The sequence below is a fragment of the Chelonia mydas genome, chromosome 1 (assembly GCF_015237465.2).
Source record: "Chelonia mydas isolate rCheMyd1 chromosome 1, rCheMyd1.pri.v2, whole genome shotgun sequence".
In the NCBI taxonomy this organism is placed as follows: domain Eukaryota; kingdom Metazoa; phylum Chordata; order Testudines; family Cheloniidae; genus Chelonia; species Chelonia mydas.
Window position 1 is genome coordinate 3,627,950 of NC_057849.1, and position 140,930 is coordinate 3,768,879.

At 50.4% G+C, this 140,930-nt stretch overlaps 12 protein-coding genes and 1 pseudogene across 14 annotated transcripts; 4 read left to right on the plus strand and 9 right to left on the minus strand.

Moving 5' to 3' along the window:
- The first annotated feature begins 10,513 nt into the window (after nt 1-10,513).
- LOC122462400 (olfactory receptor 52D1-like) lies at nt 10,514-11,459 on the plus strand. Its single transcript, XM_043525479.1, has 2 exons — nt 10,514-10,878; nt 11,009-11,459. The coding sequence occupies exons 1-2, from the start codon at nt 10,514-10,516 to the stop codon at nt 11,457-11,459; spliced, it is 816 nt and encodes a 271-aa protein (XP_043381414.1).
- On the plus strand, nt 10,743-27,634 carry LOC102941144 (olfactory receptor 51I1). 3 transcript variants are annotated; one of them, XM_037908243.2, is made up of 4 exons: nt 10,743-10,878; nt 20,099-20,180; nt 20,289-21,255; nt 27,530-27,634. In XM_037908243.2, exons 3-4 carry the CDS (start codon nt 20,324-20,326, stop codon nt 27,579-27,581), a joined length of 984 nt encoding a protein of 327 aa, XP_037764171.2. In that variant the 5' UTR covers nt 10,743-10,878; nt 20,099-20,180; nt 20,289-20,323; the 3' UTR covers nt 27,582-27,634. The 3 variants fall into 3 exon arrangements, with proteins under 3 accessions (XP_037764171.2, XP_037764106.2, XP_043382383.1); XM_037908178.2 differs by lacking the exon at nt 20,099-20,180 and having other exon boundaries at nt 10,747-10,878; XM_043526448.1 differs by lacking the exon at nt 20,099-20,180 and having other exon boundaries at nt 10,754-10,934.
- LOC102940923 (olfactory receptor 51I1) lies at nt 27,565-30,233 on the plus strand. Its single transcript, XM_037908087.2, has one exon. The coding sequence runs from the start codon at nt 27,565-27,567 to the stop codon at nt 28,507-28,509; it is 945 nt and encodes a 314-aa protein (XP_037764015.1). The 3' UTR covers nt 28,510-30,233.
- A 427-nt stretch (nt 30,234-30,660) lies between these two features.
- On the plus strand, nt 30,661-36,905 carry LOC102940707 (ubiquilin-1). The gene is made up of 2 exons (XM_027833593.2): nt 30,661-30,734; nt 33,707-36,905. The coding sequence occupies exon 2, from the start codon at nt 34,985-34,987 to the stop codon at nt 36,641-36,643; it is 1,659 nt and encodes a 552-aa protein (XP_027689394.2). The 5' UTR covers nt 30,661-30,734; nt 33,707-34,984; the 3' UTR covers nt 36,644-36,905.
- A 6,813-nt stretch (nt 36,906-43,718) lies between these two features.
- LOC102940485 (ubiquilin-1) lies at nt 43,719-45,581 on the minus strand. Its single transcript, XM_043523287.1, has one exon. It carries the CDS (start codon nt 45,519-45,521, stop codon nt 43,719-43,721), a length of 1,803 nt encoding a protein of 600 aa, XP_043379222.1. The 5' UTR covers nt 45,522-45,581.
- A 5,375-nt stretch (nt 45,582-50,956) lies between these two features.
- Nucleotides 50,957-60,722, minus strand: LOC102940268 (ubiquilin-1-like). Its single transcript, XM_037889598.1, has 2 exons — nt 60,716-60,722; nt 50,957-52,437 (listed from the first exon to the last, which is right to left on the minus strand). The coding sequence occupies exons 1-2, from the start codon at nt 60,720-60,722 to the stop codon at nt 50,957-50,959; spliced, it is 1,488 nt and encodes a 495-aa protein (XP_037745526.1).
- Nucleotides 58,589-59,503, minus strand: LOC102940046 (olfactory receptor 52B2-like). Its single transcript, XM_037889527.1, has one exon. The coding sequence runs from the start codon at nt 59,501-59,503 to the stop codon at nt 58,589-58,591; it is 915 nt and encodes a 304-aa protein (XP_037745455.1).
- Nucleotides 60,723-72,359: 11,637 nt separating the features above from the next.
- LOC102939824 (olfactory receptor 52B2) lies at nt 72,360-73,322 on the minus strand. The gene has a single exon (XM_007071420.3). The coding sequence runs from the start codon at nt 73,320-73,322 to the stop codon at nt 72,360-72,362; it is 963 nt and encodes a 320-aa protein (XP_007071482.3).
- Nucleotides 73,323-88,269: 14,947 nt separating this feature from the next.
- Nucleotides 88,270-89,323, minus strand: LOC102939616 (olfactory receptor 52B2-like). Its single transcript, XM_037889700.2, has one exon. The coding sequence runs from the start codon at nt 89,321-89,323 to the stop codon at nt 88,358-88,360; it is 966 nt and encodes a 321-aa protein (XP_037745628.1). The 3' UTR covers nt 88,270-88,357.
- A 9,248-nt stretch (nt 89,324-98,571) lies between these two features.
- On the minus strand, nt 98,572-99,600 carry LOC119565217 (annotated as a pseudogene).
- A 9,507-nt stretch (nt 99,601-109,107) lies between these two features.
- Nucleotides 109,108-110,136, minus strand: LOC119565220 (olfactory receptor 52B2-like). Its single transcript, XM_037889701.1, has one exon. The coding sequence runs from the start codon at nt 110,134-110,136 to the stop codon at nt 109,108-109,110; it is 1,029 nt and encodes a 342-aa protein (XP_037745629.1).
- An 11,473-nt stretch (nt 110,137-121,609) lies between these two features.
- Nucleotides 121,610-123,497, minus strand: LOC119565224 (olfactory receptor 52B2-like). The gene has a single exon (XM_037889704.2). The coding sequence runs from the start codon at nt 122,573-122,575 to the stop codon at nt 121,610-121,612; it is 966 nt and encodes a 321-aa protein (XP_037745632.1). The 5' UTR covers nt 122,576-123,497.
- An 11,813-nt stretch (nt 123,498-135,310) lies between these two features.
- Nucleotides 135,311-136,267, minus strand: LOC102943084 (olfactory receptor 52B2). The gene has a single exon (XM_007070671.3). The coding sequence runs from the start codon at nt 136,265-136,267 to the stop codon at nt 135,311-135,313; it is 957 nt and encodes a 318-aa protein (XP_007070733.3).
- Between the last annotated feature and the right edge of the window lie 4,663 nt (nt 136,268-140,930).

Consider the following 140,930-nt stretch of genomic DNA (forward strand, 5'->3'; position numbering starts at 1 on the left):
GGAGCACTATCTGCACCCTGAAAAATACCTTCTGGGTGTCGAGGCAATTTCTCACGACCCCTCTCTGGAGCCTCAGCAAAGGGAGGTTTAGCTTCAGTCTCCAACCTGTCTTCAACTAGTCAGGATGGTCTCAGCTTTTCCGTGTTTGCTCTCTGTCCTGCCCATTGAATATCCCTCCCTCTTGATCTGGCATCTGTTAGGTTCTGCTGTAAACTCTCTTGATGGAAGGTTGCAACATAAGGCTACTTTATTTCTTGGAATTCCAAACAATAACACACAAGGACCTAAAACAGAGAGAGACAAAGAAGGCTGCTCACCAAGGCACAACAACACTGCCCTTGCTTTAAACTCTCTCTTTCCAGACTGATTCCAGTTGGAAGCAGGACCAGGACCAGGACCTGCTCTAAAAGTGATCACTTGAAATTCCAATACAATCCTCCAGATACCACACCCTCCAGCTCCAATACACGTGCAACAAGTCAGAGCAACCTTTCTTGCAGGCTTTCCTTCCCAAAGTGAACTTCAGAACAGATAGTCTCCACGTGATGGTGCATGGAACCTGCTTGCAGGAGCTGCTGAGAAGGGAAGATGCTATGCAGGTGTCTGGTCTGCTTCCACAGCACCTGATTGGAACATTCCTACTTGAGGGGTGTCGTATTCCCTATATTGTAAAAAACTGACTGCTATGTTCATGGCACAGACACAGAGAGTTAGAAATCAAACATAAACACCCTTCCTGAAAGATTGCAACTTTACATTGCTTCATTCTTGGCATCCAGAAATCTAGCACACAACAACCAAATACAGAGAGAGATGAAACAGGCTGCTCCCTAAGGCAGACAGGCACAACTAACCCTGTCTTTGTCCCAGATTGGCTCATTCACAGACTGATTTCTGAGCATCCAGATGATCACATGCTTCTCTCAGAGCCCCCTGGCCTGCAAGCAGGACCAGGAAATCCCTTACAACTTAAAGTGATAGTTTGTAATTTTCGATACCCCACACTGACCTCATTTGATGGAATTGGATAAAGTTCCAAACTACACATAGTTTTGGGAATTCTCTTCCTCTCATTTTCCCTACATAGTGTTTTATGGGAGCTCATTTTTAAAGTTTCTTTATTAGCTCTTTTGAGTCACCCTGGGCGTAGGGTGCTGCAGGGACAATCGGCTTAGCCCCTGGTGGTCCATCGGGTTAGCATGCTCTTCCTACCATGCCCTACCGTCCTCTCTGGCTGACAAAAGGAGAGGCATTGACGGGCATTGGAAGGGTCACTCTAAGCACTGCTTGTCACCCCCACTCACTTCCCTGTCCATGCATCAGGGACATGCATTAAAGCAGGAAATCCCCTCCCCAACTCTCCCATACGGAGTGACTGACAGCCAGTATATCCATATGGCTATAGACAGGATCAACAGACATCAAATTCAAGGGAACCCTCAGCTCCCCAGCAAGGCTTCTAGCAGGGTATGAAACACTCAGCCCTGGCCAAGCCAAGCAGCAGCAGGGAGCTTTCTGAAACAGCTGTTTGTCATGACATTCTGAGTTCCAAACACTGGGAAAGACCGTGGGGCCAGCCCCCACACTGGCCCCGGCTTCATGCTGATTATTCCAGCACAGGACACCTGAGCCGTCCTCTGCTAAAAGCTACTTAGAGCAAAGGTTTCAAAAGTGTCCACGCATTTTGGGTGCCTCCGTTTGTGGATGCCCAAGGTGCAAGGTGTGGAGCCTCGTGCAAATATATTCTAATCAGTTCTCTGCAGGTTCCCACCCTCATCACCATAGTAACTGAGCACATCCCAAGTGCACATTAACCCACACAACCAATGTCTGGCATATGCAGTTTGTCCTTTTTCTCGTTTTCTCCCGCGGGGGAGAACGGTTTGGTTTTGGTTTTCAAATGCCCACGCTGCTCTGTGTTTCTGTTACAGAAGGACAGTCAGAGAAGTGCACGTCCAGCTTGGAGAGAAAGTTGGGGAGGTTTGGGATGGTCCTTAGTTCCTCGGGGAAATTGTTCCACGGCCTGACACTGTCCCCTGAGAAAGCTCGATCTCCTGCATGGATGAGTTGTACGCTTGTGGCAGAAAGGGTCATTGTGTCAGAGGAGTGGAACTGTTGGAACAATTTTCACTCTGGAGCTTTAGCTGGTCTTTTACGTATGCTGGGCCAAAGCCAGGATAAGGGCCAAGTCCTGAGTTTGACTCAATATTCTCTGGGGAGCCAGTGCAGAGAGCAGGTCCGATGCGAGCACGGTATCCCGTGCTGCAGGGTTCTGTACAGGCTGGAGTTTCCTGAGTGCTTATGGCTTCATGTCCAGGTATATCGCATGGCTGTAAAACAGACGAGAAGGGACAAGGTGAGCACATCTGAGGCCACGTCCTTGTCTGCTAGGTCGGGATGGAGTGCAGTAGACAGCTGCAGATGGGAGAAAGTACTACTTGCAGATGTTGTTACATGAGAGCGTGCTGTAAGCAAAGACCCCCGTAGCACTCCAGAGCTGCAGACTGAACTGCCCCGTTGTGGGTGTGTGCTTTCAACCAAAGCACACTGCCCCGTGGCTGCAAACTCTTCACAATTCTCTGCCCGCCAGCGCCACCTCTGTCTTGCTCAGCTTCAGCCAGCTGTTCTTCATCCAGGAGCGGCTCTCGTCCAACCACTGGGCCACCTGAGTGGTAGCAGTGTGGTCATATGCAGGACAGGTAGAGCTGGGTGTCACCTGAGCATGGCAGGCGCTTGAGTCCATGTTCCCTGACCAGTTCACTCAGTGGAGACATGAAGATGTTGACTAGGACCAAAGTGGGAACTGATCCTTGTGGGACTCCACAAGTGAGGGTCTAGTGGTGGAGGTGCAGTTTCCCATCACTGCTCTTTGGATCCATCCCTCCGGGAAAGACTCAAGCCATTTTAGTGCATTCCTCTGGCCGCCTGCCACCTCTCTGAGGTGTGTCAGCCGTGTCCCAGGGACAGGCCCAGGATGGTGAGAATGGCTGTCTGCCCTCTATCCTCTGGCGGGAAGAGATCATCCTTCTGTGTCCTGGCCTGAATCCAGGTTGAACCAGGTCTAGGACATTAGCTTCAGTCAGATGAGACTGGAGGTGTCGGCCTTTAGCTAGCTTCTCTGTGGCCTTGCTCTGGAAAGGGAGGTTTGAGACAGGGTGGGAGGTGGCTAGAACCGATGTCTGCAGGGTGGGTCTCGTCAGCGTTGACTGAGCGATGGTGTGTTTGAACGAGGAAGGGAAGGTTCTCCTCTGAATGAGGCATTGGCTGTCTCAGTCAGAAGAGGTGCCATCTGCCAGGAGTGGCGATGGCCAAATTTTCAGGAGTTGGGCTGGTACCCCGTTAGGGTGTCCAGAAGTTTGTGGGGAGAAAACGTGCTGAATTCTGGCAGGGCAGGTGGGCTGTTTAGTGGCCTGTGGACGGAGAATAGCTCCATGCCATGTGAGACGCTTTCCTCACTGGCGATGAGAAGTAGAATGAAAGCTCTGTATGTGCTATAATGATGTACACACACCCTAGCAGCTTCCTGACTCACAGCTGATTAGACCTTTGTCCACTGCAGAACTCTTTTAAATGTTCTCAAGCATGCACAGTCTCAGAAGAAGACACTGGGAAGTGCGAGTCTGAGGGACACTTCATATGCAAGCTCCTTCACTGGAGGTTTTCTAAAGGAGGCTGGAGCCATCTGTCTGGGATGGTTTAGACCCAAACAATCTTGCATCTTGGCAAGGGGTTAGACTAGATGACCCTGGTGGTCCCGTCTAACTCTGTGGTTCTGTGATTCTATGAAACTTAGATACACCTCTTTTCTATATAAAACAAGCCCTTTAAGTTTGGGATTCTAGATTGTAAGGCCAGAAGGTACCACTGTTACTTATCTACCTCTCGCTTTCTGCATAACACAGGCCAGCAAACACCCCCTGTCAGGGTTCCTTCCCCACTCTGAACTCTAGGGTACAGATGTGGGGACCCGCATGAAAGACCCCCTAAGCTTATTCTTACCAGCTTACGTTAAAAACTTCCCCAAGATACAAACTTTGCCTTGTCCTTGAACAGTATGCTGCCACCACCAAGCATTTAAACAAAGAACAGGAAAAGAGACCACTTGGAGACGTCTTCCCCCAAAATATCTCCCCAAGCCCTACACCCCCTTTCCTTGTCCATCTAACCCAGTATCCTGTCTTCCTACAGTGGCCAATGCCAGGTGCCCCAGAGGGAATGAACAGAGCAGGGAATCATGCAGTGATCCATCCCCTATCGCCCATTCCCAGCTTCTGTCAAACAGAGAGTAGGGACACCATCCCTGCCCATCCTGGCTAATAGCCGTTGTTGGACCATTCCTCCCTGAATTTATCTAGTTCTTTTTTGATCCCTGTTATGGTCTTGGCCTTCACAACATCCTCTGGCAAAGAGTGCCACAGGTTGACTGTGCGTTGTGTGAAGAGATACTTCCTTTTGTGTGTTTTAAACCTGCTGCCTATTAATTTCATTGGGTGACCCCTAGTTCCAGTGTTACGGGAAGGAGTAAATAACACTTCCTTATTCACTTTCTCCACACCAGTCATGATTTTATAGACCTCTGTCATATCCCCCCTTAGTCGTCTCTTTTCCAAGCTGAAAAGTCCCAGTCCTATTAATCTCTCCTCATACGGAAGCTGTTCCATACCCCGAATCATTTGTGTTGCCCTTTTTCTGAACCTTTTCCAATTCCAATATATTGTATGATCTATCTTAAGACAGACAGACACACAGATAGATAGATAGATAGACAGACACACAGATAGATAGATAGATAGATAGATAGACGCGGTGGATGGAGATAGATAGATAGATAGATAGATAGATAGACGCGGTGGATGGAGATAGATAGATAGATAGATAGATAGATAGATAGATAGATAGATAGAGTGGGGGTGTATGGGGACAGATAGATAGATAGATAGATAGATAGATAGATAGATAGATAGATAGATAGATAGATAGATAGATAGATAGATCTAAGAGACCTTCCCCTGTACGGTAGCAAGTATACATCCTTATAAATCCCCTTGATTTTTATGCTTCATGTGACTGATTAAAAACCAGAGCTGTGGCTTAAAATAATAAGCGCTATTTCCCTCAGCTCCTGACTTCAGTTTCCAGGCACTCGTAGGATTATGCGGAGTAGGGCAAGGCGCTATTGTCCTGCTACTCCACCCCAGCCCGCAGTTTCAGAGCAGGCGTAGCAATCGCTGCATCCACATACTCGCCTCTTCCTTTGGGCAGGCATAATGCCCCCCGGAGCCCCTGTCTCTTCCTACCCACCCCCTCCCAGCTCCACGTGGCTCACAGAGCAATAGCAGAGCCCAGAAACCCGGTGTGGGCTGGAGAGATTGCCAGGGCTGTCGCTCCCAGGAGGGGGCGGAGGAGGGAAAGGCAAGGCAAGCCAACCGCCCTGCACATTTGAAACTCCCAGCTCGTCTGTGGGTCTCACCCTGACCATAAATGTGATTCCTAGCCCATGGCATCCTGGCACAACTTACTGGGTCTTTTTTAATTATCAAACATTTTTTGGATTTTTTTAAACGAGTTCGTGAAATGTCTCTTTGCAGACAATCAACTCCATAGGCTTTATAAATGAACGGGCCTGATTCTCCTCTCTCTTACCCCAGTTTTATGCCAGTATCCATGGGGTCACGTGAGCCTCGCACTGGGGAGACCCAGGACCGACGTATCTCAGCTGGAATGCATGTCAGTGCGTGCGCTGCGGCAGAGTCAGATCCTGCCAGCCCCCGCCCCCGGAAGTGGGAGACCACAGGACAAGAGTCACTTCCCATCAGCGAGAGCATCACAGGGACACCCCACATGTTGGCTCTGGCTTCCAGAAAGAAAAGTCCGTTTTATCTGCCCACCCCTCAGCTGGCAGAGGACATGCACCAAAACAAAAACACCCTTAAGTCACCGGTCAGGCTCCCCAGCTGGGTTTATGCAGCCTGCCACCTCCACGGCGTTAGCCCCAGCAAATGTAGCTTAACTGCCCCAGCATTTGGGATCAGGCAGCCAGCACCTGCCAGCCTTTTAACTCCCCCTCCCTACCCCCAAACCGGGAGGGCTCTTTTTATCTACTTCCCCTCTGGTCCCATCAGGCCCGACTCTGCTTTCTTCAGAAGCCAGGTGGGGCATGTTGAGGGTTAACCCAGGGCAGTTACCCCCTGCGTTTTCTGGCCAGCTAGTGGTTAAGGCAACCCCAGTGATTCCCAGGCGTCAGGAATGGCTGATGCTCCTTTGAGTCCCAAACGAGAGTGAGGAAGGAATTGAAACAAACAAATGCTGCAGCACACACAGACAAAGCAAAAGAAAGAAAGAAAGAAAGAAAGAAAGAAAGAAAGAAAGAAAGAAAGAAAGAAAGAAAGAAAGAAAGAAAGAAAGAAAGACCAAACAAACCGAAGACAAGACGATCCTTCTTACTCTGTTCACACCACATGCGCGCTGAGAGCCATACCACATACAAGACAATGAGGTATGGGCCAGATCCACACAGGTAGTCCCACACCTAAATCCCAGATTTAGGCACCTTAGTCCCAGTTTTAGGCCCCACTGGGATCCACAAACACCTGCTCAGCTGTCACTGAACTCTATAGGCTCCTAAACTCCCTTCGTGCCGACATTTATGCTGTGAACTTTCCCTAGGAGCCTCTGTTTCTGTCTCTGGACACAGGGATTGCTGCCCGCCTCTAGGCAGCTGGACAGCTACCTCTCCCGCCTACACCCCAGTGCACCATGAACCAGGGGAAGATAGGTGCTCCCCTGCCTTGCTCACCCGCAGGGCCCAATCCAGTACGTTTGCTCAGAGGCCACCTAACGGGCTGGGTCCCATTCAAAATCTAGACAGAGATGCTGCCAGTGCCCAGCTTATAACTTTTAGCTGAGTGGTTGGGGCACCCACATGAGATGCAGGAGACGCAGGTTCAGTTTCCCCTTCTGGCTGAGAGGGAGCGAGGATTTGCATTGGGGTCTCCCACCTCTCAGGAGGTGCACCCCAACCACTGGGCTCTGGGATAGGCTGCTATGGACTCGCTCAGTCTCTCTCCCAGTGAAGTTGTTCCACGGTGTATAAATAATTAGTCATTAGAGCTGGGGGACCAGATCCTGGGTCTCCCACAGCCCCTGTGGATGTTGTTATAATAATTGGGCCTACAACCTTACCCGAAATGTGAGCTCAGCTGTAAACCATACGTGGCAGTTCACAGGGTGCATCAGTGACCCGTAATAACAAACGTTGATGGGAAAAGGTATGACAGGGAGACAGAAAGATTGAATTAGTACAAACAAAAAGGTCTCCTTATGTAACTCAAGGACGGGGTAAAGATTGTGCCTGGTAAACAAGAACAATGGGGGACTGGAAATTAATGACCCAAAATTGTGTCCGAAATTAGGCCTAATTGGTGGGCAGAACAATGAGGGGAGGGGCTGTCCTGCCCATCACTGCCTCTGTAGGTCCTTAAGGAAAGAGATTGGGGGACGGGAAATTGGCCACAGGAGCAAGTTTCACCATCATGTCTGCCACCCCCACCATCTCTTGGGACCCCACCATCCATCTCTTGGGACCCCACCATCCATCTCTTGGGACCCCCACCACCTCTTGGGACCCCACCATCCATCTCTTGGGACCCCACCATCCATCTCTTGGGACCCCTACCATCCATCTCTTAGGACCCCCACCATCTCTTGGGACTCCACCATCCATCTCTTGGGACCCCCACCATCTCTTGGGACCCCACCATCCATCTCTTAGGACCCCCACCATCCATCTCTTGGGACTGGGGTCCTGGTTCCATGGGAGTCAGTGGCAGAATGCCCACTCACTCCGCGGGGACCCAGCTCTCAGCCAGCAGCTGGGCAGGTCCAGTGGCTCAGGGTTAAGGTGTTCAGCTCTGATCTGAAGTGTGGGTTTGAGACTCCCTTAAATTTACACTAAAAGGCCCCCTTTGGTTCCCTCAGCACAATGGGGGCCCACTCCGAAGGCAGCTGGCTGCGATGCTGGCCCATCACTCCCTTGGCTACTGATGTGTCTTAACCCAGAAGCCTGAGGAGCCGGTGGCAGGGGTCCCTTTGGCTCCAGACTGCCAGCGTGAGACCTGTGCGGATAACTGGGAACTTGGCTATCCTGTACCGGGGTCCCATCTGTGTGGAGACGCTGGCCCTGCGATGGTCCGCGCTCCCTGCTTCTCAATCTGTTGTCAGATCATCTAGTCTGACCTCCTGCACTTCACAGGCCACAGAGCCTTGCCCACCTGCTCCTGTAGGAGACCCCTGACCCTTCTGGCTCCAAAACCAATGAGTGTATGAGACTGGCTAGCCACCCAGCCATGCCCCAGGGCTAGGGAGACCAGATGTCCTGATTTTATAGTGACAGTCCCGATTTTTGGGTCTTTTTTCTTATATAGACTCCTATTACCCCCCACCCCCTGTCCTGCTTTTTCACACTTGCTTCACCCTGGGTCACCCTACCCAGGGCCCTCTGCCACTGGGTCCTCAGGCTGCTTGGAGTGGTGTTATGGGTAGCTGGATTCGGGGGGGGGGGGGGGGGGGGGGGGGTGGCCAGACCCTCAGGTACCCACAGCCACCAGGATGCTCGATGGGCTGGGCAAGGCAGATTCCGGTTCCTCCTGCTGCTGAGGTACCACGCAGGGCTGGCGGGTTATCGCCCTTCGCAGGGTAGATGCTCAGGGGCCAGCGCTGTCCTGTGCGGAGCTGCTCTCTAAGCTGTTCCAAAGTCCAGCTCAGCCTCTGACAGACCATGGTCTGGGGAGGAATAAACAGCTCCAAGCCGGAGGGTTGAAGTTAAAAGACCTGTGCCCAGGGAGCCATCAGGGCTCCTGGTAAAGTCACGGGTTGGCATGACAACGAGCTGAAAGAGTCTCGAATGGGGAGGAGATGTTCGGGGCTGAAATCAGTGATTGGGGACTGTCAGTGGCGGGAGGGGGCTGCCCCTTCTTGGGCATTGTTTACCAAGGGTCAGCGAGTGGGAGTAAGGGGGATGGATGAACTGGAAGGAACAAACTTTCCCATCATGGCTGCTGCCATCACCCCGGTCTCCTGGGACCCTGGCAGGATCATGCTGATCCTGAGAGACGTCCTTTCAGAGACTGGGCCAGAGAGAGAGACCCCCGTGACATTACCAGGGCTGGCTGGAAAACAACGATTCCAATGGCAAAATAGGTCAGGGGGTTGAAATCTGGTTTCACTCTGGTGCGGAACAAAAGTGAGCCCTTTAGAAAGTGTTCATGCTCCCTCCACCCCCAAAAAACACCAGGCAAAGAGCACAAGCAAGAGAGAATCCGATAGCCCAGCGGTCAGGGCTCTCACCTGGCGTACGGGAGACCCAGCTTCAAATCCCTGTCCTGGATCAGGGACTGTAAAGGGGACAAGGGCTATTGCTACACGCAGATTTTTTTCTTAATACTTCATATTTCAAGTGTGTTAACTGATTTCCTTGGTGTCTGTCCTTAACAGACGGCTTCGAAGATTTGTAATGGTGGTTGTTACAGTAGGAATAAGCCAGTGATTACTTGACTCAAAACCTCAGACGTGCTGAACTATTTAATGAAGTAATAGTAAAAAAGGGCTTTGTTAACATTTTATCCCTTGGGGGGCCCAGACCCGCCCCTTCTCAGTCCAGCAGGGCTGCCCTGAAACCAACATCGGAATAGGCCCCCTGGTATTTGCATGCCTAGGTAGATACCACACCTGAGAACAGGACAATCAAAGGGATGTCAGGTGTGCAGGTACTCCAGAGCCAAGGGGAGTATAAGGGGAGAGGGAGCTAGGAGTGAGAAGGTTAATTTGCTTTGTTGTTGCTCTTAGGGCCAGACTCAGGGGACCAATCTCAAGCCCAATGGATTTGAAGGACAATGTATAAATCCTCCCTGATCTCCAACAGCTACAGACCCTGAGTGGTGCCGGGGCTCCGTCTGCATTTTGCTGTACTTGTCAGGGGAAAATACAGCAGCCCCTGACCTGCCGGTGAGCGCTTACCCCAACCACGCACAGGTATTTATTATTACTCGGCTCATAACCAGAGATACTCAGACTGGCTGTACACCAGAGGCTTAACTAGACAATTGTTTACTGTTTGTGGGAGGGGAATGTTATGTTTTTAATCTTCCTTTACAAATTAAGGCCCTGCCTCTGAAATCACATGTCTAAGTAACTATGCCCACTTCCCATTGAACTCAGTGGTAATGCACTCATGTACAAAGTCGCTGATATCTGTGAGTTTAGTCGGGGTGTTAATCCCTATGTGACTCATGAAATGAGGATGGTAATACTGGCCGGCCTCCCAGGGGCGTGGGGAAGATAAAGCCATACGCAAACAGGAGGAGCGCAGATAGCAGGAGCCCAGAGAGGTACCTTGGCAGAAGCGTTTCAGCAATAAGATTATCTTCAACTACCAGCTAAATGCAAAATTTCTCCTCCTCTTGATCTTGCAGGGAGCAAAATTTTTGGAAGTGGCCTAGGACACAGGACGCCTGCCATGACAGCTATCAACAGTACTGACGTTGGCTCACACCTCTTCATCCTGCTGGGCATCCCAGGGCTGGAAACGGCCCACATCTGGATCTCTGTCCCCTTGTGCTGCATGTACATCGTTTCTCTGCTCGGGAACACCGGGGTGCTCGTAGTCATACTGGTGGAGCAAAGCCTGCAGCAGCCCGTGTACCTTTTCCTCTCCATGTTGGCTACCTCGGATCTCATTCTCAGTTCCACCACGGTGCCAGAAATGTTGCTCATGCTCTGGGTCAAGGCTGGGGAAATTGCTGCCTGTCTCACCCAGATGTTCTTTGTCCATGCGGTTTTTGCTCTGGAGTCAGCCATCCTGCTGGCCATGGCATTTGATCGGTACGTTGCCACCTGTGACCCCCCTGAGATACAGAGCTGTAGTAACAAAGCCCCTGGTAAGGAGAATAGGGGTAGCAAGCATTCTCAGGAGCGTGTGTGTGGTCCTCCCATTTGTCTTGTTCCTTAAAAGGTTACCATGCTGTGGCCACCACATCGTCCATCACACCTACTGTGAGCACATGGGCATAGCCCGGCTGGCCTGTGCCGACATCACAGTCATTATTGTGTACGGTTTGATTGTCCCTTTCTTAGCCATAGGGTTAGATATTATCTTTATCGCTGTGTCCTACACTCTGATCCTCAGGGCCGTCTTCCGGCTTCCCTCCAAGGACGCCTGGCGCAAAGCTCTTCGCACCTGCGACTCCCACTTCTGCATCATATTAATATTTTACATACCGGCCTTCTTCTCGTTCTTAAGCCATTGCTTTGGGCGCAGTGTCCCCTGCCACATCCACATTCTTCTCGCCAACCTCTACATGCTGGTTCCACCCACATTGAACCCCATCATTTATGGGGTGAAAACCCAGTTGATCTGGGCCAGGGTGCTGAAAACATTCGATCCTCAAAGGTGTAGCCCCTGAAAACTCTCCTGGAATTTTCAGCTGTCTGCTCAGAGCTGCTAATTCCTAAACTGACCTCCTGGCTATCACAGGCCCTTACATTTCACCCGCTTACCCCTGTGTTAAGCCCAATTACTTGAGTTTCATTAATCGTTTTGAGAAAGGATCCAGACCTGATTTGTAGACTGAAAGAGTAGAGTGCACCGCTTTCCTTGGCAGTTTGTTTCAATGGTGAACCGCGCTCCCTGTTACAAATGTGTCTTCTGGTTCATATTCTGAAGATCCCACTGTTTTACTGGCAGCGTTAGTAACCTCTTTGTGCTAGAAGAGGTTAGAAAACAAAGGCCAAAGAAAACCCCTTTTCCCAGTGACCGGGGACACCACAGTGTGTATAGGGCTGCAGAGCTGATGTCCGTGACATCTAGAGCACCTGCATTACCTGCGTGAAATGGATTCAGGATTACATTGCTGTCAATTAGAGCAGGGTTTGGCCCAGTGTGGTGATATGTGGGTGACAATCACATATGTCGGGTCCCTGCACAGGTGGAGGGGGAGGGGGAGGGGGAGGGTTCACCCGTAGAGCTTGATTGTAGCTGGAGTGGATGGGAACTGGGTAATATCTCTTTCAATAGTTTGCGTGTCCTCTAGTGTCTTCCCTGTCAAAAGCCAGCAGAACCCTGCTGGGGCAGCAGGGCCCAGAGACAGCTGGTCTGGTGTCTTCGCACATAGTCAATAAACGTGGGGATCTGGAAGCCAGCTGTCCATGTGGTTTCCCCGCACTCTTCGTGCTGCGTAGTGAGCCAGGGCTGGTGTGTGGGGCATTGCAGTTCAGCCTGGCCTCGGGCCAGGGGGGGAGCAGCCACCTCTCTGCAGCAGATGGGGTAGCATCCACTCCCCCCATTTCGGGGTGGAGTCCACACACTCAGAGTCGCACAGGCGCTGTGGCTGTGTCCATCAGGGCAGAAAAACTGCTTGGTGCCAATGAAGGGTTTCAGGGGGAGGGAAATAGAGGCAAGATGCTGGGATAACGCAGCTGCATTAACACAGGTACTTTTGTGATCAGCATTTACCCCCACACGCATGCCAGGGGTTCTGGCAACCACCTCAGAGCTCCTTTGGTTCTACCATGCTTGGCTTCTCCTGTTTTTACCCTGCGCGTCTTTGGCAGGACACAACTGAGAGTATCAGTTCACTCCCCCCATTAGGGTTAGACTGCTGAATTGCAATTAGTTTGCAAACTGGATACAATTAACTTAGTCTCGAAGAGAAACTGGGAGTGGATGGGTCATTACAGAAAGTAAAACTATTTCCCCATGTTTATTCCCCCCCCACCCCCCGCTGTTCCTCAGATGTTCTTGTCATCTGCTGGAAATGGCCCACCTTGATTATCACTACAAAAGGCTTCCCCCCCCGCTCTCAGGCTGGTAATAGCTCACCTTAAGTGATCACTCTGGTTACAGTGTGTATGGTAACACCCATTGTTTCATGTTCTCTGTCTATATAAATCTCCCCACTGTATTTTCCACTGAATGCATCCGATGAAGTGAGCTGTAGCTCATGAAAGCTTATGCTCGAATAAATGTGTTAGTCTCTAAGGTGGCACAAGTCCTCCTTTTCTTTTTGCGGATACAGACTAACACGGCTGCTCCTCTGAAACCGAGTTTACGTAGGAGCTGTTACCCCATGTTTGCTTCCTTTACTTGTTACTTGTGCTTTTTCCTATGGTTCATCAATTGCCAGCTCATCTAGCCGGCCCCCCTGAGTAGCACAAGACTTAGACTCTCTCCTCCCAGTTCCTATGCCAAGCGCCTCAGTTCTCTGGCAACTGCAGCCCACGCGTAGGAAGAATCCCCGGCGGAATACAAAGATTCCCAGAGCTGGAGAATTCTCAATAAACTGCTCCAGTGGCTGGGACCTTATTTTGTGTCTGAATTTGTCTAGCTTCAGTTCCAACCACTGGCTGGATCTTGTTCTGCTTTGTCTGCGAGACTACAGAGCCGCTTACTCCCAGCAGCGTCTCCCCCATTCAGTGCTCGGGTTCATCTTATTAAGTCTCTCACTGTCGGGCAGGTTTTCCATGTATAGAAGCAAAATCTCTGTCCTTTGACCCAGGGCTGTCAGGGCCTGATTCAAAGCCCCGTGAAGTCAAAGTACAGACTCCCGCTGACTCCACAGAGGTTTGGATCGAGCCTTTACATCCTTTACAAAGAATGCAGATGCCGAGCTGCTGCATCCGTCATTCAGTTCTTAGCCAGCAGATTAGGGCATTTGACATTCAGAAGAGACCAGAGCCCCTTTGACGGCTAGTGCTTTTCCTTCAGTTCTCCAGTCTGCATCCAGAATGAAATCTCTGTCACCTGTTTATATGGTTCTGAAAATGTACTAGATTATCCATGGTTGTTTCCGATCCTTAAAAGCAGAGCCCCTTTCACTCTGGACATTCTAGTCTTATACATCCCTTTTTCCGAAAGCTTCCCTGTGCCGATAATGGAGCTGGAGGTTACACTAAAATACACAGTTCGGTTTCCCCCCAACTTTTCATACATGTAATATTTATTCAGTGACCAAACAATCCTTTTGAAGGTTTGCCCTGCACACTTTCCAAATACCAGGAGATGATGTTGCACTTTGGAAGAAAAGGAATGGGGTTTATGGGGTAGAGACTATAATTCATTTCTATAGTAAAGTGCATCATATGTATGTCTGGTGGCATGTTCCCAGCATGCCTGTGCTGTGACTCGAGGCAGAACAGGGAATCCTCTGGTATATCTTCCATCTCTAACCCTCCTGTAAATCTGCATTCAGCTAGCTTAGGTTTGGGCTTTACATACATTTGTTTTGTTGCTCAGTTGTACATTTCCTTTTCACCACTTATTGTTCGCTTGTTCATTTTAATACAGATTATCCCCCGTACACCACGTCATCTTTCAACAGCACCAGCGCGGCTCCTTCCACATACATCCTGATGGGCATCCGGCAGCTGGAAGCTGCTCGCCTCTGGCTTTCCCTCCCTTTCTCTTCTATTTACATCGAATCACTTGTAGGAAACTGCATGTTTCTGTTTGTCATAAAACACAGCTCCAAGCCTGCATGAGCCCATGTGGGCTATTTCCTTTCTATGCTGGCTGTCAGCGACCTGGGTTTGTCTCTGTCCATGATGACAGTGGTGCTGCGTATATTCTGGTTTAATTCCGGAGCAATTCAATTTGATGCCTGTTTTGCTCAATTTTATTTTGCTCTTTCATTTTCCTTCCTGGAATCCTCAGTGTTTCTGGCCATGGCCTTGGATAGATATGTCACCATCTGACCCCCTCTGAGATACGCCTCCATCCTCACCAGCCCAAGAATAGCCAAGATCAGACTAGCTAGTCTATGCAGATGCATCTTAGCAGCACTCCCCTCACTCTTTCTGCTGCGGGGGTCACCGTTCTGTAGGCCCCATGAGCCCTCTCATTTGTATTGTCTGCATCAAGATATGATCAAGCTGGTGTGTGCCGATATCCCATTCAATAGTACGTAGGGCTCGGCTTTAGCCATTCTCATAGAGGTGCTAGACTTGTTGCTCATTGTCTTGGGACGGTTAAGGCGGTCTTGAGCATTGCATCCCAAGAACATCTCGCGGCTTTAAACAATTGTTTGTTCAATATCTTCTCTGTCTTCCTACTATACATCCCCAGTGGTTGGCTTGCCTACAGTTCACAGTTTCTGCAGACATGGGAAGGTTCCATGTGCTATAACAATTATGATCTATAGGCCAATGCAGAAGATTGAATATGCACTTGAATTCCCTTATATTGTGCCTCTTCTGTGTGGGTGCAGATATTATTGGTCACCATTCATATTTAATCATTATTAATGTCAAGTTAGATAATTTGGGCCAGGTCAATTTATGCCACCTGAGGATTTGGACTTATAGATCATAAAGCTTTTTCTGTTCAGTCAGGAGGAAGGAATTTCAACTACACAACGAATGAACTAAGTATACCCAGAAGAAACATAAACGTAAACAGATCAGTTTTATTTGTTACAAATCTCCCAGACTATAAAGTGAGTTGAGGTGGTGAACACAGCTGATTAATCAATTTGTTATGACAAGGGCTCATCAAGAATCTAAGCCCCAACCTCGCAATGCACTAAAACGTTTGCAGATGAGACAAAAATTGGGGGAGTGGTAAATAATGAAAAGGACAGGTCACTGCTACAGACGGTTCTGGGTCACTTGAAAAACTGGGCAAAGCAAGAAATATGTATGCTTATATGGCTAGATGTAAATGTATACATCTGGGAACAAAGAACTTAAGCCAGTGGGCTCCTCTGCCAGCTCTTTTAAAACTATTGGGTGCAAGTTATCCAGGCCTGCTGATTTTAAAATATCCAATTTTAGTAGCTGCTTCCAGCATCCTCTTGAGATATTAGTGGAATGGAAAGAGTGTTATCATCACTATATGATATGACAGGTTTCAGAGTAGCAGCTGTGTTAGTCTGTATTTGCAAAAAGAAAAGGAGTACTTGTGGCACCTTAGAGACTAACCAATTTATCTGAGCATAAGCTTTCTTGAGCTGCAGTTCACTTCATCAGATTTCCACTGAATGCATCTGATGAAGTAAGCTGTAGCTCACGAAAGCTTATGATCAAATAAATTTGTTAGTCTCTAAGGTGCCACAAGTCCTCCTTTTCTTTATATGATATGACTACATCATATGTTTTTTTCCTAAATACTGAACAAAAATATTTATTGAACCCTTTCTCCTTGTGTCCTTTGGCTTCCTTTATCAATTTTCTAAAATTCCTATCTTCTGCGTTATATTCATTGCTATCAATTTCCTCTTTCTGCCATTTGTTATGGATAGATAGATAGATGGATATTTACTGCTGCCTTCATTTCCCCTCTAAACCTGGTCATCTTTTTTTTACGTATATGGCCTTCTTCTTCAGTTGTGCGATTGTGGCTATTTGGTGTTTTTAGGTGATTCCCAATGATCATTCACATTTTTTTGATTCAATTCTTCCTTCCAGCTGACTTGGCTGATAATTATTTTCACCTTTTTGAAACTGGCCCTTTTAAAGAACCAAGTATATATATGTTACTGGTCTGGGCTTTATTCTGTTTGCATATTATAAATGTGATCAAGTCATGAGCATATGTATCTAAGCGACCATTACTTTTCAGTTCTGTGATCAGTTCCTCTTTATCGGCTAGGACATGGGCTAATGTAGGAGTCCCCCATGTTGGATGCAACACGTTTTGAGTTAGGAACGTCTCATCTGTAATATTTAGGCATTCCAAGCATGATTTAGCACTGCCAGAATGAGACATCCAGGATATGTCACCCAGATTAAAGTCCCCAGTGATCAAGTACCTTTTTTTCCTAAAAATTGTAGATAGGTGCATAAAGAGATGGTCATCCTGTACCTCGTGGGATTGGGGCGGGGGGCGGCGGGGCTAGCAGACACCAGCTAATAGTGCGTCTTGTGCTGTATCCGTTAGGACCTGGATCCAGAAGCATTCAAGAACATTTTAATCTAGGTTTCTCCTTTTGTGCCACCATTTCATTGATTCGGAGGCCAAAGAGCGCGGTGTGATCAGCCAGTTTGACCTCCTGCATAGCACACGCTACGGGACTGAATCTTGTGATTCCTGCACTAGTGGATGTTGTTCTTCTCTGCTATGGATGTGACACTATCACTCCCAGTAACTAGAACTGCAGCAGATCTTATTTCCACCTTGAATTTGGCTAGCTTCAATTTCCAGCCATTGGACAATGTTCTGCCTTTGGGTATGTCTATATTGCAATCACAGGGTAAGATGAAAGCTCAGGCTAGCTTTAATCTAGCTATTTTGTGATGGTAGGGGCAGGGCTCAGCAACCCTGGGGCTCACTTCCAGTTTATGTTCCTAAAGCTCATGCTTCAGGGCTCCAGCCAGCCCCCTGCAGGGGTCAGGAAGGGATTCTCCCTCCCCCAATGCATTCTGGGTGTTTTTAATCTCCTTCCCCTGAAGCACCCGAGATGGTCACAGCTGGAGAGGGGGCACTGGAGGGGGAAAGCTGGGAGTCTGAGGTGGAACTGATTGCTCTCTCTCGGAGAGACCAGCTTGCATGGCTGGTTCTTGCCCACTTGCTCTGGGTCCGACTGTCATATGTAGGGTTGGGAAGGACATCAGATTAGCAGGGACCTTGGGGCTTTTTCGCCTTCCTCTGCAGCGTGGGGGGGGGGGTCACTCGCCAGGATTATCTGGGTATCTCTCACTTGATCAGTTCCCTGCCATTGTGGGGGCCTCGTGCCCCTCGGTCTCTCCTGTGCGCCGCTTGGGGCCCAGTCTCCCGAGGGCTGGAATACTTTGGTCTCACTTCAGTGGCTGAGTTCAGCATGAGGTGCTGGGTGGGGTTCGTGGCCTGTGAGAGACAGGAGGTCAGACTCGCCTGAGGCTCTCTGACTCGAGGAAACGAAGCTGCAGGCCTGGCACACTGGGTAGACACGCCCAGGGCCCGCCAGCGCAGACATGCACATTACCGTAGCGTCACTGCTCCCGGACCCAGCGCTAGCCAGGTTGAAGCTAGTTGGGGTATGTCCAGGGAGCCGCAGCCATGCCCCGTGATGACAGCGCGGCCCTCCTGGCTGGCAGAGGAAAGAGGACCCCGTAACATGATGTTCAAACTCAAGGGGGTTTTAACTGAATCTTCATTCATGCAGCTGATACATTCATGGCCAGGTTCCCAGCTCTCCCCGGAAGCAAGAATGCCGGTGAGAGCCAGGGGCTTGCGCGAACATCCGCACCCCTGGCGTGAGCCCGAACCCAGCAGCTCTGCCGTCTACCTGTGTGTCATGCTGGGTAAGGCTGGTCCCAGAGTAAGTTCCATATGCTCCTGAGTTAATCGTTAACTCCCCCCTCGCTTTATTCCCTTCTTTAAATACTTGTAGACATTCCCCACTAATGGAACGGTCCCCAAATGACTTTCATTAGTGGTACATTAAAATTACCCTTGTGCTGCGAGCCTAGCGGGCGCACGCTTCGACCAGTGAAGCCTTATGCCTGGTAAAGAGCAGGTCTGCCTGCTCCCGCGGCCCTGCGTGTTGCTGGTGAGTAGGCTGAAGGGGTACTAGGCGAAGGGCGAGGGGGTGGCTGATTGTGCTCAGCAAAAATGTCATTGCCGGCAAGTCTGTCGGGCAGGTGCTCTTTTAAAAAACTTTCCACTGCCAAGATGCACCCGACGTTGCCGCAGCTTCAGACATTCCTCCAAGCCTGTTAGTTCCTTGAGAGATCAGAGGGGCCTCTGTGGCGCAGGGCGTCGGAGCAGGAGCGTTCCCAGCATTTACCACACTGGGATCGTCTTATGGTTTATTGTCCCAAACGGCAACGACACCAGGACAGAGGGTCTTAAAATGAGTCCTTGTCCTCCTGGCCCTTGTGCAACCTGCTGGCACCCGGGAGACCGAGCACTGAGTGAACCTGGCCCCCTGCATATGGAATCTTATTTCAGGCACGGCCGCAATCTAGCAAGAGATTTCAGCCTGGAAAGCTGCCCGTATCCATGTGCACAGCAGGAAATTGGAGACATGCTGCAAGGCACGCCTGGGAAAGGATGTACCATATGTGTGGGATGCATGTGCCCTAGTGCACACATGTGATATGTACTATAATAGGCCCTGATCTTGCAATCACGATGCAATCGCTTCCAATCAATCAGATCCTACTGACTGGACCCCCGTTGCCTGTGTGCAGCCCATTCCAGGGGGCTCGGCAGGAGCCTGTCTGCGAGGGTCTGATTGTAGGACGGGCGCCCAGAGACCCTTCACTTGAGAGCTGCCCTGCATTTGCCTCATGTGATCTCCCAGTGTGCTTGTTTCACATGCTGTCGGTGCGATAGGTGTGGGTGAGAATGGACCCGCACAGGGCAGGTACCTGCTTCTTTACCTGGCTGCCTGCTTAGATTTAGGGCACATTTTTCATCTCAAATAGTTGCTTGAAAAATCTTGGGTGGGGCAGAGTTTGGGGGTGGGAATTGCCCTGCAGGGATTCCCTTGGCTCAGCCAGGGCTCCATCCTGCAGGGTGCTGAGCCTGCAGGCCCCGAGCCCTCAGAGCAATGAAGCACAGGAGTAGACCGAGTGGAGGGGAGCGCTTTGCTGGACTGAGCGCCCAGTGACTCTGCCCTCCCTTGCGCCTAGCAAGGCCTGGCCCTGGACTTGTCGCCCTCATCACGAAGGGGGGTTCCTGAAGGCCAGCGGCGGAGCTGGCGTGGCGAGGGGGCCAGCAGGGATGAAGTCAGGCCTCAGATGCTGTATAAGGAACATCAGACAGACAAGATGGGGGAAGGAATATCTTTGACTGGACCAACTTCGGTTGGTGAGAGAGACGAGCTTTCGAGCTCACACAGAGCTCGTCTGCAGGCCTGAAGGCTTGTCCCAGCCTTGCAGAAGAGCTCGGTGGGAGCTCAAAGGCTTGTCACTGTCTCTCACCAACCGAAGTTGGTCTGATCGAAGATATTCCCTCCCCCACCTTGTCTCCCTCCTGTCCCAGGACCACCCCGGCTACAGCACCGTGTCAGGTGTGCCGTGGGTGCGTCGGGGATAGCAGCCATGGGAACGTATGGGGCCAGGTACAATACTTCCGAATGAACCACACTTGACACAGAGCTGAGAACTGCAGCCTGTCTTTTAGGTGAAGCTGGTCCCTGGAAGTAACGATTACCAGCCCGGCATATTATTTGTATCATGGTGGCTCCTGAGACAACTGAGAACAGGTAAGAGCTGTCAGTGTGACTAAGGATTTGTGGTACAGGGGCCCTGCACTGACCTTTCCTCTTCTCTAATCACAGGGCAACTCACGGGTTCATTTTGCATTTACACAGGGGTTCAGAGCTGACCGGGACAGCGACTGCTCATCATGACGGATTTCAATAGCACCAACTTCCAGCCTGCAACGTTCCAACTGTCCTGGTTCCCGGGCCTGGGAGCTGCTAATCACTGGATCTCGATCCCTTTCTGTGTGTTCTACGTCACCGCCATGGTAGGGAATTGCACTGTTCTCTGCATTATCTGGAAAGACCGGCGTCTCCATCAGCCCATGTATTTGTTCCTTTGCATGTTGTCGATCAACGACCTTGGTGTCTCGCTGTCGACCCTGCCCACGGTGCTCAGCACCTTCTGCTTCGATGTCACAGATGTCGCATTCGACGCCTGCCTAGCTCAGATGTTTTTCATTCACTCCTTTTCCAACATGGGCTCAGGGATTTTACTGGCCATGTCGTTCGATCGCTTTGTCGCCATCTGTGACCCGCTGCGCTATGCGGCCATCTTGACCAACCCCAGGATCGTGAGAATCGGGCTGGCCATTGTGATCAGAAGCTTTGGTGTGGTTTTACCATTACCCATTCTTATTAAACGCTTACCTTTCTGCCACGCCAAAGCCCTCTCCCACGCCTACTGTCTGCATTCAGATGTGATGAGGCTGGCATGTGCGGATATCACCGTCAATAACATCTATGGCTTATGTGCTGTTCTCATTGTCTTCGGAATAGATTTGTTGCTTATTGTCATCTCCTACATTCTGATTATGATGACCATCTTCAGTCTCGCCTCTGGGGGGCGGCGTCTCAAGGCCCTGAACACCTGCGTCTCCCACGTCTGTGCTGTCTTAATATTCTACATTCCGATGATCACAGTCTCTATCATACACAGGTATGGCGAGAACTCCCCGCCGCTGGTCCACGTTCTGCTGTCCAGTGTTTACCTCTTTGTGCCCCCTGTGATAAACCCCATCGTTTACAGTATAAAAACCAAGGAGATTCGAAAGAGCATCCTCAAAATGTTCTCTAGGTAACTATCCCAACCTGGGTGTGAGATGGTTTCTGGTGTTTATCTCTTTGGTTTGTAAGAGGATGGATGGATGGGTGTCTTAAAGTTTCAGAAGTGGCTAGTGATTTGGGGGTCTTCAGTTCTGGGGTACCCAATTGGAGGCAAAGGGCCTAATTTTCAAAAAGGGTTGGGCACTTGTTCTCTGAAAATCAACACTTTGAAGACATCTCCGATTGGGCACCTAAAAACGGAAGCAACCAAAATCTCATATCTCATTTGAAACTTTAGGCCATGATTTCTCTATCATGTGGTTGGCTGAGCATGAAAAAAGGAAGGCCACAAAGTCTGAGATTAGGTGGGTGAATTGTGACCTTTCGGGGGATGTTTGTTCTCTATTTTATTCATTGATTATGCACAATTCTTTGTACGACGCAGGTGGTGTTAAACTTGAATTGACATTGTATGACTGTTCTAGACTCGTTCATATTTGGAGCTGGGGGATACTGCAAATGTCTTATAAATAAGAGCAATGCAAATACAATAATAATACAACAAGACCACACTAGCCGTTCCAGCAGCAGATTCTTATCTGGTCTTTTTCCCGGCAGTACCAGAGTCAGTGCACAGTTGCTTCTCCATGACTTTCAATCTAACATGGGCCGGGCTGTTAACATTTAAGAAATCAGCCCTGTGTATTACACAAATAAATTAACATCCAACGTGTGGCACTCTCCCCAACGGCACGGTCTGTTCTCTTTTAGTCCCCACAGGTATTTAAGTTGAAGGATGCTGCCCCTTGGCATCAACGTCGATCTCATCTCCCTGCCTGGTGTTAATTACAACACATTCAGGGCCAGACTGTGGCTGCCCGCTCCGTGGGCTTGATGGTTTTCAACCTAGGGCTCCCTCGCCAGAGGCAGTGATAACATGCTGGAGTGCTGATAAGTCAGTGCAGGGGGCTGAGAGCCCCTCCGGACACTGCTCTGCTGCAGATCCAAGGAAGGGCTGGAATAACTACCCAGCCTGGCTCAGTGACGGTGACAGCCTCAGTCCTGCGCGGGGTTGCATTGCCCGTGCCCCTCTATGCCAGTCCCGTGCTACCATGTCATTGGACGGAGATAGAAAAGTTTAAACAATGAGCTAGTGGTGCCGGTGGAGATCTGGGGAAAGTGATGGTTTGGGGAGTCTGTTTTGCAGCAGACACAGGGCACTGGACTGGGAGCCCGGAGATCTGGGCTCTAAAGCTCAGCTCTGCCAGTGACTGGCTTTGTGACCTTGGGTGCGTCTCTTCCCTTCTCTGTCTCACTTTCACCTCCCCCCCATTTGTGTGTGTTAGGGCAAGGTCTGTCTGTTACTTTGTGTTTGTGTCTCTCACTGCCCAGGACCTCAGGGGGTGGGAACCAGGCACTATAAATAAACAACAAGACTTTAAACCCCCATCTTAAAATGGGGCTTGGGAGCTCTGCACACAAAGGGCTGCAGAGCCGGGCTGAGTCTATTACCGTGCACCAGGCATCGGGCGTTAGGGGTGAGGGACCCAGTCTCACATGCAGTGCATCCAGACAGCCACATTCTCACACCCGCTCTCAAAGGTGGGCTTTGGAAAGGGCTATAGAGGGGCCACCCCCACCCTGGAGTACCCAGGATCCAGGTACTCCGCAAAGCTGCTCACACACACACACACACAGGGTGCCTAAGATGCCCCATGGGTGCCACTCGGATTCACTTCTACCGCACATCCACAGGGCACTCCAGGCCAATCCCCTTTACACCTGCTTTGTGTCCCTTGTGTGTGTGTGTGTGGGGGGGGTCTGTTCCTATTCATGGCTTCTTGCCATCCAGAGAGACAGACTTGTACTTCCCACTCTGTGACCCATGGTCCACAAGGTGTCGTGCTCCTCCATATCTGCCTCGTCTCTAGGACACCATGTGGGCTCCCCTCCCCTTTATTCTCACTGAGTATCCAATAGTCCGTGTGGGTCCCAGCCATGTTGTACTGGGCGTGATCCAGGGTAAGTGTTTCTCTCTAAAGAGTAGATCTGGGGTCACGGGTCACATGGGTATGTAACCTACCATTTAAATCAGCTTCTGTACCAAATGACTGGAGGATAGCTAATGCAACGCCAGTGTTTAAAAAAAGGCTCCAGAAGCAATCCTGGCAATTTCAGGCTGCTAAGGCTAACTTCAGCACTGGGCAAATTGGCTGAAACCATAGTAGAGAACAGAATTCTCAGACCCATAGATGAACACGATTTGTTGGGGAAGTGTCAACATGCCTTTTGTAAAGGGAAATCACGCCTCACCAATCTACTAGAATTCTTTGAGGGTGCCAGCACACATGTGGGCAAGGGTGATCCAGTAGATATAATGGACTTGGCCTTTCAAAAAGCCTTTGACAAGGTCCCTCATCAAAGGCTCATAAGCAAAGTAAGCTGTCATAGGATAAGAAGCAACAAGAAGGAAAGTCCTCTCATGGATCAGTAACGGGTTAAAGACAGAAAACAAAGGGTAGGAATAAATAGTCGATTTTCAGAAGGGAGAGAGGTAAATAGTGGGGTCCCTCAGGGGTATGTACTGGGATCACTACTGTTCAACAGATTCATAAGTGATCTGGAAAAAAGGGGGAAACAGTGATATGACAAAGTTTGCAGATGATACAAAATTACTCAAGATAGTTAAGCCCAAAGCTGACTGTGAAGAGTTACAAAAGGATCTCTCAAAACTGGGTGACTGGGCAACACAATGGCAGATGAAATTCAATGTTGATAAATGCAAAGAAATGCACATTGGAAAACATAATCCCAACTATACATGTAAAATGAGGGGGTCTAAATTAGCTGTTACCACTCAAGAAAGAGATCTGGAGTCATTGTGGATAGTTCTCTGAAAACATCCCCTCAATGTGCAGTGGCAGCCAAAAAAGTGAACAGAATATTGGGAACCATTAGGAAAGGGATAAATAATCAGACATAAAATATCATATTGCCTCTATATAAATCATGGCATACGCACACCTTGAATCCTGAGTGCAGTTCTGGTCACCTCATCTTAAAAAAGATATATTAGAATTGGAAAAGGTACAGAAAAGGGCAACAAAAATGATGAGGGGGATGGAACAGCTTCCATCTGAGGAGAGATTAATAAGACTCGGACTTTTCAGCCTGGAAAAGAGACGAGTAAGGGGAGGGGGATATGACAGAGGTCTTTTCAATCATGACTGGCGTGGAGAAAGTGAATATGGAAGTGTCATTTACTCCTTCCCATAACACATAATTTAATTGGGTCACCCAATTAAATTAATAGGCAGAAGGTTTAAAAAAAAGCATAACGCAGGACTTCTTCACTACAACCTGTGGGACTCATAGCCAGGGGACGTTGTGAAGGCCAAGACTATAACAGGATTCAAAAAAGCACGAGATTTTTTGGAGGTCAGGTCCATCAATGGCTATTAGCCAAGATGGGCAGCGATGCAAAACCGTGCTCTGAGTTTCTCTAGCCCCTGCTTGCCAGAAGCTGGGAGTGGACGACAGGAGATGGATCAATTGATAATTGCCCTGTTCTGTTCATTCCCTGTGAAGCACTGGGGCCCTGGTCACTGTCACAGGGCAGGATACTGGGCTCGATGGAACTGGTCTGACTCAGTGTGTCCGTTCTTATTTTCTATCGGGGGGTGGCCATGTTAGTCTGTATCCACAAAAACAACCAGGAGTCCGGTGGCACCTTACAGACTAACCGATTTGAATCTGTTAAATCTGTTCATCTTTAAGGTGCCAGGGGACTCCTCGTTATTCTTATTTTCTTATGTTCTCATGTAGGATAATGGATACAAGCAGCAAAAGCCACAGGGCTCTTGCTACTGTATGTGACCTCTTTGCCTGATTAGCCTGTGTTCAAACTCAGCCTCCGGTTGAGTTCCCAGTGGACTTTGTGACCTCCAAGGAGCTGCTGCAAGGATACAGTGTAAATATTCTCCCGTGCCTGGCAGTCTGTGGCGTATGCTCCAGGCAGGCTAGGTCTGGAGGCTTTTTTCCTCAATGGTGAAGATTTTCGTCACGTCCACCCTGGTGAGTCAGCTGCAGTTGAGAGAAGAGGGCTGATTACCTGACACCCTCTATTTTGAGTTTTACGGGGAGATATGCGTCCAATAAAGCTTTAAAGAAGTTTATAATCAGGACACTTTTAAAATTGATTTCACCGTTTAGCAGGAGATAACCTAGGTGCCTAACTCTCATCTCCACTTTTGAAATTCTGCCCCTTACTTGTTAGTTGGCTCCCCACGATTTTCCTCCTGGACAGATCGGATGAAAAGCAGCACGGTCAGCGAAGCCCCTTGTCGCTCTGAGACAGAAAAGCAGGCAGCTGGGGAAGGGGCAGGGTGGATTTTTTTAGATGAGTTTAAAGCCTGAGATCTCCTCAGCTCTGCATGAGAGTTCATTGTCCCGGGGCTTTATCATAAGAGGAAGGATTTGCCCCGTTGCCTCTGGCCAGTGTTCCTCTTTCTCCTGTGGGACCTGCATGAGCTGGGTGGCTCTGTGGTGCACCAAGATGCCGCAGGAATGTCAAATCTCATCAAGCTTTTCTCACTATTCCCTTGCTAAACCCCAGCCCGACACCTCTGCCTTCTGGCCTGACCTGGGCTCTTCAAACCTTAAGGAGAACATTTCTGCATATTTCACTCTCTCTCTCACACATCCACACACACACACAGAAAGACACATACACAGAGAGACACTCACTGGACACACACACTCACACACAGAGACAGACACACACATACACCCAGACACATTCACATGGACACACACACAGACACACACACACAGAGACAGACAGACACTCACACACACACAGACACAGACACTGAGACAGACACACACACACACTCATACAGACACACTACATGGGCACGCATACACACAATCTCACACACAGACACACACACTCATACAGACACACTCTCACACACAGAGACAGACAGACAGACACACACAGACACACAGACACACAGACGCTGAGACAGACACACTCACACACACACACTCACATGGATGGACACACAGAGAGACAGACACACACACAGACACACTCACAGATGCACACAGACACTCACATGGACAACACACACAGAGACAGACACACTCACAGACACGCACACACACGGCTGCAGGTCGGTTAGTCCTCAGCACAGCTCAGCCCTGCCTCTGCCACCACGCCCCACGCTCCATCCGGATGGAAGCTAGCACCAGCGGGTGTCCGTGAGCAGGGGAATCACCCCCCTTGGCTTGCCGTGCAGACTTAGCCTTTGGGACAAATCCTGTCCAGCCCTACCGAACTCCACAACATTGCACAGCCGGTGTGTAGGTGAGGACAGGGGCCAGCCTGCAACCTGTGAGTTCTCATGGCTAGGGCCTGTCCCTTTAATTGTTTGTAAAGTGTTGATGTGCAACTGGGGAATCCTATTAACACTCATTCGCAATAATAAATCTGTCCTTTCCCCACCTTCGAAGAGTCTAAGAGGGCTGGTGATCGTATGGCCAGTTAAACGCAGGTCCCGATTCTGAGTTTAGCTGCATCCCTGTCCAACGTGGCATTACCCACCGCCCAGCTGGGAGGCAGGGCTCAGACGCATGGAGGGGTCATGGGGCTTGCCAGCCTTCGCACTGTGCCAGAATCGGAGCCGGCATGCAGGTTCCAGCCTTCCCATGGCTGTATGGGGGAGGAGGGCGGCATGAGGGTGACGGGTGGTGGAGAGGAGCTACGTGCATCATTCGCAGGCTGGCAGAGATGCATAGATTTAACGCCAGAAGGGGCCACTATGATCAACTGCATTGCACAGGCCAGGGACCTGCCCTGAATTAATTCCTGTTAGAAATAGAGCAGTCTCGGTTGCCAGTGACGGGGAATTCACAGCTGCCCTTGCTAAGTCATTCCAAGGGTTAATTTCCCTTGCGGTTCACAATGTGCACCTTACTTCTACTCTGAATGTGACTAGTGGGGGGCCAATTTACCAGCCTCCTTCCTGATGAACTTTCTTGAACTGTGGATGGCAGAACTGTGGGAGCAGAATCTCTTGGTTCCCTTTAAAAGAGCTAGGGCTGGAAATGAATTCTTGGAACCTGGCTCCTCAGGCTTGATTCAGAACAACTCCTCATTGATTTCACTGGGGAGAGCAGCCCCAGGCTTGCCAGAGAGGGCCCTTGTACATTTGGATTCTGCAAGTCAATGCTGAACTGCAGGTCCCTTCCCTGTCACCTGGTCTCAAGGTAACTGTCAGGTTCATTTTTCATTTACACAGGGGATTGGAGCTGACTGGCACAGTGACTGCTCATCATGATGGATTTCAATAGCACCAGCTTCCATCCTGCCACATTCCAACTGACCGGGTTCCCAGGCCAGGAAGCTGCTTACCACTGGATCTCGATCCCTTTCTGTGTGTTGTACGTCACCGCCATGGTAGGGAATTGCACTGTTCTCTGCATTATCTGTGCAGACCGGCATCTCCACCGGCCCATGTATTTGTTCCTTTGCATGCTGTCGGTCAATGACCTTGGTATGTCTCTGTCGACCCTGCCCACGGTGCTCAGCATCTTCTTCTTCAATGCTGCAGACGTCCCGTTTGACGCCTGCCTGGCCCAGATGTTTTCCATTCACTCCTTTTCCTTCATGGAGTCGGGGATTTTACTGGCCATGTCGTTGGATCGCTTCGTCGCCATCTGTGACCCGCTGCATTACGTGGCCATCTTGACCAACCCCAGGATAGTGAGAATCGGGCTGGCCATAGTCATTAAAAGTACCAGCATGCTCTTCCCTTTCCCCTTTCTGATTAAACGGCTGCCAATCTGCAAAGGCAATGTCCTCTCCCACGCCTACTGCTTGCACCCAGACATGATGAGACTGGCATGTGCGGACACAACCGTCAATAACATCTACGGATTATGTGCCATCCTCGTCACGTACGGCTTAGACTCAGTGTTCATCATCCTATCGTACGTTAAGATTCTAAGGACTGTTTTTAATACTTCATCCCACGAACAGCGCCTCACAGCCCTGAACACCTGCGTCTCGCACATCTGCGCTGTCTTACTCTTTTACGTCCCGATAATTGCTGTCTCTGTTATGCACAGGTTCGGGAAAAATGCCCCTCGTCTTGTGCATATTCTTCTGTCCTATGCCTACCTCTTTGTCCCCCCTGTGTTAAACCCAATTGTTTACGGTGTGAAGACGAGGGAGATCCGCAAGAGGATCTCCCGAATATTCTCCAGAGGCTTAATGTGACGTGGGAGTTGTGTCGGATATGGTTTTGTTGGATGGGCTTTGAATGGCTTGTTGGCTGAACGTCGTATCTTTTCAGAGGACATTCAGACCTCTCCAACGATAAAATACTAGAACAATTCAAGCTGTGTATAGGGTCACTGGGCTATTACTGGGGGGTCGCGAGCTGTCAGCCTCCACCCCAAACCCTGATTTGCCTCCAGCTTTTATAATGGTGTTGAATACATAAAAACTTGTTTTTAATTTATAAGGGGGGGGTCGCACTCAGAGGCTTGCTGTGTGAAAGGTGTCACCAGTACAAACGTTTGAGAACCCCTGCCTTATGTCTTTAAATTACAGTCTCAGATGTTAAAGGAAATCAAAGTCAGTCAGTCTTTTGAGGCAGGGACTGTGGCTTCCAGTGGGCGTGAGCAGTGCCCGGCACTTTGTGGGCATGACCTGAATACAAAATGTGAATCGGTAGAAGGAAACCCACCTCTCAAATCTACAACGTTCTGGGCTAAATCTAGCCAAATTCTGCAGCAGGGACCATCTGTCTGTCCTGTTTGTGATGGGGGGCCAGCGCTGTCTCGAAAGCAGCAGATTAACAAAAGTTGTAACTAGGGAGAGGCCACACACTTTTCTGCAGCTGCAAATTGAGCAACTTGCACACACCAGGGGCTCCAGGGGTCCTTCTGTTCAACCCCACAAGCCACCCCCTATTTAAGGGGATTCATGCAAATCCCTCACTGCATTTTCCCCATCCCCCCGCATTCTCAGTTCTCTTCTCTCTGTCTGTCAGTCTTCCAAAGGGGCGACATTTTAAACTGCTTTGGATGGCCAGAGCTGAGACGGGGGGCAGCTGTTATGCTCCCATCAGCCACTGCTTTAATCTAGATCCAATTCCTGTGGTGGCTGAAGCTGCTGGTTCTGCTAGCCAGATGCCAAGGACTCCTCCTTGTGTTCCCCTTTTCTCCTTTTCTGATTTGCTGATTGCCACCAAAATCCACAGGGTTGTACCCACTGATGGCTAGAACATTCCCTGAAATTTTGTAATTGATCGGCTGCATTCAAACGTCATCACGTTACAGACAGACAAATAAACAGAGATATGCCATTGGGTTGCATGGGCGACCACACTTTGCTTGGCTATATATATTCAAGAACAGAAAACAGCTTTGAGGAATAAGAAGATGGACAGAAATACTTGGCAATACAATGGGCCCATGACATAAATTGTATTTGTTGTCTTTAGCCTAATGGTGTCCCTAGCCTGTGTTTGCAGAAGCTGGGAATGGGTGACAGGGAATGGATCAATTGATTCCCTGTTCTGTTCACTCCCTCTGGGGCACCTGGTACTGGCCACTGTCGGGAGACAGGATACTGGGCTGGATGGAATTGGCCTGACTCAGTTTGGCCAGCCACATGTTCGTAGGTAGGCACTGTTAAAGTTGCCATTGCTGGGACTGAAGAACTGGCAAGAGCAGTGGGAAGGTGAGGACAGTGCTGCAGGGTGGTGTTGCAGTTTGCATCGGAAAGGCTATTCACTAGAGCGCGTGGGACATTTCTCACGGAACGCTTTCCTGTCTGAAAATGCCATTTCCAGAACCAAAATGGGCCACAGGAAAGTGTCAATTTTCATAGAATATCAGGGTTGGAAGGGACCTCAGGAGGTCATCTAGTCCAACCCCCTGCTCAAAGCAGGACCAATCCCCAATTAAATCATCCCAGCCAGGGCTTTGTCAAGCCTGACCTTAAAAACTTCTAAGGAAGGAGATTCTACCACCTCCCTAGGTAACGCATTCCAGTGTTTCACCACCCTCCTTGTGAAAAAGTTTTCCCTAATATCCAACCTAAACCTCCCCCACTGCAACTTGAGACATTTGCTCCTTGTTCTGCTTTGATGACATTCCCAACGGAGACGCGTCAAAATGAATCATTTTGACTTGCTTGTTTCATTTAATGTCAATCTTTTTTGTTTAAATAAGGTAAAAGCATTCCAGGTTGACTTTATTTTTATTTTTTGCATTTCATTTGGACTGTTCTATGACATGAATATATCATATGATTTAGTCATTTTAATACTTTACATTATAGGAATGAAACAATCAGATATTTCTGAATCACAGGTTTACAGCATGTCCATTCTGTAAAAATGCCTGTACCCCTCTTACAGAAGCAGCGCTCAGCAGTGACTTGCTATGGCTGGCGGCCAGCGATGGAGATTTTACGCTTCCTAAACATACCCGGTGCGGCTCATTCTCTTTATCATGTGCTTAGAGTTCAGTTGTTGCTCCCGTAAATTCTCGTAAGGGGTTTTTTTGTACATCCCCTGTCAATAATTTAAGGAGGGAAGGAAGCTAATTATGTCCCCTAGAAACATCCAGCTGTGACATCACAGAGGGACCAGGCATGGCCCATGAGGTTTTTGGGAAGCCACGAGATGCCAAAGACCTTCCTGGATGAAGCAGCAGCAGGGTGTTGGAGGCAGCCAAACCTCAGGCCATCAGTAGAGGCTGCAGACCATATACCCCTGCCCATGGGCAGAGCCCTGACTCCACCTCTCCCAGCCACAGGGAGATGATGCCAGGGCAACCCTGTGACGGGCTGTGGGCAGAGTCTCCCACTGGGCTGAACAGCATGGAAAAATTCATCCCCAAAGTGACAGACAGCTGGGACTGGAGTGGCCAGAGAAACTCCCCACCGCCTGCGGATGCGGGGTGGGAGTAGAATGAAAGGACCATAGCGGGTGGAGGGAGCATCGTGATTGTGTGAATCAGGACACTACCCCAGAGACTGCAGTGTGGGCTAGGGGACAGCGCACTGGACTGGGCTTCAGGAGACCTGGATACTAGTCCCAACTCTGCCACAGGCTTTATGTGTCACCTTGGATGAGTCACTTCACCCTCCTGTGCCTCGGTTTCCCCATCTATAAAAATGGGGATATGAGTCTGACCTCCTTAGTAGCACACTTTGAGCTCTGTTGACGAAAAGTGGTATACAGAGCTAGGGATTGTCACTATTCAGGGCCAGCAGCCGTTGTCATACAGAAATTCAGCTTATTATCTGGTTATGAAATAAATCAACCCCAAAGTTAGGCAAGGATGGCCTGAGGACAGAGACTGAAATCTGGCCTCTGCAGCTGCCCTCTCTTAGGGAGGCCTCTGCGTCTCTCACACGCCCCACCCTGGGTCAGACTGAGAAGGGGGAGCTGGGTTTCTCCTCTCCCCGTCCAGCCACCAACCCCACCTGCTTCCCCAGCCCTCTGAGGAACATCACTGCATCCAACTCTTCACCCCTCTCAACCTCCCTGTCACCATCCTCTGCCATCTGCCCAGCTCTTCCCCATCGGCCTCCTTCCAGCTCCAGCTCCCGGCTCGCTCCCTCCCTCTCCTCGCAATGCCCTGCACTTATCCTCGGTCACGTCAGCGTCCGTGTGGATGAGACATCCCACCTCTGAGCTGCCCAATTCCACCCCCTCCTCCTCCATTCGACTGGCTCAATGCTCCCATTTGTCACAAGGGCCACTCGCCCTGCCCCGCTCTGTCTGATCTGGAGGGCGGAGGGGAATGGGTGTGAGGTCAGGAAAGGGGGCCCCAGAGGCGTGGGAGGTGGTGGCAGGGATGCATGTGGGAGGTGGAGAGGCAGGGGATGGAGGGAGGCCAGGCCTAATTCCAACACTCCCCTGTGAGCCGTGTGCTATCCGTGCAATCCCTGGCATGGCTAAATCCAGCGGGGTCCCCCTGACTCCCGGCTCCGCATCTAACAAGCCCCGAAGGGAACGGGAGAGTTAATCCCTGCTGAATCCTCAGTGCTAGCAGCAGGGCTGGGGGCTCTGCCTCCCCGTGCGCTGGCAGGCTGCAAATGGTAAAGGAAGAAATGGATTGTGACCCGCTGTGGGCGTGAGGATAATGAGAGATAAATATCCCCCCGCCCGGGTTTTTAATGCAAAGGGGACGTTTCACCTGCTCAGGGCAAGGGACTCCTCCCCTTCTGATGGCGCACAAATTGGGCGAGGTACATGCTTCATCAGAGACTCCTCCTTCTAGCGGCCTGGCCGGTGGGTCTGGCTCACGTGCTCAGGGTCCAAAAGGTCACCAGATTTGGGATAGGGAAGGGATTTTCCCCTGGTCAGATGGGCACGGACCTTGGCGGTTTTCTGCCTTCTTCTGCAGCCTGAGATGTGGATCACCTGCTGGGATCACCTGGGCAGGCCTCACCTGATCAATCCCCTGCCACTGCAGGGGCCTCAGGCATTGGGGGCCCCTCGGTCCCTCCGGTTCTCAGCCTGCTGGCTAAAATGCTTTGGTCTAACTAAAGTTTTGGGGCTCAGTAGCGAGGCACCTGGGCGAGGTTCTCTGGCCTGTGCCATGCAGGAGGTCAGGTCTGCACTCCATGAAACATGCTCAGGAACTTACGTTTATTTACTCGACTTAATATACGCCATCTCAGGGTTAGGAAAACCCAGCCCACCACCCAAGACCATCCCCCCTTCGGATTCACATTGACCTGCTGTCAGTAGAAGCTTTCCCTGGGCAAGAACGGCAGAATCAGACCAAAGCGAATAGCTGATAAGCTCAGAACATTCTTGCAACGGCGTTTTGCCGTTTGCAGCAGAGAGAGAACTCATGGGTCACTGGAGCCAGCTCGCTGAGATTGACTGCCCAGCCCAGGCTCTTGTCTGAAAAGTTATTAGCATTTTAAATAGCAACGTCAGCATGGGTCATTGGGAGCTGCCTGGCTAATTTCAGCTCACCAACTGCTCCCGGGGCAGTACAGGGAAACAGGAGGATCCGGCCTGCAGGGAGACGTGTCGCGGTGGATGAGAGGCCCCATGGAAATGCTGATATATTTGATCAATTAGCCAGAGAGTTGCCTTCAGCTGCGGGTCAGTGGGTGCAACTGAGAGCCGCAGTCGGTCCACAGCCCAGAGAAAGGCTGCCAGGTCTGACCGTGAGCAGGAGCGAATGACACAGCTGCTGTTCATGGACGGTAAAGGCCTGCAAGTGGGCGAATCCTCAGGCTCTGCCATTGGACAGCCAGGCGCACGGCTCACTTTTCCCACACGCGGTACCGGGCAGGATTGGGTGCTTTAGGTTGGATTGACTCTTCCCTCTGGCTCTTTGGCTTTGGCCCAATAACAGGGATTTACGGATTCCAGCAGCAGCCGCGCGGGGCGGGGAGGGGAACACGTTGGTCAGCTTCATTTTTTTTTTCACAGGCTCCTCGGTGACTGAAATGCAGCAAGAGGGACGTTATAACCCGGCAGTGCTGCATTGCCTCCAGGGCGTGTCCCATAAGGGGCACCAAACTCCTCAGCCTTCCAGAGGGGCTTTGCCCTGAAGACAGGCCCCCCTGGGAGGTAGAGGGAAGGGTAAATGGCTGTAGCTCTCACCATCAACTCCTTTGATGGTTACAAACCTTCCTCTAATTTCAAGCCTAAACTTGTTGATGGCCAGTTTCTACCCATTTGTTCTTGTGTCCACATTGGCACTTACCTTAAATAACTCCTCTCCCTCCCTGGTATTTGTCCCTCTGATGTATTTATAGACAGCGATCACACAACCTTTTGAATTTTGCATGCCAGCAATCTGGTTCCATTTTGGTTTAAGTGGAACTCATCCCTCCTGTATAGACCACTCTCCCTCCAAAAGGTTCCCCAGTTCCTAATAACCCTAAATCCCTCCTCCCTGCACCACCATCTCATCCACACATGGAGACCTGCAGCTCTGCCTGTCTGACTGGCCCTGCACGTGGAACTGGGAGCATTTCCGAGAATGCTGCCATGGCGGTCCAGGGCTTCAGTCTCTTACCTAGCAGCCTACATTTGGCCTCCAGGACCTCTCTCCTACCTATCCCTATGTCGTTGTACCTACATATACCATGACCACCGGCTCGTCCTCAGTAAGGTTATCTAGATGTCTCATGAGATCCACTACCTTTGCACCCAGCGGGCAATTCACCGTGTGGTTCTCCCAGCCATCGCAAACCCAACTATCTATATTTCTAATAATGAAATCCCCCATTGCTATTGCCTGTTTCTTCCTAATAATTGGGGTCGCTGCCCTGGAGGGGTGTTGTCAGTCTGAGAGGAGACCATGACATTATCAGGAAGGTGGATCCCCTTTGCTGCAGCTTGATGCTTCCTGCCCCAAGATTTACCTTCTCCTTAACAGCACCAGGGGCATTTGCTTCCCAGCTCACATTACCTGTTCATGGTAGCGACATTGGTGTTGGCCCTTGCACCCCACCTGCGGACTACTTACTGCATGGGGAATAAGGCAGGTGTCCATGTGGTTTCTTGCTTACAGTGACATCAGCAGGGATGTCACAATCCACCCGGGCAGAGCCAGGAGGTTAGGAAGCTGTGAGCAGAGGGGCAGCATGGGGCGGTGCACCAGCTGGCATGAGTGCTCTGGATCTGGTCTCTAGACATTCCCAGCCCCTCTGAGTCTCTGGTCTCTCTGATCTCCCGGAAGGGACCAGCATCGGGTTAACCATGGCTGGAAAGGGACAGGGCCCTGGCGGCAACCCTGCAGCGTTCCAGATCATCAAAGTGACCGTGAAGACCTTCAAGGAAAGGGAGGAGTTTGCAGTGTGGGAGAACAGCACCATCGCCGACTTTCGGGGCGAAATCGCCAAGCGCTTCCATGCTCCCACCAACCTGCTCTTCTTGATCTTTGCTGGGAAAATTGTGAATGACCAAGATACTCTCAGCCAGGCTGGGATCCATGATGGATTCACCATCCACCTCGTCATCAGGCCGCAAACGAGAGCAGACGACCAGCCAGCCACCCTTCCAGCACCAGCCAACAGCGCGTCCCTGGGCAGAGGCCCCCCTGGCTCAGCTGGTCTGGCAGATCGGAGCATGCTCGGTGGGAATGCACCCAGCCTTTTAGGTTTCCTAAATGAGCTCCAGCAGCTTCTGGTGGTCAACCCCGAAATGATCCTACAGATTCTGGAAAATCCCTTGGTCCAGAGGGTGCTGTCAAACACCGACCTGATAACACAGTTCTTAAGGGAACACCCCCTGTTCCATCAGTTTGTGCAGCAAAATCCAGGGGTCAGCCACATCTGGACCAACCCAGCCCTCATGCGAGAAACGATCGAGTTCGTTAGGAACGCAGCGATGATGCGGGAAATATTGAGAAACAGGAGCCAGACTCTGCTGCTGGGTGGAGACAAAGTCTCATGGCAAATGCTTGCTGATACTCCAAAACCAACGCTGAATGGACCACAGGCGCAGTGTGCAAATAACCCGTCCCAGAAAAAGCCATCCCCAGCGGGGGTCAGCCAACCATCCCACACAGAAAACAGAGACCCTTTGCCGAATCCGTGGGCCTCTCAGTTTGGTCCCCAGAGTTCCACCCCTCATCGCAACAGTGGCACTGAGGTTGGGAGTATTCATGTCAGCAACAGCCCAAACTGCAGCATGGGGCAGAGCCCCTGGGTGCCGCCTGGAGGACCTGGAGTCGCAGCTGGGATGTGTAACCCGCCGGAAGTGCAGAACGCCTTGCAAGCGATAACCAGGAATGCCCTGCCTTTCCAGAGCATGCTATCTGTCCCCTACATGAGGAATATAATGCAGACCTTGAGCCAGAACCCCAGTCTCATTGTGCACTTCATGCTGAGTAACCCCCGGTTCGCTGGAATCATGCATCCCCAACAAGAAGTAGCGCGGCAGCTCCAAGCTCTCCTCCAGCTGCTGCACAGCCCAGACATGCTGTTAGTGATGGCAAACCCGAGAGCTACCAAGGCTCTGTCCCAGATTCAGCAGGGTTTCCATACCCTGGGGATGGAAGTGCTAAGGTTTGCCCAAGGCAGAGCTCCTGGCTCAGGGGCAGCGGGAAGCCCTGCCGATGGTGGAGAAGTAACTGGAACTGGTTCTGAGCCATGTGAGAATGCAAGCCCAGCACCAGGATCAGCCGAGTCGGGGTGCCAGCTCTGTAACATTGAGCAAATCACGCAGGGTCTTGGTCAAGCAAGTCCCCCACTTCCCCAAACTCCAGAAACCCAGTTCCAGCAGCAGCTGGAGCAGCTCTACGTAATGGGTTTCCTAAACCACGAAGCCAACGTACAAGCTCTGAGAGCAGCTGGAGGAGACGTCAACACTGCGATTGACAAACTACTGGGCTCCCAGCCATCCTGGCCATGTTAGCCATTCTGGTTTTGCTGATGGCTCTGAAGACTAAGCTGCTTGGGGATCTATCCTTTGGACTCTTGTTACCCTCTCTTGCTATAAACTAAAGCTGATCACCATGCGTCTTGAGCTGTAGTTTTCTTCAAGCAGTGGGGAATCAATGCCTCTGAGTTCAAAGCAAGCTTAGGGTGCACTGTGACTATCAGCGATCATTAATCCATGAGCATTGGTCTGTCTGGCCTATAGCTCTCAAAAATTAATTTCCTATTAAAATATTAGCCTCCAGCAGTAAGAGATGTGCTGTCATTTGTTTACTGATGGCCTAAGCTCCAGCCACACAAGGGGAGGGAACGTGGTGGGCAGAGGAACACATGGAGGAGCTGGTCTCTCCCTCCACTGGTTGTCTTCATGGTTGATTATCAGAGGGTCTTTTTAGGTCCCTAACTACTGGATCTCCTGGGAAGGGTCATGGCCCAAAACCACCTGTTCTCTTCAGCTGGGCACGAGCTCCCAAGCCTTCCGCGCGATTAACCCAGTGTTGGTAGTGTCTTGCAATAGGATCTGGGCAGTGCCATGCCCCCCCCCCCACCCTCCGCTTTGATTCTGGGTGCTGCCCCTGACACAAGGGGGGACTCCCCCCTCAACATCCACAAACCCACTTCCTGGCCCTCCTTCAAATCCCACCTCAAAGCTCCCCTTTGCTGTGAGACCTACGAAAAACTGGCCAGTGCTTAGACTGGTGCTGTGCTGAGACCCCTGCCTTCGTGCCTCACCATCGTGTTTCCTCATCGGGCTGTAGCCATCTCTTATCCTGGGGGCAGGGACTGTGGTTCTGGTCTGTGTTTGTACAACGCCCAGCAAAATGGGCTCTTAGGCGTTACGATAATACAAATAATGAATCATCATCATCATTTAAGGTGTTGATAGTCACCGAAGGAGGCTGTGCAGTCCAGACGATGGGGCACTAGACTGGAGTTAGGAGGCCCGGTCTCCTTTCCCAGTTTGGCTGGTGACTGTCTCTTGGGTGAGTCATACATTCTCCATACTCCTTTCCTCTCGGCATCCTGGGGATGGTAAGTTTGGATTGGCTCTTGCAGGATGGTTTCAGCTCTCTCGATCACTGTTTCTCAACATTTTTGATATCAGGACGGATATGCTCCTGTTATCCATCCTACCTACCTGTCTGTCCTAACTTCCGATCCTAGCTAACTAGCCTCTCCCCTTAGTTCCCCATTACTGTGGTATCTGAAGGCCAGATTTTTAAAGGTATTTGGTGCCTAAAGATGCAGGTAGGTACCCAAATACCTGGATGCCTCCTACGTGTCTGTGACTATGTCCCCATACCCCCCACCTTGTGAGGCAGGGAAGGTTAGCGTCTCCATGTAACAGACGGAGATCTGAGGGACAGAGAAATTAAAGCCCCTCTGTCCAAAAGTGTCCTACAGGAGGGACCTTAAGGTGTCTCAGTCCGGGCACCCAAAATTAGTGTCCAAGGTAGAAAATTTCTGCTTCAGTGACTTGCCCAAGGCCCCAGAGTAAACCTGTGGCAGAGCGAGGAAGCGAGCGCAGGCTTTCTGGGGCCTCACTCTGTTCCCTCTCCACAAAGCCCCGCTCCTGGGCACAGCAGCTAATGCTCAGGACTTGTCTACATGGCTCTGGGCATGTGCGTGTGTGCGTGTCCACACGTGCCTGTGTTTTGCACAGAGATTCTTTGGCATGAAAATTACTTCTTCCAACACGTTGCAATTCTTCTTTCAAATGAACTGGCTCCTCTTTTGAGGCCTGTGACGGGGGTGTCGTTCGTGCAGAGAAAGGTTCGCGCTGATTCAGAGGCAAGTAGGTTGAGCCGGCCGTGTGGACCCAGTCTTTTCAGATGAGTGGTTCCACAAAAGGTTATGTGCAAAACTATATCCCACAAAAAAACAACCCTGTGCAGACAAGCCCCAAGTGCTGGGCCCTTGGCTCTGTTCTGCCGTCTCTGCAGGTGAGCCACTACCCACCGGCACTGGACGCCCAGAGAGCTAAAGACCCAGGCTCTCAGGCTGGGTCTGTAGCAGACTCCTGTCCTTTGTGGAGTGGGCACAGACTGGGACTCCTAACCCCCCCTCCCTGGTGGGTCACCCCCCGTGTTTAGAGGCCCTTATGGCTCCAGGGTAAGACAGCTGGTTAATCAGAGTTATTCTTGGGCCAGTAGCTGGCAGGGGACGTACTGGATGAGTGGGTGGGTGAAATGTGCCGTTCAGAGCACGGCACAAATGATGAAATAAAAGTCTAGACCATAATGAATGGCTTGGAGACAGGAGGGTGGGAGCGTCTCTGGTCCCTGTCTCCTAACACAAGAACAACGTGCCACTGAGTGAAATTGAAAAGGGTCCGGAGGGATCATAGCTTGCCACGGAGTCAACGGGCCAATGCGCTGGAACTGCTCCAAATGAAGCCAGTCGGGACTCTGGGGTAGCCTGCCCGCTGTTGCCAGGGCAAGAAGCCTGCGTGGCTTCGGCCTTCCTCGGTCTGATCTCAGAGCAGTCGGCAACCCCCGTTTACCAGGTGCTTCCTGCAGCGAGTCTGCCTGGGCCCTGCACCCCCACTCTGCTGTCAGCCGTGACTCTCAGCCAGCCTTGTAAAACGGATGGTTTATTAGTCGACAGGTACACAGCACAGAACAGAGCTTATCAGCACAGAAATCAGTGACTTTCAGCCAACCCCATCTTGGGGGAATCCCGGGCCCGACGCCCTGGTCTCCCCCGTCTCCAAGTCCCCCACAGCAGACTGCCTGGCCCCCACTGCCTGGCCTCCAACAGGGCTGTGGCTCCTCCCCTGGGCTTGTCCTGCTTCCTGGGCAAAGCGTCACCTGGTTGCATCCCCCTCTTGGGTCTCAGATTATGAAGGGCACCGGCCATCACTTACTTACGTGCACGCAGCTGGGCAGCCTCACCTGCTCCTGAGAGCCTCAGCAAAAGTCACACACCCAATTCCCACCACCTAGGCATCGGTGCAGTCCACAGGGAAACTGAGGCACACCCAGTATTAGTACAGGACAGTCAGACTCACATGCAACATAACAAAGGCCAAAACCCCACTTCGTCACATAGCTAATGACAACTCAAAAGTTGGCAGGGAAATTCAACCTTGTGCTTCAGAATTTAAGTCGACTGGAGACCCGGATTATATCTCCGTGAAGGGCAGGTTGGCCCATTCCTCCAGTGCTCTTATCCCTCCCTCCTCCGCAGCATCTGGAGCCAGCGTTTTTTGTTTGGTTGGGGGGGGGGGGCTGTTGGTTTGGCGGTTATTTGGCTCGCAAAATGCTGTGGTCTGTAATTGCCTTTGCTGCAGGCCCTTTGGCTTATCCCGCTGAGATTCTGATAGACCTGGTGGGTTTTTTGTGTTTGTTTTCAATTTGCACAAGCCCCAGAGCAGGGGACAGCCAATGCCTTTGGATCAAAATGTAATCTGGATTGGCCTGATTCATGGGACAGAAAACGGGGAGCATGGGTCACAGCTGCTCAGCGTGGCACAGCCCTTCCACTGCTGTAGCTCCCGGTAGCGCCTCTGACTTCGCCCTCTCCTCCCCGTCCAGAAGCTTTCCCAGCACTGCAGCCTGCAGTGCCCTGGGTGCCTGGATCGCTCATCCGAGGGTTAAATATTAACCGGAGCAGGAGTTCACCTGACTTGTGCATGTGTCTGGAATCGCTGCACGCCGCAGCACAAGGCTGCTTGGCACAAGGCCAAGATCGTCAAACGTAAAGTCCAGCTCCGGCCGAGCCCCCAGCTGTTCTCACTCAGACCCCTGGGGACTGCTGGGGGACTCCGCGGTTTTGAGAAGCAGGCTTCTTAGGTAGGGTCCTGACTTTAGGCACCTATTGTTGCAACTCTTGGCCATGCTCTGCTGCATTCTGCCCCACGCCCCCTCTGTGCAATAACCACTACACCGGTCAGGATGAAGGCACCGGTCTGAAGTGGGTGTTATAAAGAGATAACAGTATGTGCTGGGGAAGTCCCCGCCCCACCCTAGACGTGTGCAAAGAGAGAACAGTTCAACGCCGGGAACGCAATGCAAAGGTGAAAGGGCTTGCTCTGAAAATCATAAAGGAAGGTTAGCCAAATGCAAGGAATGTTCAGATCGGTAGGGCAGGACGTAGACCCAAACTCCGTTCCTTTTCATGGGGTGGATAAGAACCATGTGAGCTCTTTCTTCTGCAGATCTCCCCGGGGAAGAAGAGCTTTTGTAAACTATGTAGCACCATATACATAAGAAGCTTGGAGTGGTACTTCAGAATTGTCCAGGAAGGGAGGGTGTTATCACGGGGCCCATTGTACAGACGGGGAAGGTGTAGCTCAGTGACTGTTCCAGGAGGCCTGTGGCAGACTTTGATTCCAAGCCCACTGAAATTGACTTCAGCTGACTTTGGATCAGAGGCAAGTGGCCATCCTTCTTCCCAGAATCCCTCCCAGTCTGTTCCCTGTTTCTTCCCCTCACGTCTGGCGATTCGGTTTAAACATGTGCAGATGAGCAAGTCTCCATTACATGTCAAATCTGCCCCCCCAAGGCGCCGCTGGAGTCCAATGAACATTTCATCCAGAGTTTTCGATGAGCACTGAGGGGCTGAAAATCGGCCCACCCAGGGCTAAGGGGTAGATGAACCCCTTGCTCCATGTTGCAGCATTAAACAGTTCAATGTGGCCCAGGATTTTGTTCCAGATTATCACTGGTGGCTCCCAGGGTAACAACCACCATTACGAATCTAGAAAAGGAGGACTTGTGGCACCTGAGAGACTAACCAATTTATCTGAGCATAAGCTGTAGCTCACGAAAGCTTATGCTCAAATAAATTTGTTAGTCTCTAAGGTGCCACAAGTCCTCCTTTTCTTTTTGCGAATACAGACTAACACAGCTGCTACTCTGACACCTGTCATTACGAATCTGTCTACTTTTATCAGAGACCAAAAAAGAGGGGGAAAGCATGAAAGCCTTTGCAATGTAAAGTATTAAGTGAGGCTTTCGTTTTAACGCTACCCCTTATTCCCTTTCCCCGTGGAGAGGTTTGAGAAGGAGACAAGCCCCGGTTTGACAGTCTCTTCAGGGGTTCTCATGACACAAAGAGTTGGTGGCCTCAGAGTGCGGCCACCAACTCTTGCTGGTGGCCGCTCTCACACTTTTCCCTAAAATCCTTGATGAGCTTGAGGACAAATAAACAAATAAATATGCACAGAGACAGGGCCAAATCATCGTCATTTATTTATGGCTTGCTAGCAAGTCTGTTGTGAAAAGTGATATTAACAAGCATGGGAGTATCGCTTTTCACAGCAGACTTACTCAGCCCTGCCAAGCTTGGGGGCAAATTAAGCCCCGGATGGGGGGTCAGGGAAGGCAGCGGAGGGCCAGGGGCAATGGGGATGGGTGGGGGAGGCACTGGGTGGGGGGGCTGGAGCCCGAAGCCCTGTGGCCAGGGCCTGCCGCCCTTCTGCCCTGCCACCCCAAAGCTGAAGCCCAAAGCCTGACCCCCACTGGCCCTGGGAAGGTGGGGAACTCACCGGCTGCCTGTCCCCCCAGCATTGTGCCCCGGGTGTCTCCACAGGGGGAGCAGGGCCCAAGGACTGCTGATGGCCCCAGCAACCAAGGCAGTGCATCCAGGAGCAACAGGGAGGGGCTGCTACTTCCCCCCCGCCCCGCCTAATAACAGCCCAGGGGACTGTGGCCACCAGGAAAGGCCCTGGTGGCAGCTTTTGAGAACCCCTGTTCTTTGGGGGCCGGGTCAGAAAAAAAGTGAGTTCACAGGGGCTGGAGCTGTCCTGGCTGCTGCTGTTAACCTCTGATCCCGTTTCCAAGACCAACACGGACAAGAGGGGAGAGGAAAGACCAGCAAAGAGAGAAAATGCAGCTTCTGTCTCTGATGCTGACTCTACTGCTGGAGAAACACAGACCCAGCCCGCGGTCTGACCGCCCGCCCCGAGACCTGGCAACCTGGGGCCAGCGCAGGGTGGTTTGGGGCGCTGCTTTCAGCTGCCTCTCTGGCCACAGGCTCTCAGCCATGTTGCAACCCTTGCAGGAGGGGCTGGCTAAGCCAGACACTGGCTCTATTTCTGATTCAACCCACACCGGTACTTCATTAACGGCATCTCCATGGGTCCGGATGGAGGCAGCTGGGCTCGGTAACTGAGCCAAAGAGGAGCAGGACAGAGAGGGAGGAAGCTGGGGGTGGCCATGTAGCGTGCGGCAGACCCTGGACCGGGGCGGGGGGTGCGGGGGGGGAAGGTTTGGGCCTGGTAGCCAGACCCAGAGAGCTGAAGGAGGTTGTGGGAGGGCCAGGAGAGACTCAGAGACAGCTGCAGAGAGCATCTAGGCAAGTGCAGAGACCCTGCGAAGCTCTGGGAGCTGCAGTGGGGGGTTGCAGCCAGAGCACTAGACAAGGGAGGCGGAGACCCGTGGAAAGGCTGCAGCTAGGAAGGGCTGGGTGTGGCTGATTTGGGGCCTTCACTTTGAGGATTGTTTTAAACTGTCTCCTTAATGAACCCAGGCCCAAAGACTGCTACTGGGCCAGACAGCCTTTGGGGATTACCTCCAGGAGCCTGAGAAGGGGAAACTGAGGCAGGGCACTGCAGAACCAGCCCTGTTCCAAGAAGGCAAGGAGAGAGAGAGAGAGAGAGAGAGGAGAGAGAAGAACTAAGGTGGTGAATTAAAAGGAGACAGGAGGGGAGGGGTGACAGCAGGAACCCAACTCTCACCCTGTGGGGGCCAGGCAGGTTTTCGCTGGCTCAGGCTTGGACTGCAGGGCTACAAACTGCTGTGTAGACATTGAGGCTTGGGCTGGGACCCGTGCTCTGGGACCCCCCACCCTCAGTTTACCTCTGTAACATGGAAATAAAAACATTTCCTTTCCCCCACCCTGTGCCTGTCCTCTCTCTAGCGTAAGCTCTTTGGGGCAGGGACGGACTCTTATTATGTGTGACGTGCGCACCGAGCACAAAAGGCAGGTCCGGCATGAAACACGGGCAGGGAGCACTTGGGAAGCAAGCCACTGCACACAACCTTCATATGCACCAAGCTGTTTTTAGTATGTAACAAGACAGGATTACAACAGGCAAAATGAACACGTTACAATATCTTGCTTGATGGCTGGGACTTTGTTAGCATCTCAATGGCTGCATTGATTTCCCCTTCTGTGTCGATCAGAGCCTGTAAATTCGCTTCCCGGTCCTGGAAGCCCATTGTTCCGAGCTGCTCCATTTGTCGCTCAAATCTGACATCTGGCGTCTGCTGATCCACGCACTCTTCGCTTTCAGGGTCATCCTTTTCTGACGCTAGACTGACGTCCTCCTCGGACTCGCTGCTGGGCACGGACCCTTCCATGCTTTCCAGCTCCAGTTCCACGTCCCGGTCCCCCAGCCCTAGGATAAAATCTGGGACCTCAGCTGAGAGCGTCTGCAAGCCCAGTTGGATCTGTAACAAAGCCTGCATGGCTCTAGGGCTGGTCAGTAAGGGGGCGATTTCAGCGCTCTCCAGCTCCAGGGGGACCTGGTGTGTCCTTTCGCCTTGAGGCTGAGAACGCCCATCACTGGAGAGGTGGGTATTATTCAGCAGCATCTGTGCTGGGCCATTGGGATTGGACAACACGCACTCCATGTTCTGCATGAACTCTGGGTTTCCTGTTAGCTGCTGAACCATACTCTGAATTCCTCCTGTGTTGGCAAACCCAGGGCCTGCTCCAGGCCCAAAATTTAGTACAATAAAGCTGTGCCCTGTGCTATGGCTGGTACGATTGCTGTCATGGTTATTCCCAATATCACCAGCCCTATTCGTCCGAGTGGCCCAAGGGTTTGGTAAAGGGTCTCTGTTTTCCATGCGGGCTGGCGGACTGGCCCCACCCAAGGGTGGGTTATTCTCCAATGATGCAGACGGGTTGCTCCCAAACTGAGCTTGCACGGCGTTCATCATCGGTTCCTCTATCTCGCTGTACAGCTGCTGCAGGGCACTGTATCCACCCGGGATGCTCTCCAGGTTGCTCAAGGCTCGGTCGTGGTTCCTGATAATTTCTTGCAGCATTGCCGGGCTGCTGGAGACCTCAATCATTTCCCGGATGAAATCTGGGTTGCGGAGAATGTGATTAATCTCAGGGTTTTGCTCTGCCAGCTGCTGCATCTGCGGGTTGGAGAGGAGGATCTCCTGGACCAGGTCCGTGTTGGTGAGGATGTTCTGCACCAAGGGATTCTGTGCCACCTCGCTCATCAAGTCCTGGATGGAGCCATTGGCCTCTGAGGCCTCGCTCGTTAAATCTGTCACTTCGGTTGGGTCCAGACCGAGCACGCTCATGCCTGTCACCCCGATGAGGAAGCCCAAGAGGAATGGGTTGCTGTTGATGGTGTTCAGATCCAGGTCCGAACTGATGATCTCAAACAAGAGGTTTTCCATGATCTGGGCCACTAACTCCTGGCTGGAGGCCACCAGCTCTTCTAAGCGCCCCTGCAGCTCAGACACGTTGGAGTAGCTCAGGCCCAGGCGCTGCAGAGCCGGGCCCCGCCCCCAGGCAAGCAGGTTAGAAGCGCTGCTATTCGCGGACGGCATGGGTGGGGTGGCAGTGTTCGTCGGCTCAGCCGGGTGGTCCTGGGGCCTCTTTTGGGACCGGATGACAAGGTGGATGCTGAATCCACTACGGACCCCATGCTGGCTCAGTGTGTCCTGATCCTTTAGGATCTTCCCAGCAAATATTAGCACCAGCAGGTCTGAGGGAGCCTTGAAGCGCTTGGCGACCTCCTCCTTAAACGCCCGGATGGTGCTGCTCTCTGCTACCTCAAACTGCTCCTTCTGCTTGAGGGTCTTCACCGTCACCTTGAGGACGCCGCCAGACGCGGCGGTGATGGCTTCCTGGTTGGCCCCGGGGGCCCGTCGGCTTTCGGACATGGTGACCGGGATCCAGGAGCTCCACGTTGGTCCTTCCTCAGGGAGCGGAGGTGCCAGGGGAAGGAGATGGGACGTGACGGAGGACAATTCCTTTTGGCCGATGTACAGTGGCGGTCGTTCTTGCCGTTCTCGTTACGGGCTTCCGGGGCGGAGCGGTGGGAAGGGTGAACTGGCCTGCTCTCCCCGTGGTACTGCTGGAAGCCAAAGCCAGAGCGCGCACACCAGCCCGATGTTGGCCTGCTCCTCCCTTCGCTCACCACCTGGCAGGTTCCCTCATGGTCTTTCTGCGGCTGATGCTGCCTGCCATGCAGAATTTCCACCCTGCCTGCCCCGGGCACTGTGACATCACTGCCGACATCACAGTAAGCAGACAAGGCATCGGTGGCTGGCACTTCCCTTGAAAACCGGCCCAGGATCACCATATCCTGGCCCATCCTTTCCTCCATCAGCCTGTCCAGCACCCAGGCACACAGTGTCCCTGTACCCCTGGCATCTGGGGGCTCCCTGGGGCTAGCACAGGGGTTCTCACAACAAAAGTTTTGGTGGCCTCCGAGTGCGGCCACCAACTCTCGCTGTTGGCCGCACTGACACTTTCCCCTGAAATATTTCATTAAGTCTAGGAAAAACAAATAAATAGCACACATCCACATCCAGATCATTGTAATTTATGTAGGGTTTTTTGGGTTTTTTTGCAGACTCAGTCATAAAAATATTACTGTGAAAAGTGATATCTGTATGTTTGTTAATATCACTTTTCACAGCAAATCCTGGCAAGTTAAGACCTGGATGGAGGGGTGGAGGGGTGAGGCAGCGGGGGCCAGGGACGATGGATGGGGGGCCCCGCCACTACCACCACATGACCGGAGATGTGGGTCGGTGCCTGGGGCTGGGGTCAGCGCCGTGGGCCAACACCCACTGGAGACCAGAGTTGGTGCCTGAGTTGCGTGGTCAGGGCCGGGGATCGGCGGCCAGGGCCGGGGATCAGCACCCACTGCCACTCAGCCGGGGGTCGGCACCTGCTCCTTGTGACCGGGGCCGAGGGTCGGCGCTTGGGGGCCGCACCCGTTGCCGCACAGCCGGGGCTCGGAGTCAGTGTCCTGGGCCAGCACCCGCCGGAGCCTGGGGCTGGTGCCTGCTGCCGTGTGACCGGGGCTGGGGATCAGCGCCCGTGGCCAGCACCTGCTGGAACCCAGGGTCAACGTCCAGGAGCAGTGCCCGGGGTCAGCGGCCAGGCTGGGGGTCAGGGCGTGCGGCCGGGGATTGACTGCCAGCGGGGTTTGGGGATGGCACGTGGGGTCTGCGCCTGCTACCGCACGGCCAGGGCCAGGAGTCAGCATCCAGATCCTGCACCCTCTGGAGCTCCAGGTCAGTGCCGCGGATCTGCACCCAGGGCTGGCAGCTGATGGAGCTCAGGGTTGGAACCTGGGGCCGGCCCCCAGGGTCAGTGACTCGGGCTGGGGGTCAGTGTGCACGGATGTGGGTCAGCACCAGGGGCCAGCGGCTGCCAGCGGGACTGGGGGGTCGGCGCCATGTGTCCAGAGCCAGAGATCGGAGCCTGCCACTGCGCGGCCAGGGGCTGGCGTCTGAGGCCCCGTAGCTGGAGCCCTAGTCTGCAGCCAGGGTCCCTTAGTCCCCTCCGCAAAGCCACCCCAGGGCTGAAGTCCGAGCCCCACGAAGCCCCCCCATCCGGTGGAAAACTCACCGCGCCCCCGCAGCGTTTTGCCCCCCCATCTCCAGGGGCCGTGCATCCAGGAGCAACAGGGAGAGAGGGAGAGGGTCCGATGCTTTGCCACCCCCCGCCCCCATCACCGCCGAGGAAGCCATCCTGGCTGCAGGGAAACCCCCCGGTGGCCGCTTGAGGCCACGGTGGCCACATTTGAGAAACAGCGGGCTAGCATGGAGTGTGAACCAGCCCGTGCCTGGCCTCCCCGTGTTATCCTCCTTCCCTGCCCAGCTGCTCCCTCTGGGGAAAGCGTATCCCCTGGCAAACATCCTTGCCCCCCTCCTGCCACCCGGCAGCAGTGCGGCTGCAGTGGCTCTTGTTCTTGATTGCAGGGCACCGTCCACCCCCTGTCCCAGCACCCACCCCATGTCCCTGTGTCCCACTTCTCGCCAGCTGCCGGTCATCTTCCCATGGGACGTGCAGCTCTCCTCCTTGCAGGATCTGTCTTCTCAGACACCCAGCTGGCCCTCCCCTCTCTCAGCTCTCCAGTGGGGAGGCCTGCTACCTCCCATGTCCCTCTGCGCCCCGTGAGACAGGCCTGCTCCTCCAGTGACGAGCAGCAGGACCCCGAAACACCTTCTGTTGGTCCCACTGCTCTGGCCGCTTAGCACTTAGAAGCAACTCCACCCCACAGGGCATGGTAGGTGATTCAATCCAGTAGTCACATTTTAAGTGATGGGGTGCAATGGAGGAATCACGGGGTGGGCTCTCTGGCCTGGCCATACAGACTGTCCAACTGGGCCCTTCTGGGCTGGTGTTTCTGGGTCCCGCTCTCCCAGAGCAAGAGGGTGGTCAGCTCACCCGTTCCTCCAGGAGGGTGACGAGGTGATTTCCTATGATCCTACCCACTGATGAAAGATGACAGAGAGACCAGCTGCCCTCCATCTGAATACCACCACCGCCCTTGGTGTGGATACAAGGGTGCACTGGGCTGCATTAATCCGTGGTGTAACTCCATGGATCTCAGGATGGTTTGCCCCCATAAAGAATTTGGCCCTGACTGTTTCTAGTCTCCATGCTGTTACGTGCCTGTGAGATCAGTGTTTACAAAGGAAATGCATTTGAGAATGGTTAAGAAAGACAAACCGCTTTGCACCCAGCTGGGAAGTGGATGTTCGTTTCCATTGCAGAGCGAAGAGGAGTAAACCTGGATTGCACTCCCACCTTTGCCACGCATGAGGCCTGGCACAAGTCACTTCACCTACCCGTGCCTCAGTCTCCCCACCTGTAAAGTATGCTCAGATACTGCCCGGGTACAGCCCCTGTGTGCATTTGGTAAATATTAGTAAAACTGCTTTAACTGGTCATTGAGAACAATTTGTTCCTCAAATTTAACTGTAAGCAGAGTCAGGATGAGCTCCACCCTGACATCTGGTGGTGAGGTGTGGCAAGTTGTGGAAAAGAACTTCAGGGGCCAATCTCATTTGCATAGGTACACCCACCCTGCCTAGAATGAGGCCATAGCTGCCCAAATGGTCACTTTGGCTGCTGTGGGATCCCCAGTGTCTCTGTTATTGGGGCAGGAAGAATAAATTGTTATTACCTGATTATGGGAATCAAGGACAGTGGAACTGTACTTGGCCTTTTGTTATGGTGGAGGGACTCGCCATCAACTAAGTAGCACTCGCTAGGCAAGGGACATGGGTTCCAAAACTCTGTGAATTGGGAGAGGTTGGAGGCAGGTATTAGTAGCTGGTGGTGAGGGCCTGAAACATCAATTGCACCTCTGTCTCTCCACTGTGGAACGTCAGAGCTAATTTTGGGTCTGTTAGGAGTCTAGCTACAGGTGCTGAGCTGAATTCACTTTGGCCTTAGGGTGCCCCAGCACTGAGGCTCGCACTACTACAAGCTGAAATCACTGAGCACTGTGTCAAGTAGTGGGGAGCCTGAAGATCAAGAGCCCAGCAGAGCTGGTCGTGGATGGGCTGGTGGAGCAGTTCATGGGACGGTGCGAGCTGCTTGTGTGGAGCGGAGAGGAGCCATTTGTGGGACGGCTGGTGGAGCGGACCAGAGTGGCTCAGAGTGAAGCCCTGTGGGGCAGTCAGCTTCAGCTCACGTAAGGTGCCCCTTACCTCTTCCCCCCCCGCACACGCACATCTTTACCCAGACTGGGGAGTAACACTCTGCAGATGAACTTTTGAACTCTGGGGCTGGACTTTTGGGGTTGTTGGACTTTTTGGACTTTGGGTGATTTGGGGGTTGCTGGACTCAAGAGACGTTTGGGTTGTGGGACTCAAGAACCCGAGGGAAAGGACATGGCCCAATTTGCTGGGGTGGGTCTTTGCTCATGGTTTGGTTGATGAACCCTAGTTGTGGTGTTTTCCCAATGTAATGCTGATGTCGCTTACCTCATGTTATTAAAGATTCTCTGCTACACCAAGACTCTGTGCTTGTGAGAGGGGAAGTATTGCCTCTTTGAGGCACCCAGGGGTGTGTGTAAGATTTTCCCAGGTCACTGGGTCGGGGCTCGAGCCAGTTTTGCATTTGCTTTGATGAGAGGGAGCCCCTGTGTACTGAACCCGGCCCATGCTGCTATCAACTCGGCCTGGCAGAAGGGTTACATAACCCTTCTCTGTCTGCAATTTGGCCCCACACCAATCGTAACATTCCTGATCTTTTTCGCCATCCATGGTTGTTAGACAAAGAGCAGTTATGACCCTGTTTTGGCCTCTGACTTGTTTGCAAAGTGTTTAGGTTTGATAGTCAAGGTTTGCTAGGTGAGTAACTAAGTCACATGGCATGGTTTCTGCTTCCTGATTGGATGCCATAAGGCTAGCGCTTCCAACACTTCATCACTGACAAATACTGACAGTTAGACCAATAAAAATCTCCTCCGTAAACATCCTCGTGAACAAAACACAAGTTCCCTAATGTGCGCTGAACAGTGAATGAAAAATGGCGCCAACACAGCCGGCCACGGTGGTTGGAGCTTCACAACTACTGGACTGGGACTCAGAAGATCTGGTTCTATTCCAGGCCTCGCCCAGCCGCCATGTGTAGTTTTGGATGAAGCGATCTCTTTGTGCTTCAGTTCCCTCATCTACACCATGGGGATAATAACACGGTCTAAGCGTACCGCTATACAGCAAACACACACACACACACACAAACCCAGGGCCGTGCGTCTCAGAGCCCGGGTCAACTGACTCAGCCCGAATGTTTCCGTTGCTATATGTGTAGCCATACAGCGTGAGCCCTGCAAGTCTGAGTCAGCTGGCTTGGGCTCGGAGACTTTTTTGCAGCCATACCCTTAGCTCACATGGGTGGTGTGAGGATAAATTCTTGACTGCATGTCAGTCAATCAAATACTGCACTCATCCCGGGCCCAGGTAGATAGATGGAATATTTGCCCAGCTCTAAATAATATCTACTTCACAGAGCTGTAGTGAAGCTCCTAATTAATTCACTCATTATCTCAAACTCCCTAGAGGGCAGCTGCTGGGTAATTGCCCGTTATCAAAAGGCTGAAACATGCAACATCTTTAGGCAAAAGCTACTGACTTCCGGTCTCTGACAAGAAAGTGACAGCTGCCCACAGAAAGGTGCACCATTATTGGCTTTTGTTTATAAGACTGAAATCCAAGTGAACCTGTAACAGACACGGTGCTAGGACGGGTGGGCTGGATGTTTCTGTCTTCCCACGGTTGTGCTGATATCTTCTCCGGTTGCTAGGTCTGTTCCCGTCACGGTTCAAGGAGCCCATTGATTCCAGCTACTCCAGTTCTTCCTGAAATTTGATTTCTGGCCCTTGTAAGTGCTGAGGATTCGTCCCAGGAAGAACTTTCAGCATCCGCAGCATGTTTAGATGTTGGTGTCCCGGCTCAGACGCTGCCGGCTCTAGGTGTGACATTTCACTGGGCGCAGGGCTAGGGCCCGTTGCACTTACGGAGCTCCCAGAATTTCCCAGTCCCCACAAACGGAGAGTAAACCACGGCAGAAGGACAGGGGCCTCTGCTGCCAGCGTCTGCAGCCCCTGCTCAATCTGCAGCCAAGCTTGCATGGCTTTCGGGTTGGACATGGCCACCAACATCTCAGGGTTCTGGATCTGCTGAAGGACATTGGGCAGCCTCTGGGTCACTGGTTCTTGGTGCTGGGGGCTCTCCGCCGAGAAGGTGGCCTGGGCTGCCAGCTGAGCGTTCTGTATCAGCGACAGCATCATGCACTTGGTGTAGGACGCGCACAAGTTCACGATCAGCTGGGGGTTCTCGGTGATCTGCTGTACCAGGTTCTGAATCCCCCCTGCAGTGAACATCCCCGGTCCCAGGCTGGGCACGGAAGAGCCCTGCCCGAGAGGGTTGGTGACACCACTGTCCAGGTCCCCGCAGGTGCTGTTGGTGCAGACGCTTGTGGCGCTCTGGGAGACGGAGGGAGGAGCCGACAGGTCTCTGTGATCTATGCAAGACGGCTGGCCGCCCACACCCTCCAAGGAGGGATTCCTCACCAGCATAGCAAAGGGAAGGTTTCCAAACTGCTCCTGGGCGGCACTCAGCACTGGTTCCTGGGGCTCGGCATAGGCGCATCGCAGGGCATTGTCCCCGCCTGGGATGTTTTCCAGGTTGCTCAAGGCTCGGTCTTGACTCCTCATCTCCTGCATCATTTCTGGGTTCCGAACAATGTCCAGCATCTCCCTCATGATGTCTGCGTTGTTGAGGATGCGGCTGATCTCCGGGATTTGCTGGGCCAGCTGCTGCATCTGCGGGTGGGCCATGATCAGCTGCCTCATGAGGTCGGGGTTGGAAAGCATGCTCTGGATAAACGGGTTCTCCACCTTCCGGGCCATCATCTCGGAGCTGGCCAGAAGCTGCAGTGGGCTCTGCACTTCCGTGCTGGAGACGTTCACACCCAGGCCCCGCCTGCTTGGATCGAAGGCGCTGCTGTGGGCGGGGGTGATGCCGGACGGCTCTGGAGCGGGGGCAATGTTCCTGGCCACATACATGTGAGGAAGCAGATTGTCCTGGGGTCTCTTCTGAGTCCTGATGACAAGGTGGACAGTGATCCCGTCCTGGATCCCCCGCTGCCTGAGGGTGTCCTGGTCTTTCAAAATCCTCCCGACAAACACCAACACCAGCTGGCTGGTCTGGCAGTTGAAGTGCTTGGAGATCTCCTCCTTGAACTGCTTGATGGTGCTGTTCTCCGGCACCACAAACTCCTCCTTCACCTTGGGGGTTTTCACCGTGACTCGGATGATGCGGGGGTTGGCGGCGATGACTGGGCAGGCGATGGTGTTCTCTCCGCTGTCAGCCATGCTTAGTGAGGCTCAGGGAGGGCCGAGGAGAGCCGGAGAGCAGTGTGGGCTGGGTTCGCTTCACTGTGGTGATATTCGTAGTATTGTTCTTGCTCCCGTGATCACCGATCTATGGGTGGGGAAGGAGGAGAAGGGAAGCGACCTCCCCCTGCCCTGCGTAATGCCAGAATCCAGGACCAAATCATTCATACCAGCCCCACTTCTCCACTCCCAGGGCACCAGCTCCCTCCTGCCCCTCCTGCTTCTGAAGGGCTTCCTGGCACTGCCCCCCAGCTGGGCTGACTGTGACATCACCGATGACATCTTTGTGAGCAGCAATGGCCTTGGCAGCCCCTACCTCCCTGCTCCCCGAAATGGACAGACCCAAGAGAGATGCTGATCCACTGGAGAGGGCTCAGAGAGGAGCCACGGGAATGACTAAAGGATTAGAAACCCTGCCTGATAGTGAGAGGCTCAAAGAGCCGAATCTGTTTAGTTTAACAAAGAGAAAATTAAGGGGTGACTTGATCACCGTCTGTAAGTACCTGCACAGGGAACAAATGTTTAACAATGGGTTCTTCAGTCTAGCTGAGAAAGGTCTGACGTGATCCAATGGCTGGAAGTTGAAGCTAGACACATTCAGACATTTTTAACTGGGAGCATAATTAACCGTTGGAACAATTTACAAGGGTTGTGGTGGATTGTCCATCACTGACCGTTGTTCAATCAAGATGGGATGTTTTCCTAGGAGATCTGCTCTAGGAATTATTCTGGGGCAGTTCCCTAGCCTGTGTGTGATGCAGGGGGTGAGACTGGATGAACACAATGGTCCTTTCTGGCCTTGGAATTAATGAATCTGCGAATAATGGGGATGTGAAGCCAGGGGTGAGCCGGCTCTCTGGGTTAGATTCTCCTCTGTCTTGGCGCGGATCAGGAATAGCTCCACTGAAAGCAAGGACAGCGGTGCAGGGTCAGAATCAAAGCCCATGGCCCTGCTTCACGTCTGCTCCGCACCTGCTCTCCTTCACGCTGCAGAACGACGGCACAGCTGTGGCATGCGCAGCCTTGTTTCCCCCTGCTTATGTCCAGCCTAGTTTGTAAGCTCCTCGGAGCAGGGATAACGTCTCCGTTTGCTAGTTTGGGAGGTGCCTGGCACAGGCCTTTGGGCCCCAGTGGAAACAAGATTAAGTAATAATTTTGAACTGTGTCATCAGTGGATCTCAAAGCACTCTACAAAGGAGGTCAGTATCATTATTCCCATTTTACAGGTGGGGAAACTGAGGCACAGGGAGACGACATGACTTGCCCAAGGTTCTCTGGCAGGCTGGTGGCACAGCTTGGGGATAGAACCCAGATCTCCTGAGTCCAAGTCCCAGTTCCCAGCCTGTGTGGATGTCATCCAGGGGCTACATCTCCCTGCCATGCAGACGCTTTGCCCTGGGGTTACATGAATGGCCTAGGGTGAAAGAAAGGAACCATTTTCTCTTGTTCTTTGGTGGTGTATAACAGGAGAAGGGGGCGGCTAACCTAAAGCTGGTGCGTAATGGGGTCTGTAACTAACTCTTTGCCTCCCTCCTTCCGCCAAGAGCTCTCTCCTTCCCCACCAGAAGCTACTGGAAAAATGGGGAAAATTAAACAGGTTGTGAACTTCCAGTTCACTGAGGTACAAACCTGCCCCTGCCCGGCCTCCGCTCCGCAGCCTGGCTCCACACTCGCAGAGTGGGCAGCCCCTGGCCGGGACACACACAGACACACACACGCCCCTGCCGAGCCATCAGCCCCTCTTGGCTCTGCTGCGCCCCCACAGGGAAGTCTATCTCCCCATCTCAGTGCGGCGTGCTCCTCAATTCCCTCATTGGCAAAGTGACCTGGATACACTGATGGAGGGGATGGTGTGATGAGATTGCTTACAATGGCCATGTCGCAAATATCTCCAGTGGCCTTAAAACAGGGGAGGGCAAACTACGGCCCGTCAGGGCTTTCAATCCAGACCGTGGGATTGCCAGCCCCGTGGGGCAGTGGGGCTAAGGCAGGCTCCCTGCCTGCCCTGGCCCCACGCCGTTCCCGGAGGTGGCCAGCATCACGTCCCTGTGGCCCCTGGGGAAGGGGAGGCAGAGGGCTTTGTGTGCTTCCCTCGCCTGCAGGCATCGCTCATTAGCCGGGAACGGGGCACCACGGCCAATGTCAGCTGCGGGAGTGGTACCTGCAGGCGAGGGCAGCACACAGCATGGCCACCTGCCCCACCTAACCCCCAGGAAGCAGTGCCGGACATGCTGGACACTTCCGGGAGTGGTGCGGGGCCAGGGCAGGCAGGGAGCCTGCCTTAGCCCCGCTGCGCGCCACTGCCACCCCGGAGCCACTCGAGGTAAGTGGTGCCAGGCTGGAGCCTGCACCCCCAGCCCCTCCCACACTCTGCACCCCCTGCCCTGAGCCCCCTAAACTCCTGCCCTGAGCCCTCTGCTGCACCTTGCACCCCTCCTGCAACTCAACCCCCTGCCTTGAACCTCCCTGCACCCCAATCCTCTGCTCTGATCCCCCTCCTGCACCCTGCACCCCCTCCTGCATCCCAACCCCCTGCCCTGAGCCCCCTCCTGCACCCTGCACCCCCTCCTGCATCCCAACCCCTTGCCCTGAGCCCCTTCCTGCACACCACACCCCCTCCCACACTCTGCCCCACACCCCAACCCCCTGCCCCAGCCCTACATTCATGGCCCTACATACAATTTCCCCACCCAGATGTGGACCTCGGGACATAAAGTTTTCCCACCCCTGTCTTAAAAGATAAACACAGTGGGTTGGGGAAGAGTTTGCACAGCTTTCCAAAGGGAAATCCTGCCTCGCCGAGCTCTTCGAATTCTTTGAGGGGGCCAACAAACCTGTGGAGCAGGGTGGTCCAGTGGATATAATGCACTTGGACTTTCAGAAAGCCTTTCCCAAGGTCCCTCACCAAAGGCTGTTCAGCAAAGTAACCTGTCCTGGGATAAGAGGGACGGTCCTCTCATGGGTCAGTAACTGGGAGATAAGACGGGAAAGAAGGGGGTGAAGTAGGAAGAGGGGCTGAAACATAAGCCCTTGTATCAGAGGCCTGGTAGGAGGCCTGACGCCTGAGCTAAAGTAGTGGTCAACACTTTGCTGCTATGAAGCAAAGTCAGGCGGTGAGCAAGAGGCAGAGCCCTGCTCCCAGGGTCTGGCGAGTACGGGGCTGACATTGTTTTCTCGGCGTGCTGCTTTCAGCTACCTGAACGGGGGCTCCAAAGAGGATGGAGCGAGGCATTGATAAGTGCACAATGATGCACTCTGGAATAAATAATCCTAACTACACATTGTGACGGGTTGGATCGCAGAAACCCCCTTGGTGCTGCCAACTGGTGGGCCAAGACTACTTCAGCCCCGGCTTTCCCTGCCCTGCCAGCCTGGGACTTCAGAGCCCTGCCTGGTCTGAGCCAGACCCGCTAGCCTGCTGCAAACCCAGAGCCCTAACAGCTGTAGGCATAACCTGAAAGCAGCTTACAGAACTGTTCCTGTCTTTGACATTCAGATGCCCAACTCCCAATGGGGCCCAAACCCTAAATAAATCCGTTTTACCCTGTATAAAGCTTATACAGGGTAAACTCAAATCGTTCTTCCTCTATAACACTGATAGAGAGATTTGTCCCCCCTCCCCCCAGGTATTAATACATACTCTGGGTTAATTAATAAGTAAAAAGTGATTTTATGAAATATAGAATGTAGGATTTAAGTGGTTCCAAGTAGTAACAGACAGAACAAAGTGAATTACCAAGCAAATTAAAATAAAACATGCCAATCTAAGCCTAGTACAGTAATAAAACTGAATACAGATAAAATCTCACCCTCAGAGATGTTTCAATAAGTTTCTTTCACAAAACGGACGCATTCTAAGTCTGGGCCCGATCCTTTCCCCGGTACAGCCCTTGTTCCAGCTCAGGTGGTAGCTAGGGGATTTCTCATGATGGCCACCTCCCCTTGTTGTGTTCCACCCACTTATATATCTTTTGCATAAAGCAGGAATCCTTTGTCCCTCTGGGTTCCCACCCTCCTCCTCAATGGAAAAGCACCAGGTTAAAGATGGATTCCAGTTCAGCTGACATGATCACATGTCACTGTAAGACTTCATTACCCACTTGCCAGCACACAGGTACACAGGAAGACTTACAAGTAAACAGAGCCATCCACAGTCAGTTGTCCTGGCTGATGGGAGCCATCAAGATTCCAACCGCCATTAATGGCCCACACTTTGCATAACTACAATAGGACCTCAGAGTTATATTTCATATTTCTAGTTTCAGATACGAGAGTGATACATTTATACAAATAGGATAACCACACTCTGTAGATTATAAGCTTTGTAATGATACCTTACAAGAGACCTATTCCAGGAAGCATATTCCAGTTACATTATATTCACACTCATTAGCATATTTTTATAAAACTATATAGAATGCAATGTCACACATATATATAAGGATGGGGTCTAAATTAGCTGATACCACCCAATAAAGAGATCATAGAGTCACCATGGACAGCTATCTGAAAACTTCTGCTCTAGGCACAGCAGTGGTCAAAAAGGCTAATAGATTGTTAAGAACCATTAGGGAATGGATAGACTGGCAGTATGATATTTTCTATAAATCCATGGTATGGCCTCACCTTCAATAGTGCTTCCAGTTCTCATCTCAAAAAGGATACAGTGTAACTTGAAAAGTTTCAGAGAAGGGCAACAAAGATGATTAAAGGTAATGAACGGCTTCCGTATGAGGAGAGACTAAAAAGATGTGGATCATTCAGCTTAGAAAAAAGACAACTAAGGGGGGATATGACAGAGGTCTATAAAATCATGACTGTTGTGGAGAAAGTGAAAAAGAAATGTTATTTACTTATACATAGAATGCAAAAACCAAGGGTTACCTGATGAAATAATAGGCAGCAGATTTAATACAATCAAGAGGACATATTTTTTCATGGAACACAGAGCTAACCTGTGGAACTCATTGCCAGGGGATGTTGTGATAGCCAAAGGATTAAAAAAGAATTAGATAAGTAAATGGAGGATAGGTCCATCAATGGTTATAAGCCAAGATGGTCGGGGATGCAAGACCATGCTGCTGGTGTCCCAAAACCTCTGACCACCAGAAGCTGGGATGGGACAAGAGGGGATGGATCACTTGATGATTGCCCAGTTCTGTTCATCCCCCTGAAGCACCTGGCATTGGCCACTGTGGAGCTTTGGCCTGACCGAGTATATACTGTTCTCATGTACTTATGAGACATTTATTCTCAACAGCTGCAGGAATGGAAGGTGGAATAAAAGGAAAATAGTTTCCCACAGCATTTTTGCTGGATGCTGTGTGATGTTAGCAGAAGGTCAAACAAGCCTCCAAGCCTCAGGAGAAGTCAGCACGTTCTCCTTAGCGGCAAAACATTCCTTTAGCACAGGGTAAGAAACAGCTAATCGCACACACACGATTCTATTCCCCCTCTCTCTCTCCCATAGTCGGGGGGACCAGAGAGCACGTGCAAATGAACCCCTCACCCATTGTACCTGGCCACAGCACCCCCTCACCTCTCACCCACCCAGCCACCCCCACAAAGCCACCCGTGTAGGGAAGAGAGCGAGATCAGCTTGGGGAAACCGGGCCCATCCATGTGAAATGTGCCGTAAGGCAGCTAAACACAAGGTCCATGGGACACAGGCCTTGGCTATGGAATGGGGGACTGAGGCTGGCAAAGCAGTGACCCCGAGAAGGATTTAGGAGTTTGAGGAGGAAAGAAACTCCTCCAAGGTGACACAGCAGGTCAGTGGCAGAAACAAGACTAGAGCCCCTCTCTCCCAATGTGCACCCCAGTGCACTTCCCACTGTCCCATGGCATGGCCCCCTTGGCTGCTGTTTTCTCTTGCATTAAGATTGCAGCTCAGATGCAGCTTGTCACAGAGGAGATGCACACGCTGTGCTCTCTCGTGTGGTGATTTTTACGTTTATTCTTTCTTGTTTTGCTGTTTCCCTTCAACTTAGAACAAGACTCACATGATCTGGCTGCCTTCCAGTCCCAAAGCATTTTCTGTTGCCTCCTTTAGCTCAGCAGGGAGCTTCTGCTGCAGCATCAAGAAAACACATTGATCACCCGTTTCAGGATCTCTTTTGTTGTCACCCCATAAACAATGGGGTTTAACATGGAGGGAATGATCACATAGAGGTTGGCCAGTAGGATGAGAATATAACCTGGGATGATGTGCCCAAATCGGTGTGCAAAAAAGGAGAAAAAGGCTGGCATGTAGAGCATCAGTATGACACAGACATGGGAGCCGCAGGTGCGGAGAGCCTTGAGCCGGGCGTCCTTGGAGGGGAGCTGGAAGATGGCCCTTAGGATCAGCCCATAAGACAAAGCAATGAGCACAGCATCCAAACCAATTACTAATATAGCCATGGCTACGCCATACCAGATGTTGACTGTAATGTCATTGCAGGCCAGTCGGGCTACGCCCATGTGCTCACAGTTGGTGTGAGGCAGGAGGTTGGTTCTGCAGAACTTCAGCTGCTTCACTAGAAAGATGAGAGCAAAAATGATACAGGAACTTTTTGTGACAGCAGCGAGCCCCATCTTCCCGATCACAGACTTGGTTAGCACGGTGGTGTATCTCAGGGGGTCGCAGATGGCAACGTACCGATCAAACGCCATGGCCAGCAGGATGGCCGACTCGGCAATAAAACTGACATGGATGAAGAACATCTGGGTCAGGCAGCCAGCAAAAGAAATTTCCCCCGCTCTAAACCAGAATAGAGCCAGCATCTTGGGCACTGTCGTGGTAGATAACAGCAGATCAGCAGCGGCCAGCATGGAGACGAATAGATACATGGGCTCATGGAGGCTTCGTTCTGTTAGTATGATGAATAGTAGGAGAGAGTTCCCCAAAAGCGTCACAACGTACATCAGACAGAAGGGGATGGAGATCCAGCCGCCACCTCGGACACACCTCAGCCATGATTTCAAGAGGTGCTCCGCACTCGCAGCTCCCATTCTCTGCCACCGGAGTGGCGGGTGCTCAGCAGCTCAGACCCTGGATGACTCAAGCTCAGCACCCAAACAGGAGCGGCGGATAGGGTTGTCAACTTTCCGATTGCAGAGAACTGAACACTTTTGCCCCTCCCCTGCCCCTCCCCGGCCCCTCCCCTTCTCCAAGGCCCTGCGCCCTCTTCCTCCATCCCTGCTCCCTCTGTTGCTCGCTCTCCCCCACCCTTGCTCACTCGTTCATTTTCACCAGGCATGGCAGGGGGTTGGAGGTGCAGGAGGAGGTGAGGGCTCCAGGAATGAGGGGTTTGGAGTATGGGAGGGTGCTCTGGGCTGAGGTAGGGATTGGGGTACAGGTCAAGTTTCAGGATGTAGGCGGTGCTTACCTCAGACAGCTCCTGGAAGTGGCTGGCATGTCCCTCTAGCTCCTAGGTGGAGGCGCAGCCAGGGGGTGCTGCACGGTTTGTGCTGCTTCAGTCCAAAGGCACCACCCCCTCAGATCCCATTGGCCATGGTTCCAGGCCAATGGGAGCTGTGGGGCTGGTGCTCAGGGCATGGAGAGCACGGGGAGCCCCCTGGCCACCCCTCCACCTGTGGCTGGACATGCTGGCTGCTTCTGGAAGCCCTGCAGAGCCAGGGTAGGCAGGGAGCCTGCCTTAACCCCGCTGCACTGCTGTCCAGATTTTTAATGGCCCGGTCAGAGGTGCTGACCGGAGCCAACAGCTGGGCTGTCCTAATTGCTTCTTTCAGTGTGGGGCTGAATCAGAGAATTTGTTTTCTCAGCGCAGACTTGATCAGCAGCAATAGTAAAAGGTGCCAGGAGAGAAGGCTGCCATCAGCCTTTTTGTCTCTGTCTCCATTACGGCCTGGGTGTCAGGGACCACAGGTCTTTTACGTCGGTTTACAGGGCCCTTAGGCACCAGAAAACCTCTGACAAAGTGGGTTTTTCCTCCTTATTATGTTGTACGTGAGCCTATTTTAGTTTGATGGTTTTACAGTAATCCTGTGTGTGCCTCAGTTTCTCTGAGTGTGGCACCAATCCCTAGGTGGTGGGAATAAGGTGTGTGACTTTTGTTGAGGCCCTTGGGACCAGGTGAGGCGGCTCCAGCTACCTGCTCATAAGCAATGGCCGGTGCCCTTCATCACCTGAGACCCAGAAGGGGGATGCGACCAGGTGACACTTTGCCCGGGAAGCGAGACAAAGACCAGGAGAAGGAGCAACAGGCATGTTGGAGGTTGGACCACTGGAAGCTGGGCAGTCTGCTGTGGAGGACCTGGAGAGAGGGGAGTCCAGGGTAGGGGATGGGGTGCCCCCAAGAGGGACTTTGCTGAAAGTCACTGATTTCTGCGCTAACTAGTTCTGTTCCACACTCTGTTCCTTCAAGAAATAAACTTTCTGTTTTACACGCTGGCTGAGAGTCACGGCTGACTGCGGAGTCGGGGTGCAGGGCCCTCTGGCTTCCCCACAAACTCCTCCCTCACCAGGGGGGTTTCCCTCGTGACTCGGATGATGCGGGGGTTGGCGGCGGTGACTGGGCAGGCGACGGTGATCTCTCCGCTGTCCACCATGCTTGGTGAGGCTCAGGGAGAGCCAAGGAGAGCCGAGGAGAGGCGGAGAGCAGTGGGGGCTGGGTTTACTTCACTGTGGTGATATTCGTAGTATTGTTCTTGCTCCCGTGATCACCGATCTACAGGTGGGGAAGCAGGAGAAGGGAACCGACCTCCCCCTGCCCTGCGTAATGCCACAATCCAGGCCCAAATCATTCATACCAGCCCCCACTTCTCCACTCCCAGGGCACCAGCTCCCTCCTGCCCCTCCTGCTTCTGCAGGGGTTCCTGGCACTGCCCCCCCAGCTGGGCCGACTTTGACATCACCGATGACATCTTTGTGAGCAGCAATGGCCTTGGCAGCCCCTACCTCCCTGCTCCCCGAAAGGACTCAGCGAAGAGCCACGGGAATGAGTAAAGGATTAGAAACCCTGCCTGATAGTGAGAGGCTCAAAGAGCCCAATCTGTTTAGTTTAACAAAGAATAAGTTAAGTCTGATCACAGTGTGTAAATATCTACACAGGGAACAAACGTTTAACAATGGGCTCTTGTCCCTTGCAAAGAAAGGTGTTGCATGATCCACTGGCTGGAAGTGGAAGCTAGACACATTCAGATAAAGTGTAGATTTCTAACTGGGAGGGAATTAACTGTTGGAACAATTTACAAGGGTTGTGGTGGATTCTCCATCACTGATCATTGTTTAATAAAGATGGGATGTTTTTTTTCTAAAAGCTCTGCCCTGGGAATTATTGGGGGGCAGGCCTCCAGCCTGTGCGGTGGAGGGGATCAGACTGGATGAACACAATGGTGCCTTCTGGCCTCGGAATTAATGAATCTGAGAATAATGAGGATGTGAAGCCAGCAATGGGACAGCTTCCTGGGTCAGATTCTCCTCGGTCTTGGTGCGATGTCAAGCCTAGTTTGTAAGCTCCTCAGAGCAGGGATCATGTCTCAGTTTGTGAGGTGCCTGACACAGGCCTTTGGGCCCCAGTGGAAACAAGATTAAATAATAATATTTAGCTCTTTCGTCAGTGGATCTCAAAGCAGTCTATAAAGAATGTCAGTATCATTATTCCCATTTTACAGATGGGGAAACTGAGGCACAGGGAGGTGCTGTCACTTGCCCAAGGTTCTACAGGAGGCTGGTGGCAGAGCTTGGGGATACAACCCATTTGTCCTAAGTCCCAGTCCTGATTCACAGCCTGTGTGGATTTCGTGGAGTTTTATACCTTAAAGGAACATCCTGTTGTTGGGGACACTGGGCATGGCCACTAGGTAACTTGAGGGGATAAAAGACCACAAGTGTTGATGAAGCCCCCTCGCACTAGGCCCAAGTGTCCTTGGCCCCCCTCCTGGAGGCACTCGCAGCAGTTATGCTGAGGATCTGCAACAATATGTTGCAGAGTCAAACTGCCTAAAACTAAACAAAGCCAAACAGGGCAAATATAAAAAAAATATAAAAAAAACAATGCTAAATAAAGCAGCTTTATATATAATTTAACAAATAATTCAAAAAACAAAAAAACTAACTAGTAACTAAATTAGCTGGCTATATAAATACTTAAAGCAGCTTACTATTAAATAAACATGCTAAAAAAATATAAAAGCCTATATAACTTCCTGCTCTATATACAAAATTTAAAATTGTATTCTCCCTGTACCTTCTTTGAAGCTTCAAATAAACTTTTCTGCTTCTCCACCCTGTTATAATGATTGGGTAACGCACACCGGGGAACAAACCCCTGCTGTTGCTCGCCTCTGGCACTGGGTGCCAGCAACACTGTGTCACCCATATGCCTAATTTATATTTAATTTTGATCTTCCCTAAAAATCATGCAATGTGAGCTATCAAGGGAAAGGTTATGAACTGCTGAAACCCACTGTTCTACCTCACTAGGTACATCTTTTGTGCCTATGAAGTTATGAGAATTGTGTTGTATTGTTGTCACTAAAACATGCTGCAAGTTGGGGAATCAGCCAGTTATTAGCTCTGTCAAGGTTTCTTCCCCACTCTGAACTCTAGGGTACAGATGTGGGGACCTGCAGGAAAGACCCCCTAAGCTTATTCTTACCAGCTTAGGTTAAAACTTCCCCAAGGTACAAACTTTTACCTTTTGTCCTAGGACCTTATGCTGCCACCACCAAGTGTTTTAAACAAAGAACAGGGAAAGAGCCCACTTGGAAACGTCTTTCCCCCAAAAAATATCCCCCCAAGCCCTACACCCCCTTTCCTGGGGAAGGCTTGATAAAAATCCTCACCAATTTGCATAGGTGAACACAGACTCAAACCCTTGGAACTTAAGAACAATGAAAAAGCAATCAGGTTCTTAAAAGAAGAATTTTAATAGAAGAAAAAGGAAAAGAATCACCTCTGTAAAATCAGGATGGTAAATACCTTACAGGGTAATCAGATTCAAAATATAGAGAATCCCTCTGGGCAAAACCTTAAGTTACAAAAAGACACAAAAACAGGAATATCCAGTCCATTCAGCACAGCTTATTTTCTCAGCCATTTAAACAAAACAGAATCTAACGCATACCTAACTAGATTGCTTACTAACTTAACAGAAGTTCTGAAGAGCATTCCTGATCTGTTCCCGGCAAAACCATCACACAGATAGACAGACCCTTTGTTTCCCGCCCCCTCCAGCTTTGAAAGTAACTTGTCTCCTCATTGGTCATTTTGGGTCAGGTGCCAGGGAGGTTATTCTAGCTTCTTAACCCTTTACAGGTGAAAGGGTTTTGCCTCTGGCCAGAAGGGATTTTATAGTTCTGTATACAGAAAGGTGGTTACCCTTCCCTTTATATTTATGACAAGCTCCCTAGAGGTAACAGCAAGGAAAGTAACCAATGCCCAGGTAGGTTGTCAAACAACCCATCAACAGCCATTGTCCAGCAGGGGAGCTACCATTCAGTGTCTCACCTGCATGAGGCCACACCAGGGGAATTGCTCAACCTTGCCTGGAGACTCAGCAATGCCTCCAGACTTGCCTGGACTTGGGTTCTCCAAGCACAAGGGACAGAGGGTATAAAACAGAACACAGGGGCCCCATGCTGGGCCGTTCTCCTGCCCCCACCTATGCTGCAAGCAACAAAGACACTCAGAAAACTGAAGACTCCCACAGAGGGGACTGGCCCAGGTTTCAAGGGTGAAATCTGTGTGCTATGAACTGCAGTATCCAGAGGGGTGATAAAAATTTCTTAATCTGGATGTTGCCCAGTCTAATAGAGTTGAGAGTTTAGACTGCGTGCTTATATTTTATTTTATTTTGGTGACTAATCTGACTTTTTGCCTATCACTTAATATCACTTAAAATCTATCTTTTGTAGTTTATAAATGTGTTTTACTGTTGATCTTTACCAGTGAGTTTGTATGAAGTTTGTGCAAAACTTTCCATTTTCCATTGATGAAGTGGTGAAACAATTCATATATTTGCACTGTTCATCTGGCGTAGTGTAACATGATATATGCCTGAGATGCAAGGCTGGAAGCTGGGGTGAGATTTGGCTGGTCCCTTTCCCTGTCTGTTTCATGAGTAGGTCTGGGAGCATTCATGCAATCCATCTGGGTATGGGGCTCCACATGTGGTTGGGCTGATGACAAAACCTGGAGGGGCTTCCTGCTGCTCAGTAGCAAGGCATTGTGAGAGACAGCCCAGGCTGGAGAGAGTTCAGGGGACACAGCAGTCCCACGGTCACAGGCTGGACCATGTGGATCCTGTCACAGATGTCATCCAGGGTCTACATCTCCCTGTCATGCAGACCCTTCCCCCTGGGGTTACAGGACTGGCCTAGGGAGAACGGAAGGATCCTTTTCATTTGTCTTTCAGTGATGTAACGCAGGAGCGAGAGGCAACTTACCAAGAGCTGGTGTGTAACTGGGTCTGTAACTAACTCTCTGCTGGCCTCCTTCTCCCTGAGCCAGAGCCCCCCCCCCCCCCCCCCGCAACCAGAAGCTACTCGAAAAATGGGGAAATTTAAACAGTTGTGAACTTGCAGTTCATTGAGGTACAAACCTTAATCGGGGGAGGCCCTGGATGATTGGAAAAAGCAAATATAGTCCCCGTCTTTAAAATAGGGAAGAAGGAAAATCTGGGTAACTACAGACGGGTCAGCCTCACCTCAGTCTCTGGAAAAATCATGGAGCAGGTCCTCAAGGAATCCCTTTCTAAAGCACTTGGAGGAGAGGAAGATGATCAGGAACAGTCAACATGGATTCACCAAGGGCAAGTCATGCTTGACCAACCTGATTGCCTTCTATGGTGAGATAATTGGCTCTGTGGATTTGGGGGAGGTGCTGGACGAGATATATCTTTCAGAGTGGTAGCCATGTTAGTCTGTATCAGCAAAAACAATGAGGAATCCTTGTGGCACCTTAGAAACTAACAAATTTAATTGGGCATAAGCTTTCGTGGGCTAAAACCCACTTCATGAGAGGCATGGAATTGAAAACACAGTAGCAGGTATATTTATACATAGTACATGAAAAGATGGGAGTTGCCTTACCAGGTGGGGGGTCAATCTAATGAGACAATTTTATTATCAGGAGAATACCAAGGAAGGAGAAATCAATTTTGTAGTGTAATGAAGGTGGCCCATTTCAAACAGTTGACAAGAAAGTGTGAGTAACAGTAGGCGGAAATTAGTAAGGTAAAATTAGGTTTTGTAATGACCCATCCACTCCCAGTCTTTATGCAGGCCTAATTTGATGGTGTCCAGTTTGCAAATTAATTCCAGTTCTGCAGTTTCACGTTGGAGTCTGTTTTCGAAGTTTTTTTGGTGAAGAATTGCCACTTTTAAGTCTGTTATTGAGTGACCAGGGAGATTGAAGTGTTCTCCTACTGGTTTTTGAATGTTGTAATTCCTGATGTCAGATTTGTGTCGATTTATTCTTTTGCGAACAGACTGTCCAGTTTGTCCAATGTACATGTGTAATGATCCTGGTTCTGGTGGGACCCAGCTAAGAGTGCCAATTCAGGACAAATTGCTTAAAGCAGGGCAGTTACAGCCCAAGGCTCGGGTTTCTATGCACACCAAGGCAAACCAAACCAGACAGACAGAGAGAACTTTGGTTTTACCCCACTGGCTAACCACAAGTCACACAAGCAATTCCCTTTTTCCCTTAGACACTCCAGTTTCCCAGTATCACCACCAGGGCCACTCGTTATGGGGACAAATGGTTATGAAAACCAATATCCCAGTAAAAGAAAAAAGGTTCTCTCAATCCCAAAGGACCAAGCCCCAGACACAGGTCAATATACAAATCAGATCTTACCCACAGATCACGCTGTTGTCAATCCTTTAGAATCTAAAATCTAAAGGTTTATTCATAAGAGGAAAAAGATAGAGATGAGAGCGAGAATGGGTGAAATGGAATCAAATACATACAGCAATGGCAACGTTCTTGGTTCAGGCTTGTAGCAGTGATGGAACAAACTGCAGGTTCCAATCAAGTCTCTGGAGCACATCCCCAAGTCTTTCAGCCCTTGGTTCAAAGCTTCAGTGTAGCAAAGTCCCTCCAGAGGTATGAAGCAGGACTGAAGACCAGATGGAGATGAGACATCAGCCTTTTCTAGTCTTCTCCAGGTGTAAGAACACCTCTTTGTTCTTACTGTGGAAAATTACAGCAAAATGGAGTTTGGAGTCATATGGGCAAGTCCATGGTTCAATTGTATAGCTGATGGTCCCTAATGGGCCATCAAGCAGGCTAGGCAGAGCTGACACCAGCTTGTCTGGGGTGTCACCCAGAAGCATAGCGTAAGTTTGAAATATAGACAGTATAAAGCCGATATTCATAACTTTAACTACAAAAATGATACACACATATAGACAGCATAATCATACCCAGCAAACCATAACCTCATCTTAGACACCTTATTTGACTCCCTTTATGCAAGATTTGGTGCCACAACAGGACCTTGGTTGCAACAATGATCTATACGGTCCCAGATTATGTCAATAACATCACAACATGGCAGAGGGGCATTGCTGGCACATGATGGCATATATCACATTGGTGGATGTGCAGGTGAACAAGCCCCTGATGGTGTGGCTGATGTGGTTAGGTCCTATGATGGTGTCCCTTAAATAGATATGAGGACAGAGTTGGCACCGGGGTTTGTTGCAGGGCTTGGTTCTGGGTTAGTGGTTCTGTTGTGTGGTGTGTGGTTGCTGGTGAATATTTGCTTCAGGTTGGGGGGCTGTCTGTAAGCAAGGACTGGCCTGTCTCCCAAGGTCTGTGAGAATAAGGAATCATCCTTCAGGATAGGTTGTAGATCCCTGATGATACGCTGGAGAGGTTTTAGTTGAGGGCTGTAGGTGACAGATAGTGGCTTTAGATATCTTGACTTTAGAAAAGCTTTTGATACAGTCTCCCATAGTATTCTTCCCAGCAAGTTAAAAAAGTATGGATTGGATGAATGGACTATAAGGTGGATAGAAAGCTGGCTAGATCATCGGGCTCAACGGGTAGTGATCAATGGCTCAATGTCTAGTTGGCAGCCGGTATCAAGCGGAGTGCCCTGGGGTCTGTCCTGGGGCTGGTTTTGTTTAACATCTTCATTAATGATCTGGATGATGGGATGGGTTGCACCCTCAGAAAGTTTGCAGATAGCACTAAGCTGCGGGGAGAGGTAGATACACTGGAGGGTAGGGATAGGGTCCAGAGTAATCTAGACAGATTGGAGGATTGGGCCAAAAGAAATCTGATGAGGTTCAACAAGGACAAGTGCAGAGTCCTGCACTTAGGAAGGAAGAATCCCATGCACTGCTGCAGGCTGGGGACTGACTGGCTAATTGGCAATTCTGCAGAAAAGGACCTGGGAATTACAGTGGACGAGAAGCTGGACACTATGAGTCACATATATGAGTGTGCCCTTGTTGCCAAGAAGGCTAATGCCATACTGGGCTGCATTCGCAGGAGCATTGCCAGCAGATCGAGGGAAGTGATTATTCGCCTCTATTCGGCACTGGTGAGGCCACATCTGGAGTAATGGGTCCAATTTTGGGCCCCCCACTACAGAACAGATGTGGGCAAATTGGAGAGAGTCCAGCAGAGAGCAACAGAAATTATTAGGGTCCTGGGGCACATGATTTATGAGGAGAGGTTGAGGGAACTGGGCTTATTTAGTTTGTAAAAGAGAAGAGCGAGGGGGGATTTAATAGCAGCTTGGCTGCTCTCAGTGGTGGCAGATGACGAAACAAGGAGCAATGTTCTCAAGTTGCAGGGGGGGAGTGTGATGGGTTGGATCACAGAAACCCCCTAGGGGCTGCCACCTGATGTGCCAAGGCTACTTCTGCCCCTGCTTTCCTGCCCTGGCAGCTTGGGACTTCAGTGCCCTGGCTGGTTTGAGCCACACCTGCTAGCGTGCTACAAACCCAGGCCCAGGTCTGACTTACGTCTCCTAACAGCTGTAAGCTTGAACTGAAAGCTGCTTAAGAAGTGTTCCTGTCTTTAACACACAGATGCCCAACTCCCAATGGGGCCCAAATCCTAAATAAATCCGTTTTACCCTGTATAAAGCTTATACAGGGTAAATTCATAAATTGTTTGCCCTCTATAACACTGATAGAGAGATATGCACAGGTGTTGCCCCCCCCCCCCCCCGTTATTAATACATACTCTGGGTTAATTAATAAATAAAAAGTGATTTTATTAAATACAGAAAGTAGGATTTAAGTGTTTCCAAGTAGTAACAGAGAGAACAAAGTGAATTACCAAACAAAATAAAATATAGCACGCAAGTCTATGTCTAATACAGTAAGAAAACTGAATACAGATAAAAACCTCACCCTCATGGGAATTCCAGTAAGCTTCCTTTTACAGACTGGTCTCCTTCTAGTCTGGGTCCAGCAATCACTCACACCCCCTGTAGTTACTGTTCTTTGTTCCAGTTTCTTTCATGTATCCTTGGGGGTGGAGAGGCTCTCTCTTGAGCCAGCAGAAGACAAAATGGAGGGGTCTCCCAGGGGTTTAAATAGACTTTCTCTTGTGGGTGGACACCCCTCCCTCCTCCTGTGTAGAATGCAGCCACAAAATGGAGTTCTGGAGTCACATAGGCAAGTCACATGTCCATGCATGACTCAGTTTTTACAGGCAGCAGCCATCCTCCACATGGTATCTTGAATGTCTCCAGGACAACTTCTTATGTGGATTGGAGCCTTCCAAGATCCATTGTGTGTTAAGTGCTTCTTGATTGGGCACTTAACTTGCAAATTCCTTTCTAAAGAAGCTGACCAAATGCCTTACTAAGGTTATTTAAAATCAAACAAATATACAGCCAGTATTCATAACTTTGAATACAACAATGACACATGCATACAAATAAGATGAATATATTCAGTACATCATAACCTTTGCAGATATATGTTACATGGCATATGTAGCATAAAACATATTCCAGTTATTTGATATATACATTCATAAGCATATTTCCATAAAGCCTTATGGGGGGCACCATCACAGGGAGGTCTAGGCTGGATATTAGGAAAAACTATTTCACTAGGAGGGTGGTAAAGCATTGGAAGGGGTTACCAAGGGAGGTGGTGGAATCTCCATCCTTAGAGGTTTTTAAGGTCAGGCTTGACAAAGCCCTGGCTGGGATGATTTAATTGGGGATTGGTCCTGCTTTGAGCAGGGGGTTGGACTAGGTGACCTCCTGAGGTCTCTTCCAACCCTAATCATCTATGAATCTATAAAACCTGTCCCTGCCCTGCCTCCACTCCCCAACCTGGCTCCACACTTGCAGAGTGGGCAGCCCCCAGCGGGATCCCCACATCCTGATCTATCAGCCCCCTCGAGCCCCGTCTGCCTAGAAAAATTTCCTCATCTGCAAAGTGTGCTGGATAAGTTTATGGAGGAGATGGTATTATGAGATTGCCTACAGTGACGTATGGCCCATCTGTGACTGCTAGCAGCAAATATCTCCAATGGCTTTAAAAGATAAACGCAATATGCTGGGAAGAGTTAACACAGTCTTTGTAAAGGGAAATCCTGCCTCACCAAGGTAAGAGAATGCTTTAGGGCATCAACAAGAATGTGGAGAAGGGTGATCCAGTAGCTATAGTGCTCTTGGACTTTCTGAAAGCCTTTGACAAGGTCCCTCACCAAAGGCTCTTAGGCAAAGCGAGCTGTCATGGGATAAGACGAAGGCCACCTCGTGGATCAGTAACTGGTTAAAATATAGGAAACAAAGGGTAGGAAAAAATGGTCCATTTTCACAATGGAGTGAGGTAAACAGCGGGGGTCCCCAAAGCATCTGTACTGGAACCAGTGATGTCCAACACATTCCTTAATGATACGGAAAAGAGAGTGAAGTGGCAAAGTTTGCAAGGATACAAAATTATTCAAGATAGTTAAATCCAAAGTTGACTGAGAAAAGTTACAAAGGGATCTCACAAAACTGGATGACTGGGATACGAAATGGCTGATGAAATTCAGCCTCGATGAGTGAAAAATGATGCACACTGGAATAAATAATGCTAACTAGACATATACAAGGATGGGGTTTAAATTAGTTGTTACCACCCAATAAACAGATTGTAGCGTCACCGTGGACAGTTCTCTGAAAACTTCTGCTCTAGGCACAGCAGTGGTCAAAAAGGCTAATGGATTGTTAAGAACCATTAGGAAATGGATAGAAAATATCATACTACCAGTGTATAAATCCATGGTATGGCCTCACCTTCAATAGTGCATCCAGTTCTGGTAGCCCCGTCTCAAAAAGGACATAGTGTAACTTGAAAAGATTCAGAAAAGGGCAACAAAAATGATTAAGTGTAATGAACGGCTTCCATATGAGGAGACACTAAAAAGACTTGGGCCATTCAGCTTAGAAAAGAGACAACGAAGGGGGGATATGACAGAGGTCTATAAAATCATGACTGGTGTGGAGAAAGTGAATAAAGAAATGTTATTTACTTATACACAGAATGCAAAAACCAGGGGTTACCTGACGAAATTAATAGGCAGCAGATTTAAAACAAACAAGAGGAAGTATTTTTTCATAGAACATAGAGCTAACCTGTGAAACTCATTGCCAGGGGATGTTGTGATGGCCAAAGGATTAAAAAATAATTAGATAAATTAGATAAATTAGGCCCATCTTTGGCTATAAACCACGATGGTCAAGGATTCAACCCCATGCTGTTGGTGTTCCAAAACCTCTGACCTCCAGAAACCAGGATGGGATGAGGGGGGATGGATCACTTGATGATTGTCCTGTTCTGTTACCCCCCTGAAACACCTGGCACTGGCCACTGTTGGAAGACAGGATACGGGGCTAGGTGGACCTTTGGCCTGGCCCAGTATATACCATTCTTATGAGACATTTCTTCTCAACAGCTGCAGGAATAGAAAGTGAGAATAAAAGGAAAATAGATTCCCACACCATTTTTCCTGGATGCTGTGTGATGTTAGCAGAAGGTCGAACAAGCCTCCAAGCCCCAGGAGGAGTCAGCACATTCTCCTCAGTGGCAAAACATTCCTTTAGCACAGGGTAAGAAACAGCTAATCGCACACACACGATTCTATTCCCCCTCTCTCTCTCCCACAGTCAGGGGGACCAGAGAGCACATGCAAATGAACCCCTCACCCACTGCACCTGGCCACAGCACCCCCTGACCTCTCTCCCACCCAGCCATCCCCACAAAGCCACCCGTGTAGGGAAGAGTGAGATCAGCCTGGGGAAACCGGGCCCATCCATGCAAAATGTGCCATAAGGCAACCAAAGCAAGGTCTGTGGGACACAGGCCTTGGCTATGGAATTGGGGACTGAGGCCTGCAAAACTGTGACCCTGAGAAGGATTTAGGAGTTTGAGGAGGAAAGAAACTCTCCCAAGGTAACATAGCAGGATGGTGGCAGAACCAAGACTAGAATCCCTCTCTCCCAACATGCAGCCCAGTGCACTTCCCACTGGCCCATAGCTTGGCCCCCTTGGCTGCTGCTTTCTGCTGCCATTAAGAGTCCAGCTCAGATGCAGCTTGTCAGACAGGAGATGCACACACTGTGCTCTCTCTCATACCGATGTTTACCTTTGTTCTTTCTTGTTTTGCTGTTTTTCTTCAACTTAGAACAAGATTCACTTGGTCTGGGTGTTTTTTTCTGGCTTTGCGCAATGCTATTGTAGCCATGTCTGTCCCAGAATATTAGAGACACAAAGTGGGGGAGGAGATATCTTTCATTGGACCAAATTCTGTTGGCAAGAGAGACCAGCTTTCCAGCTTATACAGTTTAAGTACATAGTAAAAACACCCCTATAGTTCAAATGAAAACCTGGCTTTAATTTCCAAGTCCCAAAGCATTTTCTGTTGTCTCCTTTAGCTCAGCATGGAGCTTCTGCTCCAGCATAGATAAAAGACGTTGATCACCCGTTTCAGGATCTCTTTTGTTGTAACCCCATACACAATGGGGTTTAACATGGGGGGAATGAGCACGTAAAGGTTGGCCAGTAGGTTTACAATATAACCTGGGATGATGTGCCCAAACTGGTGTGCTAAAGAGGAGAAAACAGCCGGCACGTAGAACATCAGTATGACACAGATGTGGGAGCCACAGGTGCGGAGAGCCTTGAGCCGGGCGTCCTTGGAGGGGAGCCTGAAGACAGCCCTGAGGATCAAACCATAAGATACAGCAATGAGCACAATATCCAAACCAATTACTAAAATAGCCACAGCTACACCATACCAGACGTGGATTTTGATGTCGTCGCAGGCCAGTCGGGCTAAGATCATATGCTCACAATAGGTGTGAGGCAGGAGGTTGGTTCTGCAGAACTTCAGCTGCTTCGTGAGCAAGATGAGAGGGAAAATGATACAGAAACTTCTTGTGATAACGGCTAGCCCCATCTTCCCGATCACAGACTTGGTTAGCACAGTGGTGTATCTCAGGGGGTCGCAGATGGCAACGTACCGATCAAACGCCATGGCCAGCAGGATGGCCGACTCGGCAATAAAACTGACATGGATGAAAAACATCTGGGTCAGGCAGCCAGCAAAAGTAATTTCCCCTGCTCTAAACCAGAATACAGCCAGCATCTTGGGCACTGTCGTGGTAGATAACAGCAGATCAGCAGTGGCCAGCATGGAGACGAATAGATACATGGGCTCATGGAGGCTTTGTTCTGTTAGTATGATGAATAGTAGGAGAGAGTTCCCACAAAGTGTCATAACATACATCAGACAGAAGGGGATGCCGATCCAGACATGAGACTCCTCCGTACCCGGGATGCCGGTGAGGATGTAGGTCACAGGGTCAAAAATGGTGTGATTGTCAGCTAGCATCACGTATCATCACTTGGATCTTCTATTCAGTTTCCAGTAACTAACAGCAAAAGAGAAAATCAGTGAGAACTGGAGTGTCAGCTAGGACTGGAATGCATTTGTTGAGAGAATCACAGATACCATCAAAAACTTTGTTGTGTGACAACTGCCTGTCATGCGTGACCGTAAATCCAGAAACACTCTCGTACTGTGGAACTGTAGTAGGAAGAGAGTCTGAGACATAAGCCCTTGTATTAGAGGCCTAGTATGAGGCCTGAGGCCTGGGCTAAAGTAATGGTCAAAACTTTTTTGATATAAAGGAAAATTAGGCTGTGAGCTAGAGGCAGGCCCTGCTCACAGAATCTGGCAAGCACAGGGCTGACATTTCAAAGCCACACATTTCTAAGGGGTGCTGGGCAGAGGGCACTCACGCAAACACATTCCAGAAGAGTGGTACAAGAACACCTTGATACCAACACATCCCCTAAAGATAAGAGGAACATGGTGACCCATCCTAAAGATAAGGTCAGGATGACAGTGTGCTGGGTAGAGATGTACAAAGTGATGGGTGGCATCCGGCTACGTCAGAGGGTGTCAATTAACTACGTTAGAGGGTCAGTACGTAACTTGTTTGTATTGATGTATAAAATGGAGCCTCAAAGGGAGTGTCTCTGTCTAGCCTAGGGAGGAACGGAAAGTCCCGCTGTTCACCGAGCTGGTTCACTGTAACAGGCAGACATGCCTTAGTGGTCCGGTGGAGTCCTCGGGATCATAGTAGCATGCTCCATCGACAATAAACCTGGCTGGGTGCTTTCGTACCTTAAGGGATCTTGTGGTCATTGGGTTGTTCGCTCGAGGTCTGCTGGGCCAGCTGTCTGCGCAGAGCTGGGAAGGACACAGCGAGAACACAGACATACACAGCCGAACATTTTACCACACTGGTGACCCACGACAAGTTACGTACTGCCCCTGTGACGTAACGTCTCCATTCCAGAAGAGGGACGATGGTTCAGACGGTTCTCACCCCAGGTGACGCAGGGCGCGCCCTTCTGGTGTTGCTGTCCACAGCAGAATCTCTCCTCCGCACGTTTGCTACAGTCGCTCTCAGGGCTCAAGCGGTGACTGTGAACGTGCGTTAAAGCAGCCACAGGACTGGTTCTTCTGGCACTTACCCCAGTTTCACACTCATTACTGAGGAGCCACACCCGGTTAGTCATGGTGTGAGAGCAGAACCTCTCTCATCCACAATTCTCCTGCTGGATCCTACTGGCTCTGACATCTTGACCCAACCAACCCTCAAGTAGACAAGTAAACTCATTCACGAGCAACTCCCATTGACATTTATGAAAATATTCACCTGAGTATAGTTGCAAATTTTTTCAGGATTTGGTCCTAAGTATGTGAAGCCAATCTCAATTAAGCTCTAGTCTGCACTACAGACCTATATCGGGATAACCACGTTGCCCAGGGGGGTGAAAAGTCCACACCCGTGAGCGACATAGATATACCAACCTGACCCCCTGTGTAGACATGGCTACCGCCTCTGGGGGAGGAGGATTAACTATGCTGCCGGGAGAGCTCTCCCGCATCAGCGCAGAGTGTCACAGAGTCCCCGGGCGATGCTCTGGAACTGCTCCCCATGAAGCCAGGCAGGACTCTGGGGAAGTCTCCTCTCGGGGAGCAGCCTGTCTGCAGGACACACAGCTCACACGGCTTCCACCTTCCTGGGTCTGACCTCGGAGCATTCAGCCTCCTCTGCCCCTCCATGCGCTTCCCACAGCCACTCCGCCCAGGCGGGGTCCTGGGGAAGCCAGAGGGTCCTGCCCCCCAACTCCGCAGTCAGACGTGACTCTCAGCCAGCCAGTAAAACAGAGGTTTATTAGACGACAGGAACATGGTCTAACACAGAGCTTGTAGGTGCAGAGACCAGGACCCCTCAGCCGGGTCCATTTTGGGGGGCAGTGAGCCAGACACCCACGTCTGCCCTTCACTCCTCGTCCCCAGCCAGCCCCACACTGACTCCCCCTCCAGCCCCCCCTCCTCTGGGCTTTGTCCCTTTCCCGGGCCAGGAGGGCACCAGATTCCTTTGTTCTCCAACCCTTTAGCTCTCACCTTGCAGGGGGGAAGGGCCCAGGCCACCAGTGGCCAGGAAACAGGGTGTCAGCCATTCTCTGTGTCCAGACCCCTGCACACACCTGCCCTCTAGGGCTCTGCAACGATCATACACCCTTATCCCACCACCTAGAGACTTAAGAACTGCCTAGGGGAAACTGAGGCACCCCCACACTATTCAGAGGAAACATTAAGAGCAGTCCCGCTTCGTCACACGGAGCGTCTCCACTGACGCACCACAGCGGGGCAGCTGCGCCGGGGCAGCATTTTAAGCCTAGCCGCGCTGGTAGCTCTGCTCCGGAGAACTGCAGCTGCAGTCGGCGCAGGGGGACCAGACGTCCCGTTTTTAAAGGGACAGTCCCGTATTTAAGCCCTCCTGCAGGTGTCCTGACTTTTTCTTCAAACAGGCATATTGTCCTGAATTTTCAATCTCCCCCCCCCCCCATACCAGCAGGTCCTGCTGCTGGCCAGATCCCTGCTTCCCACATGCCTGCCTTCCTGCGGTGAGTCGGGGGCGGGGGGGTCTATTGGCCGACGATGCGGGTGGGTGTGCAAGGCTGGTGGCAGGGCGAAGATGCAGCACATGGGACCAATTGCTTCCCATGCTGGTCCCTCAGCTCAGACCCCGCTATGTGCTGGCTAAACCCCATGTCCTCTCCCTGCTTTGCCCCTTCACCCCCCCCCCCAGCCCCACTGATCCTCCATATCCTCCCCAGCACTGTGTGGAGAACCAGCCCCTCATTAGCAGCCTGGCCATCAGGCTCCTTCCTCCCCACGCTGCCCCTGGCTGGGCCGGCGCCCCGGGAAAGCCCAAGACCCTCCGGCCCGGGGCGCTGGCCAGGACGTGCTGAGACCTGCATGTGCCAAAGCCCCGCATAGCGCTGGCTCGGGGAAGCCTCTTCGCCCCTCAGCTAAGGTCTGGTGTGGTGGGGGGGGGGGGGGAAGGGAAGCAATTTCCAGACTGTTCATGCCCCAAAAGTGCAGGCTTCACAACAGACCCCGGGAAAGGGGCTTAGCAACATCTTCACGCCCCAACTCCCCGCCCTGGATCCTGCCCCTAGGGGTGCTGGGCTGCTCCGTCCCCTAGGCACCCTCCCCTGCTCAGCCACCTCTCTGCCCTGGTTTGCTGAAGCCCCTGCAGTCAGGTTCCCAGGGTCCTGGTGCACAGTGCAGTCTGAGGGTTTAACCCCTTCCTGCTCGTGCTGCAGCTGGGGGACAGGATGCAGCTTGGTTACATCGGTGGCCAGCAGCAGCCTTGAGGTTTTAGATGCCTTTTGATACTGGGCAGGCAGGAAGGAACAAGTTGCTTCCAGCCAAGGGAATGCGGAGGTTGTGGGGGGGAGGGGGAGAGGGCGGCTGTCAAAGAGAAAAGATGAGCTCTGCAAAGACACGAGCCAGGTCATCTTCATGGCAGAGGATGTGAGGGAGATTCACAAACCTGAACCATTCATTGTAGGTGACAAATCTGAGGAACTGTCCCAGATTGAGGTGTCAGTAGAGGAGGTTTTGGAACAAACTGATAAACTAACAGTAATAAGTCGCCAGGACCAGATGGGATTCACCCAAGAGTTCTGAAGGAACTGAAATGTGAAATTGCAGAACTACTAACGGTAGCCTGTAACCTATCGTTTAAATCAGCTTCTGTCCCAGACGGCTCCAGAGGTGATCCCGGCAATTACAGGCCTGTAAGCCTGACTTCAGTACTGGGCAAACTGATTGAAATTATAGTAAAGAACTGTATTGTCAGACACATAGATGAACATAATTTGTTGGGGAAGAGTCAACATGGTTTCTGTAAAGGGAAATCACGCCTCATCAATCTGCTAGAATTATTTGAGGGGGTCAACAAGTATGTGGACAAAGGGGATCCAGTGGATAGATTGTACTTAGATTTTCAGAAAGCCTTTGACGAGGTCCCTCACCAAAGGCTCTTAAGCAAAGAAAGCTGTCATGGGATAAGAGGGAAGGTTCTCTCATGGATTGGTAACTGGTTAAAAGATAGGAAACAAAGGGCAGGAATAAATGGTCAGTTTTCAGAATGCAGAGAGGGAAATAGTTGTGTCCCCCAGGGGTCTATTCGGGGACCAGGCCGATTCAACAGATTCATAAATGATCTGGAAAAAGGGGTAAACAGTGAGGTGGCAAAATTTGCAGATGATACAAAACTACTCAAGATAGGTAAGTCCTAGATAGACTGCGGAGAGCTACAAAGGGATCTCTCAAAACTGGGTCACTGGAAAAGAAAATGGCAGAAGAAATTCAATGTTGATAAATGCAAAGTACTGCATATTGGAAAACAATCTCAACTATACCTATAAAATGATGGGGTCTAAATTTGCTGTTACTATTCAAGAAACAGATCTCGGCATCACTGTGGATAGTTCTCAGAAAACATCCACTCAGTGTGCAGCGGCCGTCAAAAAAGCAAACAGAATATTGGGAATCATTAAGAAAGGGATAGATAGGAAGACAGAAAATATCCTATTGCCGCTATATCAATCCATGGTACGCCCACACCTTGAATCCTGTGAGCAGATGTGGTCGCCCTGTCTCAAAAAAAGATATATTGCAATTGGAAAAGGTACAGAAAAGAGCAGCAAAATGATGAGGGGGATGGAACGGCTTCCAAATGAGGAGAGATTAATAAGACTGGGACTTTTCACCTTGGAAAAGAAGCGACTTAGGGGGGATATGATAGAGGTCTATAAAATCTTTACTGGTGTGGAGAAAATAAGTAAGGAAGTGCTATTTACTCCTTCTCATAACACAAGAACTAGGGGTCACCAAACTAAATTAATAGGCAACAAGTTTAAAACCAACACAAGGAAGTATCTCTTCCCACAACGCACAGTCAGCCTGTGGCACTCTTTGCCAGAGGATGTTATGAAGGCCAAGACCATAACAGGGATCAAAAAAGCACTAGATAATTTCATGGAGGATCAGTCCATCAATGGCTGTTAGCCAGGATGGGCAGGGATGGTGTCCCTGGCCTCTGTTTGCCAGAAGCTGGGAATGGGCGACAGGGAATGGATCACTTGATGATTCCCTGTTCTGTTCATTCCCTCTGGGGCACCTGGCACTGGCCACTGTCGGTAGACAGGACACTGGTCTAGATGGACCTTTGGTCTGACCCAGTCTGGCCGTTCTTATGTTCTTATCCCTTTCACCCCCTCCTACTCTCCTGCGGCTGGAAGCAGCTCCCGTCCCTTCCCTCCTGCACTGTGCTGAAAGGCTGCTGCTGGCCAGATACTGGTGTGAACCCAGGCAGAAATCTGCCTGTGCGGGGGGGATGTGACCTTGCATCCCCCCACGTATTGCCTTGGGAAGACATGGCTCGAGGTACCAGGAGAGGCAGGTCCATCCCGGGGTCCCAGCCAGGCATGGAGGGCGAAACGCGCTGGACAGGGAGGGTCAGGTAGGTTGGTCGGTCACCCCCCCTCTGTGAGAGAGGTGTACAGGAGTGTGTGTGTGTCAGCTCTCCCCTTGGGCATGGGGGGGGAGGGGGGGTGTCACCCCTCCCTGTGTGGACCCTAAAGATTTAAGGTGAAGAAGGTACTTAAAAAAGAATCCAATTATGCCAAATTGGTTTTAACAGGGACTCAGTCAACTTGATGTTAATTTGAACATTTCTACTGCAGGGTTCTGACGGATTGCTGTGGAACTCGCTGGAAGACAAGTAATTGGACCAGGTGTCCCGCATTCAGCGTAGGGAGATGTGGTCACCCGGAGTCGCTGGAACACGGGTATCAAAGCAGCCCTCAGAGTCGGTTGGACCTGAGTTCTTTAGTTCCGACATTCACCGCCAGGCTCCTTGAAACCAGCTAATTTCTGCCAAGCGGAACGGACCCAGCCCGGGGTCCTCATGGCGTTAATGAGAGTGACGGCCTCGGGATTTGGGGTGTAGAATATCACAGGGCCTGAGTAGGTTTCCAATGAGGTTTACTCTGCACAGTCACATAACCCAGAACGGCCCAGTCCAGGGCCCACTGAGTTCAACAGCAGGACCCCAGTGACTTCCCTGGGAGGGGATCAGGGTAACCCGGCGACCTCTTCCTGACACCGACCCTCAGCGCCGTCACAGGAGCGTTATCTCCGTGCCCCGGCTCCCATCCTGCCCCTGCAGTCAGAATTAGACACCCCCATTCTATCCAAGCCCAGCTCAGACATTTCACAGCTTTCATCTGTTTCCATTCGCCCCTTCACAGATTCATTCCATGCAAAGGACTCACCAGGCTCCGGCCCCAGCTGGGGAGGAGGAATCTCCGTCTGTGACCCAGTTGGGGAGCTGCAGGCGGCGGGGAATCCGCACTGACCAGGGCTGAGAAACAGGGATATTTATACTGCTGCCCTGTGAATCCCAGGGGGGCTCAGAGCCAGCCCAGAGCCCCAGGGACCTGGCCTCGGAGACTGGCTCAGGCGGTGAACAGCAGCAGAGAATTAACCCTTTCCTCTTCTCATTTGTTTCAGCTGATCATTTCTCCTTTTGTACATTGTTTAGAAAGGACCTTGTGACACTGATACTCATGTAGCTCGAAAGCCCCCCTCATGTAGGCCCCCCATGTAGGGCCCCCATGTAGTTCGAAAGCCGCCCCCCATATAGCTCAAAAGCGCCCCCACCCCCCATGTAGCTCGGAAGCTTGTCGCTGTCCCAATAGAAGTTGGTCCAATAAAAGATATGACCTCCCCTCCCTTGTCTGACTCTATGTGTAGACGTAAGATGGTAGGTGGTAGAGAGAGAGGAAATCAGGAGTTACTCTTCCTCTCATTACAGTAGAACAAGGAACATACAAGGAAAGTAAAAGGTGGCAAATAAAAACCAATACAAGGAAATACTTTCCCACAAAACACATAATCAAACTGTGGAACTCACTGCTGCAGGACTTTGTTGAGGCCAAGACCTTTGCAAGATCCAAAAAGGGATTGGACATTTATCTGGGTATCAGAAATACCCAGAGTTACCAGAGTTAATGACAACACACATTTTGGAAGGGAGAGTGACCCCCATGGCTCAGGCTTTAAGCCAATCTCTGTTAGAGATAAGGATGGGACGCAGGGTGTGAGGGGAAGATTATCCCGTCTCCCCCTCATGAGAGATTCTCACAGCTGCTTCTGAAGCACCTGGTGCTGGCCCCTGTTGGAGACAGGCTGCTGGGCTAGATGGACGCAACAAAGATCCAGTCTGGTGGTTCCCGTGTCCCTCTACCAAGGTGCAAAGTTGGCCTGCTGCAGCCCCCAGCCTGGGACTCACCTCAGCCAAGATTTCAAGCGGTGCGGAGCACTCGCAGCGCCCACTCTCTGCACCGGAGTGGCGGGTGCTCAGCCGCTGTGAAAAGCCAGTCCCTGGATGACTCAAGCTCTGCACCCAAAGGGGTGCGGCGGAAGCTCCAAAAAAGTGTGTGTGTGGTGGGAGGGGCAGTGGTGCCTGAACTGTGGCCTGCCCCCCCCCCCCCCCCCCCCGCACCGCCCCTTTCCCCAAGGCCCAGACTTGCCCCACACCACCCCTCCTCCCCGCCCTGCACCTCCCCTCTCCCTGAGGCCCCATCCCACCCCTCCTCCCCAAACCCCGACTTGCCCCACTCCTTCCCCTGAGCCCTTGCTCTCCATGGCCCAGGACCGGCTCTCGGCACCAGCAAAGCACGTGCTCGGGGCGGCACAATTCCAGGGGGGGGCTTTCCGGCCATCCTTTTCTTTTGCTTGGGCAGTTGCGCTCTCAGAACTTGGGGCGGCAAAAGCCCTAGAGCTGGCCCTGCCACTGCCCCTTCCCCTGAGGCCTCACCCCACCCCCCCACACTCCTCTCCGCCCCCTCCTCCTGTCGCTCGCCCTTCTGGCTGGTAAACCTTGCGAGGACTTAGCCCTCCTACTTTTAAAAGTGACAGGGCCCTGGAGCTTGGCCCCCATCGTTCTGGTGTGCATCCCAACAGGAAACCCTTTAAATCAGCAGCCACTTTGGAAAATGTTTGCCTTGAGTGTAGGGGACTGGGCTAGATGACCTGTTTAGGTCCCTTCCAGTCCTACGTGTCTCGGATTATCACTGGGTAATGTCCCCTAGGCATTCCGGGCCAGGTGGGCTGTCCTGATTGCTTGTGTCAGCGAGGGGCAGAGTCAGAGAACTTTTCTTCTCGATCCAAACTTGATTGGCAGCAATAGTAAAGGGCGCCAAGAGAGAAGGCTGCCATCGGCCTGTTTGACTGTCTCCATTACTGTCTGGGTGTCAGGGACCTCAGGTCTTGAACATCAGTCTACAGAGCCCTTAGGCGCAGTACACACCTGTGACAAAGTGGGTTTTTCCTACTTACTATGTTGTGTGCAAGCCTATTTGAGGCTTACGGTTTTGCATGAATACTGTGTGTGCCTCAGTTTCCCTGTGTACTGCACCAATGACTAGGTGGTGGGAATAAGGGTGTGTGACTATTGCTGAGGCCCTCAGGGCCAGGTGAGGTGGCTCCAGCTGCCTGCACATAAGTGATGGCCGGTGCCCTTCGTCTCCTGAGACCCGGGGGGGGTGTGACGTTGCACTCCATATGCTTTATGAAAATATGCTCATAAATGTGAATATGATGTAACTGGAATATGATGTATGAAAAAGGTCTCTTGAAAGGTATCATTACAAAGCTTATAATCACCTGAGTGTGTTCATCCTATTTGTTCGCATGTATTATTTCTGTGTCTGGAGTTAGGAGAATAAAGGCTTGTCTACACCACGCTTTTATCAAGAAGGCTGGGGGAGCAAACAGCTGTGCGTACCTCTCTATCAGTGTTATAGGGGGTGGACAGTTTATGAGTTTACCCTGTATCAGTTTTATACAGAATACAACGGATTTGTTTGGGGTTTTGATCCCATTGGGAGCTGGGTGTCTGGGTGCTAGAGAGGTAATCTGCTGTGCTGTTTTTGGATGAAGTCTGCAGCTTTGGGGGCGTGGCCCAGACCTGGGTCTGTGTTGCAGCAGGCTAGTGTGTCTGGCTCGACAAGGCAGGGTTCTGGAGTCCCAAGCTGGCAGGGAAAATGGGCTCACAGGTAATTTCCGTACGTCAGCGGTGACGTTATTGACTTGAACTGGGACCGTATAGATCATTGTTGCAAGCAAGGTCCTGTAGTGGCACCAAGTCTTATATAAAGGGGGTCAAATGAGGTGTCTAAGGCAAGGTGATGGTTTGCTGATTATGATGACGCTGTCTATCTGTATGTACCATTTTTGTAGTTGAAGTTATGAATATTGGATCTGTACTGTCTGTATTTCAAACTTCTGCTACGCTTCTGGGTGACACCTCAGACAAGCTGGTGTCAGCTCTGCCTAGCCTGCTGGGTGGCCGATTAAGGACCATCAGTGATACAGTTGACCCATTGAGAGAAGGCAGATACACCTTGTGACTCAGCCAGGGATGCAGGGACCTGCCTATGGACAGAACTCTGAGGTTTTCCAGGGCATGGGATGGACAGCTGGTCTTTGGGAGACAGAAAGAGAGGCCACATGGCAAGAGACTGTAAAAATCTGCTGCAGCTCCTTCATCTTGTCTTCAGTCCTGCTTCCTACCTCTGGAGGGACTTTGCTACACTGAAGCTCTGAACAAAGGACTGATAGAACCATCCCAGCTGGGGATGTTCTCCAGAGGCTTGATTTGAACCTGCCGTTTATTCCATCACTGCTGCAAGCCTGAACCAAGAACTTGGCCGTTGCTGTGTGTCATTGATTCCATTGAACCCATTCTAGCTCTCATCTCTATCTTTTTCCTTTTATGACTAAACCTTTAGATTTTAGATTCTAAAGGTTTGGCAACAGCGTGATTTGTGGGTAAGATCTGACTTGTATATTGACCTGGGTCTGGGGCTTGGTCCTTTCGGATCGAGAGAACCTTTGTTCTTTTACTGGGGTGTTGGTTTTCATAACCATTTGTCCCCATAACGAGTGGCCCTGGTGGTGATACTGGGAAACTGGAGTGTGAAAGGGAATTGCTTGTGTGACTTGTGGTTAGCCAGTGGGGTGAGACCGAAGTCTTCTCTGTTTGGCTGGTTGGGTTTGCCCCGGTGTACATAGAAACCCCACCCTTGGGCTGTAACTGCCCTGCTGTAAGCAATTTGTCCTGAATTGGCACTCTCAGCTGGGTCCCGCCAGAACCAGGTGATAGTCCCAAGGGGTCTCTGTGACTGAACCCTTCATAGAGGGATGCAACCAGGTGACACTTTGCCTGGGAAGCGAGACAAAGACCAGGGGAAGGAGCAACAGGCGTGTTGGAGTTTGGGCCGCTGGAAGCTGGGCAGTCTGCTGAGGGGGACCCAGAGACAGGGGAGTCCAGGGTGTCCGGCCAGGGGTACCCCCAAAATGGATTTGCTGAAAGTCACGGATTTTGGGTTAACAAGTTCTGTTCCACACTCTGTTCCTTTGACAAATAAACCTTCTGTTTTCCACGCTGGCTGAGAGTCACGGCTGATTGCGGAGTCAGGGTGCAGGGCCCTCTGGCTTCCCCGCAAACTCCTCCCTCACCAGGGGGGTTTCCCTCGTGACTCGGATGATGCGGGGGTTGGCGGCAGTGACTGGGCAGGCGACGGTGATCTCTCCGCTGTCCACCATGCTTGGTGAGGCTCAGGGAGGGCCGAGGAGAGCCCGAGAGCAGTGGGGGCTGGGTTTGCTTCACTGTGGTGATATTCGTAGTATTGTTCTTGCTCCCGTGATCACCGATCTATGGGTGGGGAAGCAGGAGAAGGGAACCGACCTCCCCCTGCCCTGCGTAATGCCACAATCCAGGCCCAAATCATTCATACCAGCCCCCACTTCTCCACTCCCAGGGCACCAGCTCCCTCCTGCCCCTCCTGCTTCTGCAGGGGTTCCTGGCACTGCCCCCCAGCTGGGCCGACTGTGACATCACCGATGACATCTTTGTGAGCAGCAATGGCCTTGGCAGCCCCTACCTCCCTGCTCCCCGAAATGGACAGACCCAAGAGAGATGCTGATCCACTGGAGAGGGCTCAGAGAGGAGCCATGGGAACGACTAAAGGATTAGAAACCCTGCCTGATAGTGAGAGGCTCAAAGAGCCCAATCTGTTTAGTTTAACAAAGAAAATGTTAAGTCTGATCACAGTGTGTGAGTATCTACACAGGGAACAAACTTTTAACAATGGGCTCTTCAGTCTAGCCGAGAAAGGTCTCACATGATCCACTGGCTGGAAGTGGAAGCTTGACACATTGAGACTGGGAATAAAGTGTAGATTTCTAATAGAGAGGGGAATTAACCATTGGAATAATTGACAAGGGTTGTGGTGGATTCTTCATCACTGACGATTGTTCAATCAAGATGGGATGTTTTTCTAAAAGTTCTGCTCTGGGAATTATTTGGAGGCAGGCCTCCAGCCTGTGCGACGGAGGGGATCAGACTGGATGAGCACAATGATCCCTTCTGGCCTTGGAATTAATGAATCTGGGAATAACGGGGATGTGAAGCCAGCACCGGGCCAGCTCCCTGGGTTAGATTCTCCTCTGCCTTGGTGCGATGTCTAGCCTAGTTTGTAAGCTCTTCGGGGCAGGGATCTCTGTTTCAGAGGTGTCTGGCACAGGCCTTTGGGCCCCATTGGAAACAAGATTAAATAATAATAATTTTGAGCTGTTTCATTGGTGGGTCTCAAAGCACAGCAGTATCATTATTCCCATTTTACAAATGGGGAGACTGAGGCACAGGGCGGCGAAGTGATTTGCCCAAGGTTCTCCAGAAGCCTGTTGGTAGAGTGTAGGGATAAAACCCAGATCTCCTGAGTCCCAGTCCCAATTCACAGCCAGTGTGGATGTCATCCAGGGTCTATATCTCCCTGCCACGCAGACCCTTTACCCAGGGGTTACAGGACTGGCCTAGGGAGGAAGGAAAGATCCATTTTCTCTTGTCCTTTAGTGATGTACAGAGGGAACAAGAGGTAACTAACTTAGAGCCAGTCTGTAACGGGGTCTGTAACAAACTCTCCGCCTGCCTCTTTCCTTCCCAAGCCAGAGGGCCCCCAACCCCCAACCAAAAGCTGCAGGAAAAATGGGGAAAATTAAACAGGTTGTGAACTTCAAGTTCATTGAGGTGCAAACCTGCTCCTGCTCCTGCCTCCGCTCTGCAGCCTGGCTCCGCGCTCGCAGAGGTGGCAGCCCCCAGCTGCGATCCCCCATCCTGAGGTATCAGCCCCCCTCAGGCCCACTCTGCCCCCCAGAAATTTCCTCATCACAAAGTGAGCTGGATGAGTTGATGGATGGGATGGGATAATGAGACTGCCTCTAGTAGCCTATGGCACATCTGCGACAGCTAGCAGCAAATATCTCCAGTGGTTTACAAGATAAACACAATATGTGGGGAAGAGTTAACACTGATTTTGTAAAGGGAAATCCTGCCTCACCAAGCTAAGAGAATTCTTTAGGGCATCAACAAGAATGTGGAGCAGGGTGGTCCAGTGGCTATAGTGCGCTTGGACTTTCCAAAAGCCTTTGACAAGGTCCCTCACCAAAGGCTGTTTAGAAAAGTAAGCTGTCATGGGATAAGAGGGAAGGCCCCCATGTGGTTCAGTTACTGATTAAAATATAGGAAACAAGGGGGGGAAAATGGTCCATTGTCACAACGGAGTGAGGTAAATGCTGGGGCGCCCCAAGGATCTGTCCTGGGACCAGTGCTGTTCAACACATTCCTTAATGATCCGGAAAACTGAAGTGGCAAAGGTAGCAGGGTACACAAAATTATTCAAGGTAGTTAAGTCCAAAGCAGACTGTGAACAGTTACAGAGGGATCTCACAAAACTGGATGACTGGACTATGAAATGGCCGATGAAATTCAGCATTGATAAGTGCAAAATGGTGCACACTGGAATAAATAATCCTAACTACACATATATAAGGATGGGGTCTAAATTAGCTGATACCACCCAACAAAGAGATCGTGGAGTCAACATGAGTAGTTCTTTGAAAAATTCTGTTCTAGGCACAGGCGTGGTTAAAAAGGCTAATGGATGGTTAAGAACCATTAGGGAATGGATAGAAAATATCATACTGCCACAATATAAATCCATGGTACGCTCACACCTTCAATAGTATGTCCAGTTCTGGTAGCCCTGTCTCAAAAAGGATATAGTGTAACTTGAAAAGGTTCAGAGAAGGGCAACAAAGATGATTAAGGGGATGGAACAGCTTCCGTATGAAGAGAGACTAAAGAGACTTGGACTGTTCAGCCTGGAAAAGAGACAACCAAGGTGTGGAGAAAGTGAATAGAGAAATGTTATTTACTTTTTCACACACTGCATAAACCAGGGCAGCAGATTTAGTACAAAAAAGAGAAAGTATTTTTTTTTTTATGGAACACAGAGCTAACCTGTGGAACTCATTGTCAGGGGATGTTGTGATGGAAAAGGATTGAAAAGGACTTACATAAGTTGATGGAGGATAGGTCCATCAATGGCTATTAGCCACAATGGTCAAGGATTCAACCCCATGCTGCTGGTGTCCCAAAAACTCTGATCGCCAGAAGCCAGGATGGGATGACAGGGCATGGATCACTTGATGATTTCCCTATTCTGTTCACTCCCCTGAAGCACCTGGCATTGGTCACTGTCAGAAGGCAGGACACTGGGCAAGATGGACCATTTGTCTAACACAGTATATGCCATTTTTATGTTCTTATGGGACATTTCTACTGCACAGCTCCAGGAATGGAAGGTGGGAAAAAAAGCAGAAAAACTTTCCCGCAGCATTTTTGTGCATTAGCAGATGGTTACACAAGCCTCTAATCCCCAGGAGGAGTCATCACATTATCCTCAGTGGTCAAACATCCCACTAGCAGGGGGTAAGGCACAGCTAATCACACACACAAGATTTTTGTCTCTCTCTCCCACAGTTGGTGGACCAGAGAGCATGTGCAGATGAGTCCCTCACCCACTGCACCAGGCCACAGCACCCCCTGACCTCTCTCCCTCTCGGTCAGCCCTATGAAGCCATCTATGTAGGGAAGAGAGTGAGATCAGACTGGGTAAGTAGGGCCCATCCACCCAAAATATGCCATAAGGTACCAAACACAAGGTCCGTGGGACACAGGCTTTGGCTACAGAATGGGGGACTGAGGCCGGCAAACCAGTGACCCTGAGAAGGATTCAGGAGATCACATGTCTTTGCTGAGAGTGCCTTAGCCAAACACAAGTTATTGGGCTGAATACAGAGGTCACTGGCTGAAATTCTAGGGCCTGCTTAAACACTGAATCACCATGTTTGCCCTGGGGTGGTGTGTGGGGTGTGTGCTGCCCTAGCCATTTCCTATTAGGGTGGATCTCCAGGTCAAGGAGGCCCATGATGGCACAGTCAAAGCCACCCCTGCTTGGGTTCTGGGCTGTGTGCAGGAGGCCCATGTAATCACTGCGCTGTCTCCCTGAGTAGAGGAGATTTGCTCCTGACTTCCATGCAGGCCCCAAGGTGTGCTCACTTTGCCAATGAGGAAACTGAGGAGGAAAGAAACTCTCCCACGGTGACACAGCAGGTCAGTGGCAGAATGAACACTAGAGCCCCTGTGTCCCAATGTGCAGCACAGTGCACTTCCCATGGCTGTATGGCATGTCCCCCTTGGCTGCTGCTTTCTGTTGCCACTAAGAGTGCAGCTCGGATGCAGCTTGTCACGGAGGAGATGCACACACCGTGCTCTCTCACAGGCTGATTTTACCTTTGTGCTTTCTTGGTTTGTTGTTTCCCTTCATCTTACAACAGAGACTCATTCAGTCTGGCTGCCTTTTGTGGAAGTGATCGGTGCTGTTGTAGCCCTGTCAGTCCCAGGATATTAGAGAGATAAAGTGGGGGTGGAGATATCTTTCACTGGACCCAAATTCTGTTGGCAAGAGAGACCAGCTTTCGACCTCACACAGTGTAAGTACATAGTAAATACACCCCTGTAGTTCCAATGAAAACCTGGCTTTAATTTCCCAGTCCCAATGTAATTTCTGTTGCCTGCTTTAGCTCAGCAGGAAGCTCCTACTGCAACACCGACGAAACACATTGATCACCCATTTCAGAAACTTTTTCGTTGTCACCGCATAAACGATGGGGTTTAACATGGGGGGAATGAGCACATAGAGGTTGGCCAGTAGGATGAGAATATAACCTGGGATGATGTGCCCAAATCGGTGTGCAAAAAAGGAGAAAAAGGCCGGCATGTAGAACATCAGTATGACACAGACATGGGAGCCGCAGGTGCGGAGAGCCTTGAGCCGGGCGTCCTTGGAGGGGAGCCGGAAGACGGCTCTGAGGATCAGCCCATAAGATATAGCAATGAGCACAGCATCCAAACCGATTGCTAAAATAGCCACGGCTACGCCATACCCGATGTTGACTGTGACATCGTCACAGGCCAGCCGGGCTACGCCCATGTGCTCACAGTAGGTGTGAGGCAGGAGGTTGGATCTGCAGAACTTCAGCTGCTTCACGAGAAAGATGAGAGGGAAAATGATACAGAAACTTCTTGTGACAACTGCCAGCCCTATCTTCCCGATCAGAGACTTGGTCAGCAGGATGTTATATCTCAGGGGGTCGCAGATGGCAACGTACCGATCAAACGCCATGGCCAGCAGGATGGCTGACTCAGCAATAAAACTAACATGGATGAAGAACATCTGGGTCAGGCAGGCAGCAAAAGAAATTTTCCCCGCTCTAAACCAGAATACAGCCAGCATCTTGGGTACTGCAGTGGTAGATAAAAGCAGATCAGCAGCGGCCAGCATGGAGACAAATAGATACATGGGCTCATGGAGGCTTCGTTCTGTTAGTATGATGAATAGTAGGAGAGAGTTCCCACAAAGTGTTGTAACGTACATCAGACAGAAGGGGATGGCGATCCAGACATGAGACTCCTCCGTACCCGGGATGCCGGTCAGGATGTAGGTCACAGGGGCAAAAAAGGTGTGATTGTCAGCTGGCATCATTTACCATTGCTTGGATCTTCTATTCAGTTTCCAATAACTAACAGCAAAAGAAACGATCAGTGAGAACTCAAGTGTCAGCTAGCCCTGGAGTGCATTTGTTGACAGTGTAACGGGTTCCCCAGGGGTGCCACCTGGAACTGGGGTTTCATTGAGCCCTCTGACCCACCAGCCTGCGCTCCCTCTCACACTGTGCTGCCGTCAAAAACTGAAGACCTGCTCCCAATCTTACCATTACACCAGGACACACACAGATCTGGATACACACCCAGCTGCAGTGACATGCAGGCTCTCTAACCAGCCACCACATGTGAACCAACAAAAGAGAGGCTGCAGCCAAATTAACCACCAGCTTCCCAGATTCATACCACCCACTGGAGTATAAACACAAAATGTTACCGTCTTACCCTGCACAGATAACTGTACAGCGTAAGCTCATAGAATTTGCCCCCTTCCTCAATGAGTAAAGGAATATACAGCAGCCTTTGTCCCTCGAGCTATGATTTCCCCATGCACTTCATTCCAACTCACTAGTCTAGATAAAGCAAAAACAATGTTATTAACGATGAAAGACAGATTTTAAGTGATTATAAGTGATAGCAAACAGATCAAAGCAGATTACCTAGCAAAGAAACAAAAATGCAACCTAACCTTTATATAAAATCTTAAAATCTATCATTTGTAGTTAATAAACTTGTTTTATTATAATCTAAACCAGTGAGCGTTGAGTAGAGTGCTTGATGAAAATCTCTGCTTGGTTACCCCAAGTGTGCAAGGTCCTCTTCACATTGAGGGAGAGGCGACCGGGTATTAAACACACACACTGGCCAGATTTGACCAGGGCAGGATGGTTCTGCTCTGGGGTCCTAGCCTGGAAAGCTGGTGGTTAAAGAGCCTGCGTGTAATTGCAGCAGGGTGTGTCTCTCCCTGTGTGAATGCTGGTGAAGGTGCAGGCTGGAGGGCTTTGCAGCTTGTCACAGCAGTACAGGGTGAGTGGCAGCTCAGACGGTGGGTCAGCGGGCTCAGTGGTACCCCAGTTCCAGATGGCAACCAGGGGGGAACCCATCACAATCAGTATCAAAAGAGCCCTTGTTGGTTGCTCCTGGGTTCTACAGTTTGGACATTCACAGCTATGCTGCTTGAAATCAGCTAACATCTGCCAAGTGGAACGGACCCGGTCCTGAGGTCTGTACTGATTTTAATGGAAGTTTTGCATTAGTGAAGGCTTCAGGATTTGGGGTGCAGAATAGTACAGCGCCTGAGTAGGTTTCCAATGAGGTTTACTCTGCACAGTCACATAACCCAAAACGGCCCAGTCCAGGGCCCACTGAGTTCAACAGCAGGACCCCAGTGACTTCCGTGGGAGGGGATCAGGGTAACCCGGCGACCTCTTCCTAACACTGACCCTCAGTGCCGTCACAGGAGCGTTATCTCCGTGCCCCGGCTCCGGTCCTGCCCTGGCAGTCAGAGATTCCCCCCCACCCCGGGTTGTATCTAACCTCAGATCAAACATTTCATAGCTTTCATGTGTTTCCATTCGCCCCTTCACAGATTCATTCCATGCAAAGGACTCACCAGGCTCCGGCCCCAGCTGGGGAGGAGGAATCTCCGTCTGCGACCCTGTTGGGGAGCTGCAGGCGGCAGGGAATCTGCACCGACCGGGGCTGAGCTACAGGGATATTTATACTGCTGCCCTGTGAATCCCAAAGGGGGACTCAGAGCCAGCCCAGATCCACAGGGACCTGGCCTCTGTGATAGGCTCAGGTGGTGAAGAGCAGCAGAGAATTAAACCTTTCCTCCCCTCGCAAAGAGTTCAATCAACAATCAACACCACTTGGAGGTCAATGAAGGAGCATGACAACAGACGGGGTTGCCCTCCTATGAACAGAGACAAAATACCTATGTTTCAGGACAACACAGTGTGGGGATACACCCTCTGGGCCCTTTCCTTGGTGAGCCAACTTGTGGGGCGGGGAAGTTCTAATGAACAATTGGATCCTGGTTCTTGTGAATCCAGCCAACTCTGCAACAGACTAAAATTGTGGGGGAGGGGGACCTAATTTATCTGCAGAGTGCAGAGTCCTTCCCTTAGGATGGAAGAATCCCATGCACCACTACAGGCTGGGGACCAACTGGCTAAGCAGCAGTTCTGCAGAAAAGGACCTTTTTCAAAAGGAAAACTTGTTCACTAGGAGGGTGGTGAAATACTGGAATGTGTTACCTAGGGAGGTGGTAGAATCTCCTTCCTTAGAGGTTTTTAAGGTCCAGCTTGACAAAGCCCTGGCTGGGATGATTTAGGTGGAGTTGGTCCTGCTTTGAGCAGGGGGTTGGACTAGATGACCTCCTGAGGTCTCTTCCAACCCTGATATTCTATGATTCTATGACCTAGGGGTTACAGTGGATGAGAAGCTGGATATGAGTCAGCAATGTGCCCTCATTCCCAAGAAATCCAATGGCATACTGGGATGTATTAGTAGGAGCATTGCCAGCAGATTGAGGGAAGTGATTATTCCCCTCTATTTGGCATTACTGAAGCCACACCTGGAGTACTGCATCCAGTTTTGGTCCCCCCACTACAGAAGGGATGTGGACAAATTGGAGAGAGTCCAGCAGAGGGCAACGGAAATGATTAGGGGGTTGGGGCACATGACTTATGAGGTGAGACTGGGGGAACTGGGGTTATTTAATCTGCAGAAGAGAAGAGTGAGGGGGGATTTGATAGCAGCCTTCAACTACATGAAGGGGGGTTTCAAAGAGGATGGAGCTCGGCTGTTCTCAGTGGTGGCAGATGACAGATGAAGAAGCAGTGGTCTCAAGTTGCAGTGGGGGAGGTCTAGGCTGGATATTAGGAAACACTCTTTCACTAGGAGGGTGGTGAAGCACTGGAATGGGTTCCCTAGAGAGGTGGTGGAATCTTCTTCCTTACAGGTTTTTAAGGCCCAACTTAACAAAACCTTGGCTGGGGTGATTTAGTGGGTGTTGGTCCTGCTTGGAGCAGGCAATTGGACAAGATGACCTCCTGAGGTCTCTTCCAACCCTAATCGTCTATGATTCTATTATTCTATGAAAGGTGAACTATTGACCCAAGTTCTCGTTTTGTGATGTTATATTGTATCCACTTGTTTCCACCTCTCTCTTGTTTCTAGTTAACTCTCCTTCCTTCTTAACTAACCCGACTTTTGTTTTATTCTTAGTGCTCACAAGCGCCATGTGTAATAAAGGAGTGTTGATTTAATGCAAAACTGAGTGTGACATACTATAAGAGTCTTGTAAGTCCCATATTCCCCATCTGTATATAATTGTGATATTGGATATAAAGCATTCCACATGCGGTGTCAGGGAAAAGCTTATGATCAGCTGAAAGTCACTATTCTCTCTAAATATGTATATTTTTAGTGTTTATGAAGTTATGAGAATTATGTTTTCTGGTTGGCACTAAAACATGCTGTAAGCTGAGGAATCAGCTGGATATTAGATCCCAGAGACAACAGCAAGGAAAGTGACCAATGCTCATACAGAGTGTCAAATAGCCCATCAACAGCCATTGTCCAGCAAGGGAGCTACAATGCAATGACTCACCTGCATGAGGCCACACCAGGGGAATTGCTCAACCTTGCCTGGAGACTCAGCAATGCCCCCCAGACATGCCTGGACTTGTGTTGTCAAAGCAAATGGGACTGAGGGTACAAAACAGAACACAGGGGGCCCATGCTTGGCCTTCCTCCTGTCCCCACCTATGCTGCAAGCAAAAAAGACACTCAGAAGGCTGAAAACTCCCACAGAGGGGACTGGTCCCAGTTCCAAGGTTCAAATCTGTGTACTATGAACTGCAATATCCAGAGGGGTGATAAAAACTGCTTAATCGAGGTGTTGCCCGGTCTAATAGGGTTTATACTTTGTGCTTATAGTTTATATTATTTTGGTAACTAACACTGACATTTTGACTATCACTTATAATCACTTAAAATCTATCACTTGTAGTCAATAAACTTCTTTTACCATTTGTCTTTACCAGCGCATTTGCCTGAAGTGTGAGGTAAATCTGCTCAGGTTTTACACAGGCTGGGGTACATCCACTTTCCATTGATGAAGTGAGGAGCCAATTAGTAAATGTGCATTGCTCATCTTGAGCAGTGCAAGATGGTAAATTCCTGAGCTACAAGGCTGGGAGCTGGGATGATTTGGTTGGTGCCATTCTCTGTGTGATTCATGCACTCTAGCTGGGTCGGGGGGCTCCACATGTGGTTGTGCTGAGTGACACCAACACCTGGAGGGGTTTGCTGCTGGTCATTAGCAACATTGTGATGGAGAGCCCAGGCTGCAGAGTTCAAGTGGCACAGCAGTCCCACCATCCCAGGGTGCACCCCGGGGATCCCATCGCACAGTTAAACTGGAATGCACTGCTCCTTTTGGGGCAGAGCATCGGGATTTCAGTGAGTAGCCAGGATCAGGGGCAGAATATCACAGGGTGCCAATTCACAGGAGATCAGAGGCGGGGATGCACCTATTGTTTCCATGCAAGGAGAAGAAAGGGCTGGCCTACCTGAGAGGAGAGTCCCCCCTCACTAAGTCTGGGGGTAACAAGGTGACTCAAAGTCTTTGGAAATTAAAGCCAGGTTTTTACTGGAACTGTAGGGGGTTATTTTCTATGTACTTACACTGTGTAAGCTCAAAAACTGGTCTCTCTCGTCAACAGAAGTTGGGTCCAATGAAAGCTATTCCCTCCTCACCTTGTCTCTCTAATATCCTGGGACTGACATGGCTACAACAACACAGCTCCCTTCCACAAAAGGCAGCCAGACAGAATGAGTCTCTGTTCTGAGATGAAGGGAAACAACAAACCAAGAAAGCACAAAGATAAAATCAGCCTGTGAGAGAGCACGGTGTGTGCATCTCCTCCGTGACAAGCTGCATCTGAGCTGCACTCTTAGTGGCAACAGAAAGCAGCAGCCAAGGGGGCCATGCCCTGGGACACTGAGAAGTGCCCTGGACGGCACATTGGGAGACAGGGTCTCTAGTCTTGGTTCTCCCTCCAACCTGCTGTGTCACCTTGGGAGAGTTTCTTTCCTCCTCGATTTCCTCATTGGCAAAGTGAGCACACTTTGGGGCCAGCATGGAAGTCAGGAGCAAGTCTCCTCAGGGAGAGAGATTCATTCCATGCAAAGGACTCACCAGGCTCCGGCCCCAGCTGGGGAGGAGGAATCTCCGTCTGTGACCCAGTCGGGGAGCTGCGGGCGGCAGGGAATCTGCACTGACCGGGGCTGAGCTACAGGGATATTTATACTGCTGCCCTGTGAATCCCAAAGGGGGACTCAGAGCCAGCCCAGATCCACAGGGACCTGGCCTCTGTGATAGGCTCAGGTGGTGAAGAGCAGCAGAGAATTAACCCTTTCCTCCCCTCGCAAAGAGTTCCCTGTTCTTTCAAACAGCTCTCATCTCAGGCCTGACAAACACACGACACCACAAACAAATCTTCTGCAATATTTCCCCATAAAGAGAAGCACGTGAGGGCTGTGCAGAAAGCTTGTAACTTCTCAAGCTTCATAACCATTGCAAAAGGCATGTACAGGCAATAGTTAAGGAATAACAGATATTGATATTGACATTGTGCTCTATGGACTTGAGTGGAAGTTAAGTCACCAGGGCACAGTGTGTCGCCCACTCTCTGCCACCGGAGTGGCGGGTGCTCAGCCGCTGTGAAAAGTCAGACCCTGGATGACTCAAGCTCAACATCCAAACAGGAGTGGCGGAAGCTCCAAAAAAGTGTGTGTGTGGTTGGGGGGGGTGCACCGGTGCCTGAACTTTGGCCTGCCCCCCCGCCCACATCTCCCCTTTCCCCAAGGCCTTGACTTGCCCCCCCTCCTTCCTGAGCCCCCACCCTACACTGCCCCTTCCCCTAAGGACCTCGCCCTGGCACGGCCCCGGCCCCTGATGTCCCGCCCTTGCACCACGCCTCCCCTGAGCCCCCATCCTGCACCAGCCCTTCCCCTGAGCCCCCGCCCTGGCACGGCCCCATCTCGTGAGGTCCTGCCCTGCACCACTCCTTCCCCTAAGCCCCCAGACTCGCACCAACCCTCCTCTGTACCCCCATCCTGCACTGCCCCTCCCCCTGAACCCCCAGCCCACCTGTTCTCCTCAAATCCCACCCTCACACCACCCTTCCCACTGATACCCCACTCCCTCCATACTCCCCAGTCCTCTGCCCCCCACTCACTCCTCTCCACTCCATCCCCCTCTCGCTTGCCCTTCTGGCCAGTAAACACTGGGAGTTCTTAGCCCTCCAACTGTTGTAAGTGATGGGGCCATGGACCTCGGCCCGCCTCGTTCTGGTGCCCCTGCGTCCAAACCTGAAAATCTTTAAATCAGCAGCCACTTTGGAAAATGTTTGCCTTGAGTGTAGGGGACTGGACTAGATGACCCGTTTAGGTCCCTTCCAGTCCTACGTGTCTCGGATTATCACAGGGTAATGTCCCCTAGAGATTCCAGGTCAGGTGGGCTGTCCTCATTGCTTGTGTCAGCGAGGGCCAGAGTCAGAGAATTTGTCTTCTTGGTCCAGACTTCATTGGCAGCAATAGTAAAGGGCGCCAGGAGAGAAGGCTGCCATCGGCCTGTTTGACTCTGTCTCCATTACTGTCTGTGTGTCAGGGATCACAGGTCTTGAACATCGGTCTACAGGGCCCTTCGGCACGACTACACACCTGTTACAAAGTGGGTTTTTCCTCCTTCTTATATTATATGTGAGCCTATTTGAGGCTTACGGTTTTGCATGAATACTGTGTGTGCCTCAGTTTCCCTGTGTGCTTCACCAATGACTAGGTGGTGGGAATAAGGGTGTGTGACTATTGCTGAGGGCCTCGGGGCCAGGTGAGGTGGCTCCAGCTGCCTGCATGTAAGGAATGGCCCGTGCCCTTTGTCACCTGAAAGCCAGGAGGGGGATGCGACCAGGTGACACTTTGCCTGGGAAGGGGGACACAGACCAGGAGGAGGAGCAACGGACGTCTCGGAGGTCAGGACACTGGAAGCTGGGCAGTCTGCTGTGGGGGACTCGGGAGATGGAAGTCTGGGGTGTCCAGCCCGGTCCCCCCAGATGGATTTGCTGAAAGTCACGGACTTTGGGCTAACAAAGTCTACACTCTGTTCCTTCGACAAATAAACCTTCTGTTTTCCACACTGGCTGAGAGTCACAGCTGACTGCGGAGTCGGGTGCAGGGCCCTCTGGCTTCCCCACAAACTCCTTCCTCACCTTGGGAGTTTCCACCGGGCCTAAAAAGACTTGGGCTGTTCAGCTTAGAAAAAAGACCTCTACGGGGGGATATGACAGAGGTCTATAAAATCATGACTGGTGTGGAGAAAGTGAATAGAGAAATGTTATTTACTTTCTCACAATATACAAAAACCAGAGGTTACCAGATGAAATTAATAAGCAGCAGATTTAAGACAAAGAAGAGGACGTATTTATTCAAGCAACGCAGATGTAACCTGTGGAACTCATTGCAAGGGCATGTAGTGATGGCCAAAAGTACAACTGCATTCAAAAGAGAACAAGACATGTATAACTGGGATCAAAAAAGAAATAGATAAGTCCATGGAGGATCAATCCATCAATAGCTGTTAACCAAGACGGTCAGGGAGACTGAATGGAGGAGGCAGCATAGTGACAGAGGATATGGAAAAAGCTGAAGAACTCAGTGCTTTTTTCGTCGTGGTCTTCACAGACAAAGTCAGCTCCCAGACTGCTGCACTGGGCAACACAGCATGGGGAGGAGGTGACCAGCCCTCTGTGCTGAAAGAAGAGATTGAGGACTATTTAGAAAAGCTGGACATACACAAGTCCATGGGTCCAGATCTAATGCATCCAAGGGTGCTGAGGGAGTTGGCTGATGTGATTGCAGAGCCATTGCCCATTATCTTTGAAAATTTCTGGAGATCGGGGGAGGTCACGGACGATTAGAAAAAGGCAAATATAGCGCCCATCTTCAAAAAATGGAAGAAAGAGAACGTGGGGAACTACAGACCGATCAGACTCACCTCAGTCCCCAGCAAAATCACGGAGCAGATCCTCAAGGAATCCCTGCTGAAGCACTTGGAGGAGAGGAAGGTGATCAGGAACAGTCAACATGGATTCATCAAGGGCAAGTCATGCTTCACCAACCTGATTGCCTTCTATGATGAGATAAGTGGCTCTGTGAATATGGGGAAAGCAGTGGAGGTATATCTTGACTTTTGCAAGCTTTTGATATGGTCTACCACAGTATTCTTGCCACCAAATTAGAGAAATATGGATTGGATGAATGGACTGTAAGGTGGATAAAAAGCAGTGACCCTGAGAAGGATTTAGGAGCTCACATATCTTTGTGGAAGGTGCTGTAACGAAAAAAAACTTACTGGGTTCAATAGAGGGGTGACTGGGTATAATTCTAGGGCGTGTGTTATACGGGCGGTCAGACTGTGGTTCCTTATGGCCTTAAACATTATGAATCACCATGTTTGCTGTGGGGTGGGGTGTGTGGTGCCCTTGCCATGTCCTCTTGGGGCGGATCTCCAGGTCAAGGAGGCCCATGATGGCACAGTCAAAGCCACCCCTGCTCGGGTTCTGGGCTGTGCAGAGGAGCGCCATGCAATCCCTGTGCTGCCTCCCTGAGGAGACTTGCTCCTGCCTTCCATGCTGGCCCCAAGGTGTGCTCACTTTGCCAATGAGGAAACTGAGGAGGAAAGAAACTCTCCCAAGGTGACACAGCAGGTTGGAGGGAGAACCAAGACTAGAGACACTGTCTCCCAATGTGCAGTCCAGGGCACTTCCCACTGTCCCAGGGTACAGTGGCTGCTGCTTGGCTGCTTGGCTGCTGCTTTCTGTTGCCACTAAGAGTACAGCTCAGATGCAGCTTGTCACGGAGGAGATGCACACACCGCGCTCTCTCACAGGCTGATTTTACCTTTGTGCTTTCTTGGTTTGTTGTTTCCCTTCATCTTAGAGCAGAGACTCATTCTGTCTGGCTGCCTTTTGTGGAAGAAAAGGAGTACTTGTGGCACCTTAGAGACTAACCAGTTTATTTGAGCATGAGCTTTCGTGAGCTACAGCTCACTTCATCGGATGCATTTGTGGAAGGGAGCTGTGTTGTTGTAGCCATGTCGGTCCCAGGATATTAGAGAGACAATGTGAGGAGGGAATAGCTTTCATTGGACCCAACTCCTGTTGACGAGAGAGACCAGCTTTGGAGCTTACACAGTGTAAGTACATAGTAAATACTCCCCTACAGTTCCAATGAAAACCTGGCTTTAATTTCCAAGTCCCAAATCATTTTCTGTTGCCTCCTTGGGCTCAGCAAGAAGCTTCTGCTGCAGCATCGATAAAATAAATTGATCACCCGTTTCAGGATCTCTTTTGTTGTCACCGCATAAACGATGGGGTTTAACATGGGGGGAACGAGCACATAGAGGTTGGCCAGTAGGATGAGAATATAACCTGGGATGATGTGCCCAAATCGGTATGCAAAAAAGGAGAAAAAGGATGGCATGTAGAACATCAGTATGACACAGACATGGGAGCCGCAGGTGCGGAGAGCCTTGAGCCGGGCGTCCTTGGAGGGGAGCTGGAAGACGGCCCTGAGGATCAACCCATAAGACAAAGCAATGAGCACAGCATCCAAACCGATTGCTAAAATAGCCACGGCTACGCCATACCAGATGTTGACTGTGATGTCATCACAGGCCAGCCGGGCTACGCCCATGTGGTCGCAATAGTTGTTAGGCAGGAGGTTGGATCTGCAGAACTTCAGCTGCTTCACAAGAAAGATGAGAGGGAAAATGATACAGAAACTTCTTGTGACAATTGCCAGCCCCATCTTCCCGATCACAGACTTGGTTAGCATGGTGGTGTATCTCAGGGGGTCGCAGATGGCAACGTACCGATCAAACGCCATGGCCAGCAGGATGGCCGACTCAGCAATAAAACTGGCATGGATGAAGAACATCTGGGTCAGGCAGGCAGCAAAAGAAATTTCCCTCGCTCTAAACCAGAATACAGCCAGCATCTTGGGTACTGTGGTGGTAGATAACAGCAGATCAGTAGCGGCCAGCATGGACAGGAAAAGTTACATGGGCTCATGGAGGCTTCGTTCTGTTAGTATGATGAATAGTAGGAGAGAGTTCCCATAAAGTGTTGAAACGTACATCAGACAGAAGGGGATGGCGATCCAGACATGAGACTCCTCCGTACCCGGGATGCCGGTCAGGATGTAGGTCACAGGGACAAAAAAGGTGTGATTGTCAGCTGGCATCATTTACCATTGCTTGGTTCTTCTGTTCAGTTTCCAATAACTAACAGCAAAAGAAACAATCAGTGAGAACTCAAGTGTCAGCTAGCCGTGGAGTGCATTTGTTGACAGTGTAACGGGTTCCCCAGGGGTGCCACCTGGAACTGGGGTTTCACTGAGCCCCCTGACCCACCAGCCTGCGCTCCCTCTCACACTGTGCTGCCGTCAAAAACCGCAGACCTGCTCCCAGTCTTACCATTACACCAGGATACACACAGATCAGGATGCACACCCAGCTGCAGTGACATGCAGGCTCTCTAACCAGCCACCGCATGTGAACCAACAAAAGAGAGGCTGCAGCCAAATTAACCACCAGCTTCCCAGATTCTTACCACCCACTGGAGTATAAACCCAAAATGTTACCATCTTACCCTGCACAGATAACTGTACAGCGTAAGCTCATAGAATTCGCCCCCTCCCTGAATGAGTAAAGGAATATACAACAGCCTTTGTCCCTCGAGCTATGATTTTCCCGTGCACTTCATTCCAACTCACTCGTTTAGATAAAGCAAAAACAATGTTATTAACAATGAAAGACAGATTTTAAGTGATTATAAGTGATAGGAAACAGATCAAAGCAGATTACCTAGCAAATAAACAAAAATGCAACCTAACCTGTATATAAAATCTTAAAATCTATCTTTTGTAGTTAATAAACTTGTTTTGTTATAATCTAAACCAGTGAGCGTTGAGTAGAGTGCTTGAAGAAAATCTCTGCTTGGTTACCCCAAGTGTGCAAGGTCCTCTTCACATTGAGGGAGAGGCGACTGGGAATTAAACACTCACTCTGGCCAGATTTGACCAGGGCAGGATGGTTCTGCTCTGGGGTCCTAGCCTGGAAAGCTGGTGGTTAAAGAGCCTGCGTGTAATTGCAGCTGGGTGTGTCTCTCCCTGTGTGAATGCTGGTGAAGGTGCAGGCTGGAGGGCTTTGCAGCTTGTCACAGCAGTACAGGGTGAGTGGCAGCTCAGACGGTGGGTCAGCAGGCTCAGTGGTACCCCAGTTCCAGATGGCAACCCGGGGGGAACCCATCACAATCAGTATCAAAAGAGCCCTTATAATTGGTTGCTCCTGGGTTCTACAGTTTGGACATTCACAGCTATGCTGCTTGAAACCAGCTAACATCTGCCACGCGGAACGGACCCAGTCCTGAGGTCTGTACTGATTTTAATGAAAGTTTTGCATTAGTGAAGGCTTCAGGATTTGGGGTGCAGAATAGTATAGCGCCTGAGTAGGTTTCCAATGAGGTTTACTCTGCACAGTCACATAACCCAAAACGGCCCAGTCCAGGGCCCACTGACTTCAACAGCAAGACCCCCAGTGACTTCCGTGGGAGGGGATCAGGGTAACCCGGCGACCTCTTCCTAACACCGACCCTCAGCGCAGTCACAGGAGCGTTATCTCCGTGCCCCGGCTCCCGTCCTGCCCCTGCAGTCAGAGTTTCCCCCCCACCCCGGGTTGTATCTAACCCCAGTTCAAACTTTTCATAGCTTTCATGTGTTTCCATTTGCCCCTTCACAGATTCATTCCATGCAAAGGACTCACCAGGCTCCGGCCCCAGCTGGGGAGGAGGAATGTCCGTCTGTGACCCAGTCGGGGAGCTGCGGGCGGCAGGGAATCTGCACTGACCGGGGCTGAGCTACAGGGATATTTATACTGCTGCCCTGTGAATCCCAAAGGGGGACTCAGAGCCGGCCCAGATCCCCAGGGACCTGGCCTCTGTGATAGGCTCAGGTGGTGAAGAGCAGCAGAGAATTAAACCTTTCCTCCCCTCGCAAAGAGGTCCCTGTTCTTTGCAAACAGCTCTCATCTCAGGCCTGACAAACACACGACACCACAAACAAGTCTTATGCAATATTTCCCCATAAAGAGAAGCATGTAAGGGGTGTGCAGAAAGCTTGTAACTTCTCAAGCTTCATAACCATTGCAAAAGGCATTTCCAGGTAATAGTTAAGGAATAACATATATTGATATTAACAGTGTGCTTTATGGACTTGGTGTAGAAGTTAGTCACCAGGGCATATTGTGTCTTGGTGATGGCTATTCCAGGAGGGTGTTGTCACCCGCCCTGGTTAGCTGGGGATGTAATGCCAGAATCAGTTCTCCAGCCATGCTCCATCCCAAGATGATCAATAGAAAACCATCAGAGACAATTGCAAACAATCAACACCACTTGGAGGTCAATGAAGGAGCATGACAACAGACGGGGTTGCCCTCCTATGAACAGAGACAAAATACCTATGTTTCAGGACAACACAGTGTGGGGATACACCCTCTGGGCCCTTTCCTTGGTGAGCCAACTTGTGGGGCGGGGAAGTTCTAATGAACAATTGGATCCTGGTTCTTGTGAATCCAGCCAACTCTGCAACAGACTAAAATTGTGGGGGAGGGGGACCTACTTTATGAGCAGAGTGCAGAGTCCTTCCCTTAGGATGGAAGAATCCCATGCACCACTACAGGCTGGGGACCAACTGGCTAAGCAGCAGTTCTGCAGAAAAGGGCCTTTTTCAAAAGGAAAACTTTTTCACTCGGAGGGTGGTGAAACACTGGAATGTGTTACCTAGGGAGGTGGTAGAATCTCCTTCCTTAGAAGTTTTTAAGGTCCGGCTTGACAAAGCCCTGGCTGGGATGATTTAATTGGGGATTGGTCCTGCTTTGAGCAGGGGGTTGGACTAGATGACCTCCTGAGGTCCCTTCCAACCCTGATATTCTATGATTCTATGACCTAGGGGTTACAGTGGATGAGAAGCTGGATATAAGTCAGCAATGTGCCCTCATTCCCAAGAAATCCAATGGCATACTGGGATGTATTAGTAGGAGCATTGCCAGCAGATTGAGGGAAGTGATTATTCCCCTCTATTTGGCACTAGTGAGGCCACACCTGGAGTACTGCATCCAGTTTTGGTCCCCCCACTACAGAAGGGATGTGGACAAATTGGAGAGAGTCCAGCAGAGGGCAATGGAAATGATTAGGGGGTTGGGGCACATGACTTATGAGGTGAGACTGGGGGAACTGGGGTTATTTAATCTGCAGAAGAGAAGAGTGAGGGGGGATTTGATAGCAGCCTTCAACTACATGAAGGGGGGTTCCAAAGAGGATGGAGCTCGGCTGTTCTCAGTGGTGGCAGATGACAGATGAAGAAGCAGTGGTCTCAAGTTGCAGTGGGGGAGGTCTAGGCTGGATATTAGGAAACACTCTTTCACTAGGAGGGTGGTGAAGCACTGGAATGGGTTCCCTAGAGAGGTGGTGGAATCTTCTTCCTTACAGGTTTTTAAGGCCCAACTTAACAAAACCGTGGCTGCGGTGATTTAGTGGGTGTTGGTCCTGCTTGGAGCAGGCAATTGGACAAGATGACCTCCTGAGGTCTCTTCCAACCCTAATTGTCTATGATTCTATTATTCTATGAAAGGTGAACTATTGACCCAAGTTCTCATTTTGTGATTTTATATTGTATCCACTTGTTTCCACCTCTCTCTTGTTTCTAGTTAACTCTCCTTCCTTCTTAACTAACCCGACTTTTGTTTTATTCTTAGTGCTCACAAGCGCCATGTGTAATAAAGGAGTGTTGATTTAATGCAAAACTGAGTGTGACATACTATAAGAGTCTTGTAAGTCCCATATTCCCCATCTGTATATAATTGTGATATTGGATATAAAGCATTCCACGTGAGGTGTCAGGGAAAAGCTTATGATCAGCTGAAAGTCACTATTCTCTCTAAATATGTATATTTTCAGTGTTCATGAAGTTATGAGAATTGTGTTTTCTGGTTGGCACTAAAACATGCTGTAAGCTGGGGAATCAGCTGGATATTAGATCCCAGAGACAACAGCAAGGAAAGTGACCAATGCTCGTACAGGGTGTCAAATAGCCCATCAACAGCCATTGTCCAGCAAGGGAGCTACAATGCAATGACTCACCTGCATGAGGCCACACCAGGGGAATTGCTCAACCTTGCCTGGAGACTCAGCAATGCCCCCCAGACATGCCTGGACTTGTGTTGTCAAAGCAAATGGGACTGGGTACAAAACAGAACACAGGGGGCCCATGCTTGGCCTTCCTCCTGTCCCCACCTATGCTGCAAGCAAAAAAGACACTCAGAAGGCTGAAAACTCCCACAGAGGGGACTGATCCCAGTTCCAAGGTTCAAGTCTGTGTACTATGAACTGCAATATCCAGAGGGGTGATAAAAACTGCTTAATCGAGGTGTTGCCCGGTCTAATAGGGTTTATACTTTGTGCTTATAGTTTATATTATTTCGTAGCTAACACTGACATTTTGCCTATCACTTATAATCATTTAAAATCTATCACTTGTAGTCAATAAACTTCTTTTACCATTTGTCTTTACCAGCGCATTTGCCTGAAGTGTGAGGTTAATCTGCTCAGGTTTTACACAGGCTGGGGTACATCCACTTTCCATTGATGAAGTGAGGAGCCAATTAATAAATGTGCATTGCTCATCTTGAGCAGTGCAAGATGGTAAATTCCTGAGCTACAAGGCTGGGAGCTGGGATGATTTGGTTGGTGCCATTCTCTGTGTGATTCATGCACTCTAGCTGGGTCGGGGGGCTCCACGTGTGGTTGTGCTGAGTGACACCAACACCTGGAGGGGTTTGCTGCTGGTCATTAGCAACATTGTGATGGAGAGCCCAGGCTGCAGAGTTCAAGTGGCACAGCAGTCCCACCATCCCAGGCTGCACCCCGGGGATCCCATCACACAGTTAAACTGGAATGCACTGCTCCTTTTGGGGCAGAGCATCGGGATTTCAGTGAGTAGCCAGGATCAGGGGCAGAATATCACAGGGTGCCAATTCACAGGAGATCAGAGGCGGGGATGCACCTATTGTTTCCATGCAAGGAGAAGAAAGGGCTGGCCTACCTGAGAGGAGAGTCCCCCCTCACTGAGTCTGGGGGTAACAAGATGACTCAAAGTCTTTGGAAATTAAAGCCAGGTTTTCACTGGAACTGTAGGGGAGTATTTACTATGTACTTACACTGTGTAAGCTCAAAAACTGGTCTCTCTCGTCAACAGAAGTTGGGTCCAATGAAAGCTATTCCCTCCTCACCTGGTCTCTCTAATATTCTGGGACCGACATGGCTACAACAACACAGCTCCCTTCCACAAAAGGCAGCCAGACAGAATGAGTCTCTGTTCTGAGATGAAGGGAAACAACAAACCAAGAAAGCACAAAGGTAAAATCAGCCTGTGAGAGAGCGCGGTGTGTGCATCTCCTCCGTGACAAGCTGCATCTGAGCTGCACTCTTAGTGGCAACAGAAAGCAGCAGCCAAGGGGGCCATGCCCTGGGACAGTGAGAAGTGCCCTGGACTGCACATTGGGAGACAGGGTCTCTAGTCTTGGTTCTCCCTCCAATCTGCTGTGTCACCGTGGGAGAGTTTCTTTCCTCCTCGGTTTCCTCATTGGCAAAGTGAGCACACTTTGGGGCCAGCATGGAAGTCAGGAGCAAGTATCCTCAGGGAGAGAGATTCATTCCATGCAAAGGACTCACCAGGCTCCGGCCCCAGCTGGGGAGGAGGAATCTCCGTCTGTGACCCAGTCGGGGAGCTGCGGGCGGCAGGGAATCTGCACTGACCGGGGCTGAGCTACAGGGATATTTATACTGCTGCCCTGTGAATCCCAAAGGGGGACTCAGAGCCGGCCCAGAGCCCCAGGGACCTGGCCTCTGGGATAGGCTCAGGCGGTGAAGAGCAGCAGAGAATTAACCCTTTCCTCCCCTCGCAAAGAGTTCCCTGTTCTTTCAAACAGCTCTCATCTCAGGCCTGACACGACACCACAAACAAATCTTCTGCAATATTTCCCCATAAAGAGAAGCACGTGAGGGCTGTGCAGAAAGCTTGTAACTTCTCAAGCTTCATAACCATTGCAAAAGGCATGTCCAGGCAGTAGTTAAGGAATAACAGATATTGATATTGACATTGTGCTCTATGGACTTGAGTGGAAGTTAAGTCACCAGGGCACAGTGTGTCGCCCACTCTCTGCCACCGGAGTGGCGGGTGCTCAGCCGCTGTGAAAAGTCAGACCCTGGATGACTCAAGCTCAGCATCCAAACAGGAGTGGCGGAAGCTCCAAAAAAGTGTGTGTGTGGTTGGGGGGGGTGCACCGGTGCCTGAACTTTGGCCTGCCCCCCCCCACATCTCCCCTTTCCCCAAGGCCTTGACTTGCTCCCCCTCCTTCCTGAGCCCCCACCCTACACTGCCCCTTCCCCTAAGGACCTCGCCCTGGCACGGCCCCGGCCCCTGATGTCCCGCCCTTGCACCACGCCTCCCCTGAGCCCCCATCCTGCACCAGCCCTTCCCCTGAGCCCCCGCCCTGGCACGGCCCCATCTCGTGAGGTCCTGCCCTGCACCACTCCTTCCCCTAAGCCCCCAGACTCGCACCAACCCTCCTCTGTACCCCCACCCTGCACTGCCCCTCCCCCTGAACCCCCAGCCCACCTGTTCTCCTCAAATTCCACCCTCACACCACCCTTCCCACTGATACCCCACTCCCTCCATACTCCCCAGTCCTCTGCCCCCCACTCACTCCTCTCCACTCCATCCCCCTCTCGCTTGCCCTTCTGGCCAGTAAACATTGGGAGTTCTTAGCCCTCCAACTGTTGTAAGTGATAGGGCCATGGACCTTGGCCCGCCTCGTTCTGGTGCCCCTGCTTCCAAACCTGAAAATCTTTAAATCAGCAGCCACTTTGGAAAATGTTTGCCTTGAGTGTAGGGGACTGGACTAGATGACCCGTTTAGGTGCCTTCCAGTCCTACGTGTCTCGGATTATCACAGGGTAATGTCCCCTAGAGATTCCAGGTCAGGTGGGCTGTCCTCATTGCTTGTGTCAGCGAGGGCCAGAGTCAGAGAATTTGTCTTCTTGGTCCAGACTTCATTGGCAGCAATAGTAAAGGGCGCCAGGAGAGAAGGCTGCCATCGGCCTGTTTGACTCTGTCTCCATTACTGTCTGTGTGTCAGGGATCACAGGTCTTGAACATCGGTCTACAGGGCCCTTCGGCACGACTACACACCTGTTACAAAGTGGGTTTTTCCTCCTTCTTATGTTATATGTGAGCCTATTTGAGGCTTACGGTTTTGCATGAATACTGTGTGTGCCTCAGTTTCCCTGTGTGCTTCACCAATGACTAGGTGGTGGGAATAAGGGTGTGTGACTATTACTGAGGCCCTTGGGGCCAGGTGAGGTGGTTCCAGCTGCCTGCATGTAAGGAATGGCCCGTGCCTTTCATCACCTGAAAGCCAGGAGGGGGATGCGACCAGGTGACACTTTGTTTGGGAAGGGAGACACAGACCAGGAGGAGGAGCAATGTGCATGTCGGAGGTCAGGCCGCTGGAAGCTGGGCAGTCTGCTGTGGGGGACTCGGGAGATGGAAGTCTGGGGTGTCCTGCCCAGTCCCCCCAGATGGATTTGCTGAAAGTCACGGACTTTGGGCTAACAAAGTCTACACTCTGTTCCTTCGACAAATAAACCTTCTGTTTTCCACACTGGCTGAGAGTCACAGCTGACTGCGGAGTTGGGTGCAGGGCCCTCTGGCTTCCCCACAAACTCCTTCCTCACCTTGGGTGTTTCCACCGGGCCTAAAAAGACTTGGGCTGTTCAGCTTAGAAAAAAGACCTCTGCGGGGGGGATATGACAGAGGTCTATAAAATCATGACTGGTGTGGAGAAAGTGAATAGAGAAATGTTATTTACTTTCTCACAATATACAAAAACCAGAGGTTACCCGATGAAATTAATAGGCAGCAGATTTAAGACAAAGAAGAGGATGTATTTATACATGCAACGCAGATGTAACCTGTGGAACTCATTGCAAGGGGATGTAGTGATGGCCAAAAGTACAACTGCATTCAAAAAAGAACAAGACATGTATAACTGGGATCAAAAAAGAAATAGATAAGTCCATGGGAGGATAAATCCATCAATAGCTGTTAACCAAGACGGTCAGGGAGACTGAATGAGGAGGCAGCATAGTGACAGAGGATATGGAAAAAGCTGAAGAACTCAGTGCTTTTTTCGTCGTGGTCTTCACAGACAAAGTCAGCTCCCAGACTGCTGCACTGGGCAACACAGCATGGGGAGGAGGTGACCAGCCCTCTGTGCTGAAAGAAGAGGTTGAGGTCTATTTAGAAAAGCTGGACATACACAAGTCCATGGGTCCAGATCTAATGCATCCAAGGGTGCTGAGGGAGTTGGCTAATGTGATTGCAGAGCCATTGCCCATTATCTTTGAAAATTTCTGGAGTTCGGGGGAGGTCACGGACGATTAGAAAAAGGCAAATATAGTGCCCATCTTCAAAAAATGGAAGAAAGAGAATGTGGGGAACTACAGACCGATCAGACTCACCTCAGTCCCCAGCAAAATCACGGAGCAGATCCTCAAGGAATCCATGCTGAAGCACTTGGAGGAGAGGAAGGTGATCAGGAACAGTCAACATGGATTCATCAAGGGCAAGTCATGCCTCACCAACCTGATTGCCTTTTATGATGAGATAAGTGGCTCTGTGCATATGGGGAAAGCAGTGGAGGTATATCTTGACTTTTGAAAGCTTTTGACATGGTCTCCCACAGTATTCTTGCCACCAAGATAGAGAAATATGGATTGGATGAATGGACTGTAAGGTGGATAAAAAGCAGTGACCCTGAGAAGGATTTAGGAGCTCACATATCTTTGTGGAAGGTGCTGTAACGAAAACCAAGCTATTGGGTTCAATAAATGGGTGACTGGGTTTCATTATAGGGCCTGTGTTATACAGGTGGTCAGACTGTGGATCCTTATGGCCTTAAACATTATGAATCACCATGTTTGCTGTGGGGTGGGGTGTGTGGTGCCCTTGCCATGTCTCTTGGGGCGGATCTCCAGGTCAAGGAGGCCCATGATGGCACAGTCAAAGCCACCCCTGCTCGGGTTCTGGGCTGTGTGCAGGAGGCCCATGTAATCACTGCGCTGTCTCCCTGAGTAGAGGAGACTTGCTCCTGACTTCCATGCAGGCCCCAAGGTGTGCTCACTTTGCCAATGAGGAAACCGAGGAGGAAAGAAACTCTCCCAAGGTGACACAGCAGGTTGGAGGGAGAACCAAGACTAGAGACCCTGTCTCCCAATGTGCAGTCCAGGGCACTTCCCACTGTCCCAGGGTATGGCCCCCTTGGCTGCTGCTTTCTGTTGCCACTAAGAGTGCAGCTCAGATGCAGCTTGTCACGGAGGAGATGCACACACCGTGCTCTCTCACAAGCAGATTTTACCTTTGTGCTTTCTTGGTTTGTTGTTTCCCTTCATCTTAGAGCAGAGACTCATTCTGTCTGGCTGCCTTTTGTGGAAGGGAGCTGTGTTGTTGTAGCCATGTCGGTCCCAGGATATTAGAGAGACAATGTGAGGAGGGAATAGCTTTCATTGGACCCAACTCCTGTTGACGAGAGAGACCAGCTTTGGAGCTTACACAGTGTAAGTACATAGTAAATACTCCCCTACAGTTCCAATGAAAACCTGGCTTTAATTTCCAAGTCCCAAAGCATTTTCTGTTGCCTCCTTGAGCTCAGCAAGAAGCTTCTGCTGCAGCATCGATAAAATAAATTGATCACCCGTTTCAGGATCTCTTTTGTTGTCACCGCATAAACGATGGGGTTTAACATGGGGGGAACGAGCACATAGAGATTGGCCAGTAGGATGAGAATATAACCTGGGATGATGTGCCCAAACCGGTATGCAAAAAAGGAGAAAAAGGATGGCATGTAGAACATGAGTATGACACAGACATGGGAGCCGCAGGTGCGGAGAGCCTTGAGCCGGGCGTCCTTGGAGGGGAGCTGGAAGACGGCCCTGAGGATCAACCCATAAGACAAAGCAATGAGCACAGCATCCAAACCGATTGCTAAAATAGCCACGGCTACGCCATACCAGATGTTGACTGTGATGTCATCACAGGCCAGCCGGGCTACGTCCATGTAGTCGCAATAGTTGTTAGGCAGGAGGTTGGATCTGCAGAACTTCAGCTGCTTCACAAGAAAGATGAGAGGGAAAATGATACAGAAACTTCTTGTGACAATTGCCAGCCCCATCTTCCCGATCACAGACTTGGTTAGCACGGTGGTGTATCTCAGGGGGTCGCAGATGGCAACGTACCGATCAAACGCCATGGCCAGCAGGATGGCCGACTCAGCAATAAAACTGGCATGGATGAAGAACATCTGGGTCAGGCAGGCAGCAAAAGAAATTTCCCCAGCTCTAAACCAGAATACAGCCAGCATCTTGGGTACTGTGGTGGTAGATAACAGCAGATCAGTAGTGGCCAGCATGGACAGGAAAAGATACATGGGCTCATGGAGGCTTCGTTCTGTTAGTATGATGAATAGTAGGAGAGAGTTCCCATAAAGTGTTGAAACGTACATCAGACAGAAGGGGATGGCGATCCAGACATGAGACTCCTCCGTACCCGGGATGCCGGTCAGGATGTAGGTCACAGGGGCAAAAAAGGTGTGATTGTCAGCTGGCATCATTTACCATTGCTTGGTTCTTCTGTTCAGTTTCCAATAACTAACAGCAAAAGAAACAATCAGTGAGAACTCAAGGGTCAGCTAGCCCTGGAGTGCATTTGTTGACAGTGTAACGGGTTCCCCAGGGGTGCCACCTGGAACTGGGGTTTCATTGAGCCCCCTGACCCACCAGCCTGCGCTCCCTCTCACACTGTGCTGCCGTCAAAAACTGCAGACCTGCTCCCAGTCTTACCATTACACCAGGATACACACAGATCAGGATGCACACCCAGCTGCAGTGACATGCAGGCTCTCTAACCAGCCACTGCATGTGAACCAACAAAAGAGAGGCTGCCACCAAATTAACCACCAGCTTCCCAGATTCTTACCACCCACTGGAGTATAAACCCAAAATGTTACCATCTTACCCTGCACAGATAACTGTACAGCGTAAGCTCATAGAATTCGCCCCCTCGTCACCCGCCCTGGTCAGCTGGGGGTGTAATGCCAGCATCAGTTCTCCAGCCATGCTCCTTCCCAAGATGATCAATAGAAAACCATCAGAGACAATTGCAAACAATCAACACCACTTGGAGGTCAATCAAGGAGCATGACAACAGACGGGGTTGCCCTCCTATGAACAGAGACAAAATACCTATGTTTCAGGACAACACAGTGTGGGGATACACCCTCTGGGCCCTTTCCTTGGTGAGCCAACTTGTGGGGCGGGGAAGTTCTAATGAACAATTGGATCCTGGTTCTTGTGAATCCAGCCAACTCTGCAACAGACTAAAATTGTGGGGGAGGGAGACCTAATTTATCTGCAGAGTGCAGAGTCCTTCCCTTAGGATGGAAGAATCCCATGCACCACTACAGGCTGGGGACCAACTGGCTAAGCAGCAGTTCTGCAGAAAAGGGCCTTTTTCAAAAGGAAAACTTTTTCACTAGGAGGGTGGTGAAACACTGGAATGTGTTACCTAGGGAGGTGGTGGAATCTCCTTCCTTAGAAGTTTTTAAGGTCAGGCTTGACAAAGCCCTGGCTGGGATGATTTAATTGGGGATTGGTCCTGCTTTGAGCAGGGGGTTGGACTAGACGACCTCCTGAGGTCCCTTCCAACACTGATATTCTATGATTCTATGACCTAGGGGTTACAGTGGATGAGAAGCTGGATATGAGTCAGCAATGTGCCCTCATTCCCAAGAAATCCAATGGCATACTGGGATGTATTAGTAGGAGCATTGCCAGCAGATTGAGGGAAGTGATTATTCCCCTCTATTTGGCATTACTGAGGCCACACCTGGAGTACTGCATCCAGTTTTGGTCCCCCCACTACAGAAGGGATGTGGACAAATTGGAGAGAGTCCAGCAGAGGGCAACGGAAATGATTAGGGGGTTGGGGCACATGACTTACGAGGTGAGACTGGGGGAACTGGGGTTATTTAATCTGCAGAAGAGAAGAGTGAGGGGGGATTTGATAGCAGCCTTCAACTACATGAAGGGGGGTTCCAAAGAGGATGGAGCTCGGCTGTTCTCAGTGGTGGCAGATGACAGATGAAGAAGCAGTGGTCTCAAGTTGCAGTGGGGGAGGTCTAGGCTGGATATTAGGAAACACTCTTTCACTAGGAGGGTGGTGAAGCACTGGAATGGGTTCCCTAGAGAGGTGGTGGAATCTTCTTCCTTACAGGTTTTTAAGGCCCAACTTAACAAAACCTTGGCTGGGGTGATTTAGTGGGTGTTGGTCCTGCTTGGAGCAGGCAGTTGGACAAGATGACCTCCTGAGGTCTCTTCCAACCCTAATTGTCTATGATTCTATTATTCTATGAAAGGTGAACTATTGACCCAAGTTCTCATTTTGTGATTTTATATTGTATCCACTTGTTTCCACCTCTCTCTTACCTGTGCACTTCATTCCAACTCACTAGTTTAGATAAAGCAAAAACAATGTTATTAATGATGAAAGACAGATTTTAAGTGATTATAAGTGATAGCAAACAGATCAAAGCAGATTATCTAGCAAATAAACAAAAATGCAACCTAACCTTTATATAAAATCTTAAAATCTATCTTTTGTCGTTAATAAGCTTGTTTTGTTATAATCTAAACCAGTGAGCGTTGAGTAGAATACTTGATGAAAATCTCTGCTTGGTTACCCCAAGTGTGCAAGGTCCTCTTCACATTGAGGGAGAGGCGACCGGGTATTAAACACACACACAGGCCAGATTTGACCAGGGCAGGATGGTTCTGCTCTGGGGTCCTAGCCTGGAAAGCTGGTGGTTAAAGTGCCTGCGTGTAATTGCAGCTGGGTGTGTCTCTCCCTGTGTGAATGCTGGTGAAGGTGCAGGCTGGAGGGCTTTGCAGCTTGTCACAGCAGTACAGGGTGAGTGGCAGCCCAGGCGGTGGGTCAGTGGGCTCAGTGGTACCCCAATTTGGGGGGAACCTGTCTCAATCAGTACCAAAGCAGCCTTTATAAGCGGTTGCTCCTGGGTTATACACTTTGGAAATTCACAGCTATGCTGCTTCAAACCAGCTAACTTCTGAGAACCAGAATGGACCCAGTCCTGAGGTCTTTATTGATTTTAATGGAAGTTTTGCCGGAGTGAAGGCCTCGAGATTTGGGGTTCAAAGATTTGGGGTGAGTAGGTTTCCAATGAGGTTTACTCTGAACAGTTACGTACCCAAGAATGGCCCAGTCCAGAGCCCACTGAGTTCACCAGCAAGACCCCCAGTGACTCCCGTGGGAGGGGATCAGGGTAACCCGGCGACCTCTTCCTGACACCGACCCTCAGCGCCGTCACAGGAGCGTTATCTCCATGCCACGGGCTCCCCTCCTGCCCCTGCAGTCAGAATTAGACACCCCCATTCTATCCAAGCCCAGCTCAGACATTTCATAGCTTTCATGTGTTTCCATTCGCCCCTTCACAGATTCATTCCATGCAAAGGACTCACCAGGCTCCGGCCCCAGCTGGGGAGGAGGAATCTCCATCTGTGACCCTGTTGGGGAGCTCCAAGCGGCGGGGAATCTGCACTGACCAGGGCTGAGGAACAGGGATATTTATACTGCTGCCCTGTGAATCCCAGCGGGGGACTCAGAGCCAGCCCAGAGCCCCAGGGACCTGGCCTCGGAGACTGGCTCAGGCGGTGAACAGCAGCAGAGAATTAACCCTTTCCTCTTCTCATTTGTTTGAGCTGATCATTTCTCCTTTTGTACGTTACTTACAAAGATTGTTGTGATACTGAGGCCCTGGCAAAGAGTTCCCTGTTCTTTGCAAACAACTCATCTCAGGCCTGACAAACTCCCTACACCACACACGTCTTATGGAATATTTACCCGTAAAGAGTAGCATGTAAGGTGTGTGCAGAAAGCTTGTAACTTCCTAAGCTTCATAACCATTGCAAAAGGCATGTCCAGGTAACAGTTAAGGGATAACATATACTGATATTGACAGTGTGCTCTATGGACTTGGAGTAGAAGTTAGTCACCAGGGCATAGTGTTTCTTGGTGATGGTCACTCCAGGAGGGTGTCGTCACCCCGCGCTGGTTAGCCGGGGATGTAACGCCAGACTCAGTTCTCCAGCCATGCTCCTTCCCAAGATGATCAATGGAAAACCATCAGAGATAACTGCAAACAATCAACACCACTTGGAGGTAAATGAAGGAACATTACAAGACTATGGACAGAGACAAAAGACTGTTTCAGGAGAACACAGAGCAGGGAGAGGCCCTCTGGATCCTTTCACTGAGGAGACATCACCTGGTGCGGGGACGTTCTCATGAAAAGTTAGATCCTGGAGTCAGGGGGTAACGAGGTGACTCCCAGTCCTGGGAGATCTGAGAATCATCTCAGTAGTTCTTATACAGACTGCCTTTAGTCTCACTTTGTCCAACCACCCTGAAAACCTATATGTGTGTGTGCCATGTCGTTGTAGCTCCATCAGTCCCGAGATATTAGAGAAACAAGATGGCGGAGGGAATATCGTTTACTGGACCGACTTCTGTAGGCCTGAATGGTCCCTTAGAATAGGTGTGAACTACTCATGCTAAACTATCTGGTCCACCTTGTATTTAGCTGGGACACTCTCAATACCTTTCCCAGACCTGAAGAACTGCTCCATGTAGCTTGAAAGCTTGTCACTCACCCCAGCAGAAGTTGGTTCTATAAAAGATATCACTTCCTCCTGTGATCACCGATCTACGTGTGGGGAAGCAGGAGAAGGGAACTGACCTCCCCCTGCCCTGCGTAATGCCAGAATCCAGGCCCAAATCATGCATACCAGCCCCCACTTTGACACTCCCAGGGCACCAGCTCCCTCCTGCCCCTCCTGCTTCTCCAGCAGTTCTCTGCACTGCTCCCCGGCTGGGCCGACTGTGACATCACCGATGACATCTTTGTGAGCAGCAATGGCCTTGGCAGCCCCTATCTCCCTGCTCCCCGAGAAAGACCCAAGAAAGATGCTGATCCATTGGAGAGGGCTCAGAGAGGAGCCACAGGAATGATTAAGATAGCGAGAGGCTCAAAGAGCCCAATCTGTTTAGTTTAACAAGGAGAAAATAAAGTCTGATCACAGTGTGTGAGTATCTACACAGGGAACAAACTTTTAACAATGGGCTCTTCAGTCTAGCCGAGAAAGGTCTCACATGATCCACTGGCTGGAAGTGGAAGCTTGACACATTGAGACTGGGAATAAATTGTAGATTTCTAATAGAGAGTGGAATTAACCATTGGAATAATTGACAAGGGTTGTGGTGGATTCTTCATCACTGACGATTGTTCAATCAAGATGGGATGTTTTTCTAAAAGTTCTGCTCTGGGAATTATTTGGAGGCAGGCCTCCGGCCTGTGCGACGGAGGGGATCAGACTGGATGAGCACAATGATCCCTTCTGGCCTTGGAGTTAATGAATCTGTGAATAACGGGGATGTGAAGCCAGCAACAGTCCAGCTTCCTGGGTCAGAATCTCCTCCGCCTTGGTGCAATGTCTACCCTAGTTTGTAAACTCCTCGGTGCAGGATCTCATCTCGGTTTGGGAGGTGCCTGGCAGAGCCCTTGGGCCCCAATGGAAACAAGATTAAATAACAATATTGAGCTGTTTTATCAGTGGGTCTCAAAGCACTCTACAAAGGACGGCAGTATCATTGTTCCCATTTTCCAGATGGGAAAACTGAGGCACAAGGATGTGCTGTAACTTGCCCAAGATGCTCCAGCAGGCCGGTGAGAGAGCTTGGGGATTGAACCCAGATCTCTTGAATCCCAGCCCAGACTCACAGCCTGTGTGGAGGTTGTGACATTCTGTACCTTAAGGGAGCATCCTGTAACACCCATATTCCTCATTTATATGTAATTGTGATCTTGCATAGAAAGCTGAAACCTGCTGTTCTATCTCACTAGGTACATCTTTTGTGCATATGAAGTTATGAGAACGGTGCTGTATGGTGGTCACTAAAACATGCTGCAAGTTGGGGAATCAGCCAGTTATTAGCTCCCTAGAGGTAACAGCAAGGAAAGTAACAAACAGCCGGATGGGGTGTCAGTCAACCCATCAACAGTGTATTGTCCAGCAAGGGAGCCACAATGCAATGACTCACCTGCATGAGGCCACACCAGGGGAATTGCTCAACCTTGCCTGGAGACTCAGCAATGCCCCCCAGACATGCCTGGACTTGGGTTCTCCAAGCACATGGGACTGAGGGTATAAACACCATGTGATTCGTGAGTGGCTCTGGGAGCATTCATGCAAACTAACTGGGTGTGGGGTCCACTTGCGGTTCTGCTGAATGACAACAGCACCTGGAGGGGTTTCCTGCTGGTCAATAGGGAGGCATTGTGAGAGACAGCTCAGGCTGGAGAGAGTTCAGGGGGCACAGCGGTTCCAGAGTCCCAGGCCTCCCCCTGGGGATCCCGTCACACATGTCATCCAGGGTCTACATCTCCCTGCCATGCAGACAATTTTTCCATGGGGTTACAGGACTGGCCAAGGGAGAACGGAAGGATCCTTTTCTCTTGTCCTTCAGTGATGTAAAGCAGGAACAAGAGCAATTAACCTAGAGCCGGTGTGTAATGGGGTCATAGAATCATAGAATATCAGGGTTGGAAGGGACCCCAGAAGGTCATCTAGTCCAACCCCCTGCTCAAAGCAGGACCAAGTCCCAGTTAAATCATCCCAGCCAGGGCTTTGTCAAGCCTGACCTTAAAAACCTCTAAGGAAGGAGATTCTACCACCTCCCTAGGTAACGCATTCCAGTGTTTCACCACCCTCTTAGTGAAAAAGTTTTTCCTAATATCCAATCTAAACCTCCCCCATTGCAACTTGAGACCGTTACTCCTCGTTCTGTCATCTGCTACCTTTGAGAACAGTCTAGAGCCATCCTCTTTGGAACCCCCTTTCAGGTAGTTGAAAGCAGCTAACAAATCCCCCCTCATTCTTCTCTTCTGCAGACTAAACAATCCCAGCTCCCTCAGCCTCTCCTCATAAGTCATGTGCTCTAGACCCCTAATCATTTTTGTTGCCCTTCGCTGGACTCTTTCCAATTTATCCACATCCTTCTTGTAGTGTGGGGCCCAAAACTGGACACAGTACTCCAGATGAGGCCTCACCAGTGTCGAATAGAGGGGAACGATCACGTCCCTCAATCTGCTTGCTATGCCCCTACTTATACATCCCAAAATGCCATTGGCCTTCTTGGCAACAAGGGCACACTGCTGACTCATATCCAGCTTCTCGTCTACTGTCACCCCTAGGTCCTTTTCCGCAGAACTGCTGCCTAGCCATTCGGTCCCTAGTCTGTAGCGGTGCATTGGATTCTTCCATCCTAAGTGCAGGACCCTGCACTTATCCTTATTGAACCTCATCAGATTTCTTTTGGCCCAATCCTCCAATTTGTCTAGGTCCTTCTGTATCCTATCCCTCCCCTCCAGCGTATCTACCACTCCTCCCAGTTTAGTATCATCCGCAAATTTGCTGAGAGTGCAATCCACACCATCCTCCAGATCATTTATGAAGATATTGAACAAAACCGGCCCCAGGACCGACCCCTGGGGCACTCCACTTGACACTGGCTGCCAACTGGACATGGAGCCATTGATCACTACCCGTTGAGCCCGACAATCTAGCCAGCTTTCTACCCACCTTATAGTGCATTCATCCAGCCCATACTTCCTTAACTTGCTGACAAGAATGCTGTGGGAGACCGTGTCAAAAGCTTTGCTAAAGTCAAGAAACAATACATCCACTGCTTTCCCTTCATCCACAGAACCAGTAATCTCATCATAAAAGGCGATTAGATTAGTCAGGCATGACCTTCCCTTGGTGAATCCATGCTGACTGTTCCTGATCACTTTCCTCTCCTCTAAGTGCTTCAGGATTGATTCTTTGAGGACCTGCTCCATGATTTTTCCAGGGACTGAGGTGAGGCTGACTGGCCTGTAGTTCCCAGGATCCTCCTTCTTCCCTTTTTTAGGGTCTGTAACTAACTGTCCGGCTCTCTCCTTCCTCCCCGAGCCAGAGGCCCCCCACCCAAAGCAGAAGCTACCGGAAAAATGGGGAAAATTAAACAGGTTGTGAACCTCAGTCCCTGGAAAAAGCATGGAGCAGGTCCTCAAAAAATCCATTTTGAAGCACTTAGAGGAGAGGAAGGTGATCAGGAACAGTCAACATGGATTCACCAAGGCCATGTTATGCCTGACAAACCTAATTGCCTTCTACGATGAGATAACTGGCTCTGTGGATATGGGGAAACCGGTGATGTGATATATCTTTTGATACGGTCTCCCACAGTATTCTTGCCAGCAAGTTAAAAAAGTATGGATTGGATGAATGGACTATAAGATGGACAGAAAGCTGGCTAGATCATCGGGGTTAATGGTTAGTGATCAATGACTCGATGTCTAGTTGGCAGCCGGTATGAACCGGAGTGCCCTGGGGTCTGTTTGTTCAACATCCTGGGTTTGTTCAATATCTTCATTAATGATCTGGATGATGGGATGGATTGTACCCTCAGAAAGTTTGCAGATAGCACTAAGGTGAGGGGAGAGGTAGATACGCTGGAGGGTAGGGATAGGGTCCAGAGTGACCTAGACAAATTGGAGGATTGGGCCAAAAGAAATCTGATGAGGTTCAACAAGGGCAAGTGCAGAGTCCTGCACTTAGGACAGAAGAATCCCATGCACCGCTACAGGTTGGGGACCGACTGGCTAAGCGGTAGTTTGGCAGAAAAGGACCTGGGGATTACAGTGGACGAGAAGCTGGAGATGAGTCAGCAGTGTGCCCTTGTTGCCAAGAAGGCTAACGGCATATTGGGCTGCATTAGTAGGAGTATTGCCAGCAGATCTAGGGACATGATTATTCCCCTTTATTCAGCACTGGTGAGGCCACACCTGGAGTATTGCATCCAGTTTTGGGCCCTCCACTACAGAAAGGATGTGGACAAATTTAAAAGAGTCCAGCAGAGGGCAACGAAAATGATCAGGGGTTGCGGCACGTGATTTACGAGGAGAGGCTGAGGGAACTGGGGTTATTTAGTCTGCAGAAGAGAAGAGTGAGGGGGCATTTGATAGCTGCCTTCAACTAGCTCTAGGGGAGAACCAAAAAGGATGGAGCTCGGCTGTTCTCCATGGTGGCAGATGACAGAATAAGGAGTAATGGGGGAAGTCTAGATTGGATATTAGGAAAATCTTTTTCACTAGGAGGGTGGTGAAGCACTGGAATGGGTTCCCTAAGGAGGTGGTGGGATCTCCATCCTTAGAGGTTTTTAAGGACCGGCTTGACAAAGCCCTGGCTGGGATGATTTAGATGGGGATTGGTCCTGCTTTGAGCAGGGGGTTGGACTAGATGACCTCCTGAGGTCCCTTCAAACCCTGATATTCTATGATTCAATGAAACCTGCCCCTGAGCTGCCTCCACTCCACAGCCTGGCTTCACACTTGGAGAGTGGACAGCCCCCAGCTGGGATATCCCCCATCCCGAGCTATCAGCCACCCTCGAGCCCACTCTGCCCCCAGAAATTTCCTCATCTGCAAATAGGTTTACGGAGGGGATGGTATAATGAGATTGTCTACAATGGCATATGGCCCTTACGTATGCCCATGTGGCGTATGCAACCGGAAGCAGCAAATATTTCCAATGGCTTTAGAAGATAAGCACACTATGTTGGGAAGAGATAACTCCGATTTTGTAAAGGGAAATCATGGCGCACCAAGCTAATGGAAATCTTTAGGGCATTAACAAGAATGTGGAGAAGGGTGACCCAGTAGCTATAGTGCGCTTGGACTTTCCGAAAGCCTTTGACAAGGTCCCTCACCAAAGGCTCTTAGGCAAAGTGAGCTGTCATGGGATAAGACGAAGGCCCCCCATGGCTCTGTAACTGGTTAAAATATAGGAAACAAAGGGTAGGAAAAAATGGTCCATTTTCACAATGGAGTGAGGTAAACGCCGGGGTGCCCGAAGGATCTGTACTGGGACCAGTGCTGTTCAACACGTTCCTTAATGATCCGGAAAACGGGCGTGAACAGTGAAGTGGCAAAGTTTGGAGAGGAATCAAAATTATTCAAGCTAGTTAAGTCCAAAGCAGACTGTGAACAGTTACAGAGGGATCTCACAAAACCGGATGATAGGGCTACGAAATGGCCGATGAAATTCAGCATTGATAAGTGCAAAATGATGCACACTGGGATAAATAATCCTAACTACACATATTTAAGGATGGGGTCTAAATGATCTGATACCACCCAACAAAGAGATCGTAGCATCACCGTGGACAGTTCTCTGAAAACTTCTGCTCTAGGCACAGCAGTGGTCAAAAAGGCTAATGGATTCTTAAGAACCATTATGGAATGGATAGAAAATATCATACTGCCAGTGTATAAATCCAGGGTATGCTCACACCTTCACTAGCGTGTCCATTTCTGGTAGCCCCGTCTCAAAAAGGACATAGCGTAACTTGAAAAGATTCAGAGAAGGGCAACAAAGATGATTAAGGGGATGGAACGGCTTCCATATGAGGAGACACTAAAAAGACTGAGACCATTCAGCTTAGACAAGAGACAACGAAGGGGGGATATGACAGAGGTCTATAAAATCATGACTGGTGTGGAGAAAGTGAATTGAGAAATGCTATTTACATATACACAGAATGCAAAAACCAAGGGTTACCTGACGAAATTAATAGGCAGCAGATTTAATACAAACAAGAGGAAGCATTTTTTCATAGAACACAGAGCTAACCAGTGGAACTCATTGCCAGGGGATGTTGTGACGGCCAAAGGATTAAAAAAGAATTAGATAAATTAACAGAGGATAGGTCTATCAATGACTATAAGCCAAGATGGTCGGGGATGGAAGACCATGCTGCTGGTGTCCCAAAACCTCTGACCACCAGAAGCCAGGATGGGATGAGAGAGGATGGATCACTTGATGATTGCCCTGTTCTGTTCACCCCCCTGAAGCACCTGGCATTGGCCACTGTGGCGCTTTGGCCTGACCCAGTATACACCGTTCTTATGAGACGTTTCTTCTCAACAGCTGCAGGAATAGAAGGTGAGAATAAAAGGAAAAAAGATTCCCAAAGCATTTTTGTTGGATGCTGTGAGACGCCAGCAGAAGGCCAAACAAGCCCCCGAGCCCCAGGAGGAGTCAGCACATTATCCTTAGCGGCAAAAAAATTCCTTTAGCACAGGACAAGAAACAGCTAATCGCACACACACGATTCTATTCCCCCTCTCTCTCTCCCACAGCGGGGGGACTGGAGATCATGTGCAAATGAGCCCCTTGCCCAGTGCACCAGGCCACAGCACCCCCTGACCTCTCTCCCACCCAGCCACCCCCACAAAGCCACGAGTGTAGGAAAGAGAGCGAGATCAGCCTGAGGAAGCGGGGCCTATCCACACGAAACGTGCCGTAAACCAGCAAAACACAAAATCCGTGGGATGCAGGTCTTAGCTCCAGAATGGGGGACTGAGGCCAGCAAAGCTGTGACCCTGAGAAGGATTTAGGAGTTTGAGGAGGAAAGAAACTCTCCCAAGGTGACATAGCAGGTCAGTGGCAGAACCAAGACTAGAGCCCCTCTCTCCCAACATGCAGCCCAGTGCACTTCCCACTGTCCCATGGCATGGCCCCCTTGGCTGCTGCTTTCTCTTGCCATTAAGAGTGCAGCTCAGATGCAGCTTGTCACAGAGGAGATGCACACACTGTGCTCTCTCTGTCTCATAGTGATTTCTACCTTTGTTCTTTCCTGTTTTTCTGTTTCCCTTCAGCTTAGAACAAGACTCACTTGGTCTGGCTGCCTTGTTTGGCAGTGCACAGTGCTATTGTAGCCATGTCAGTCCCAGGATATTAGAGAGACAAAGTGGGGGACTAGATATCTGTCACTGGACAAACTTCTGTTGATGAGAGAGACCACCTTTCGAGCTTATGCAGTGAAAGTACATAATTATAACACCCCTATAGTTTACATAAAAACCTGGCTTTAATTTCCAAGTCCCAAAGCATTTTCTGTTGTCTCCTTTAGCTCAGCAGGGAGCTTCTGCTGCAGGATCGATAAAACCTGTTGATCATGCATTTCAGGATCTCTTTTGTTGTCACTGCATAAACGATGGGGTTTAACATGGGGGGAATGAGCACATAGAGGTTGGCCAGTAGGATGAGAATATAACCTGGGATGATGTGCCCAAATTGGTGTGCAAAAGAGGAGAAAAAGGCCGGCATGTAGAACATCAGTATGACACAGACATGGGAGCTGCAGGTGCGGAGAGCCTTGAGCCGGGCATCCTTGGAGGGGAGCCGGAAGACAGCCCTGAGGATCAACCCATAAGATACAGCAATGAGCACAGCATCCAAACCAATTACTAATATAGCCATGGCTAAGCCATACCAGATGTTGACTGTAATGTCGTCACAGGCCAGCCGGACTATGATCATATGCTCACAGTTGGTGTGAGGCAGGAGGTTGGTTCTGCAGAACTTCAGCTGCTTCACGAGAAAGATGAGAGGGAAAATGATACAGAAACTTCTTGTGACAACTGCCAGCCCTATCTTCCCGATCAGAGACTTGGTTAGCACACTGGTGTATCTCAGGGGGTCGCAGATGGCAATGTACCGATCAAACGCCATGGCCAGCAGGATGGCCGACTCAGCAATAAAACTGGCATGGATGAAGAACATCTGGGTCAGGCAGCCAGCAAAAGTAATTTCCCCTGCTCTAAACCAGAATACAGCCAGCATCTTTGGCACAGTCGTGGTAGATAACAGCAGATCAGCAGCGGCCAGCATGGAGACAAATAGATACATGGGCTCATGGAGGCTTTGTTCTGTTAGTATGATGAACAGTAGGAGAGAGTTCCCACAAAGTGTCGTAATGTACATCAGACAGAAGGGGATGGCGATCCAGACATGAGACTCCTCCGTACCCGGGATGCCGGTCAGGATGTAGGTCACAGGGTCAAAAACAGTGTGATTTTCAGCTGGCATCATGTACCATCACTTGGATCTTCTATTCAGCTTCCAGTAACTAACAGGAAAAAGAAAATCAGTGACAACTCAAGTGTGAGCTCGGACTAGAATGCATTTGTTGAGAGAATCATAATCACCATCAAAAACGTTGTTGTGTGACAACTGCCTCTTGGGTGGGACTATAAAACCAGAAACACTCTCTGTCAGGGTTCCCTCCCCACTCTGAACTCTGGGGTACAGATGTGGGGACCTTCATGGAAGACCCACTACGGTTATAGTCCACCATCTTAGGTTTAAAACTTCCCCAAGCCACAAATTCCTTTCCTTGTCCTTGGACGGTGTTGCTGCCACCACCAAGTGATTTAAAAAAACATTCAGGGAGGGACCATTTGGAGCCCTACCCCCCCCCCGCCTCAGAAATATCACCCCAAGCCCCTTCACCCCCTTTCCTGAGGGGACTTGAGAATAATATACCAAGCAATAGGTTAACAAAGTGAGCACAGACCAAATCCCTGGGTTTTAGGACACTGAACATCAATCAGGTTCTTAAAAGAAGAATTTTATTTAAAAAAAAAAAAAGTAAAAGAATCACACCTGGAAAATCAGGATTGAAGACAACTTTACAGGGTAAATAAAAAGATTTAAAACCAGAGGATCCCCCTCTGACACTGCTTCCCAGTTACAAAACAGGAATAAAATTACCTCTTAGCATAGAGAAAATTCACAAGCCAAAACAAAAGATAATCCTTGCTATTACTTACAATTTCTGTAACTTTACATGTATCATTTCAGGATCTTTTTAGGAGCTGGGTTACCTGGTTGGTCTCTCTCTTTATCCCGAAAGGGCACACGCAAAGAGAGCACAAAAAAACCTTCCCTCTCCCCCAAATTTGAAAGTATCTTCTTTCCCCATTGGTCCCTCTGGTCAGGTGCCAACTAGGTTAATTGAACAGCTTAACTCCTTTCAGGTAAGTGATTCTGTACCTCTGGCCAAGAGGGATTTTATATGACTGCATACATAAAGGTTGCTACCCTTCCCTTTATATTTGTGCCACTCTCGTATTGCGGGACTGGAGTAGGAAGAGAGCCTGAGACATAAGCCCTTGGATTAGAGGCCTAGTATGAGGCCTGAGGCCTGGGCTAAAGTAATCAAAACCTTGTTGATGTAAAGCACAATTAGGCTGTGAGCTAGAGGCAGGCCCTGCTCACAGAATCTGGCAAGCACAGGGCTGACATTTCAAAGTCACACATTTCTAAGGGGTGCTGGGCACGGGGCACTCATGCAAACCATTAAACAAAAGAAAATCTAATGCATGTTCTAGCTAGATTACTTACTAACTTTACAGGAGCTGTGAGGCTGCATTCCTGATCTGTTCCCGGCAAGAGCATCACACAGACAGACAGAACCCTTTGTTTCCCCCCGCCTCCAGATTTGAAAGTATCTTGTCCCCTCATTGGTCATTTGGGGTCAGGTGCCAGCCAGGTTACCTGAGCTTCTTAACCCTTTACAGGTGAAAGGATTTTGCCTCTGTCCAGGAGGGATTTTATAGCACTGAATCCAGAAAGGTGGTTACCCTTCCCTTTATATTTATGACAGTGACCCATCCTAAAGATAAGGTCAGGATGACAGTGTGCTGGGTAGAGATGTACAAAGTGATGGGTGGCATCCGGCTACGTCAGAGGGTGTCAATTAACTACGTTAGAGGGTCAGTACGTAACTTGTTTGTATTGATGTATAAAATGGAGCCTCAAAGGGAGTGTCTCTGTCTAGCCTAGGGAGGAACGGAAAGTCCCGCTGTTCACCGAGCTGGTTCACTGTAACAGGCAGACATGCCTTAGTGGTCCGGTGGAGTCCGCGGGATCCTAGTAGCATGCTCCATCGACAATAAACCTGGCTGGGTGCTTTCGTACCTTAAGGGATCTTGTGGTCATTGGGTTGTTCACTCGAGGTCTGCTGGGCCAGCTGTCTGCGCAGAGCTGGGAAGGACACAGCGAGAACACAGACATACACAGCCGAACATTTTACCACACTGGTGACCCACGACAAGTTACGTACTATCCCTGTGACGTAACGTCTCCATTCCAGAAGAGGGACGATGGTTTGGATGGTTCTGGCCCCAGGTGACGCAGGGCGCGCCCTTCTGGTGTTGCTGTCCACAGCAGAATCTCTCCTCCGCACGTTTGCTACAGTCGCTCTCAGGGCTCAAGCGGTGACTGTGAAAGTGAGAAAGCAGTCACACGACTAGTTCTTCTGGCACTTACCCCAGTTTCACACTCACTACTGTGAAATCACCCCCAGTTTATAACAGAGTGAAAGCAGAACCTGTTTCCCTGACAGTCCTCCTGCTGGCACTGAGGCCTTGAACTGACCAACACTCAAGCCCACAAGTAAAGTCATTCACGAGCAACTCCCATTGACTTTTATGAACATGTGCACATGAGCAAACTGGCTAGGTCATCTTCAAGGCTGAGGATGTGAGGGAGATTCACAAACCTGAGCCATTCTTTTTAGGTGACAAATCTGGGGAACTGTCCCAGATTGAGGTATCATTAGAGGAGGTTTTGGAACAAATAGATAAACTAAACAGGAATAAGTTGCCAGGACCAGATGGGATTCACCCAAGAGTTCTGAAGGAACTGAAATGTGAAATTGCAGAACTACTAACGGTAGCCTGTAACCTATCGTTTAAATCAGCTTCTGTCCCAGACGGCTGGAGGATAGCTAAGGTGACGCCAGTTTTTAAAAAGGGTTCCAGAGGTGATCCCGGCAATTACAGGCCTGTAAGCCTGACTTCAGTACTGGGCAAACTGGTTGAAACTATAGTAAAGAACCATATTGTCAGACAAATAGATGAACATAATTTGTTGGGGAATAGTCAACATGTTTTTTTCTAAAGGGAAATCATACCTCACGAATCTATTCAAATTCTTTGAGTGGGATCAACAAGCATGTGGACAGGGGGGATCCAGTGGACAAAATGTACTTAGATTTTCTGAAAGCCTTTGACAAGGTCCCTCACCAAAGGCTCATAAGCAAAGTAAGCTATCATGGATAAGAGGGAAGGTCCTCTCATGGACTGGTAACTCCTTAAAAGATAGGAAACAAAGGGTAGGTATAAATGGTCAGTTTTCAGAATGGAGAGAGGTAAAGGGTGGTGTCCCCCAAGGGTCTGTACTGGAGCCAGTCCTATTCAATATATTCATAAATGATCTGGAAAAAGGGGTAAACAAAGAGGTGGCAAAATTTGTGGATGATACAAAATTACTCAAGATAGTTAAGTCCGAGGCAGAGTGTGAAGAGCTACAAAAAGATCTCTCAAAACTGGGTGACCGGACTAGAAAATGGCAGATGAAATTCAATGTTGATAAATGCAAAGCAATACCCTTTGGAAAACATAGTCTCAACCATACACAAAAACTAATGGAGTCTAAATTAGCTGTTACCACTCAAGAAAGAGATTTTGGCATCATTGTGGAGAGTTATCTGAAAACATCCACTCAGTGTGCAACGGCAGCCAAAAAAACTAACAGAATGTGGGAAATCATTAAGAAAGGGATAGACAATAAGACAGAAAATATCATGTTGCCTCTATATAAATCCACTGTGTGCCCACATCTTGAATACTGCATGCCGATGTGGTTGCCTCATCTCAAAAAAGATATATTGGATTGGGAAAGGTTCAGAAAAGGGCAACAAAAATGATTCGGGGTATGGAACAGCTTCCATATGAGGAGAGATTAATAAGACTGGGACTTTTCAGCTTTGAAAAAAGACGACTAAGGGGGGATATGATAGAGGTCTATAAAATCATGGCTGGTGTGGAGAAAGTGAATAAGGAAGTGTTATTTACTCCTTCTCATAACACAAGAGCCAGGGATCACCCAACGAAATTAATAGGCAGCGGGTTTAAAACAAACAAAAGGAAGTATTTCTTCCCACAATGTACAATCGACCTGTGAAATTTTTGCCAGAGAATGTTGTGAAGGCCAAGACCATAACAGGGTTCAAAAAAGAACTAGATGAGTGCATGGAGGATAGGTCCAACAAAGGCTGTTAGCCAGGATGGGCAGGGATAGTGTCCTTAGCCTCTGTTTGCCACAAGCGGGGAATGAGCGACAGGGGATGGATCACTGCATGATTCCCTGTTCTGTTCATTCCCTCTGGGGCACCTGGCACTGGCCACTGTCAGAAGACAGGACACTGGGCTAGATGGACCTTTGGTCTGACCCAGTCTGGCCGATCTTATGTTCTTATCCCTTCCCCCACACCCTCCTCCCCTGTGGCTGGAGGCAGATCCCATCCCTTCCCTCGCGCACAGTGCTGAAAGGCTGCTGCTGGCCAGATTCTGGTGTGAACCCGGGCAGAAATCTTGCAGGGAGGGAATATGACCTTGCATCCCCGCTCAACCCCCCCACACACACACATGTTGCCTTGAGAAGACACGGCATGAGGTACCAGGAGAAGCGAGCCCTTCCCAGGGCCCAGCCAAGCATGGAGGGCGGAGCGCGCAGGACAGGGAGGGTCAGGTCGGTCGGTCAGTCACCCCGCGCCCCACCCAGTGTGAGAGAGGTGTACAGGAGTGTGTGTGTGTCAGCTCTCCCCGTGGGGATGTGGGGGGCGGCGTCACCCCTCCCTGTGTGGACCCTAAAGATTTAAAGTGAAGAAGGTACTTAAAAAAGAATCCAATAATGCCAAATTGGTTTTAACAGGGACTCAGTCAACTTGATGTTAATTTGAACATTTCTACTGCAGGGTTCTGACGGATTGCTGTGGGACTCGCTGGAAGACAAGTAATTGGACCAGGTGTCCCGCATTCAGCGTAGGGAGATGTGGTCACCCGGAGTCGCTGGAACACGGGTATCAAAGCAGCCCTCAGAGTCGGTTGGGCCTGAGTTCTTTAGTTCCGACATTCGCCGCCAGGCTCCTTGAAACCAGCTAATTTCTGCCAAGCGGAACGGACCCAGCCCGGGGTCCTCATGGCGTTAATGAGAGTGACGGCCTCGGGATTTGGGGTGTAGAATATCACAGGGCCTGCTTAGATTTACTCTGACGAGTCACATTAACGAAGAATGGCCCCGTCCAGGGCCCACTGGGTTCAACAGCAGGACCCCAGTGACTTCCGTGGGAGGGGATCAGGGTAACCCGGCGACCTCTTCCTAACACCGACCCTCAGCGCCGTCACAGGAGCGTTATCTCCGTGCCCCGGCTCCCGTCCTGGCCCTGCAATTACAGTCACACCCCCCCCCCATGCTATCCAACCCCAGCTCAGACATTTCATAGCTTTCATCTGTTTCCATTCGCCCCTTCACAGATTCATTTTCCATTCAAATGACTCACCGGGCTCCTGTCCCAGCTGGAGATGAGGAATCCCTACCTGTGACCCAGTCAACGAGCTCCAAGCGGCAGGGAATCTGCACTGAGCAGGGCTTTGGTACAGGGATATTTATACCGCTGCCCTGTGAACCCCAGCGGCGGGCTCAGAGCCAGCATGGAGCCCCAGGGACTTGGCCTCTGTGACTGGCTCAGGTGGTGAAAAGCAGCAGAGAATTAACCCTTTCCTCCTCTCACTTGTTTGATCTGATCATTTCTCCCTTTTTATGTTATTTAGAAAGGTCATTGTGACACTGAGGCCCTGGCAAAGAGTTCCCTGTTCTTTGCAAACAACTCTCATCTCACACACAAGTCTTACTGAATATTTACCCATCAAGAGAAGCATGTAAGGTGTGTGCAAAAAGCTAGTAACTTGTCCAGGTAATAGTTAAGGAATAACATATTGATATTGACAGTGTGCTTTATGGACTTGGAGTAGAAGTTAGTCACCAGGGCATAGTATGTCTTGGTGATGGCTATTCCTGGAGGGCGTCGTCACCCCACCCTGGTTAGCCAGGGATGTAATGTGAGGCTCAATTGTCCACCCTTGTTCCATCCCAAGATTATCAATGGAAAACCATCAGAGACAACTGAAAATAATCAACACTACTTGGAGGTAAATGAAGGAACGTTACAAGAGATGGGGTTGCCCTGACTAGGGACAGAGACAAAAGACTGTTTCAGGAGAACACAAAGCAGGGGGAGGCCCTCTGGATCCTTTCACTGTGGAGACATCTCCTGGTGCCTGGACCTTCTCATGAAAAATTGGATATTGAGGTCAGAGGGTAATGAGGTGACTCACAATCCTGAGAGCCCTGAGAACCGTCACAGTAGTTCTTATACAGATTGCCGTTAGTCTCACTTAGTCCAACCATCCTGAAAACCTATATGTGTGTGTGTGCCATGTCGCTGTAGCCCTGTCAGTCCTGGGACATTAGAGAAACAAGGTGGGGGAGGGAATATCTTTTACTGGATCAACTTTTGTCGGCCCGTTCACCTTGAACTGTGCCTTCAAATAGGTGTGAACTACTCATGCTAAACTATCTGTTCCACCTTGTATTTATCTGGCACACTCTGAGTGCCTTTGTCAGACCTGAAGAACTGCTCCATGAGCTCGAAAGCTTCTCTCTCTCCCCACCAGAAGTTGTTCCAATAAAAGGTATCACCTGCCCCACCCCTTGTCTCTCCCTATGTGTATATGTAAGAGAGTAGGTGGTAGAGAGAGGGGAAATTGGGAGCTACTCTTCCTCTCATTACAGTAGAACAAGTGACATGCAAGGAAAGTAAAAGGTGGCAAATAAAAACCAATACAAGGAAATACTTTCCCACAAAACACATAATCAAACTGTGGAACTCACTGCTGCAGGACTCTGTTGAGGCCAAGACCTTAACAAGATCCAAAAATAGATTGGACATTTATCTGGGTATCAGAAATACCCAGAGTTACCAGTGTTAATGACAACACACATTTTGGAAGCACCTGGTGCTGGCCCCTGTTGGAGACAGGCTGCTGGGCTAGATGGACGCAACAAAGATCCAGTCTGGTGGTTCCCGTGTCCCTCTACCAAGGTGCAAAGTTGACCTGCTGCAGCCCCCAGCCTGGGACTCACCTCAGCCAAGATTTCAAGCGGTGCGGAGCACTCGCAGCGCCCACTCTCTGCACCGGAGTGGCGGGTGCTCAGCCGCTGTGAAAAGCCAGTCCCTGGATGACTCAAACTCAGCACCCGGAGGGGTGCGGCGGAAGCTCCAAAAAAGTGTGTGTGTGGTGCGGGGGGGGGCAGTGGTGCCTGAACTGTGGCCTGCTTCCCCCTCCCCCTGAACCACCCCTTTCCCCAAGGCCCCGACTTGCTCTGCCCCTCCCCGTGAGACCTCGTCCCACCCCTCCTCCACAAGCCCCCACCCTCACACCAGCCCTCCCCCTGCGGCCCCAGCCCACCCCTTCTCCTCAAACCCCACGAAGAAGTTCTGTTCCACACACTGTTCCTTCGGCAAATAAACCTTCTGTTTTCCACGCTGGCTGAGAGTCACGGCTGACTGCGGAGTCGGGGTGCAGGGCCCTCTGGCTGCCCCACAAACTCCTCCCTCACCAGGGGGGTTTCCCTCGTGACTCGGATGATGCGGGGGTTGGCGGCAGTGACTGGGCAGGCGACGGTGATCTCTCCGCTGTCCACCATGCTTGGTGAGGCTCAGGGAGAGCCAAGGAGAGCCGGAGAGCAGTGGGGGCTGGGTTTGCTTCACTGTGGTGATATTCGTAGTATTGTTCTTGCTCCCGTGATCACCGATCTACGGGTGGGGAAGCAGGAGAAGGGAACTGACCTCCCCCTGCCCTGCGTAATGCCACAATCCAGGCCCAAATCATTCATACCAGCCCCCACTTCTCCACTCCCAGGGCACCAGCTCCCTCCTGCCCCTCCTGCTTCTGCAGGGGTTCCTGGCACTGCCCCCCAGCTGGGCCGACTGTGACATCACCGATGACATCTTTGTGAGCAGCAATGGCCTTGGCAGCTCCTACCTCCCTGCTCCCCGAAATGGACAGACCCAAGAGAGATGCTGATCCATTGGAGAGGGCTCAGAGAGGAGCCACGGGAATGACTAAAGGATTAGAAACCCTGTCTGATAGTGAGAGGCTCAAAAAGCCGAATCTGTTTAGTTTTACAAAGAGAAAATAAAGTCTGATCACAGTGTGTAAGTATCTACACAGGGAACAAACATTTAACAATGGGCTCTTCAGTGTAGCCAAGAAAGGTCTCACACGATCCACTGGCTGGATGTGGAAGCTCGACACATTGAGACTGGGGAAAAAGTGTCGATTTCTAACAGGGAGGGTAATTAACCATTAAGGTTGGAACAATTTACAAGGGTTGTGGTGGATTTTCCATCACTGACCGTTGTTCAATCAAGATAGGATGTTTTCCCAGGAGATCTGCTCTAGGAATTATTCTGGGGCAGTTCCCTAGCCTGTGCGATGCAGGGGGTCAGACTGGATGAACACAATGGTGCCTTCTGGCCTTGGAATTAATGAATCTGGGAATAATGGGGATGTGAAGCCAGGGGTGAGCCGGCTCTCGGGGTCGGATTCTTCTCTGTCTTGGTGCAGATCCAGAATAGCTCCACTGAAAGCAAGGACGGGGTGCAGGGTCAGAATCAAAGCCCATGGCCCTGCTTCACGTCTGCCCAAGGTTCTCCAGCAGGCTGGTGGGAGAGCTTGGGGATACAACCCAGATCTCCTGAGTCCCAGTCCCGATTCCCAGCCTGTGTGGATATCATCCAGGGACTACATCTCCCTGCCATGCAGACACTTTGCCCTGGGGTTACAGGACTGCCCTCTGAGAAAGGAAGGATGCCTTTTTTCTTGTGATGTACAGGGGGAGCAGAAGGTGGAGAACCAAGAGCCGGTGTGTAACCGGGTCAGTAACTAACTCTCTGCCTCCCTCCTTCCTCCCAGAGCCAGGAGATACTGCAAAAATGGGGAAAATTAAACAGGTTGTGAACTTCCAGTTCATTGAGGTACAAACCTGCCCCTGCCCTGCCTGCTCTCCCCAGCCTGGCTCCACACTCGCAGAGTGGGCAGACCCTGGCTGGGACACACACCCCCTCTCCTGCCCCAAGCCATCAGCCTCCCTCAAGCCCACTCTGACCCCAGACAGGTGTCTATCAGGCCATCTCAGTGGAGTGTGCTCTTCAATTTCCTCATTGGAAAAGTGAGCTGGATACGTTGATGGAGGGGATGGTATAATGAGATTGCCTACAATGGCCCCACAAAGTCACAGGACCTCCTGGTCAGCCTCCTCCTAGCCCTGGCTAAAATGGCCATCTATAAAACCAGGGAGAGGAGGTTGGCCGATGGGGTCTCCTATGACTGTGGGGCCTATTTCTGATCCTCTGTCCGCTGGCTCCCTTGACGCCTTTGAGGAGCAGTGGGTGCTGTCCAGGGTTCTCTGCTCGGTGTCCCCATCAGGTTCCCTTCGTTTGACCCTTTGACCTCACTCCTGTCCCTGTTATCTCATTAGTTGTCCTCCGGAATCGTTTGGCTTCCAGGTCATGTGGATCCTCCCCTTAGGCTACGGGGAGGGGGGGGGGGGTCCTATAGCAGTGGGAGGCTTCTGCCTGCCTGCTTCCTGGATTCCAATAGGATGGCGTATGGCCCATCTATGACTGCTAGTAGCAAATATCTCTAATGGCCTTAGAAGATAAACACAATGGGCTGGGGAAGAGTTAACAGAGTTTTTAGAAAGGGAAAAGGAGGACTTGTGGCACCTTAGAGACTAACCAATTTATTTGAGCATAAGCTTTCGTGAGCTACAGCTCACTTCATCGGATGCATGCAGTGGAAAGTGTTGAAGATCTTTTTATGCACACAAAGCAGGAAAAAAATACCTCCCCCCACCCCACTCTCCTGCTGGTAATAGCTTATCTAAAGAGATCACTCTCCTTACAATGTGTATGATAATCAAGTTGGGCCATTTCCAGCACAAATCTAGGTTTTCTCCCCCCCCCCCCCCCCCCCCCACAAACCCACTCTCCTGTTGGTAAAAGCCCGTTGCCAACCGTGCCCACATATCTATTCAGAGGACACCATCACAGGGACTAATAACATCAGCCACACTATCAGAGGCTCGTTCACCTGCACATCCACCAATGTGATATATGCCATCATGTGCCAGCAATGCCCCTCTGCCACTGCTAGGCAGCAGTTCTGCGGAAAAGGACCTAGGGGTTACAGTGGACGAGAAGCCGGATATGAGTCAACGGTGTGCCCTTGTTGCCAAGAAGGCCAATGGCATTTTGGGATGTATAAGTAGGGGCATAGCGAGCAGATCGAGGGACGTGATCGTTCCCCTCTATTCGACATTGGTGAGGCCTCATCTGGAGTACTGTGTCCAGTTTTGGGCCCCACACTACAAGAAGGACGTGGATAAATTGGAGAGAGTCCAGCGAAGGGCAACAAAAATGATTAGGGGTCTGGAACACATGACTTATGAGGAGAGGCTGAGGGAACTGGGATTGTTTAGTCTGCGGAAGAGAAGAATGAGGGGGGATTTGATAGCTGCTTTCAACTACCTGAAAGGGGGTTCCAAAGAGGATGGTTCTAGACTATTCTCAGTGGTAGAAGAGGACAGGACAAGGCGTAATGGTCTCAAGTTGCAGTGGGGGAGGTTTAGGTTGGATATTAGGAAAAACTTTTTCACTAAGAGGGTGGTGAAACACTGGAATGCGTTACCTAGGGAGGTGGTAGAATCTCCTTTCTTGGAAGTTTTTAAGGTCAGGCTTGACAAAGCCTTGGCTGGGATGATTTGATTGGGGATTGGTCCTGCTTTGAGCAGGGGGTTGGACTAGATGACCTCCTGAGGTCCCTTCCAACCCTGATATTCTATGATTCTATGATTCTATGTACATTGGTCAGACTGGACAGTCTCTACGTAAAAGAATAAATGGACACAAATCAGATGTCAGGAATTATAACATTCATAAACCAGTCGGAGAACACTTCAATTTCTCTGGTCACGCGATTACAGACATGAAAGTTGCGATATTACAACAGAAAAACTTCAAATCCAGACTCCAGCGAGAGACTGCTGAATTGGAATTCATTTGCAAATTGGATACAATTAACTTAGGCTTGAATAGAGACTGGGAGTGGCTAAGTCATTATGTAAGGTAACCTATTTCCCCTTGTTTTTTCCTACCCCCCCCCCCCCAGACGTTCTTGTTAAACCCTGGATTTGTGCTGGAAATGGCCCACCTTGATTATCATACACATTGTAAGGAGAGTGATCACTTTACATAAGCTATTACCAGCAGGAGAGTGGGTTTGTGTATGTGTGTGGGGGAGAAAACCTGGATTTGTGCTGGAAATGGCCCAACTTGATTATCATACACATTGTAAGGAGAGTGATCACTTTAGATAAGCTATTACCAGCAGGAGAGTGGGGTGGGGGGAGGTATTTTTTTCCTTCTTTGTGTGTATAAAAAGATCTTCTACACTTTCCACAGTATGCATCCGATGAAGTGAGCTGTAGCTCACGAAAGCTTATGCTCAAATAAATTGGTTAGTCTCTAAGGTGCCACAAGTACTCCTTTTCTTTTTGCGAATACAGACTAACACGGCTGTTACTCTGAAACCTTTTTAGAAAGGGAAATCCTGCCTCACTGAGCTCTTCGAATTCTTTGAGGGGGTCAACAAACCTGTGGAGCAGGGTGGTCCAGTGGATATAATGCACTTGGACTTTCAGAAAGCCTTTCCCAAGGTCCCTCACCAAAGGCTGTTCAGCAAAGTAACCTGTCCTGGGATAAAAGGGAAAGTCCTCTCATGGGTCAGTAACTGGTTAAAAGAGAGGAAACAAACGGTAGGAATAAATGGTCAGTCTTCATAATGCAAAGAGGTAAACAGTGCGGTCCCCCAAGGGTATGTACTGGAAGCAGTGTCGTTCTACATATCCACTAATGATCAGGAAAAGGGAATGAACCGTGAAGGGGCAAAGTTTGCAGGGGATACAAAATTATTCAAGCTAGTTAAGTCCAAAGCAGATTGTGAACAGTTACAGAGGGATCTCACAAAACTGGGTGACTGGGCAACAAAATGGCCGATGAAATTCAGCATTGATAAGTGCAAAATGCTGCACATGGGAAAAAAATAATCCCAATTACACATGTAGAAGGATGGGGTCTTAATTAGCTGATAACACCCAATAATAAGATTTTGGAGTCACTGTGGACAGTTCTCTGAAAACTTCTGCTCTCTGCACAGCAGTGGTCAAAAAGGCTAAAAGATCATTAAGAACCATTAGGAAATGGATAAAAAATATTATTCTGCCACTATATAAATCCATGGTATGCGCACACCTTCAATAGTGTGTCCAGTTCTGGTTGCCCCGTCTGAAAAAAGGATTTTATATGTAACCCTTCTGCCTGTCAGAGTTGGCAGCAACAAGGGCCGGGGTCAGTATCTAGGGGTTCCATTCCAATAACACAATGGAAAACCGGCTCGAGCCCCCACCCAGTGATCTGGGACAAATATATACTAAGAGTGCAGCTCAGATGCAGCTTGTCACGGAGGAGATGCACACACCGTGCTCTCTCACAGGCTGATTTTACCTTTGTGCTTTCTTGGTTTGTTGTTTCCCTTCATCTTAGAACAGAGACTCATTCAGTCTGGCTGCCTTTTGTGGAAGAGAGCTGTGTTATTGTAGCCATGTCGGTGCCAGGATATTAAAGAGACAAGGTGAGGAGGGAATAGCTTTCATTGGACCCAACTTCTCTTGACGAGAGAGACCAGTTTTCGAGCTTACACAGTGTAAGTACATAGTTACAACATCCCTATAGTTCCAATGAAAACCTGGCTTTAATTTCCAAGTCCCAAAGCATTTTCTGTTGCCTCCTTTAGCTCAGCAGGAAGGTTTTGCTGCAACATCGATAAAATAGATCACCCGTTTCAGGATCTCTTTTGTTGTCACCGCATAAACGATGGGGTTTAACATGGGGGGAATGAGCAGATACAGGTTGGCCAGTAGGATGAGAATATAACCTGGGATGATGTGCCCGAACTGGTGTGCAAAATAGGAGAAAAATGACGGCATGTAGAACATCAGTATGACACAGACATGGGAGCCGCAGGTGCGGAGAGCCTTGAGCCGGGCGTCCTTGGAAGGGAGCCGGAAGACGGCCCTGAGGATCAACCCATAAGATACAGCAATGAGCACAGCATCCAAACCGATTGCTAAAATAGCCACGGCTACGCCATACCAGACATTGACTGTGACGTCATCACAGGCCAGCCGTGCTACGCCCATGTAGTCGCAATAGTTGTGAGGCAGGAGGTTGGTTCTGCAGAAATTCAGCCGCTTCACCAGAAAGATGAGAGGGAAAATGATACAGAAACTTCTTGTGACAATTGCCAGCCCCATCTTCCCGATCACAGACTTGGTTAGCACGGTGGTGTATCTCAGGGGGTCGCAGATAGCAACGTACCGATCAAACGCCATGGCCAGCAGGATGGCCGACTCGGCAGTAAAACTGACATGGATGAAGAACATCTGGGTCAGGCAGCCAGCAAAAGAAATTTCCCCTGCTCTAAACCAGAATAGAGCCAGCATCTTGGGCACTGTCGTGGTAGATAACAGCAGATCAGCAGCGGCCAGCATGGAGACAAATAGATACATTGGCTCATGGAGGCTTTGTTCTGTTAGTATGATGAATAGTAGGAGTGAGTTCCCAAAAAGTGTTGCAACGTACATCAGACAGAAGGGGATGGACATCCAGTCATGAGACTCCTCCGTACCCGGGATGCCGGTCAGGATGTAAGTTACAGGGTCAAAAAGAGTGTGATTGTCAGCTGGCATCATGTACCATCACTTGGATCTTTTATTCATTTTCCAATAACTAACAGCAAAAGAGAAAATCAGTGAGAACTTGAGGGTCAGCTAGGACTGGAATGCATTTGTTGAGAGAATCATAGATACCATCAAAAACTTCATTGTGTGACAGCTGCCTGTTAGGTGCACCATAATCCAGAAACACTCTTGTGATGGGGTGTAGAAACTCCACAGTAAGCTACAAGAGGCTGAGGGATTATTTTGGTCTCAGACAACCCCAGCCCACCAAACTTCCAGCAAATGCTTCATCTGTGGGAGCAATTAAAAGGCAGGGAATTAGCTTGTTTGGGTGGCAGAGTTGGAGGTGAGCAGACCTGCAGCCCACAGCTCTAGCAGACCAGAGGGAAGCCAAAGACTCTGACACAGCTGCCAAAAGGGGGCCTCCCCAAGAGAAGGGAGGGACACACCCCAGAGACAACCAGAGAGGGACGTTCCCTGTGGACTGTGGACATTGGTAACCCCCTCTTAGCCATTGTGGTTTGGGTTTCCCCACTAGGGGGAAACTTTGGACTAAGCTGACCCCAAGCGTGGTGGACAAGAGGAAGAGGCCCAGGAAGGACAGCCAGACTGTTGGTAGCCCAAAGGGCTGACCGGTGTAGTTGGAGGGCCCGGGATCGCCTCCACACAACCCACTTGGCAGTCACAAGCTGCAGCCATGACCATTAGGCCACGCTCCCCATGTGGGAACCATTACAACTCTCCTGCTACGGAAGGTCTCCATTCCAGAAGAGGGAAGATGGTTCGGATGGTTCTGGCCCCAGGTGACGCAGGGCGTGCCCTCCTGGTGTTGCTGTCCACAGCAGAATCTCTCCTCCGCACGTTTGCTACAGTCACTCTCAGGGCTCAAGCGGTGACTGTGAACGTGCGTTAAAGCAGCCACAGGACTGGTTCTTCTGGCACTTACCCCAGTTTCACACTCACTACTGTGGAGTCACTCCCAGTTTATAATGGGGTGAGAACAGAACCTGTTTCATTCACAATCCCCCTGCTGGATCCTTCAGGCTCTGAGACCCTGACCCGACTAGCACACAAGTAAACTCCACCACGAGCAACTCCCATTGATTTTCATGAACATACTCACCTGAGTAAAGTTGCAAGTTTTTTCGGGATTTGGCCCTATCTATGTGAAGCCAATCTCAATTAAGCTCTGGTCCCCACCACAGACCTATATTGGCATAACTACGTTGCTCAGGGGTTACTCCTGAGTGCCGTAGTTACACCAACCTAACCCCCATGTGGACATGGCTACCGCCTCTGGGGGAGGAGGATTAACTACGCTGCTGCGGGAGCTCTCCCCCCTCAGCGCAGAGCGTCTCCACTAACGAACCACAGCGGTGCAGCTGCGCCGGGGCAGCATTTTAAGCCTGGACGCTGGTAGCTCTGCTCCGGAGAACTGCAGCTGCAGTCAGTGCAGGGGGACCAGACGTCCCGTTTTTAAAGGGACAGTCCCATATTTAAGCCCTCCTGCAAGTGACCCAACTTGTTCTTAAAAAGAAATCGGCACTGGCTGGTCCTGCTGCTGGCCAGACCCCTGCTTGGCAGATGCCCGCCCCACAGTGGTGAGTGGGGGGGTCTAGTGGCCGACTCTCAAGGTTCCTTCCCCACTCTGAACTCTAGGGTACAGATGTGGGGACCTGCATGAAAACCTCCTAAGCTTATTTTTACCAGCTTAGGTTAAAACTTCTTCAAGGTACAAACTATTTTCCTTTTTCCCTTGGACTTTTTTGCTGCCACCACCAAGCGTCTAACAAATATATAATCGGGAAAGACCCCGCTTGGAAACGTCTTTCCCCCCAAAATCCTCCCCAAACCCTACACCACCTTTCCTGGGGAAGGCTTGATAAAAATCCTCACCAATTTGCATAGTTGAACACAGACCCAAACCCTTGGATCTTAAGAACAAGGAAAAAGCAATCAGGTTCTTAAAAGAATTTTAATAGAAGAAAAAGTAAAAGAATCACCTCTGTAAAATCAGGATGGTAAATACCTTACAGGGTAATCAGATTCAAAACACAGAGAATCACTCTGGGCAAAAGCTTAAGTTACAAAAAGACACAAAAGCAGGAATCTACATTCCATTCAGCAAAGCTTATTTTCTCAGCCATTTAAACAAACAGAATCTAACGCATCTCTAGCTAGATTACTTACTAAGTTCTAAGACTCCATTCCTGCTCTGTCCCCGGCAAATGCATCACACAGACAGAGAGAGAGAGAGTTTTTTTCTCCTTCCCTCTAGCTTTTGAAAATATCTTGTCTCCTCATTGGTCATTTTGGTCAGGTGCCAGCAAGGTTACCGTTAGCTTCTTAACCCTGTACAGGTGAGAGGATTTTTCCTCTGGCCAGGAGGGATTTTAAAGGGATTTACCCTTCCCTTTATATTTATGACACCGACAATGCGGGTGGCTGTGCAAGGCTGGTGGCAGGGCAAATATGCAGCACATGGGGCTGACCACTCCCCCTGCTGGTCCATCAGCGCAGCCCCCACTATGTGCCGGCTCTCGCCCAGCAGGGCCCTGCCCCCCGTCCCGTTTCCCATCGTCACTGGCTGGGCGCTGCGAGCTGCAGTGGCCGGTGAGTGTGGGCAGGCACCAGGCAGCGGCCGGTTACCTGTTGACTCTGCTGCCCACCCATCAGCCCTTTACATGCTCCCCCTCTCGCTGTCCTCTCCCTGCTTTGCCCCTTCACCTTCCCCAGCTCTGCTGCTCCCCCAGATCCACCCCCAGTGGGGCACTTCCTGCTCCCAGCGCTGTGCGGAGAACCTGCCCCTCATCGGAGAGCTTAGCTTATCGGAGAGCTTAGCCCCGGGAAAACCCAAGACCCTCCGGCCCAGGGCGCTGGCCAGGAGGTGCTGAGACCTGCATGTGCCAAAGCCCTTCCCAGCGCTGGCATGAGGAAGCCTCTCTGCCCCTCAGCTAAGCTCCGGAGTGGCGGGGGGGAGGAAGGGGAAACAATTTCCAGCCTGTTCATGTCCCGAACCTACAGGCTCCACAACAGCCCCTGTGGCAGGTGCTAAGCACCCCTCTTCACTCCCTAGCCCCACACCCTGGATCCTGGCCCCAGGGAGCGTGGGGCTGCTCCGCCCCTTAGGCATCCTCCCCTACTAAGCCACTTCTCTGGCCCGGTTCTCTGAAGCCCTTGCAGTCAGGTTCCCTGGGCCCTGGTGCACAATGCATCCTTAGGGCTTAACCCCTTCCTGCCCGTGCCGTAGCCGGGGGACAGGAGGTGGCTGGGTTATGCTGGTGTGGGTAAGAAGGGACAAGCTGCTTCCAGACACGGAGAGGGTGAGGAAGGAAGAGATGAGCTCTGCAAAGACATGGGCCAGATCATCTCTTCCCCCCCCCCCCCCGAGACTGGAAGCAGCTCCCTTCCCTTCCCCCATACACGCAGTGCGGAAAGGCTGCTGCTGGCCACAGTCTTGTGTGAACCCTGCAGAAATATGGGTGGGTGTGTGTGTGATGCTGTGTGATCCTTGAAACCAGCTAATTTCTGCCAGCTGGAATGGACCCAGTCCTGGGGTCCTTATGGCGTTAATGGAAGTGTTGCCTGAGTGACGGCCTCGGGATTTGGGGTGTAGAATATCACAGGGCCTGAGCAGGTTTCCAATGAGGTTTACTCTGCACAGTCACGTAACCCAGAACGGCCCAGTCCAGAGCCCACTGAGTTCAACAGCAGGACCCCAGGGACTCCCGTGGGACTGGATCAGGGTAACCCGGTGACCTCTTCCTAACACCGAACCTCAGCGCAGTCACAGGAGCGTTATCTCCATGCCCCGGCTCCCGTCCTGCCCTGGCAGTTAGAGTTACACACCCCCATGCTATCCAACCCCAGCTCAGACATTTCACAGCTTTCATCTGTTTCCATTCGCCCCTTCACAGATTCATTCACACAAACGACTCACCAGGCTCCCGCCCCAGCTGGGGAGGAGGAATCTCCGTCTGTGACCCTGTCGGGGAGCTGCAGGCGGCAGGGAATCTGCACTGACCAGGGCTGAGGAACAGGGATATTTATACTGCTGCCCTGTGAATCCCAGCAGGGACTGAGAGCCAGCCCAGAGCCCCAGGGACCTGGCCTCGGAGACTGGCTCAGGTGGGGAAGAGCAACAGAGAATTAACCCTTTCCTCCTCTCACTTGTTTGATCTGATCATTTCTCCTTTTGTACATTATTTAGAAAGGTCCTTGTGACACTGAGGCCCTGGCAAAGAGTTCCCTGTTCTTTGCAAACAACTCTCATTTCAGGCCTGACAAACTCCCTACACCGCACACAAGTCTTTCAGTATATTAACTCATAAAGAGTAGCATGTAAGGTATGTGCAGAAAGCTTGTAACTTGTCAAGCTTCATAACCACTGCAAAATGCATGTCCAGGTAATAGTTAAGGAATAACACATTGATACTGACAGTGTGCTTTATGGGCTTGGAGTAGAAGTTAGTCACCAGGGCAGTGTGCCTTGGTGATGGCTATTCCTGGAGGGCATCGTCACCCCACCCTGGTTAGCCGGGGATGTAATGCCAGGCTCAGTTGTCCACCCTTGCTCCATCCCAAGGTGATCAATGGAAAACCATTAGAGACAACTGCAAACAATCAGCACCACTTGGAGGTATATGAAGGAACAATAAAAACAAAGAGGATTGCC

Coding starts and splice junctions, on each gene's coding strand:
- LOC122462400 (XM_043525479.1), top strand. CDS start 10,514: ATGACAGCTATCAACAGTACTGACGTTGGCTCACACCTCTTCATCCTG. Junction 10,879..11,008: donor CTGGCCATGGCATTTGATCG/GTACGTTGCCAC, acceptor GTTCCTTAAAAG/GTTACCATGCTGTGGCCACC.
- LOC102941144 (XM_037908243.2), top strand. CDS start 20,324: ATGACGGATTTCAATAGCACCAACTTCCAGCCTGCAACGTTCCAACTG. Junction 21,256..27,529: donor ATCCTCAAAATGTTCTCTAG/GTAACTATCCCA, acceptor TCATTTACACAG/GGGATTGGAGCTGACTGGCA.
- LOC102940923 (XM_037908087.2), top strand. CDS start 27,565: ATGATGGATTTCAATAGCACCAGCTTCCATCCTGCCACATTCCAACTG.
- LOC102940707 (XM_027833593.2), top strand. CDS start 34,985: ATGGCTGGAAAGGGACAGGGCCCTGGCGGCAACCCTGCAGCGTTCCAG.
- LOC102940485 (XM_043523287.1), bottom strand. CDS start 45,521: ATGTCCGAAAGCCGACGGGCCCCCGGGGCCAACCAGGAAGCCATCACC.
- LOC102940046 (XM_037889527.1), bottom strand. CDS start 59,503: ATGGGAGCTGCGAGTGCGGAGCACCTCTTGAAATCATGGCTGAGGTGT.
- LOC102939824 (XM_007071420.3), bottom strand. CDS start 73,322: ATGCTAGCTGACAATCACACCATTTTTGACCCTGTGACCTACATCCTC.
- LOC102939616 (XM_037889700.2), bottom strand. CDS start 89,323: ATGATGCCAGCTGACAATCACACCTTTTTTGCCCCTGTGACCTACATC.
- LOC119565220 (XM_037889701.1), bottom strand. CDS start 110,136: ATGATGCCAGCTGACAATCACACCTTTTTTGCCCCTGTGACCTACATC.
- LOC119565224 (XM_037889704.2), bottom strand. CDS start 122,575: ATGATGCCAGCTGAAAATCACACTGTTTTTGACCCTGTGACCTACATC.
- LOC102943084 (XM_007070671.3), bottom strand. CDS start 136,267: ATGATGCCAGCTGACAATCACACTCTTTTTGACCCTGTAACTTACATC.